At 40.3% G+C, this 144,179-nt stretch overlaps 2 protein-coding genes across 8 annotated transcripts; one reads left to right on the top strand and one right to left on the bottom strand.

Moving 5' to 3' along the window:
- The first annotated feature begins 12,472 nt into the window (after nucleotides 1-12,472).
- Nucleotides 12,473-18,222, top strand: LOC309383183 (uncharacterized protein). Its single transcript, XM_081935412.1, has 5 exons — nucleotides 12,473-12,588; nucleotides 12,703-12,735; nucleotides 13,308-13,337; nucleotides 14,883-15,044; nucleotides 16,703-18,222. The coding sequence occupies exons 1-5, from the start codon at nucleotides 12,475-12,477 to the stop codon at nucleotides 16,802-16,804; spliced, it is 441 nt and encodes a 146-aa protein (XP_081791538.1). The 5' UTR covers nucleotides 12,473-12,474; the 3' UTR covers nucleotides 16,805-18,222.
- Nucleotides 18,223-42,608: 24,386 nt separating this feature from the next.
- On the bottom strand, nucleotides 42,609-106,996 carry P4HA2 (prolyl 4-hydroxylase subunit alpha 2). 7 transcript variants are annotated; one of them, XM_081934191.1, is made up of 16 exons: nucleotides 106,869-106,996; nucleotides 106,261-106,306; nucleotides 83,145-83,235; nucleotides 75,630-75,726; nucleotides 74,138-74,289; nucleotides 69,961-70,098; nucleotides 67,858-68,097; nucleotides 61,107-61,309; nucleotides 58,429-58,605; nucleotides 54,994-55,064; nucleotides 54,446-54,545; nucleotides 52,036-52,089; nucleotides 48,022-48,081; nucleotides 45,774-45,842; nucleotides 44,288-44,384; nucleotides 42,609-42,994 (listed from the first exon to the last, which is right to left on the bottom strand). In XM_081934191.1, the coding sequence occupies exons 3-16, from the start codon at nucleotides 83,215-83,217 to the stop codon at nucleotides 42,924-42,926; spliced, it is 1,602 nt and encodes a 533-aa protein (XP_081790317.1). In that variant the 5' UTR covers nucleotides 83,218-83,235; nucleotides 106,261-106,306; nucleotides 106,869-106,996; the 3' UTR covers nucleotides 42,609-42,923. The 7 variants fall into 7 exon arrangements, with proteins under 7 accessions (XP_081790317.1, XP_081790313.1, XP_081790314.1 ...); XM_081934187.1 differs by lacking the exon at nucleotides 48,022-48,081 and adding an exon at nucleotides 47,890-47,955; XM_081934188.1 differs by lacking the exons at nucleotides 48,022-48,081; nucleotides 106,869-106,996 and adding exons at nucleotides 47,890-47,955; nucleotides 106,628-106,675.
- Nucleotides 106,997-144,179: the final 37,183 nt, after the last annotated feature.

The raw sequence follows: 144,179 nt of genomic DNA, 5'->3' as shown, positions 1-144,179 counted from the left end.
AAAAAGGCTACAATCCAATTATTCTCTTACCTGGAAATAAGATTCATTGAATTACTGGAATCAGGATAGGAATAAGATCAAATAAGGTTAGAGTGTTTTATTCAAACATTGTTCTATAGATGTATAGTTTTGTTCATAAACATTGAGAAAATTCCACAGCTGTGTTTTTTGGGTGCGGGTTTATTGTTGAACAGCTTTTGTCAGTTTTAGCCTGAATGGAGGGAAAGTCACTGCTGAGTAGGCCCTCAGCAAATATTCTTGGGTTCTTCTCAAGAGGCATACAAGAGAAAAATGTATACAAGTGACATTTTTCTTTGTTTTGGAAATCCCCTTTCTCCAGGACTACTGAAAACAAAAATTGCTCCCTAATAAGGTGATACCAACTGTTTACTAAAGTTTGGCACCTTTCACTGAATGTCTGTCACTTTTGTAAGTAGCAGTTGAGTTTCAACCAAAGAGCCAGGCCCCTTCTTTTTCAGATGTTTTGAGTCCCAAGCTTTTTGTAGCTTGAAAAGTTAGTACAGAACTGGGCTAGAAACAAAAAGAACATGCATTGGATTGTTGAATTTTTCTAACCTAGATACTGAGAGATCTGGGAAAGGCTAGAGTTCAAGTTGCAGCACGCATAGAAGGGAATCAACCCTTTCTTCCCCAGTTAATCCTGAGGAAAATCCCACCTTTGAAGTTGGTTATTTGCAGTTGGAGGAAATGTTGCAGTTGGTGCCATTAGGGGACTTTCCACACAAAGCTTTTGTATTTAAAAAACGAGCAAACAAAAGAAAAAAAGAAAGAAAAAAAACCTGTTCACATCATTCTGTGCACATTCTGTGTACATTCTAAGATGTATATAACGATACACTGTTGTGATATAGAAGGAACATTTAATCGTATAGGATTGCCATGTAAATCATTCAAAAGAACTAGAAAGGAAGACTTTTCTTTTCATACATTAAAAACAAACTTGAATTGAAAGGTCAGGGTTTTTAAAACTATAAATCTTTCCAGAAAAAAGAAATTAAAAATCTGCGAAAATATATGCTGATAATTGGGAGGACATGTTTGACCCAATACTAGAAAAGTTCTATTTTACTAAGAAAAGCATATTGGGATACCAAATTTGGGGACTATGCAATGTCAAAATTAACAATATAGAGTCAAAATATAAGTTTGAATAGAATTAAGGAAGAATGACTTCTGTATATATTACATGTCACACAATAGGGGAAACTCAAATACTTAAGAATACATTTTTAAGGGAAACATTTGATGTAAAGATAATAACCAAAGGCAATTTTGATCTTTGTAATTTGATGTAATCACCACTCAGATACAATGGGAAGGAATTTAATACTTAATATTGTTTCTACTACTGCAGATCAAATTTTAAGAGGGGAGCATCTGGCAGTGGATTCAGAGGTAACCGCAGGAGGCTCTTTCAAGCATCCTCTGACATTCTTCAGTTCCATCAGACAAATGGGGAAGACCATTCTTATAAATATCCTAGCCCTACAGAGCTCTTGGGTAGCAGTTGCTCTTAACGGGATTAAGAAATGATCTGACCATGATAATAGGTGAGAAGTAATGCCCTACATGTCCAGATAACCTAGAACTGCTCCAAGGCATAGGCGAGGGCCAATATGCACGTGTTGAGCAAAGATTACCATGGCCACTGTGGAGAGCAAATACTCCCAGGGCATGGAGGCTGAAATTTCTTCACACTGTAAAGTGAGGGAATTCAATCCCAATCCAGAAACTCACTTAGAAAACCCAGAAAGCAATTCAACTGGGTAGCAGGGTAGCCAATAGAGGAACATACCATTCCTATTGGTCTATTTTAAACAGAGCTCCACACCTCATTGCCTTTAAAGCAAATATTTGGTCAAAGGTAAGGTGTCCCCCAAGGTAAATCCCTCCCACCCTTCCTGACTCTGATAGACCTCCGAAAGGACAATATCACTGTCCTTAACTAGACAGCTTTCACTAATATATGCCAGGTTGTTACAACCAAGTCTTGGGTGAAGGTGATCTAATTCCAGATAGGCTTGGCATTTATCAGCAGAACAGTGGCGGGATTCAAACATTTTTTACTACCGGTTCTGTGGGCGTGGCTTGGTGGGTGTGGTGTGGCTTGGTGGCCGTGGCTTAGTGGGCATGCCAGGGCAAGTCCCTCCCCACTCCAAGGGAAGATTAGTGCAAAATCCCCATTCCCTCTCGATCAGCTGGGACTCAGGAGGCAAGGAATAGATGGGTACGGGGCCAGTCAGAGGTGGTATTTACCGGTTCTCCGAAATACTATAAATTTCTGCTACCAGTTCTCCAGAACTGGTCAGAACCTGCTGAATACCACCTCTGCATCAAAAACTTGAGACCAAGATGACCAGCTACTTCTAAAGCAGGGGTGTCCAAACTTGGGAACTTTAAGACTTGTGGACTTCAACTCCCAGAATTCCCCAACCAGCATAGCTGGCTGGGGGATTCTGGGAGTTGAAGTCCACAAGTCTTAAAGTTCCCAAGTTTGGACACCCCTGCTCTAAAGCAAAGGAAACAGCTTCTCAATACTAAGCAACAGAACAAATTATCTTGTGCCATAAGAACAACAAATATTGGTTGGGATTTTTTATTTTTAAAAAATCTTTTTTATTACCCCAATATTGGATATCTATAAATTAAGAGCATTCACTGATTGCCTTATCCAGGTTTTTGGACATTGTAGCAGATTTTGAGAGCCATAATATCGAAAGAGATTTATACTCGAATATATATTTATCCTGCCCAATTGTGATGCTCTTGATTTCCTCATTATATTGGAATTTAGCATTTCAGGACAAAGCACAGCCTTTTCCATTATTTCCATTATTGTTGAGTATTGCTTTTATCAGTTGGCCATCTTAATAAATAAACATGAATATGCAAGTAAAGGGAACACTGAATATTAAAAGCCATGTAAACAATACATGTTGGTTCTATGGTATAACACTATAAACAATTATTTATGTAACCATGGCTGGATGAATAATAGACTTCTTTATTGGCCAAGTGTGATTGGACACACAAGGAATTTGTCTTTTGGTGCGTAAGCTCTCAAAGTACATACAAGCAACAAGTGATAAATCATCATAATCATAAAATACGATCATCATAAATCATAAGATACAATACTCAGTGATAATCATAAATTGACAAGGTTCACACAACATACCAAACAAAGTATGTTTTGGCTTAATGTGTTGCCATGAGCGCTGTTCTTGGAGCACATCTCATGGTCAAATAATACTGGTGGCCTTAGGAAGTTACCTTTCTATGATTTCCCTTATCTGTCTTGATTTCAGAGCCTCTCATTCTGTAGGCCATTCCAAAAAGCAGGTCTCATGAACCCTCACCCCAAGCCCCTGTGAAAGATTTGCACAGGATTCAGTGGTAAATTGGGAAAAGAAAGAAGAGCTAAATTATTTTTCTCATATACTCTTTTGACAATGTCTGCAATATGTCATTCAAAATCAGATTAATGAAAGATCAGCTCGGGTTGTGGAACACATCAGAATAGCAATCTTGCCATTTCTGGCAGATTATTTACCTATATTTTGGTTTTTTTTAAAAAAAAACACTTGATGCTAGTTTTTTAAATTACCTTTTTTTAGCTGAAATGGAAGCAGGATCATAACAAAGATATATTTACCACTGTAAAAAACAGCGGGAATGAAATGATTGCTCATATTCAACATTTGACTAATTCTTCCATTCCGTTACTCCTCAACTTTGAAAGAAGGATTGGGGTTATAGCAGAAAATAAATGTGATTTGGGTAAATTTATCACATGGAGGCCCAATCTATGAGATTATGTCATTGTTTGGATGAGAGAGGAATGCAGAACACATCAATGGAAAACAATCAGCATTGGTACAAATATCCATGCATACCAAAATTAACACTGAAGAAACTAAAGGAGTATGCATTGGATCGTTTATCATTTGTATCTTCAAGATAATAGCCTGTTTGGCCTCAGCAATGCAAAACAAAAGCCCTGTTTTATATAAATTCCCTCCCCCATTGGGCTATGTGAAATTCTCTTACCTGAAAAAATTACAAGGAATGTGCAGAGGGTACCTGAAAATCGGATATTTAGAACATCTACAAAGCAAAAAAAAGATAAAAATGGGCTTCCAATTGGAGAACAAAAGGATGAATTAAGAGAGGACTAAGCAAAAAGATCTCCAAGCTAGGAAAGAGAAGATAGGAAGGAGTAACATAGCAAACATTATTCTATGTATTTATTATAGCATCATGGCATGGCATGGCATGGCATGGCATGGTGTGGTATTATATATCATGTACATTGTATCATATAATATCATATTCAGTGTGTCTCTATGTTTTTATGTCTGTCTGTCTGTGTGGTGTTTCCTTGTCAGGTGAAAGAGATACTAAGGGATTTATGAGTTAGAACAATTCAATTCAATATAGACCAGGAAAGGTTCCACTTCAAGTTATTCCTCTGATTTTGTTCTTCCTTTAAATCAGTGTTTCTCAACCTTGGCGACTTTAGGCCCTGTGGACTTCAACTCCCAGAATTCCCCAGCCAGCTGGCTGGGAGATTCTGGGAGTTGAAGTCCACAGGACCTAAAATCGCCAAGGTTGAGAAACACTGATTTAAATGGCCACAATAATGGCTATGTTGGGGGAACTCTGAGGCCTTTATAGGGATCTGGGTGGGCTTTGAGGCAGGTTGCATGCAGTCAGGAAGTTGAAGACATTACATCCCTCATTACCCAGAGGTGGGTTGCTCCTGGTTTGGTCCGGATAGTAGCCAGTTCGGTAGTAGCGGCAGCTGGAGGCTCCGTCCATCACCTGGATGCTTCTGTGCATGTGCAGGTGTTGCGCACGGGCACGCACGAGCAAGTACGCCCAAACCAATAGTAAAGAAATTGGAAACCCACCTCTGACATTACTTTATTATTGTACTCCTGTACCATTCTTTATTTATCGATTATCCCGCGGGCCATATCAAAGTGCAAAGTCCCAGAAACAAATTATTAAAATTTGATAAAATCAATTTAAAATGGAATTGAATAAAAAACAATTTAAAATGAAATTGGAATAAAATACAGTCTAAAATGAAATTGCAATAGAATGCAATAATTTAAGATATAGATAAAATATGATAAAATTGCATTTTGGTTTCACCTTTGCAATCTACTCCAATCAGTCCCACATATGCAGATCTCAACTGAACCATTTTGCTTAAGTACTGTGCTGTGTTAAATGTTATTTTCAGATTCTGGCCACACGTAAGATAAGTTGTTTTGATATGGGAATCCCAATGGGTCATTTGTTTGGTATATAGACTGGGGTACCTGTCTCTCACCCTCTTATACAGGTAACAGTCAAATAGGATGTGAGCCAGGTCTTCTACCTCTGCTGCTCCACAAACACAGAGACATTCATTGTAGGGTATAGAATGGAATCTCTCATATCTGACCATTGTGTTGAGCTGTTCGAATCTTGCTCATGTAAATACCTCTCTTAGATGTTTTGACAGTTGTAACTTCAAATAGCTGTCTATTTGAAAGGTACGTTTGTATTTGCTCAGCCAATATGCTCCCTCCATTTGCTGGTCCAGGAGCTGGTCAAATATGGCAGTCACTGTTTGTGCTGTTAGTAGGCAATTCTTAGCAACCAAATCCAAGTCTTTTTTAAAATTGTTCCTAATATTATTCTTGTTCTCCCCTCCAACTCCTACTGGAATTGCAACTCCCTCCTCCACAGACTCATCCTCTTCCCAATCCAGAAGGGGGCTAGGTGTCAGGCCTGTAATTCTGTTCCTTTTAGGATCTTTGGCCTGCCACATAATTAAAACATATATATATTATGCTGTTTCATTGGTATAGTAGTTGGGAGGGGGGAATAGAAAGGAGTAGGATTGTGGAATGTATTGCTATGAATTTCTTAGAAGCTCAAGGTCGTCTTTTGTCTCCGCACCTCGACACCTGGCCGGAAGAAGAGGGGTGTACATGCCAGCGTGGAAGATGAAGATTGGACCATGTGATGAATTATGGGGTGTGGGGAAAAATGATGAACTTTTAACTGGGTGAATTCACCGGATGTACATTAGAGTTGAAATTCACCAGCCTAATGCCAACATGCCTGTCTTATTAAATTGGAGTTTTAAGGACTACTTTGCCTTGGACAATGATTTAATTCTGCATGATATTTGGAACGCTGACACTAGGTTTGTTTGCTGGGGTCACAAGGGTGGAAGAAAAGAGAAAAGGAGACTTACTTGAAGTGTCCATTATCTGAAAAAATATTTTATCTTGGGCTGTCTGGGCGTGGTCGCAGCCATGTTCAGCTGGTTTGTTTAGTAGAGAAAACTTTCCTCTAATTCACTAAATGCTTTACTCGCTGGAGTAAAAAGCTGGAGTAAAAGCTGAACCTTTCAAGTGGTGAAACTAAAACTTTTTTAAAAATTAAAAATTGATTTAAAAGTAGAAAGAGTATTTTAAAAAGAGTAAAAATAGAGAGTAAAAAGGAGAGCAAAGCTCAAAGCTCCTGCTTGCTGTCACCATCTTGGGCTCCATTTCCATAGACATGATTATATAGTATAAGTTTTTCTCTCATGCTTTTTTTTTCAGGAGAAAATGATAAAGTGAGAGATAAAGTAAGATAGGGAGATAAAGTGAGAATATGGGTCCTCATTTTACCGACTTCGGAAAGATGGAAGGCTGAGTCAACCTTGAGCCAGTGAGCATTGAACTGCCGAACTGCTGGCAGCTGGCAATCAGCAGATGTAGCCTGCCCTGTACCAATTCTTTAGGTACAATTATAATTGGTTGTTCTCTGTTCTACATAAAAAATCATGAGAAAATTGTTTATTTCTGGTAGGCTTTGAAAATCTGCTCAAGCCAAGTGACAGTATCCAATAGTCATAGGGCTGGCTATTCATATTTCAAAAACAATTCCATCCTAAGGGCCACAATTATTGACAAGCAAACTTGTATGGGTGAATAAAAGAATGAATGAATATGCACACCAGCACGCACTGAGAATTTTTTGGCTCTACCCCTGCTGCTTCACCTAACTTCCCCCCTCTCCTAGGGAATTCTTCTTTCTAATTTGCTTTTTTTTTTTTAAGAAAAAAAATCTGCAATATACTTTTCCATGGCAGCATATTTCATGCATCACTTGCCTGTTCACTCTTTCTATGAATGTTTTCAGATTTTCAATTTCATCAACCACATCCTGCGTAGATGAGAGATGATAACGTTGATAATCTAGATTTTTGTAAGCACAAAAGTGTCACTTTTCAACTGAGTTCTTTCTTCTGTCTTATGGAAGAACACTATCAGTCAAGAAAATAACCTCTGACTTTTCAATGATACTCCAAAATATTTTCCCTACTTTTTCATTCCTTTTCCCATCATCAGTTTGCTTTTTAGGACTTGTGGCTAATAAAAGCAGTTAATTGCTAAGACCAGTTACTGACTTCTCATACCTCTGTTATAAGAACTGCATGGGTTTCCAGTTCGTTTCTAAGTGCAGTTTAAGATATTGGCAATTATTCAGTTTGGAACATGGATATTACTGAGACTTCCTGTCTCATTCTAAATTTGTCTGCCCAAGGGGTTTTAATGGCTTATAGGAAAGACCTTGGGAGACTTGGTGACACAACACTTCGAAGAGCTCAATCAAATAAGAGACAGCATAGCCTGCAGCTGGATAGTGGATAGGTCAAGGGTTCAGAAAGCAGCCTCCTTAGATTCTTGGGCTGTAAAGGAGGAGGAGGAGGAGGAGGCAGAATGGTACTTTCAGACTTTCAAGATTCTATCATTGTAGCTTTACAATAAAGAGAAATTAGCTCATCTGGTTATGATTCCTCTCTGGTTTACCGAGTGAGGCTGACAAAATGCAACAAGAAAGTCCCTACTGAAGGTCATTTCTTATCAGGATGTTCTTCAAGGAGTGTGAAAGTGACCCTTCTTTGTGAACTAATTTCTCCCAGAAGTGAGAGCTTCAAGGCTTTCCAACATAGGGTAAAGTACTGGGGTGTTTCAGTGGTTTTTAAGAAAAATATGACAATTTTTTTTTCTTTTGGGAAAAAATGACTTTTGGTCACACGATTCTACAACAGCAGTTGCATTTCTGGCTAAGTGCTCTTGGGCCCTGGAATCTTTACACTACCTACTAAAAAGCTTATAACTGCTTGATTGTTTGAAACCTTCAGTTGGTGAAACAGTGCATCATAAGACAATTTTTGAATCAACATACCTCAAATGGGCTAACTTACAGAATGCATCCAAAATCTGGGATCCGTGAGATCTTGAAATTTGACCACTTCAATGCTGCCACACTGCTGCATTACTACAGTCATGGGACCATCATTTACAAGACTCCCTGCCATCTTTCTACAAAGAGAGTCAAGGGGGAATTTGGGAGTCACTCTTGCTCCCCTGCTTTTTTGCCCACCAGTGATCTTTCTGTTTCTTTGCTTAAGTACCATAAGAAAATATCTCTAAAATGATAACCCAATGGATCATGACCCAGTAGTGGATATAGGATCCGGATTCTAAAACTTCTTGGCTTCAACTTGCAGCCCTAGGAAAACCCAGCAACCAAGCCACTCGAAGTCAGAACTGATCTGCCTCTATAATCTCAAAACACGTCAACCAGGAGCATTAGTTGGGCAGAAGGCATTTCAGGGAAAAAATAGACTATTTAATTAACTTAAGGCATAAATACATTTCTAATCTGGTTCTTTTTTTATATCCTGGATCTCTTGGGATGTTATGATTAAGAGGATATCCATCTTTTACCCAGATGGGAAAAAGGACACAGGATGATTTCCTTAAAATGACAACATTTCCTTAGATCTAGATCCAGTTTGCTTTCACTTCTGTGGAGTCCCTAGACCCCCCCAAAAGAAAACTAGATTTAAAAAAGAATTAATTGTTTAGGATTGACGCAAACATGAGATATGATAGTATCTGTTCTTTCACTGTTCTCTCATAATTTAGGAGTACCATTTAAGGAAAGGAAGCCTGTATAAAAATGAATACTTTATTTAGCCTTTGTGAACATATTCTCTAAAAGTGAAGACAAGAAGACAAATGATCTCTTCAACTTTCTGATAAGAAATTATCAAAGTCCAGAAGATGAAATCCACACGTGTCTACTTTAAGAAAGTCAGGAACTGCAGTTCTCATGTTCACTTCAATTAATTCAGACACAATACAAATACAAATAATAGTTTGCTTTTTATATGAAATTGTGTTACACCAATAACCCAGTGTATAAAGCAGGGGTGTCAAAATCAAAGCCTGGAGGCCAAATCCACGTCTCACTCCATGCCCTACCTGCATGCTATTTCTTGCATCTTTTACTGGTGTAGAAGGGGGTGGAAGGTGGGGCATGGAGTGAGACGTGGCTCCCCTTGCTGTCTTTCTCGCCCCCCTCACCAGGCATGACAGGGTTTCCTGCTCATCGCTTAGCTACCCGCCCTCTTTAGGGTTGCAATTTGAGGGTGGCAGGTGAGGCTGGGGAGAAGCGAGGCACGTATCCTAGCGGTACTGGAAACTTGCAGTTCCATTGCGTTCCTCACCGTTTTGTCCAGGGAACCACTTGTAAAAAAAAAAAAAACCTCTCGAGTTTGAGAAGTTTGATTGAACTCGCGAGGTTTTTTTTACAAGGTGCTTCCCTAAAGAAAATGGCAAGGAACGCGATGGAACTGCAAGTCTCTGGTACTGCTAGGATGCACGCCTTGCTTCCCCCTGGCCCCCGCCACCCTATTGCTAAAGAGATGGTGGGGAAGGCAAGCAGCCAGGATGCTATTGCCATTGGGGCGGGGTGAGAGGTGTTGGGCTGCAAGATGTGAGTCTTACCAGACACTGACAGCTCCATTGTGTCTCTCAGCCAATCTGTGCAAGGAAACAACTTGCACGGTAAAGAAAATCTTCTCACGAGTGTGAGCAATTAACTTCTTGAACTTGTGATGTTTTCTTTACTGTGCAAGGTGTTTCCCTGCACAGACTGGCTGAGAGATGCAACAGAGCTGTCAGTGTCCGATAACACTTGCTGCCCAACCTGCCCTATCCTCCGCCCCACCTGCCACTCCCAAATTGCACCCCACCGTGAGACGTGTGTCTTACCCAGAGACTGGCAGCTCCATCGTGTTCCTCACCATTGTGTTCAGGGAAGCACCTTGTAAAAAAATCTTGCGAGTTTGAGAAGGTTTTTTTTTAAGTGTTTCCCTGGACACAATGGCGAGGAACATAATGGAACTGGAAAGATAAGACGTGCATCTCGCTTCTTGTCCATCCCACCTGCCAGAAAATAATAAGCCCCACTCCAATAATAAGGCCAAGGCCATTTTTTTTTTTGGGGGGGGGGGAAAGAAAATAAGACCCTGTCTTATTTTCAGGGAAACATGGTAGATATGAACTGAAAAACCACCATTAAGGGGCAACGCAGTTATAGAGAGCTCCTTTTCTGCCATCTCATGCTATCTCTGGAGCCTAGGGACAGCCCAGATCTGGTGCTATCCTTTGCTCTGAAGTCCTTACTGCTCTATGAGCTTAGTGGTTTGTTTGAAGACATTTCATTACCCAACTAGGTAACATCATCATTCTGCTACCAGTAATATCTGCAAGCAATCTCCAAACTCAGAGAACACCAAGGCCTCCACAGTTCAACCCTGAGCCAAAGATATTCTCTTCCATATTCTTATTCTGTTGATAGATTTGCAATCCATTGAAAAAAGGATTTAGATGTGATGGTGCCATTTTGGTGCTGCTAAACAACAGTTAGATCTCTAGATAGTTTGAAAATATTTTACCTGTCTCTAGTTCCCAGTCTACCTTTTACTTACAGCTCAAATCTTCTGCCTCTGCAACGAATTTATTTTCAGGAAATGCTGCCTGCCACCTGTTTTATCTATTATTGGCCAAAGCTAAGATGTAAATGATATTTTACACATAATTAATTTAAGTTAAAATTGTACTAGATTGAAGATGAAAAATAACCTTTAAAAATCGTAACGTTGTAATACCCTATGTGGGCAACCTGAAGCTTAGTTGTTGACTCCTCTCTTTGTTAAGAGTAGTGAGAAAATAACAATCCTGAGGTTTTTTTTTGAGGAGGACAAAGATCACCCTTATGCCTCCCCTACTTTTCCACTGCAATTAATATAAAAAGCAATCTATAGCAACACATCAGTTGTGGTTAGCCAGATAGATACAAAAGCGAAGATACAGCCGTCCTGATAAGAATATGGAAAATCTAGATAACGATGTGGATGTGTCTGTGTATCTTGTCCTCCATCCCAGTAGTCCTAAGGAGTGAGTGAGTTGGAACCCCTAAGGAGTGAGTTAGTTGGAAAAACTGGCTGGTAATTCACAGTGCCCCTTCCCATTCTAGCCCTTTCTAAATATGTAGTTTCAAAGTTTTTACAATACAATACAATACAATACAATACAATACAATACAATAGTAGAGTTGGAAGGGGCCTTGGAGGTCTTCTAGTCCAACCCCCTGCCTAGGCAGGAAACCCTATACCGTTTCAGACAAATAGCTATCCAACATCTTCTTAAAGACTTCCAGTGTTGGGGCATTCACAACTTCTGGAGGCATGTATCTAAATATCTAAAGATATTTTACAGGAATCAAAGCTCTCCCACTTCCTCCATCTTGCTTACTCCAAATTCACTTTGGTGATTTTCCTGATGGAAGTCCCACCTGTATTGCAAAACTTAGGTTGCAATCCTGTACAGATGTTATCACATTTTATCTATCCATATATTAAATTATTGTATGTAAAATCCAATCTCATTTTAAATTGTATTTTATTTCAATTTCATTTTAAATTGTATTTTATTCTAATTCCATTTTAAATTGTTTTTTATTGGATTTTAGTAATAATATTGTGTTTGGAACTCTGCACTTTGATATGGTCCATGGGCTAATCAACAAAATAAAATAAACGGTACAGAAACCACAATGGGCTCCTCTAGACTTGAATTGGGTAATATTGTCAACTACAAGTGGCAGATGACCTATTCCTTGAGGCCTTATTGATAGAATTTCGATATTCTTTCATCCAAACTGAATTGTTTCATTCTTTTGAGAGTACCTTCTAGAGCAAAATGTCCATGTGGACCTGGATAGCTGAACATCAGCAAGGAGATCCCACTCAGCCCACCTAGTTATTTTAACACAACCAAACAGGTATTTTTTGTTTTCTGGATTGTGCCCATATTGGCATATATTTTCTTTTAAAGTGATAATAGTCATCATATCAAATTAGGTATACCTCAGGGTGAGATAAGCGATTTGGAGATTCCATTATTCAAGGTAGTTTCCTACTCCCTCCACTCTGAAGTATGATATTAATCATTTCCTTTAGCATCATGTGTCTGTGTACATGTATATATATCAAGATCAAAGATTGCCAGAATCAGTACAAGAAAGCTTTCTGCTAATATCATAATGTTGTCTCACTGCTTGATTTTCCTCTGCATTGGAGTGTATGTCAGTTGCATGCCTACATTCCTACCCATCCTTTCGGAAACCATAAAGCTTTTAGACAACATAATGAAAGAGGTATGCTATAAGTATTAAATGAAGCTGACTATTTTTGTCTAAACTCTGATATATATATATATTGCATTTTTAAATATCTGTTTCAATTGTCTAACTTTTTTGTGTCCTTTGCAGGGTAATGCAGTGAAACACAAGAATGAAAGCATGGTAAGATGATTAAGTTTCACTTACTCAAGTTACATTCTTCTGTGTGCCTGAGCATCCAGTGGAATTTGTTCTTTGATTTTGAATTATGAAATCTATATTTTATAACTTTGAATAAATGTATACAAATGTCAGTTTTTATCTTTTTTGAATCAATACAGTATTGATTGGGAGAACATATATAAAACTTCTGGAAAATCAAATGCATTATTTACTTTAATGAACCAAAGTTCTGTCTAATCAATAATTAGTAATTATTGATTAGATAGACTGGGTAGTTCTATTTGAAAAGACAATAACTGAATACTGTTGCATTCTGACATAAAAGGGTAGGCTTTGAGGAATTGACAAGAACATTTAGGGAAATGAAGCTGACTGCAATTCTCTCTCCCTCCCTCCCTCCCTCCCTCCCTCCCTCCCTCCCTCCCCTGGAATATAATTTTATTATGTATATTTAAGAAGAGACGATTGTCAAAGATAATACTATACATCTTGCAGGCCATATATAACTTTTACCCTTGGATCCTTATTCTTTTTGTATTTTCTAATCTCATTTTGTCTTTTTTCATTTGTAGCAATCAGTGGAAATCCCAATCAGATTTGAGGTAAGAAATAAAACAATCTATCCATGTCTCCCCACCCCAAAAAGTTAGACCATGTCAAGTTTGAAGCTGTTATGAGATTTATTTTTAGTAGTAAGAGTGATTGGTGGGAAAAATACTGTAGAAAACAGTTGGTATAGTGTTAATGTGTAACTAAAATAAGTGATGCCACCCTTGAAAAATACGGTACTTTTATTTAAAAGGTAAGATATATTCTTAGCAAAGTTAGGTCCTCAGTTTTAAAAACACTTTTGAGACCACAATATCAAACTTATTATATTCATCCCCAAAAAGTTTCACCCAAAGTATTGCAAATGACTCAGGGATGTAAATATCAGATATAATGTCATGGATGGTAGGACCAAGCTCATGGTTTCCACAACTTTTGGGGAAAAAAATAGTTTGCTATTTTCATGGCATCTGTGAGGCGGGGGCTAGGGAGCAGTCAAAGTAGTCAAGATGGTGGCTGGGATCCATGACTGAAGCTCTGCTCACTACCCAGGGTCTATGTTAAAAAAAAAAGGAGGGGTGATTGCAAGATTAGGGGTGCCATCTTGAATTACGGCAAGGATGCTCCTGACTATTTATAGAGTACAATATTCTTAAGGGTGAGCTGTTCCAAGCATGCCAAATGTAGAGATAGAGCCAGAGATAGAGTATGATTAAGTAGTCCAAAGTAAACTAAGTGCATTGTGTTGTCTTTTGCCCACCTATTCATAATTTCTGGAAGTTATTATAGCCCTCTGAAAGGCAGAAAAGAACAATGTTAAATGCACAATCATTAGAATGCATTCTTCATTCAAACTACATTTCACTTGTCACTTTAGACATCACTTCAAAGATTTATACTTAAGAGAAGTGTACACTAAAGAGAAACTTTAGCTGAGATGTGAGTGACTATAGTGGCAAACCATTCACCACTTCCTAAGCTTTGTACTCGACAGCTTTACCAGATTTGTGGGATGAAGAATATTCAAACTCTAAAATAGGGACCTTTTTTCAATCAGATATCTGCATTCCCTTATTGCTTAATTTGGGGAATCACACCCCGCAGTTATTTGCACAAAAATAGGTGGAAGGGGTCAAGCTCATTAATGTCATGATAGATCCATACATGCAATATTTTTTCAATCATTAATTTGGGCACACACAGCCTAATGCCTTTAATATATATTTAATGTGTGCATATTCATAGTAGAAATTCAAACCTGTATCACAGTAGTGGGATTGAAACAATATAGGGTTATTTGTTATTTGTATTTAGCCACACACACAGGCACAAGGAAACAGCACCAGGCCTTGAAACGGAGATGAGTGCCACCCTCTAGAATCAGCAATGACTAGTGGAGTAAAATCCACAGCAATGCCTTTCTTTTCCTTCCCTTATTTGTAGGGTGTAATTTTCTAGGCAATGCAAGTTACCATGTCTTAAATACTGCAAATACATTTTATTGTACCACATTATTATAGCTTCTAATCTCCATAGTTCACAGTGCTATAAATTTACATGTGTTTTAACCTTTTTTTTAAAAAATGCTGTCATTGCAGAAAGAGTGTGCATCATATAATTTGGACAAATTCATTGAGGCCCTGCATTTATTGAAGACTGATGGCTCTGAAATTTTGGCCAATGCATATGCCAATATGCACAATATTCTTAAGTCGTTTGCTAAAAGCAAGGCTATCGCCAAAATCTTAAAACCAGAAAATGTAAGTAAAGATGCTTTAGTCTGTTTTTTGAATAATAACATAAACACTCTTAAATATCCTTGCATGTCTGTCACTGCTGTCAGCTTATATTCTCTGGGACAAAGGGCTGTCCCAGAGAATTGCATCAAATGTGACTTTTTGCTGTGATAAAGCAGGTGTTTGAACAGCCATAATCTGTTCTGTGTCCTAAATATGGCAAGTGAGTCAGTGCTGTGCTCTATTTATAAGGGAGCCTCTTTGACATACCATGGTTATTCTTTCTCTGACATCACTTTTAGCAATAACCAGTCTTGCCTGCAGTTAAAGTAGCAATGGAGACATGGAACTTTTCTAGAAATTGTCAGGAATCCCTGAAAACGCTACCAAATCACAATTCACATGCTATTCTACAGGGAATAGGAAGGGCATTCATGAGAGTAACTGAGTGGTACTTCCATACTCTTTGCATGGAAATCATGCTTTTCAGACCCCTTGCTGGACCCCTTACTAAAACTGCAGATGGATTCTCTTATTTGATTATTTTAGGATTTAGATTCTTATCAGGAAATAGATAACAGGAAAGCTTGATTAAAAAATAGGCCCTGCTTTCTTAGATGTAAAAAATAATAAAGCTGTAATAATAATCATCCCTCTCTGTGTATGTATGTATGTATGTATGTATGTATGTATGTATGTATGTATGTAGGCATGCATGTATGTATTTGTGTTACAACCCCTGGTATGCCTAAATATATATAATCCCTCTCTCTCTTTCTTTCTATCTATCTATCTATCTATCTATCTATCTATCTATCTATCTATCTATCTATCATCTATCTATCTATCTATCTATCTCTATATCTATCTAGTCCCTCTCTCTCTTTCTCTCTCTCTCTCATCCCTATCTATCTATCTATCTATCTATCTATCTATCTATCTATCTATCTATCTATCTATCATCTATCTCCAGCATCTATATATGTGATAGCTGCCACGAGATCTCAGGGAAATTGTTCCAAATAACTGCTACACTCACATTCCTGGACATTTCAAAATGTCTTTAAGGAATGGAATCTAAAAATTTATAAAGCCCTAAAATTTATTTTTTTATGAGTGAAAATGATTGTGGAGGTTATTTGGTTTGACATACAGTCAAGTATACTCATACAAACTGGGTTTACATATCATGCTAAATCATGGTTGCTTAACTACAGTTTACTATTTTGTATAATACACCAAGCCATAAATCATAATCTTCATCACAGATCAGAATATCCAAGTTTGCAGACTACATTGTACTAGTACCATGAGGCAAACCAAATCAAACAAATATTTTTCTTTGTCCAATAGAGTGAATCCAGCTTCACTGTGAGAATCCCACATTATTGTGTTTAAAAGCAAATCACGCAAGATACACACAGCAGCTCCATAGCTAATAATTACAAAAGAAAATTACAGAGTATGAATTATGGAGTTTGAATGATTGACAAACACTTTGCAAGATGCATTCCCAACCTCTTTTTTCATAGGCTTTCATTTAAGTATCTTACACCCCATCAGCCTCAAAACTCCACAGTGAAGGGAAGAACACTGTGGCATTCTTGCTCCTGGAAAGAAGGATACAGGAGACTGAAAATCATATTGTTTTCTTTAACCCAACTTTCTTTTTTTTATTAAAGGAAAATACAAATTGTGAAACATCAACTATAAGCATCAATAAATTCCTGGAGGAGCTTGCTGCCTTCCTGACTGAACTGCATCTTCTTTTGAGAAGAAACTAGGGACAAAGTAAACAATAACAGAGTTGGAAGGAACCTTGGAGGTCATCTAGTCCAACTGCCTGCTCACACAGGAGACCTGTACCACCTAACTGCTGACCTTTCTGATTGACAAGCTCAGTGTCTTAGCCACTGAGCCACCTAGTCATCAAAATCTCCACTTCCAAACTTTTTCTGGATTATTGTGAAGATAGCCAATATGTTTGTGAACTTTCAGGGTAAAATATTTTTTAAAAAAGGAGGGAGGGGAATCACATTCTTTGTAAATTACAACATGATATGAGTTTAAAGAACACATATAGGCAAAATTATGGAAACACATAGTGCACTTAGAAATAAGTTCTATGCAGTTCCCTGAAATTTACTCCCAACTTAGTGTTTGGAGGATTGAAGGATTGAAAGCTTAGTTACTACTCAGTACTACTTAGGACATACTACTGACTAAAGAGGAATTAACTACATGTTTTTCAAAATGTGCACAAATGAATATTTATCTACTATTTATTTATTTAAAGTAATATTTAATTAAATATCACACACACACACAGACACACACACAGACACAAACAAACACAAATACACACACAATATTTATTTCTGCTGTGGAAATCCCTTGTTTTGCTAATCTTAATGTTTATCTGGTTATTATTTTGAATAATAACATATGTTTGAAAACTAACACAGCATAAAATCAGATGCTTGCAATATCTACACACCATAATCATGGAGAAACCTTGTATTGGGGCATCTCTGATATCATTTCTAGCAGTACTTCCTTTGCTTTAGGAATCTGTCTTTTTTTTAAAATTCTGCTTGTTTTCTGCCATTCAAAAAAAGGAATTAGCCATATTTGTTAGGGACTTGGGAGTTCAAACCCAACATATTTAGAGGGGATCAGGTTGGAGAAGATAAACTAAAGTAAAAAGTAAAAGACTGAAGAATGGAAACGGGGAGGGACAATTCTTATGGAATAGCATCGACTCCTGTAGACATCTACGTGTTGATGCTCACGTGTTAGGCATACCTATGTAATGTTTCATTTTCAAAATGAAAGTTTTGAAGGAAAACTAAGGAAACTTGAGGAAAGATGGAAATTGTGAGATGTTCTTTCTCCTGAAAGACAGTTGTCACGACATCTCATTAAGGAAATAAAAGGCATCTTCCCCAGTTGCCAGCACGTTAGACAACTGAGTCCCATAGCATCATAGAATTATAATAAAATATTATTGTATTGGCGGAGAAGAGACAAGAAGTGTGATTTAGGCAAATTTATTTATCTACTGAGCTATTTTTTATTTGTAGGGTGGTTTTTTTGGAGGGGGAGTAAAAACAGTTCTTTTGTCCTTTTTTAAAATTTATATTTCAACTGTTGCCTCTGGTTGAGGATTTTTAAAAACTGAACTTTAAAAAAATGAATTGATATGTGATATTATTTATGTTCTATGCATTTATATACGTATTTATATTGTGATATAAACAGCAGTTTAAACAGCAAATAAAGTATGCTGGAATGTTTTGTATGTAACTAATGGAATGCAACTGGATTTGAATAAATTATTTTGTACACAGATGAAGCTTTTTGTTTGGTTGAGCGACTTTGTTTTAATAATAATAATAATAAATTTAAATTTATTAGCCGCTCCCTTTCCAGACAGGACTCGGGGCGGCGTACAATGGAGTATATAAAACATAAAACATGTATACAAACACATAAACATACATATATACAGGACATACATGCACGGAGGAGGTAACAAATTACATCACATTGGCCAATTAAAAGTCACCATTAAAATACCCCGATTGTAAAAACACAATTTAAAATTTAAAAATTTAAAAGAACTGTCAGGAGGAGTAAGAAAAAGTTACGGTTGAGCCAGGCCAGATAATTGAAAGAGGTGGGTCTTCAACTGTACACAGAAGGAGCGGAGATCGGAAGTAGTCCTAATGTCACGGGGGAGGTCATTCCATAGGGCTGGGCCCATCACAGAGAAGGTTTTATAATACACATTTACTCTTTTCCATATTTTGTTCCTTGAAGCATTTTTGTACACCATGTACTGTATCTTAGGACAGTGAAGAATAGTTTGAATTCAGGCTATCTTGTAATGCATTAACCAGGACTAGATGAATGCAGATCTCCTTCCAATTATTATGATTTTGTGGCAAAGGAACTCCGGGCCCAAGGTGCTCCATAATTTGGTCATTGCTCACCTGAAAAGACAGGTATAGAGAAGAAGAAGAAGAAGAAGAAGAAGAAGAAGAAGAAGAAGAAGAAGAAGAAGAAGAAGAAGAAGAAGAAGAAGAAGAAGAAGAAGAAGAAGAAGAAACAATCACTGAGGGAGAACATAACTGGAGTTGGGCTATAGGAAAGATGCTAAGGGACGCAATGTGGTATAGTAATTAAAGATGTTGGACTATGAGTAAGGAGACCCAGAATTGTAATCTTATTTTAGTCACAAAGGTCAGCTGGTCATAAGTTTGTCACTGTTTTCATTCTTAGACTGGGGGGAGGGGGAAGGTGTGTCAAAAGATGCAATGAAAGAAGATATTGGCAAATGAAGAGTGTTCAAGGCTATCATATTTCCAATAAATAAGATGAAAAGATGCAGGGAAGAAAGAAAAAAACAACCATTTCTTCTCAGAGTTGTATTCTCAAATTCCTCCCAAGGACTGTGGTTTTTCAATAAAGAGTTTTAATTCCTTAGTAGAAGGCAGCGAACACAGGATAGTATGGGCCAAAAAACTTTGGATATACAACATATAAGTGGCAGAAATTATGGGATAGGAATTATAAACTAACGACGTCAACTGTATATAAAGAAAACTTATATAAAACATTTTACAGATGGCATTTCTCATTCTCAAGATTGGCAAAGATGTTTAAGGATATGTCAGTTAAATCCTGGAAATGCCAGCAGATACCTGGTCACATGTGGTGGACATGCCCAAAAGCAAAAAAATATTGGACAAAAATACATACATGGTTGGAAAAAAATGATAAACCAACATATTGGTTTAAAACTAGAAATATTTTTGTTGGGTATTCTAAAATATAATTATAATAAGGGAATATATATTTGATCCTACATGTATTAACTGCAGCCAGAATTGCATTTGCACAATAAGGGAAAAGTGCAGAGATCCCTACAGATGAAAATGTGATTTAAAAAAAATTAGAATGTGGAGAAATGAATAGATTAACATTTGCAACTAAGGAAAAGGAACAAACTGAATATTTTATGATATGGGATTTATTTTATCAATGGTTAAATAACAAAAACAGAAGTTAGATACATGGAAATATAAGGAAAAGATTAATGAAATAATGGAGATTTGTTAAAATAGAGAAGTTGTTGTTATTGTTATTATTATTATTATTATTATTATTATTATTATTATTATTATTATTATTGTTGTTGTTGTTGTTCTTGTTGTTGTTGGATTAATATCAGTGTAATGAATATTGTTGTAAACATTATGATTACTATCTTTCAAACTATTTATACCCAGACAACACACTGTTTAATTGAAAATGAAACTTTAATATGTTAAAAAATAAAAAACCTCATGCAAAAAATAGAGAGCAACTCTGGACCCATGCATCTGATTTTACAATTTCAGCTGCTTTGGGAAACAGACAAGCTGACAGATAGATGGAAATTTTATTTTTATAGTGGAGCATTGCCTCTTGTACTACCCTCTTTCCACCTTCAATCTAAAACTGGAAGACTTATATCCTCACTGAGGTTTAGCAGGTCATTTTTGTGGGCAGAATTGTGTGGGAGAAAGCATGCACAAGGTAAGCATGAGGTCTAATATATGCACATGGAAAAAGAGAGATGTAGCAAAATCTTTTATTATGCATATTTATTATGTATATTTCCTAGTGGTGTACTGGAAAATATGGCAAGTTACAATCCTTCAAGACCTACTTAACACATGCAACCATCTGTGTGGGTGCTGAAACTACAGTACTTGCAATGGAACCACAGGCTTCTTCATTCAATAAAATGTTTGGGCGAAGCAGCTCAACCTCCTGCACCAGAAACACAATGAGCTCTCTATTTTAGGGGGGGACGGGTGTGGCAATCTGAGGTCTGGAATGACCTGCACAGCCCAGCCCAGTCTGTGAAAAGCCTTCCTTTTAGATTAAAATCCACCAAGGGTGTCCCTGAAAACAAAGTTGCATTTGGATCCTTGCAAGAATTAAAGAGTTCTTTATTAAGAATTTGGCAAGGCAAATTATTTTAAAGGCGGTGCCTTCAATCTGAGATGGGCACATTCTTCCTCATTTTCAGAACATTTTCAGAAGCAGAGCAATATTATATTTCTTTATCCACTTTTATCTTGCCTTTTATTATTTTTACAAACAACTCAAGGCGGCGAACATGCCTAATACTCTTTCCTCTTCCTCTTTTCTCCATAACAACAACCCTGTGAGGTGGTTTGGGCTGAGAAACAGTAATTGGCCCCAAATCACCCAGCTGGTTTTCATGCCTAAAGTGGAACTCGTAGTCTCCTGCTTTCTAGCTCAGTAGTCACCAGCTGGTGGTCCGTGAGAACATTTTGGTGGCCCGCAGAAAAATTATTTGCATTTTTATATTGCACTAGTTATCTTTTTTAAAAAAAATCTCATATTAGTAGTCCACAGGATTTAAAATTATGAATTTAGTGGTCTCTGAGGTCTGGAAGGTTGGTGATCCCTGTTCTAGCTGGTGCCTTAAACTACTAAACTAAACTGGCTCTCAATATATAGTAGTAGCAACAATATAGTCTTAAGGGAGACTCATTAAATGTTTTTTGAAAGCACTGCTGTAGTACTATTTTCATGTATGAAGCTGCAATATACAGAGCATTGATAGTCTTCACATAACACCATCATCTATGGTTTACTTAATCATGGATATTTTACCCATGGCTTATTATATATCTGAATTTTCTATCTAACACAACATCCTGAACCACAAATAAACCACGTGGTGGTTTGTCAGTGGTTGGAAATTAATTTGCAGTTCTATGAATCTTGCAAAGTGTCAACATTAATGTTGCTGAGTATGGCCAGGACACTAAGCTTAAAAGTAGTTGATCTGGTTGAGGTTTAGCCATTGTGGGTTGTTGAATAAAGCATGGTTGAACAAGCATGGCTTACACAACATGTAAACCAGTGGTGGGTTCCAGGAAGTACGGCCCGGTACGGGCAAACTGGTGGTATCTGGAAGCAGTGGCCACTCTACCAGAATGGTGGCTTGTTTGGCCCGCCCGCCTCTGTTCCTTACTGCTTTTTGATGCAAATGGGCCAATTGCACACGCACAGACAGTGTGAGATGCCTGTGTGACCTCCCCAAGCAGCTGGGTGTCTCAGGGTGGTGACATGCACATGTGTGCGCAGAACACATGCCCGACAAGGATGCCCGACCCCATTGCAGCGTACCGGTTGCAACAGAATCTGGAACCCACCACTGATGTAAACCCATTTCAAGTGGGATTATTGTTTATGGTCCTAGCAAGCGTCTTACCTGGCAGTGATGGGTTTATTTGAACCCAGGGCAGTAATGCGTTTATTTGTTTGAGTCCTGTTGAGCTCCTGTTCCTTTCTACTATTCACCGGGATTGTCTCTGAAAAAAAACACTTAGCTATGCAAAGCTCTTGGAGTGCTTTGTAGTGCATGAACAATCTTTCCCTTCCACAATGTGCAAAACATCTATCAGGAAACAAGCTATTTTAGAAAAGGTATTTTTTCAGTGTGGTTTCTATGCAGCTACTTTGTTTCATACCAGTGGTTTGATTTTATCTCGCTCTAAAGATAGGAACGTAGAAGCAAAAAAGGAAAAAGCTTGTTCAGAATGTTAGCAACTCTACACCTACTTGGACATAAGCCCCCGTCCCAGCTCCCACCCCAAAAAAATCGGGAGGGAAAACTTCAGAGGAGCTTAAATTTTAAATTGTTATGAATCAATTTGTGCTTCTGATGTTTTTTTATGACGATCGGCAATGGAAAAGTCTCTATTATTATTTTCAAATCTCACAAGTTCTTTATCATTCTTTTTTTGGTGGATAGAGTTGCGATGACTATGCACCAGTGGATTCCTTTATCCTCCAGCGGTAACTGCAGGTCTCTTCATTCTGTCCCCAACCCTTATCGAATTTAAAAATGTTAAATTTAAAAATTAGAGAAGACATTAATTAAGAACCAGTTTGGTTTAGCGGGTAAGGCTCCAGCCTAAAAACCAGAAGACTGTGAGATCCAGTGCATGAAAGCCAGCTGGGTGACATTGGGACGGTCAATCTGTCCACAGCATCAGATTCAAGGAACAAGGTGGTCCATCAATTCCTATTGCAACCAATAGATCATCACTTGGTTGAAACAAAAGTGGACCCTGCACTTGTGGGGAAAAATACTAGGAATTAAAAAAAACCAATAGTACATGAGGAAATCAATAGGATTGACGATGAGTGGTCTGCTGTAAATCAGTATAACTCCAAAGCAAGCCTCAGAGTCTCAGGATGCATTTTAATTAAATGTAGAGTTGCCGGACAGTGAGATGGGTAGCAATTTTAAAATGAATGAATGAATCAGATGACCCTGGGGCACTGACAACCATCATAAATATGAGTCAGTTGCCAAGGATCTGAATTTTGATCATATAACCATGGGGATGCTGCAATGGTGATAAGTGTGAAAAATGGTCATAAGCCACTTTTTTGAGTGCCATTGTAACTTTGAATGGTCACTAAATGAACTGTTGTAATTTGAGGACTGCCTGTATGTATCTGCAGACATAATTAGGGAATATTATAAATGATCTGATGCCCACAAACATTGCATTTCCATCCCTTGGTAGGTAAACCTTTCAATACAATACAATGCAATAGTAGAGTTGGAAGGGACCTTGGAGGTCTTCTAGTCCAACCCCCTGCCTAGGTAGGAAACCCTATACCGTTTCAGACAAATGGCTATCCAACATCTTCTTAAAGACTTCCAGTGTTGGGGCATTCACAACTTCTGGAGGCAAGCTGTTCCACTGATTAATTGTTCTCACTGTCAGGAAATTTCCCCTCAGTTCTAAGTTGCTTCTCTCCTTGATTAGTTTCCACCCATTGCTTCTTGTTCTACCCTCAGGTGCCTTGGAGAATAGTTTGACTCCCTCTTCTTTGCACCGTCACTTACTGGCAATCTGTGTGCAACTCTAAATACATGACCTTTGCTTATGAATAAAGGATGAAAAGGGAAGAGTGAAATAGATTTCCTGATAATGAAAAATAATTTTTACACATAGTCACACATTTCCATGGTTTGCAGAGATGAGTATGACACTGATGTGTAACTGCTATCTTAGAAAATTCATTTTGCAAAATGAAATTTCCATCCATCAAAAATTCCCAAGCTCAACATCCAAATTTTCAACAAAACTTTCTCTTAGGTATGATAATTATTCTGTGGTTAACAACTTTGTTTCTCTAAACCCACAAAACGTTCCTTGTTTGCTTTCATGCATCGCTTAATAACCGATTTTAACCTCCTCCTTAACTATTAACCCAAACTCTAAAAGCTATTGCTGCTGTGGTGGCTGGAATTACAATTAACGCCTACTTGCAAGGGATCTTAATAACATTTGGTCACTTCAAAATTACAAAGCCTAGGATTACAGCAGAATATTTTGATCTTGGTAATTGTAAAATAGCCTTGGGACCACCCAGACTTTGCTGAGTACTGGAATCCAAATTTTAAATCATTGTCGGTGGAGATCTTAATTTGTATTAATTTGCTTTAACAGATCTAATGGGCAATACAACATCTCAGGATAATTATTCCACTGGCAAAAATTTTGTTGGGATTTGTCTTCTTGTTAACTTACATTATATGAAATAAATGATAGGAACATATAAATCTACAGAATCAATGTAGACGCCTGTCCTTAACATGACCACAGCTATGGCTTAAATGCACTCATGCCTCATCATATACAGAAAGCAAAACAAACAAACATACCTGGCAATCATTTTTGAGATGTCAAGACAAAGGCTGCTTCCTTAATGACTTCTTCTTTTGATAAATTAAACACACTTTCTTGTAGGACTGGGTTTAACTACCATAATGTGTTAACCTGCAAAGCATTAATCTTTTAGCAAAATCAAACTACCTGATGATCAAAAACAGGTGACAAAAAAGTAAAAACCAATCACTAAATAAAAACCTGCCGGCTACAAATTAGAGATAAAACTGTGACCTGAAAAGGAAGTAACAGGAAAGAGAAAAATGTCAGTAGCAGTCATTATTACTTTTTGCTATTTCCTGCCCCCCCCCCTATTCTTAACAAATGAAGTAGGACCAAAGCACCTGGGTCCATCACACCAAAGTGCATCTTGTGAATTCTATTACTTTGCAAATTCCTTTACTCCATAAGTATATGGCAAGCATTAATTTCTAAATGATATTTCCACATTTTTAACATGGGGGGGGGAGAATACTGGGGTCCTGGCCTCGGGAATTACTCTTAGGTGTGCAGTTCTGATTTCGACAGCATCTATAATCACCAATGCAGTTTGAAAAACTAGTTAACTATCCTAGCTTGAAATTCTGGAAGTTGTAACTTTGTACAGGTGTAATGTAAAAGGTGAATAGAAAGTTAATAGAAAGATACACGTATTGCAATGACATGTGGTGAGGTTTATGGCTGGTGAGGCACTGACACAGTGGTGGGTTTCAAATATTTTTAGACTTGTGGACTTCAACTCCCAGAATTCCACAGCCAGGCATGCTCAGTTCCGATTTAAAACGACAGCATTTGTTTTTTTCCTTTGCGAAATAACTTTCCTTTTTCCCTTTTCTTTTTCTTCTCCCTTCCCCTCCTTCCTCCCTCTCTCCCTTCCTCCCCCTCTCTCAAACACACACACACACACACACACACACACACGTTGGATTGGACTATCTCTCCTACCCCCTTCCCTCTCTCACTCACTCTCAAACAAACACACACATACACAAAAGTTGGATTGGATAACTTTTCCAGTGGCTTGAAAGCAGCTCCTCTGCCATCCCCCCATTCCCCTGCTGCCTTCCCCAAACACCTCCACCATTGCAAATGTAGCCTGCTATCTGGGTGGGAAATGCCTGGAACGCAATAAAGCTCACCCACTCACCTCCTGCTGGCAGGCTGGGGTGAGAGGAGAGGCAGAGAAGCCGGAGGGGAGCCGATCCGAGCCTTCCAAAAGAAAGAGGCTGGGGGAAAGTGTGTGTGCTACAGCATGGCTCTTTGCCTGGCTTCCGTGGATGACTCTGCATAACTGTTTTTAAAAACCTCTAAAAAAGCACCCTCTACTATGAGGCAGGAGAACTGCGTGCCTCACCTACGTCAGGAATTTTTAGGCTTTTAACCCTTGCTTAACTCTGCTCGAGTGATCATAAAATGCCTAAAGTCAGACTAGATGAGGCATGCAGTTCTCCTGCCTCATAGTAGAGGGTGCTTTTATAGAGGCTTTTTTTAACAGCTAAGCAGAGTCATCCACAGTGAGGCAGCAACTAGTTCAGCTTTTTCCTTTTACATTTTTTTTTCTTTTCATGATGAAGCTGTGCCTCATTTGCCTCACCTGACTGCACATCACTGACGTGTTGTATATCTCAACATCTGCAAAGCAATGGAAGTATAGTGTTGATAATAGAAATTGATGCACAGGAAGAGGAGGTTGACAAATATTATGGTCAAGCTCAGTTTGAAATTGACAGAACGTGCAAGCAAAATCTGCACTTGTGGGTTGGAGACTGGAATGCCAAAGAATAAAAGAGTAAGGACAAAAAAGGAGTTGGGTTGTGCAGGCAATCTACCAACTACCTTGTGGCAAGAGATGCATCTCTAATAGAAGAGAAAATGTATGTAACTCGGAGTTGAACTTTGATGGTCTGTGAGGTTATTTGTTTCCTTGCAGATATGTTTTATTACCCAAATAGGTAACATCATCATTGCATTTCAAAGGCCACCAAGGACTCCACAGATATATCTCTACCAAGTCATGCTGCACCTCAATATAACCAGGACATGCGCACACACACACACACACACATATACACCTTAGAGAGATCATGTTCTTCAGAAGGACCTTTTTAGAGTCCTGAATATAAAGGGAGATCATTTTAGTTTTACATTTTCCCATTACAGAAAAAGCCACATTAAAAATTAGAATGTTTATTTTACTTATTATTTTATAAGAACACATCTCTATAGAACATGGCTACAGACACACTACTTACTGGTCTGCTTTCCTGGACATGACCTTAGTTTATGATTCCAGAAATATGGAAAACTTTTGGAACTGAAATATTTGAATTTACATTCTTGGATCCACATGGCTCTATTCACATCAGTACATCTGAGGCAGTGGTGGGTTTCAAATTTTTTTAGAACCTCTTCTGTAGGTGTGGCCTGCTTTGTGGGAGTGGCTTGCTGGCCATGTGACTGGGTGGGAGTGGCTTGCCGGCCATATGACAAGGTGGGAGTGGCTTGCCAGCCATGTGACTGGGTAGGCGTGGCCAACTTGTAAAACGTGGTGAAACTCACTTAACAACGCTTTTGCTTAGCAACTAAAATGTTGGCTCAGAAACTCTGGCATTTGAAGCACGCAAGTCTTAAAGCTGTCAAGTTACAAGACCTTTGCACCCCTTACCCTTTAGAACCCCCCCCCCCAGGGGTGTTCAAACTTGACAGCTTTAAGACTTGTGGACTTCAACTCCAAGAATTCCTCCTCCAGTCATGTTGGCTCAGGAACTCTGCAATTGAAGTGTGCAAGTCTTAAGACCCTTGCACCCCTAACCCTTTAGGGAAAAAAACCCCAGGGGTGTTCAAACTTGACAGCTTTAAGACTTTAAGGTTTAAATAGGACTCTTAGAGGTGGGTGGGACAATTGGTGAGCCAGCCAATCAGTGAGTGGCGAGCGGGGCAAGCGTGGTGCGGACGGGCAGTGGGCGGGAGCTGGAACCGGTTTTAAACTGCACAGTAGATTTGTGGAACCTCTTCTATAGAAGAGGTTAGAACTGGCAGGAACCCACCCCTGATCTGAAGTAAAATATAAAAGTGGGGGGAGTCAAAAGAGGATATCGAAAGAACTTTGTATTTTCCCCTTGATGATGACTACAACTCTCATTAGCCAACCAATATTGTTCATGTTGACTAGGGATGATGGGTATTATTATTTGACATATCAGATAGTTCTAGCTTAGAGAAGGCTGGGGGAAAAAAGCACTCGGAAGAAAAAGATAACATGTCTTTTGTCAAGATCAATTCCATGGTTTTAATGTTTCATTGGTTTGCTATGACTTTGCTCTGAAATATTCAATACTATAAATAGCAGTAGCACTTAGACTTACATATCGAAACTTACAATCTCTCTCTCTCTCTCTCTCTCTCTCACACACACACACGTATGCTTCAAGGCAATCAAATACATTCAAGAAGTATTTTTTTATTGTGAAACTAAAATTCCCAGGGCACTTTAGATTAAGAAAAAAAGCCACCAGGCAGTTAAGAGCCCAAATGAAAAGTAATGCCTCCAATGTTACAAATTACCAATAGATGGCAGTACTGACATGCTAGAAATCCTGATGTATTTCACTTACTGAGAAGTTGTGAGAAAAATCCCGCCCCCCTATTGTTTATGACATTGAAGCCATCAGTGTGCTTGCCAATGCACGTTAGACAACATGTTTTGACTGCTGGTCTTGCCAACAGAAATGAAGATGGGTTGATTATGTGATGATTGCATTGCCAAAACTGTAAAGATGGTAAACTATGATTTATGCCACGAAGAAGGAAGTGGAGGATCTTAGAGCAACCAAGGAATTTCACATGACAAAAGCTGATGAACCGATTAAGAGAAATCAGCAGATCATTCAAAGAGAAATTACTGTCAAGCGTAGGATTTTACAGGATCATATTTTTAATCATCTTTAATACTGGAAAATTGTGCAAATATGATCTTTTTGCATTGAATTGAATTAAATTTATTCAATTTATAGACCGCCCCCTCTCCCCAAAGGGACTCGGGGCGGTGTACAGACAGCAGCTAAAAACCATGTACAAAATAAATAATCTTAAATACCCCTAAAACAGATTAAATGTTAGGCTGTACAATAATAAAAATTAAAAAGCAACCTAAAAAGCCTACCCCTAAAAATTTAAAATACAGGCTAGAAAGATTAAAGATTAAAGCTACGGTTAGGCCAGGCCAGCTAAGTGGAACAGGTGGGTCTTAAGTTTCTTGCGGAAGGAGCGGAGATCGGTGGTTATTCTGATGTCGGGGGGGAGGTCATTCCAGAGGGTTGGGTTCATCACAGAGAAGGCCCTACTCCTGGGGGTCGCCCGCTGGCACTGCCTAGTGGACGGCACCCGGAGGAGTCCCTCTCTGTGAGAGCGAATCGGCCGCAGGGATGTATGGGGTAGGATGCGATCCCGCAGATACCTAGGTCCTGTGCCATGGAGCGCTTTAAAGATGATAGTCAACACCTTGAAACGCACCCGAAAAGCCACAGGTAGCCAGTGCAGCCCGCGCAGGAGAGGTGTTACATGGGAGTACCTAGTACCTCCCATGATTGCCCGCGTGGCCGCATTCTGGACCAGCTGCAGCCTTCGGGTGCATCTCAAGGGAAGCCCCATGTAGAGAGCATTGCAATAGTCCAGTCGGGACGTCACTAGCGCATGGGTGACTGTGTGAAGGGCGTCCCGGTCCAATAGGGGATGCAATTGGCGCACCAGGTAAACCTGGTGGAACGCCCCCCTTGCCACGGCTGTCACTTGGTCATCCATTGACAGCCGGGCATCCAGGAGGACGCCCAAATTGCGTGCCCGCTCCACGGGGGCCAGTTGTTCGCCCCCGATGGCCAGTGATGGAACCCACTGGTTGAACCGGGGCGCCGGTAACCACAGCCACTCCGTCTTGGAGGGGTTGAGCTTGAGTCTGTTACTTCCCATCCAGCATGCTGACAGGATAGATTAAAGTTTAAAGATTTGAAATTTGCTAGCAATTGCTTCAACAACAAAGGTGAGGCCTCTCTTCATAAAACCAAAACAGCAGGAAAAACATGGATTCATCATTATGACGCAGGAAAAAGCAATGATTCATGAAATATCATCCTAAAGATCCACTTGCAAAAAGAAAATGAAAACCCAGGCTTTAACAGGAAAATTCATTTTGCAGGTTATGGCAGGCAGGTGATATCATTTACGTAGGTTTTCTTGAACCTGACACCACTTAAATTCAGAGAGTTACGTTGCAACACTCAAAACCTTGAAACTATTTTGAAGCTGAATTCAGAAGCACAAAAAGGAAATGTGGATGCAGGGTGACAAAGCTGGGCCTTGTACAGTACTTTATATGCCACCCAAAAGTCAATTGTGAAGTTTGATTTCACTATCTTTACTCCATCTACTGGACAGATCAGATCTGATGACAGCATTTCTCCAGACTGAAGGTAGATTTTTCAGATTTGACTCAAATGAAGAGGGGAGAAGTTAGGTGGGACCTGGTTGAAGACAAAAAGTACAGGGTTTTTTTCCTGATTATATTAAGATGGTTGTCCGTTATTGAATGAGATATATGGTAAATCAGGGGTGTCCAAACTTGGGAACTTTAAGACTTGTGGACTTCAACTCCCAGAATTCCCCAGCCAGCCATGCTGGCTGGGGAATTCTGGGAGTTGAAGTCCACAAGTCTTAAAGTTCCCAAGCTTGGACACCACTGTGGTAAATGGTAATGATTATGTGGAGAAATAACAAAATAATCCATTTCAAGGATTTTCCTGTTTTGCTTTTTAAAATATTCCTGCTTCAACTACCGAATTTTTGGACTATAAGATGCACTCCCCCCCCCAAAAAAAAAGTGGGTGGAAATGTCTGTGCATCTTATAGAGTAAATACAGGCCTGTTTTTGGCTTCCCAAACCATTTGTGCGTCCCATTTTTGTCCTCCCTGGTGTCCATAAGCACTCTGCAGGCTAAAAACAGGACCAATTTTGGCCTGCCAAACCCTCACGTGTCCCGTTTTTGTCCTCCCCAGTGTCCAAAAGCACTCTATAGGCAAAAACAGACCCATTTTCTTTGCCTCCAGAGCAGTGGCGTAGCGTGGGTTGTCAGCACCCGGGGCAAGGCAAGTAATTTGTGCCCCCTAAAGCGAGGGCGGCCCGACTGCAGCTGCCCCTGGGTCGGCATCAGTCAAGTGAGGCTCTCCATGCTGGCCTCCTGCCTTCCTCCCGAGGAGGAGCTCGAAGGGCAGCGGGAAAAGGCTCGACTGAAGGGAAGCAGGTGCCGCGGGGGTGGGAGGCGCACCGGGGGCTTCGGGAAGGCGCCGGCTTCCTGGGGCGCTCCAGGCGGAGCGGGAGGACGCGGTGGCGTTGCAGCGGCGGGCAGACGGAGCGCAGCGCAGCGCCGCTCTCCTTCGGCTTCGCCTGGAGCGCCCCGGGAAGCCGGCGCCTTCCCGAAGCCCCCGGTGCGCCTCCCACCCCCGCGGCACCTGCTTCCCTTCAGTCGAGCCTTTTCCCGCTGCCCTTCGAGCTCCTCCTCGGGAGGAAAGAGACGGCCACAGTCCGGCAAAGGGCGGCGCAGGGCGAGTCAGGGTGCCCCCCCCAGATGTTGCGCCCGGTGCGCCCGGCCCCCCCCTGCACCCCCCACGCTACGCCACTGCTCCAGAGGCCTCTGTGGGTCCCATTTTTGCCCTCCCTGGCATTGGTGAGGCTGAAAATGGGATGCGCAGAGGGTTTGGGAGGCCAAAAACGAGCCCGTTTTTGACCTGCAGAGTGCTTCTGGACACCGGGGAGGGCAAAAGCGGGATACGCAGAGGCCAAAAACTATTCTTTTTTCTTGTTTTCCTTCTTTAAATCTAGGTGCGTCTTATAGTCTGTTACATCTTATATTCCAAAAAATAAGTATTTATGGAACTGAAAGCATCATTTTTCTGACAGGATTGCAAGATTTTAATCATAAGAATTGTAAACATTTATATAAAATATAGCATAAATCAATTCCAGAATCTTAATTCAGAATAAAGCATTAAAATAGAAAAAAAGTGCTCAATGTATTAAGGATATTCAGAAACATATATCATGATACCAACTTTCAGCTTGTATGAAAGATTAACACAGTTCCTTCAACCTATTGTTACTTGGATGTATTGGGCCTACAAATTCATAATTTCCAACTATCCAGACATTCGAGAGTTGGATTTATTTATTTATTGTTATTTATTTATTTATTTATTTATTTATTTGTAAACAAGTATGAAAACACATGGAAAAATGGCATAAATAAATGGATATAAATAAGCAAAACCTACCCATAAACACATAAAAAGAGACAGTAAGAGAGGGATGGTAGGCACACTGGTGCATTTATGCACGCCCCCATAGGGACCTCTTAAGAAGTCCATAAGATCCACGGTAGACAACTTAAGGTAAAATATATGGAGGTTAAAGGAACTAACAACAGGATCAGGTAGAGTGTTCCACATTTACTACTCTATTGCTAACTTACAAGAGGGTAGAGAGGACCTGGCGTGCATTACGGAGACCTGGTTGGGCCATGAGGGGGGGGGTGCCCCTTAGCGAACTATGCCCACCAGGCTTCCGGGCGTTTCACCAGCCGAGAGCCCAGGGCAGGGGCAGGGGGTTGGCGGTGGTTATTAGGGAAAGTCTCAGACCTCAGGAGGTCACTGTGCCTCAGATAGGCAGGTGTGAGTCCCTCTTTGTGAAGTGGGGCCTTGGAGCTCAGGTGGGTCTTTTTGTTACGTACCTGTCTCCCTGCTACGTTTCACCGGCCCTGCCGGAGCTGCTGAATGTGTTAGCTGGATAGGCGGTTGATTTCCCCAGGCTCATGGTCCTGGGGGATTTCAATCTGCTTTCCATTGGCGAGACATCCAAGTCAGCTCGGGAGTTCATGGCTTCTATGACAGCTATGGACCTAACTCAGTTAATTCAAGACCCCACCCATAATGGGGGACACACGCGTGACCTGATTTTTGTCTCTGGGCAGTGGATGAATGATCTAGATTTAGGGGATATTTCTATTCAACCCTTGTCATGGTCCGATCATTTCCTCATCAGGCTTGACTTCCATACCGCTACCCCTCGCCGCAGGGAGGTGGAACCAACTAGATGGTTCCACCCCAGGCACCTGATGGACACCAAAAGGTTCCTGATGGAGCTTGGGACTTTTCCTGAATCCCTTGCTCACAACCCGACCGAAGCCCTAGTGGAAGCCTGGGATAGGGCAGCCGCGTTGTGCCTTTGTGGCCTCTGACCCGGTGTCGATCCCGGGTGGCTCCCTGGTTTACCGAGGAGCTCCGGGAGATGAAACACCGGAAAAGACGCCTAGAGAGTGGCTGGAGGGCCAGCTGGTCTGAATCTGATCGAACACTAGTAAGAATTCATATTAAATCCTACTTAGTGGCGATGGAAGCGGCAAATCGGCAACATTTTCCCGCTCTTATCGCGTCCGCAGATAACCGCCCAGCTGCCCTGTTTAGGGTGACCCGCTCCTTACTTAACCAAGGAACTGGAGAAGACCCTTGCAGGGTAGGGCTGAAGAATTTGTTCAGTATCTGCAGGATAAAATTGTTCAGATCCGGACAGGCTTGGACTCTGACTGGGTAGTCTCGGGCGAGCCGACGGGGATGAATCTTGAGGAGACAATCTGGGATGAGTTTGACCCTGTGACCCCCGAAGGCATGGACAGGATTATGGGGAGACTCAGTGCTGCCACTTGTGTGCTGGACCAGTGTCCCTCTTGGTTAGTTTCAGCTTCCCGGGAGGTGACACGAGGCTGGCTCCAGGCGATTACCAACGCTTCATTGAGAGAGGGGTTCTTTCCCACTGCCTTGAAGGAGGCGGTGGTGAGGCCCCTCCTTAAGAAGCCTTCCCTGGATCCAGCTTCTTTAACCAACTATTGTCCGGTCTCCAACCTTCGCTTTGTAGCAAAGGTTGTCGAGAGTGTGGTAGCACGTCAGCTTCCCCAGTACCTGGATGAAACTGTCTACCTGGATCCGTTTCAGTCGGGTTTCAGGCCCGGGTACAGCACGGAGACGGCATTGGTCGCGTTGGTCGATGATCTCTGGTGGGCCCGGGACAATGGCTTCTCCTCTGTCCTGGTCCTATTAGACCCCTTGGCGGCTTTCGATACCATCGACCATGGTATCCTACTGCGACGACTTGGGGGGTTGGGAGTGGGGGGCACCGTTTTACAGTGGTTCTCCTCCTACCTGTCGGATCGGTCACAGTTTGTGTTGACTGGAGGGCAGAGATCGACTCCCAGGCGCGTCACTTGTGTGGTGCCCCAGGGATCGGTTCTCTCACCCCTCCTGTTCAACATATATATGAAACCGCTGGGTGATATCATCTGTGGTTTTGGGGTACGGTATCATCAATATGCTGATGATACCCAACTTTTCATCTCTACTCCAAACCACCCAAATGATGTCCTCGACGTGATGCCCCGATGCCTGGAGGCTGTGCGGATCTGGATGGGGAGGAACAGGCTCAAGCTCAATCCCTCCAAGACTGAGTGGTTGTGGTTTCCGTCATCTCGATTTGTACACCTTGTTCCATCTTTGGTGATAGGGGGAGAAATTTTAGCCCCCTCAGAGAAGGCTCGCAATCTGGGAGTCCTCCTGGATATGCGGCTTAGTTTAGAAGAACACCTGACGGCCGTGACCAGGGGGGCCTTTTACCAGGTTTGCCTGGTACGTCAGTTGCGCCCCTTCCTGGATCGGGATGCTCTGTGCACAGTCACTCATGCCCTCGTCCTTTCTCGCCTGGACTACTGCTTCAGCTGGTCCAGAATCCGGCCGCGCAGGTTGTCATGGGGGTACCTAGGTGCTCCCATGTTACACCCCTTTTAGGCGGCCTGCACTGGTTGCCGGTTGTTTTCCAGATGCGATTCAAGGTATTAATTATGACATTTAAAGCGCTCCATGGCTTAGGCCCAGGGTACCTGCGAGACCACCTACTGCCACCAGTAGCCTCCCACCGTCCAGTACGATCCCACAGAGTTGGCCTCTTCAGGGTGCCGTCGGCCAGACAGTGTCGGCTGGTGACCCCCAGGGGGAGAGCCTTCTCTGTGGGAGCGCCTTCCCTCTGGAATGAGCTGCCCCCGGAGCTTCGCATAATCCCTGACCTCCGGTCCTTCCGACGCGCCCCCAAAAGTTGGCTTTTCCAGCAAGCCGGCCTGGCCTGTTAATTTTAACTCATTTTTTAAATGTATTGTTCTACAAATTCAATTTGTTTTTTTGGATATATATTTAATTTCTTTTTAACTTTTTGGGATGTGTGTTTTTTAATGTTGTACACCGCCCTGAGTCCTTTGGGAGAAGGGCGGCATATAAATCCAATAAAAAACAAAAACAAAACAAAACAAACTTTTTTTCCTGCAATCAAGACTACAACAGATTACATTTAGTTTGTATCTATTGACAGTCCTTGTGTTATTGCAGTTAAAGTAAAAGTAATCATTAACAGGTAAGATGTTATGGCAAATTATCTTATGCACTAAGCTCAGGTCAGAATGTAGACGGCATAGTTCAAAGCTATTCAGGCCTAAAATTTCAAGCCTGTGGTATACAAAATTTTAGTACAAGCAGAGGAGTTGAGTACTCTTCTTGTAAAATACCCTCTCTAATGTTTTAATGTCCGAAATGCAGTGTGGGTTCCAGGCAGGTGAGCAGTATTCAAGTATAGATCTGGCAAAGGTTTTGTATGCCCTAGTTAGCAGTATAGCGTTACCAGAGAGAAAACTACGTAAAATAAGGTTGACAATTCTGAATGCCTTTTTGGGAATGTTGTTACAGTGAGCTCTGGGGGTTAGGTCTTTCAAAATGAGTACTCCTAGGTCTTTGACAGAGTGCGGCTAATCTTTTAGATCGTTTCCGCCCAGCTTGTCACAGTCCTCCCCAAATGAGTGGAGAGTCCAGGGGCTGTGGACGAGGTAGTCACAGGGCAGTGAAGGGGGCAGCCAACCTGACTGAGAGCCACCTGCAGAAGTGAAACAGCTGCAGAGAGTCAGCAGAGATGACAGGTCCCATTCCATCTCTGACCAGAAACAGGTCTCTTCCCTTCCTGATCCACAGACGAGGAGACCACAGCAGAGAGAGGCACAGATGAAGCCAGTGAGGCTGCTTGTGGAGAAGCAGCCCCACCCCTCCTCACAAGGAACAGTTTGGGAAAGGCAATTTAACTAGATGCTGGGAGAAGGTGTGTTTGTTGGGAACACTTGCTCATTTTGATGTGCTCCTTCCCAACTGCTCTGGATCCTGTTCCTTGAACTTCGGACTATGTTTTTGGACACTGAACCTTGGACTCTTTTGGACTTGGCTTTCAGACTTTGCACTCTTGGACTGTGATTGGTTGCTGGAACTCTGGACTTGTTGGTATTGCTACTTCCCTCTTGCCTCACAGGTCGGCTGGGACTTAGTTTGTGAATCCAGACCGGGGGTAAACTGAAGGCTAGGACGGAAGTTCACCGGCTCCATTGGGGAGGGGGGTTGTTTTTCACTGAGCAATAAACAGACTTAAACTCTGCCTTGCCAGCATGACTTGGGACAGAACACTGCTAATGAGGATGCTGAAATGGAGCTTCAGGTTTCAGGGGCAAAACTATAAACCAACAGTAATGTGCATTTGGCTCTGAGAAATTTTCCCATCTTTCTTTTAAAGTTGTTGCTCTGTAAGGAACAAACAAAAAGCATTATTCAGGTGAAAACAGATCCCAGTTTGGTGTAGTGAGGCAATTACTGACCTAGACACCAGGAGATTGTGAGTTCTAGTCAGGGACGTGCGGTCAGGGGAGGCAGGGGAGGCAGAGCCTCACCTCTCTTCATGAAATAATAGTATCCAGCAGAGGCAGGAAGGTTCTCGTCGTTCCCCAGTCGCTTTCGTGGCTTCGTCATCTGGGAGCGGCGACAACATTTCTGCCTCCGCAGCCCCCGGGCGCGGCCGTACGGATGTAGCCACAGTGACGCCGAGGCGGTCTGGGCGGACAAAAGAGCGAGCGAGGCAGCCTGATCCTCTGTCGTTCGCCCGCTGGACTGCCTTGGCGCCATTCTGGCTACCTCCGTCCGGCCGCGCCCGGGAGCTGCGGAGGCAGAAATGTTGTCGGCGCTCCCGGATTCCGAAGGCACGAAAGCGACTGGGGAACGACGAGAACCTTCCTGCCTCTGCTGGATTTCGTGCGCTCCTGTCGCTTTCGCGCAACTGTTGCTTTCGTGGCTTTGTCATCCAGGAGCGCAGACAACATTTCTGCCTCCGCAGCTCCCGGGTGCAGCCGGACGGATGTAGCCACAGCGACGCCGAGGTGGTCCGGGTGGATGAAAGAGCGAGCAAGGCAATATGCAGTCACGAGGAGCGCGCAAAGTCCAGCAGAGGCAGGAAGGTTCTCGTCGTTCCCCAGTCGCTTTTGAGGACTGCAGAGTGCGAGCCGGCGGAGCATGCTCAGGAAGGTGGGGAATGGGATCACATGTGCTGGAGGCTGAGGCAGCCTGAGCCTCCAGCACACGTGGTCCCATTCCCCGCCTTCCTGATGACGTCACCAGCCTCACCAGCCATAAACCTCACCGCACGTCACTGGTTCTAGTCTCACCTTAGGCACAAAAAGCCAGCTGGGTGAGTTTGAGCCAGTCATTTTTTCGAAGGTCAACCCATCTCCCAGGGTTCTTTTTATGGGAAAAATAGGAGGAGGAAAGTATTCGCCACTTTGAGATATTTATAAAAACAATAAAGGCAGGATATAAATAAACAAAATAAACTTGTTTCATAGGCACAGGGAACTCTATTAAAACTCATCTTTTCTCAAGTGCAAACCATATGACATCTTAACCATTTCCACAGTCCTACAATTCTGTTGTTTTTAGGTTGGCAATCACAGCAATCTCCTGCCTATTACTGTAAGCAGTGCATTTTCTTGATCACCAAGATTAAACGTTCCATTTCTACATGTTGGAAGTTCAGTTACTTTTCAGTTCATATACTCTAATCTGATTTACACTACTAGTTTAGGAAGGAATGAGTCAACAGTTTTCTTTCACAGCCCTTACTGAGAGTGAACATCAACTGAAAATGCTGGGGACCAAAATTGCCTGCAAAGAAAATTCCCTTTGCTTGATATTAGGAGGCAAAGACCACCCTCTATAGCCATTTTAAAAACCCATTAGAAAATTTATGAACTGCAATTTAGGTATCCTATTGTTTATTCTGCAAATAAGAAAGATACTCATAAAATGCTTTCAGGATTCTGTCAGACTCTGAACTTGACATGGGCTATACAATTTCTTCATAGAAAAATTGAGAGAATGGCTACACAAGTATTCTGGACAACGGACAAAATAAATGTTTAAACAGAATTTTTAAGGAAGTGGAGGGAGATAATAACTCTCCACTAGTATCTGTCTAACAAAATTCATCACAAAATATATCATTGCTTTGTTAAGTGAAGGAAAGTAAGTATAAATGATTGCTTTGCATTTTTTCTGTCTACTAATTTCTGTCATTTCTGTATTTTATAGGTCTATTATAACTCAACTGCAAAAGTTGGACGACCGTTGGATGCAATAAAGAATCAGAGTTTTCTTTTTGCTGCCATATTGTGGCTATCCATATTTTTTTGTAACCTAGTTATGGCAGCGCTTAGGATTATAGGTAAAAGACCATAAAAAGAATAACTTTCTTTTTCACGTAATTGTTTGTAATATAAATGGGAAAGGATTTTGAATAGTGTAACGGGAACCAGATGTCTGCTTAGTCTCAACTGTTCAAAAGCTTTTTGCTATATCGGTCCACATGTTTATCTCAATATAACTGGTCAGAGTCCATTTGGCAATTACTCAGGAGAAAAATAGAAGCAAAGTATTTTTGTGTTGCAGAGCATAACCCAAGGGAATAAGGCATTGCTGTTTCAGGCCCAGGAAGACAGCAGGATTTCAGATTTTGCATTCTGAGCAGAAGACTGCTTATTCAGGTGGATACACAAAGCTGCCATACATTGAATCAGAGTAGTGAGCCTTGTAGCCTGGTTCTTATAGGCTTTTAATACTCTTTGAGCATTGTTTCTTTTCACAATTTTCTTTCATCCACCCACCCAACCCCAATCAGAGTAGGTATTATGTAGTAATTGTGGCTGGATGTTGGAGGATAGAATTCTGCAGGGCCACCTGTCCTATTACCAAAGTTTCAGTCTACCTCACTGGAGATGGATAATATTTAATCTATTGTTTCAAATAGCAAAAAGTATTGGATTGATTATTTTATCTTCAGGTGTTCACAAACCTAGTCTATTTTTGCTTTTATTACAGAATGTACCAATAATTATATCTTTGTCCCAGATTTTCATCAGAGTGCTGGGCCTAAGCCCTTTATGACAGTGCTGCTAACAAGTAATTTTGTCAAGCACGAGAATTTGTCTTGTCTAAACATTTTTGGAAACTCTTATCAAGTATTAGGCATGAAAGATTTCCATTTTATAGTTCAACATGAAAAAACTTTGTTTAAAGACAAAAGGAGGGAGCTGGTGGCCTCCAACTCACTCTAAGTAGGATAGCCTGGTCTTTATAGAATCCAAGAGTTGAACAAAAATGTTGACTGTACATCACTGTTTAGAGTCCAAAACAAATTTGTACATGTTTTTATCATTTATTTTGAGACTTGTGTCTCAATTTCTAATTTAAAACTGGCCCTCATGTATACCAATGCAATAAATGATTTTCTAAATACATAATAGTATTAAACACCCTAGAAAACATCAACCATTAAAAAGTTGGATTTGCCAGGGATTTTTTTTTTTAACGTATTGAGAATAAGGAAAATTTTTCAGCGAGACAGATTTAATCATCTTGTGAAACAACAGCAATCTTTTCACAAGCCAAGACTTTATGGGAAGGAAATACCAAAATGCAGTTTGATGTCTATCTGTCCTACTTTCTTACAGTCGATTTACTGTCAATGTTAAAAAATTGAAGCTAGACGTGATAGTCTTCATGAAGACTCTGCATACAGATTCTGCAAATTCATAGTGAGTCCAGTCTCTCTGCCCTAAACTTTGCTTTTGTCTTCCAAGTTCTGTTTCACTCCTTATTTTTTTTATGGTCTAAAGGAGGAAAATATGTCCTTGCTCATTTTCTGAGTTTTCCACCTATATTGTAACTCAGATCTAGCATTTCCCCAAAACAATATACTTAACCCATGTGCAAATTCCAACGTGGAAATAAATTCCATCTCTTTGTAACAAGCTCATTATCTCTGTCAGTCAGCAAATTACCTAAAATCAAAATAATATTTGAAGCAAGGCAATATATGCACTCTCTCTCTCTCGATCGTATCTTTTTGCAACATTATTTTTATCTAGTAATCAGCCCACTTACTCTAAAGGATGTGAAAAACAATCTAAATAACAGCTCCAGTTACAGATATTAACACATCTGCCCTCAACCAAGAGTTTTATGAATCAGCCACATCAAAACAAACATTTTGAAGTGGGATACAAGAACACTATGATCAAACAAGCTAAAGCATATAAGTTTGTTATGTTGTCATTCTGGTTGTTTTTGCTTGTTTAAGGCAGAATTTCTGTCGTAGAACAAGAGTTCATGATGCCCTTGGGAGCAACTCTGAGGGAGGTTTTATCTCTCATGGCCTTCCTGGATTTCACCAGGTATTAGAATAGTTGAGTGAAGGATTCAGGCTTCAGGATTCTCAACAGCCTTTGTACTCAGTAGTGGCTCACACAAAGATCTGGCCAAGAAGGAGGCTTTCTTGTTTAGCACCAACTTTCCCTTCTTCAAGGGCGACTTCATGCTGTGTCCTAGCACAGAGCTGGCATCTCCAGTGCTGTGTCTCCTATGCTTCATGTATGAGCACAACATTCCCCAGGACTGTTGTTAAGAGCCATTGCTAAGAGCACAAAGTTGTCAAAGGAGCCCTGCCTTGGAAGTTTAGCTTGCACATATGCAGATGGAAGATTGACAGCTGCCTTGTCCAGTTTATGCAGTCTGACAATTTTATTCACGGGAAAGGGAGGGGTGATCAAATAAATGCAATTATTATTTTAGCGGTCATGGTTCAAGGATGTTTGAGGCCGGCATTTTCTCTAGCGCGGCATTTTGTACTGTATCAAATCAGCCAATGACACTTTCTTCAATAAATCACAGATAAGCAGTGCTTGTCTTATTGGGTGTGTCCTAACTCTTATAATATAAATGGACACCCACTCACTGACTGGCATTATTTTTAACAGAGTATTGCATGGGCTTGCTCTTTCTTAAAGATCCAATGACCTGCAGATTTTATCATGTAGCTGCACTATTTGAATTCATAATCATTTAACAGATGATTAGTTCAGAGCCTCCTCCCATTGTATGCATGTTATGAATAGGGTTATTGAGAGTTTCCCCAGTTAAGAGATGAAAGGAGAAGAGCCAGTGCTTCTCAGGGATGGACCTAACCCTTAGAATAGTCTTTCTCTGCAGTTCTGCCACTCTCAGGAAGGTAACATTGGCTGGAAGAGATGGGAGCAGCGTGTCTAAGATGATATGGACAGCCATATTACTTATCAAGATATTCATTATTTAGATCAGACTTTCTATATTAAGTCAAAAAGTTATGTTTGCCACAGCTAAAAAGGTAGTAATATACATACATAAGTCTCAATTCTCTCCAACAGAAAGTTTTATAAACTTTTGTATTCTCTTTTCTCATATGCTCCAAGTATTTTCTAAGAGTTAAGCAGTACAGCATAGTGGAATCGCCAGCTGATCATTATTTTTAGCAATCATTCAAACCATTGTACACTTCAGATGTTCTAATTTTCCCCATGAAGGCATTTTCAAAAGTCCATAACGTGAACATGTGGTATGGATCCAAAGGAACTTCCTTTTATGGTTTTTATGTTTGCCTTCAGCTTTACGCCCATTGCACTCACAGCAAAGACATTATTTCATATGCTTTTGCATTGTTTTTTTAAAAAAACAAACACAACTATAGCACAATGGAATTCTGTAGGCAGCCAGATACCACAAACTTGGTTGACTAATCCCACACTTTTTGAGAGGAGGAGGTTTTTTCTTTTAAAACAGAAAATTCATTTCCTACTAAATAAAATGTTTGAATGACTGAAGAAAAGGACGGTTGCGTTAGTGATTCGTGGCCATATACGCATCTTTTTCCATTCATTGGGGTATTTTTTTTTATACTTGGGAAGATTACGGAAGTGATACCATCGTGACATCAGGCAAGTGAGTGGGATCGGTATTGTTCTGGATGTTTAAAGTGTATGTGTTTTGGTTGTGTTTTGCACTTAGCAGGGGACATTGAAAGTCACCTTGTGATTTATGGACCGCAAGTGGTTTTCCTACCTTCCTCAGAAGGAAACCTCTGCCCTAAATACCTGGCCTGAAACTCCTCCCTTTCCCAGCCTTTCCTTCAGAGAGAACAGTGTTTTAACTGGGAATAGGAACCTGCTTGTTTCTCTGTGGTGTATCCCCACCCACCCCTATGAAATACAGTTCTCATCACTGAATTTTTATGTCTGCCTTTAGCATTTGTGATATAATATGAAGCCTGCTGACAAGTTGCTGTGCACATTCATTTGAAGCCATGATTTTCAAGTTCTTCACCTACATGAGACTCCTTCTTCCCAATTCTGCAGCAAATGATATCTGTAGCCATTATGAAGCCCACCAAGTCACCTCGTCTTCCTCTTCCCCACTTAATAGCTAGCGAGGTGGGAATGATGAAATGGAAAAAAGTCTCAACACTTGCCACAGATTAAGCACACATGACACATGTGGCTTCTTTTTAAAAAGGTTTAATGGAAGTTGAACTTCCTAGAAAATACAGTAACATTTTGAAAAAATGTTCCATGACCAATGTGTAAATGTATCACCTTGCTGGGTGTTGCAGAATCTGAAAGGAGAAGAGAAATGACAGGGTCCACATATAAGCACATAGCACCAACTGTCCAAAGAGCTGTCTTGTTTTCTTGTGAAATGCTGCCTTTCTTCAATAAATAATGCTGTCCTTTTCATAGTAGAAGTCATTTCTTAGAAATGAACTGAACAATGCAGAAGGCTGACAGCAGAGGAGGAAAATAGGGTTGGGCTGGTTTCAGTCCACTTCTGTTGTACCACATGGTCTTAAAAATTCATTTCCTCTCTCATGAAACCATTTGTTGGATACTGTTAAAAAAAAGCAGGATGGTTATCTTTATTCATTTATATAAAATCATATTTGCCATCTGTCATACTAAACATCTCCAGCCCTTGTATGACTCTAAAACTACACAAATACTTTAAGTTATATAAAATGACAAATGCAATCGATATGGTAAGAAAAGCAGCAGAACTACCTGCAACTTTCCTGCATCACATTTTAGAGAATATAGTTTTATTTGATGACATACAGACATTCGCATATAACACTGATAATAATATCTCAGTCTGCTCTAAATCTAGTTTTTGAATGTAGATTCATATAAATGGACATCTAACTTTTGGCCCCTATATTCTACCTTTTCATGTTGAATCCTTGAGTAGTTGTGCACAAGTGATTTGTAGTGAGGAGCTTTATCTGACTTATTTTGTCCATTTTCTCCAGCTCCCAAAATGCAGAAGGAAAAATGATTTCTTTTAGTCTCACTCAATTTATGAATGGCAAGGAAAGTTTCCCAAGGAGTTGTCAATGGGCTACATGTAGCCAAAGAACAGTTTTCACCAACTTTGATAACTATAGATGTGTGAATTTCCAGAATTCTCAGCAACTGCACATCTGGAGAACACTCAACTTGAGGAAAACTCCCCGACAGCTAATGCAAATGAGGGTGTTTAATATCTAATATTAAATCCCACGAGTAGAAAGGGAAATAGATCATGATGCTCCTATAAAAGTTTTAGAATCACCTTTAGTTTACTCTGGCATGATTACATACAAGCCTTCCTGTCATCCCTCTCCCCTAGCCACCATTACTTTATGATGATTGCCCTCCGATAGGCACTTTATGGCCCAACAGCATGCATAAATGTTTTTTTCCCTGCCAATGGTTGCACTGAACACAATATGCCTACTGCGAGCCAATGCCATCTGAGAAACTTCAATGGGCTTGGTGGGTGGGAATTAACAGGAATGCTCATACAGGGAGTATTCCCTGTTAAATGATATCTGACTGATGCTAAAGACAACTAGATGCAACTGAATGTTCAAATGTTCTGCTGCTTAAAATTTCACTGAAATGCTACGTTCTTCCTAGCTAATACTCACATCTTGCCAGTATTATAGCAGATAGCATTTTCTACTTTTCTTATCCTATAAGCGAACATCAAAGTTGTAGACATAAGCTAACAGCAAAGGAATCTTAACGTGGGAGCACATTTTCCAAGAATGTGTCATAGCAAGACAAAAATCCTATACCAAAAATAACCCAGTGTTCCTTAGCTGTTTTTGCTTCCCAAAACAAAGATATGATTTTGACTTACCCCATTTACAACCCACTAACACTGGGCACGCTGCATGTCTTGTTCGATAATCACCTTCTCCACTCCGGAAGAGGTTATACCAGAAAACTGCAGTCCCCTGAAAACAACAAACTTTACTCCTTGAAGTAAATCCAGTGTTTAGTGCATTTTCATTTAACTTAAAACTGCTATAATAATAGGGAGTCCATAGGACATTCACACCTAGTTATTGTCTTAATAAGTTGGAATATATCTACAATATTTCCCATTTCCACTTTCAATGGAACTGCAACATCTTTGAATATAGGAGGAAAGTGAAGAAAAAGGAAATGTGGCTTTCAAGATAGCCTTAACTCCTGGTGACTGCCTAGAGAAGTCTCTGCAGTTGTCCTGGCAGTATTTTCAGAAATGATTTGCCATTATCTCTCTCCCAGGACTGAGAGAGTGACTGATCCAAAATCACCTAGATCAAAGTCTAAGAGGCATTAGAACTAACATGGTACTAATTCATGCTCTAGAAATGAAGAAATATATAACCAATCGTAAGAAAAATATGAACATACACAGATCTTGCAGATTCTTTTATTAATTAGAATCAAGATTGCAGTTAATTTGTAAATACATTTTTAAAGCTGCAAAAATATAGGAACAATGCAAATTACTGTTCATGTATTAAATCTATTAACTACAAATTAATAACCACATTATTGTTTATTCTAAGTTATTTTAGCAGCAGGGTTAAAACAATTCAGAAATTATGCCGAATATGGTGCTGACAATTGCAGAATTAAAAACAGGCCTTCTTTGGAGAAAAGTTAATTAAGCCCTTTAAACCAACATAATATTCATATTCATATGAACTGGGACTTAGGAAACAATACTACTCTTCACTGAAGAGAAATGGATTTATAGCAAACACAAGTATTTCTTGGATGCAGGTTGCATTGATTTCAGTGTGACACAAATGGATCCCGTTAAATTTTTAAGGAAAAGTAGGCCAAATTGGCTGGATTCACTTATTGCGCTAAGCTGTGGACTATTATGGAAGACCTATTGCAAATATTAATTAATTTGATTCGTAAACTTCTAATCAGCTTGAGGACTGAGGCGGGGCAGGAGTTAGAGTTTGCAGCAAAGAGAAGAAGAAATTCATGTAAAATTACATGGAGCCCTTAAATTAAACAAAAGGATATAATGCTCCTTAAATACATGTTACAAAACTCTTTCCAGCATAGATAGATTTAAATTCTGTTCAATACAGAGGAAGGCTGTCTGAGTAAGAATCAGCCTAAACTTTAATGACTGGTGCTGTCCCACTGGAATGTTCTCACTTATGGATAGCAACCACAAATATCTCATTGCAACGATCTTGTCATCCTGAATGATTAACTGAGTAGAAATTATGTAGACCAATAGACTCTAGACTGTAGAAATCGAGCTAGAAACCAAACCTAATTATCAGCTTTCTAGTGGTAAAGCATTTGTTACAGAAAAGCACAACCGTTACCTTTTTGGGCCAAATTGCAGCTCCAAAATCTGGGAAAACTGTTGCACCTCCTGCTTCAACATCACTCATCTGCGGAAGGAAAATGGGACACCCATAAGATCTTCCACTGAGTCCACATCAACGCTTTTCTTACCCAGCAACGGTTTGCATCCTTTAGCAGGATGAAGGCCACATTCTAAGAAGTGGATGGGGCCAGGATAAAACCAAAATCTGATTTAATTTACACAAAAAATATGAATTGAATTAAGTACAGATAATATGACTACTATACTCCTCATATATTTCATAATAAATTTTCCCTTCTGTCACAGTAGAAATTTGTGCAGCAACCTCTCAAGAGGTTCTGGAAGCCACATTCAAAGTTTTGAAGCAGCGTCCATGACATCTTTTAACAGGGAGAGAGAAAGCCTGTGGACACAGATTTTTAGGATAAAAAACCCAAGCAGGTGAAGGAATCGATGGCTCCCTACATTGCCACAAGTTGAGTTTCCACAGGCCTGTGCCTGTGGAGGCTCGGCAGCGGGAGGGAATAGGCAGGGGCAAATGTTGCAGTGCCTCTGCCATCATTTGTAAGTGTAAATGACTGTGGTGGTGCTGCAACTTTCGTAACTTCAGGACTGTGTCTTAAGTACTTGGGAGGGGGTTGCAACTTCGAACGATTGCTAAGTGAACTGTCGTAACTGGAGGATTGCTTGTATATGGCTTGAAGACTGCAGCCTTCATCTCTTCCAGATTTTGGAAGGATTACACTACTAATCAGAGAATAAAGACTACAGTCTTCTGGCCAATGCATTTGCTTAGTAAATTGAAAAATTGCCTTAGCTCTAATGATACTGCTTAATTCTATGCTTCTCTGAGCAATTTCTTTATGAATTTGAAACACTGCAATGAAATTAACATAGCTTTATTTTGGTTTAGCCACAGAACACAAGCACTTCTGTCATACATAGTGCTTTTACTTTAACTAAGATGAGAAGTTACCATTTTTGTGTAATGGTTTTTAATCTGAATTATGTACAGCAGCAACTTCCTGCCCGACTTATAGTTCTACATAATGTAACCAACTCTGCTTCTAGTACTAGTATTAACCTCAAAGTGATACATGCAGTTGCAGCAGAAACAGAGGGGCAATCAAATCCCATTCTGTAACTTGGGTTTTGTTCAACTGATGGAACATTTATTTGGATTCAAACTACCATGTTTTAATTTAGGGACATTGAGGCACCTCTAAAGAGATGCACTCATCATACAGGATATGTGATTTAGCAAATTTTAGGAAGAAACTGAAACCCTGACATGGTAACTGAACGTGAAATCCCCTAATTCTTTCTGGTTCCATGCTACTTTGGAGATTCTACTGAATTGCCTTATCACTGTTATATTTAAGCACATGTATCTTTCAGTTAAAATGGCAAAATATGACTAGAGTTGGCAACAGCAAGAAGAAAGTTATCAGCAATTCTTTCTCTGGATCAATGATGTTAGAAGGCTAAGCCTGTAGGTTTAATGAATGCTCCATAATTGCTAGACTGCAAATGAATCAAACCATCCTAAAAGACAATGAGTTTACACACATGGTAGACAAAGAAATGAAATTCACCTTTAAAGAAAATAGAAAATCATTGCAAAATGTCTGGGATATAGAGGTGGTATTCTAATGAACTAGTAACAATAATAATAACTACAATGCAGGCACCCATCTGGAATAAACTAATGCCTTTTATTAGTCATTTTCTAAGAAAAATCTTTAAAAACTGAGATCCTGATTGAAAGAGCTGCAATATTTAACACTTTCGTGTCCTGAGAAGTAAAATGAGAACAGATTTTGTGGCTGCACAAATAATAATGATTGAATAGGTTCCCAAATCAGTTCTCATAAAAGCTCCACTGTTAAAAATGTATTTTAAGTCATTAATTTCCTTTGCACAATTAAGCCAAACTTCATAGTATACATGAAGCAAGAAGATGGGAAAATAAATCTCCACAAATACTATGACTTTATTTAACACTGGGTCAACAATCTCTAAAAAAATATCATGCAATTAATTCCATTTAAGATGGTAGCATGAAAAAAAAACAAGTCTTACTCTACTTGTCCAAGACTTATCATACTTACATAGTTCAAAAAAGTGGCCAAACGGTTCCCAGTCCCTAAACGCTTGAAAACATCAGGTTCATCTTTCTATAAAATTAAATAAAAGTAAACTGCAAATTTCAAGCACAGGGACAAGAATACAAAGATACTTACATAGTTAAGAAATGTTGCTAGCCTATTTCCTTCCGTTTTGAGTGTGAAGTCAAAGGGTCGCTGAAACAAACAACAACTTTAACCCAACTTCCAAATTGATTGCAGGTTTGTTGCTTTGGAAACAGGATGTGGAGGTTGTCTACAAATCTTAATACGAGCAAGTCGCACCCAATTGTTCCAGGGACTTTTTCTCAGGTGTATATTGCAGGTTTAAGTCAAAGTCTCAGATGCAATAGCATATTAATTCAACATATCCAAAAAACATGCCTGCAAACTAACAGTTGTTTTAGTCCACACACTGTGCTAAACCAAAGTTTATTTACAATAGTGGCAAATATCTGTCGCTCGGATGTAGGATGAGGGGTGAAGGATTGTTCTCTGACATTTAGTCATTTCTAAGAAATTTCCTAAAAAAACTGAGATCCTGATTGAAAAAGTTGCAATATTTAATACTTCCACATCATGAGTGCCCACATGCTTGGAGAAGGAACCTTTACCCTCGTATTTATTTAACCATGTCAAAGTTACAACCACCATGGGTGGCTTCACACAATACACTTAGCCAAAAACAAACAAAGCACATTTTGGTTTAGCACAATGAGATCTCGGTGAATGACAGGAGTTGTAATATATCAGATATGCTGGTAGGTTCACTCCTTGCACTATAAAAAATGAAAGGGCACTTTTCAGGCAATATAAATCAAAAGTGCCATTTCCCCATCAGTCTGACAGAAATATGCTGTGTTACTAAATCCCAACTAGCCACAGAGCAACTCTCCTTATCTTTGTACATGGGGGGACCGGACAGAGCAATGTAAGTAAGAGCAATTAATATTTTTCTATTAAAAACAAGGTTCTTTCAGGCCTTTATTATGCTATGATGGATGGCAAAAGCAGCAATGCTTTCAGCTAAGTGAATGCTGTTTTTCTGGAACTACAACGAGGAATTGTTCCTGGAAAATACAGTTAGCATCAATAAATGTGTGATATCGTGGCAAATTAATGCCACAGGAATCCTCAAACTTTCTGATCTGGTTATCACACCTGAAATTTGAGATCATGTTACAGTAGTAGGACGGAGGGGAGCTAATAGGATAGATTTTTAAAAACCCATTTAAATTTATAAATATAACAACATGTTAAAAACAGCATAACAGCTCTTAAATAAATGAAAACTGGTCTTCAGAATGATTTATGATCAGTCCCAAAACATTTTTTTATAAGTGTAGGAGAATCTATAAACAAATAAGCAAAGCTATGACTGTGAATGGCAGGTTAGTGTGTAATAAATCTGCCTGCATCCATGGTTTAATTGTGGATGAGAAAGCAACCTGGCATGCATAATCTGGGTGGGGCTGCAGGAGGAGTTCATTCTCTTGGAAATATGCCCATCTGGGTTGCAGGTTTGGCACCAGCCACAATCCCAGGGAAGGAGATATGGTTATCTGCAACTCATTGAGGGCTCTTAGAAGCTCAGCCTAGTAGATACATTGATGTGAGACTCTCTGGCTTAAGCTCAGCTTTCAGGAATAAAGTTGCATTGATTGCCAGTAGGCTACCAACTGCAATTCAAGCTGCTGTTTATTATCTATAAAGCCTTATATGGCTTGGGGCTTAGATACCTGTGAGATCACTTATTTCCAGTTGTTTCTGTTGAACCAATGCATTCCAACAGAGTGGAGTGCTTCAGGTCCTCTCCGTTAAATGTTACCATCTTGTGGGACAGAGCAAGTATGCTCTCTCTGTTGTGGGTTCCTCTGGAACAGCATCTCCTCTGATATAAGGACGGCACCCTATCTCCTGTGTTTCTGGAAAGCTCTGAAAACTTCTAGTCCCAGGTCTGAAGTTGATGTCTGTCATTGTTTAATGAACCCCAGTTTTCTTTTCTGGATTTTGTTAACAGAGTATTTTAGTCTGGGCTGCCAGTTGACATAATGTTTCTCACTATTTTTTTAAAAAGTTTTGTATGCTGTCCACATTTGACTGGAATGGGACAGCTAATAAATTTCAATCAATCGATCAATAAACAGTTATACAACTGCTTTGGAAACTTTAATTATCATAAAATAGCAGCAAATGGATTCAACTTATAACCTGTGCTATATACAGAGCCTGGAGGACCAGTCCAAATCCCTAAGAAATCCAGCTGCTAACTTTCCTCTAACTTGGCTGCTGACAGCTAAATTCCAAGCGTTACATATCATCCAAGAATGAATATCTTGTTGATTGTTTCGTTGTCTCCTTTACACAGATCAGTTTTAGCGAAGAAGCTGTAACTATCCACTAATTTGTAATAACAGATTTGTCCTGACAGAGATGCAATCAGATAATAGCTTGTTTTATCATGTCTTTATATAGTAAGACATGATCCCACACCTCTAATACACACAAAGGAAGGGAAGAAAAACAAAGTCAAGAAATAGTGCTACTCTGAGATGTTAAAACTATTATGAGACTATTTTTTTAATTGAGTTGTTTCCATAATAGTTTGTGGAATGCAACAAATATAATCTTAACTTTAGTAAAGCATTTCACTAAAATATTTAAAGATATCCTGATTGATAAACTAATTAAATGTTTAAGTAGATAATATAGATGGCTTGAAAATCACACTCAGTATCAACAATGTATCATAAATTGGGAAAAGATATCAAGAAAGGTGCCATAAAATGAATCAGTTAGAGGCTCACTTCAATTCTGTGTATCTAAAACCTGCACACATGCCTCTTTGGATCTTCAGAGATGGGCATTGTTTGTTGCAGGAAATGCTAAATTTTAGTAATTGTTGACCATGTAAAAATTGGAACCATCTCAACAATCTTCAAACTCTATTACAGAACCACTGAGAAGTAGCATGACTATGATTTGAAATATGCTCTACCTCTTAGTTGGAACCTGAACAATGTATTAGACGAACACATGGTTACCTCTTAATTAACTTCTTCTAGAGACAGCTGAAATAGAAATGTGATCTAAGCTTACCAAAGTGTTTCCTATCCCCATTTGACTTTATTGGCTAACATGTAGATGGCTGGAAATATACCACTGGAAGAAAAGCCACAGCATTGTTTCTTGATATTATTATTCTCCATATCATGAGGAAGATTTTCCAGGAAAAGATGGGCCGATAAATGACGTATCTTTTTCAAAATGCATGAACTTTAAAGTTCTCTGCCTCAACCTCAGACCCAATACAGCTGCCTACTAATCACATCCCTTAATACTCCTATCTTCTTTAAAAATAACTATTGTCATTTTATGTTCATATAAGTTTGGGAAAACTAGAAAAATTGCCTGCCAGGAGACAGATAATGTATATATTTTCAGGAAAGGAGTGGGGGTGGGCATAACTTTTTTGGGGAGGGCTGGTGGTGTTCTTTGACATTACACCCAACCTTAATTTAATTTATAATAATTTGGGAGGAAATCCTAATTTTTCTAATTGAGAGAAAGTAATTTAGAAAAAATACAGAAGTGCACATACTGCTTTCTTTGCTCTCCATTTGTTTCTTCAAATATAAATGCTTAAATATAATCCATACCTAGCAAACATTATAATATTTCATATTTTGTAAGAAAAAATTGTTTCCATGAATATGATACTAGTACTTGTTCATAGTCACCCTGTGAGCCAAACACAAGATGACATGGATTCCCTAAAATCTTTTTTTATATATATAAAACCAGCAGCTTTAGAGGGAGGTTGAATAAATCAGTTATGACAGTGGAAAGTGAAGGTTAACCCCACACCCAATGTCTATTTCAATGAACTTCTTGATAATACTTTTCTAGGAGATGGAGCAATTTAATTCATGGTGCCAGTAAGGGACAAATACAGGTTCTTTAATTGATGCTCTAATCACGAACCATATCAGTCCCACTCTGTTCTTTCTTGTACGAACGAAACAAATCTGTTGAAACTAACTAGGAGTTTCCCTCACCTCTAGTTTAGCCTTAAGGTATCAGATATCCTTAGCAATAATTGGGAAAAGTACCTAAAATATGAAATCTTACCCTTGAGAAATCAAAATGTGGCTCATATTGTCCTCCCATGCCATAATTAGCAACCTAAAATGTACAAAAGGGTAATATATTAGCAAAATTAAAGCAAAACCTCCTAAGCAAAATAAAATATGGTAATCTTTCAAAACACATTTTGCTTTTAAACATCAATATAATGTTGCATGGTGAATGTGTGTCAGTACAGTGTATGATTCTCTGGTGAGATGTGGACAACACTGGGTTAATTTACAAGGAAGATTATAGCTTAGAGATCTTATCTTGATAAAATAGTGTGAATGTGGAGTAAGATAGGTTTTGTTGCATTAGTCACATACTGGTAAAATTTCTTAAAATTGTTCCTACCCGGGGCAAGGAATTCTCCATGTTGTATATGTTTGCATGCAATGCAATATTAATTTGGTTTGATGCTTTAATTACCATACAAGGATTGATTTTATCCATTTATGATTATTTAACATAGGATAAACCAAGGAAAAGAAAATAGTTTTGAGAAGGCAGTGTACTGTCCACAGGGAAAGAGACATGAGATAGAAAAAGTAATATTTTTTTCTTAAGCTATGTTAAAAATAGCAATTGGAAGAGAGCAAATCACCATCTTTTTTGCAGTAAAAATTCTAGTGGTGCAGAACTCTGAAATCTCAGCTCTTTGTCAAAGTCTGTCAATCAAAAACTGCATTAACTCTTAATGTACTTCCTTAAACTACCGTATTTTTTGGAGTATAAGACATTCTTTTTCCCTCAAAAAAGAGGCTGAAAATCTGGGTGCGTCTTATACACTGAACAGCATTTTTTGCCTCCCAAAACCCTGCCCCCCTTCACCAAAATGGCCGTGGAAATGAGCGAAAAAAGGGGGCGTTTTTTGCTCAATCCCCCCGGTGCCCACAGGAGCACTCTACAAGCTTCCTAAAGGCTATTCATGCCCTTTTTTGAAAAAAAAAAAAAAACGCCAGTTTTTGCGAAAAATGAGCCCTTTTTGGGAGGTCTGCAGAGTGCAAAAACTTTTTTTTTTAAATTTGCCTCTTCAAAATCTTGGTGCATCTTATACTCTGGTGCGTCTTATACTTCGAAAAATACGGTAGGGGTTGGCCTGGAAACCAGGAGAATGTGACATCTAGGTCTCTCTGAGGCAGGAAAGCCAGCTGGGTGGCTTTGGACTAGTAACTTAGTTCAACCACTTCACAGGGTTGTTGTGGTGATGAAAATAGGAGGCAGGGATATTGGGAATGGTCACTACCTTGAGTTGACCATATTTTTAAAAAGGTGAAATAAAAATCCCATAATAATAATAATATTAATATGTAACCACAACAGGTGCAAAACCTCAACGGGCACAAGTGAAGCAACGAAGTGCTTTGAGGGCAAAACCCGTGAAACTGGTGAACAAGCAAGTGAGCAAGTGGGCAAAACCAAATGGAACAACCAACAAGACATTTTCCCAGGGCAACAAGACTCACACTGAAAGCAAGCAGTAATATACAGAAATGATGATTATAGCATCCTAGGTTCCTGGGAATAATTCAGTGAGAATGAAGATCAACGCCAGCTAAGGAATTGGCAGCTGTGATTTCACTGCCATGTATAATAAATACTCAACCTATTGGATTTCAAAGTGTAGACCTTTTTTTGCTGTTCTAATTTATAAAAAGCAGCTACTGGATTTTAAAAATGGGGCTGTTCTAGCTAGGGAGAACTCGGGTGGACAGATGGAGGCGAGCCAGGACTTAAAGCAGCTAACAGCTTTTAATGGTAACAGGTTGCCAGCGCGGCAATTCACATTTCGCGCGCGTAGCTAACAGGCAACAGCTGTGCCCTGCTTTGACAGCCTTTATATATGCCAGCTGTCAAACCGGGAACCAATCAGCACAGCGCCCTCTGGTGGAACGGACCAGAGGGAAAACTATAATACACAACAGGGGCAATGATGGGAAGATATGCTGCACATCAGGGGTGGGTTCCGGCTGCTGCCACTGCCGGTTCGCTCAGGGATGTGCCCTGCGCTTGATGCACGTTATATACATGCATGTGCAGTACTGAAAAAAATGCTTCTGCGTATGCGCAGAAGCAAAAAACAAGATGGTGTCTCCTGAACCGATAGAACCGGTTCGGGGGCATGGCAAGCTGAGTTATTACCTACTCGGCCGAACTGGTAGGAACCCACCTCTGTTGCACATATAGTTGAAGCTTCCTGTTAAATGTTATTGGCAGCCATTTACTGTTTGTAGAATTTTCAAGTATAAAAATCTCAATCAAAATTTGAAGACGATCGTTCTCTTTTTTGCAGGATGGGGGCCCTCTGTTTTTTGTTTCATAATATTCAGGGCATTACACATTCAACACATTTCATACAGTCTTGCTTCAAGGCAGAGCCTTGTATAAAGGAGGTAAACGGTAACATACTCACCTGCAACAATTCAGCTGTTTTGGTGGTTAATCCTGTAATCTGCTCCATTCGATGATTTACTTTGGCAATAACCAGATCGTCCTCTTCCTCCAGCCAGGAACTTTCAGAAAAAGAGATTATGTACAGGAATTTACAAGTCTCAACTCATGAAATTTAAAGGCAGGCATACAGACTCACTTTCTTTCATATCTTCATTCCACTTTGCAGATCAGTCAACATTTACAGCACTTCTTCAAAAATCAACTTTTAGTTTTTAACTATTAAGCAATAGTTTACACAATGACACATTGCAACTTGACATTGTAGGTTTTATATACATTTTTTTGTAAAATATAATACATAATAATATTGTACCTAAAAACTATACCGTAGAATAAAATAGTAAGAAAAGCAAAAATATTCAACATTTCAATAGTTCTTCGTTCAATAAGGTTTTAATTATTAGTCAAGTTTTGAATGATGTGCATTTCAAGCTTTTAATTTATTACCAATATGTTTTAAAATTATTCTATTAAAAAGAGGATGAAATTCATTCTTATGCAATTTACCTTTTGGAAACCCGGTAGTTTGCTACTGTTAGTACACCTGTTTTAGGGTCCCGGACTGTAGCTCTTGCCAACTGCATTAAAAGATATGCAAGATTTATTAACTTCAATTATATATGTATGTATGTATGTATGTATACACACACACACACGCCAAACTCATCTTGCATTTTTATTCCCAAGCATTCCATAATAAGATTCTTCTAAGAAGTATTTTGTGCAGCATTGCAGCTTATTCTATATTCTGAAAGGCAAGGTATATTGCATTAGAGGTAAATAAATTCATCACTTTAAATATTGTTTTGACTCTTCGGGGTTTAGAAATGGGAAAAAGTAGGTTTTCCTCGCCACACATCTCAAGCTCATACCACAGGATTTTTTCAGGGGTAGGTGGAGGAGGGGTTACAGACTTTACTTACTTATATCAGTTCTCAGTCAATTACTGCTTGTTCAGAAACCATTCAAAATTACTATCCCACTGAACAAGGAGATTTACAACTGGTCCTTGTAATTGTGGTCATCAGTGTCCCCAGAATCACATGATCCGCCATTTTCCATCTTCCTGCTAGCTTCCCAAAAGCTGTGTCAATGGGGAAGCCAACGGGAGGTCGCAAATAGTGACATTGTGCTTAATGACCCTGTACAGAATCTGCTTAATGACAGCAACTAGAACTGATGCAACTGTCATCATAAGTTGGTGTGGTTTGACTCTGTCACTTAGGAACAGAATTGGTTCCCAATTAGTGTTATTAAGTGAGAACTATTTGTAATTTTGTAATATGCTGGCATATGCTATAGGATTCCTATTTGTTCTTCATGCTAGACCCTATATGGTCTTTGCGTAACCTTATATGGGTTGATAATGACAGTGAAATGCAAAACCGCTGTCCCAAAACTGGAAGGCAGACCATAATGTATGGAACTCAGAGGATTTCAGGGAGAAATGGGCAAAGCCCAGTACAACAACAGCTCTATATAAATAGCCAACAACACTCACTTCTTGTGTCAGCACTGATAATAATACCTAACCTGGTAATGAAATGTCTGCAGGAGGAAAACCAAGCTCAGACAATACCAACAAACCTGTATCAAACCTTGATGATTGCATCTTTCATTAGCTGGTATGTAATCAGGGCAAACAAAGAACTATTACAGTATTTGCAAGGGAAATTGTACTATATTAGGAGACAGGCAAGTAAGAATACCCCCCCCCCCCCTTGGCAGTCCCCAGGGCCCAGTCCTCTTGGCATCTCACTCAAAGAAGCATCTCAAAGAACCCACTGAGAGCTTGTCCCTTGTCAGAACTCCCTAACATTTCTAATATATTCATACAACAGCCTGCATCACAAAGAAGTGATTAATTTTTACTTAAGATCCTTGAGAAACAGCATTGTATAATGAGCAGAAAGTTAGATTTTTGAAGACTAACATCCTACCACCTGAGGCTACCCAGAGACAGATTACTAAAGGAAATGGAAATGATTAGGAAAGCCTTTGCAAAGAGTTGTTTGGTTGAACCAATCAAGGATCTGGCCCACATGACCACAAGTATGCCTGTAATCATGGCAGTGTGACTGCACCTTAATTGTGACACAAATATTTATTTAAAACAATGCCATTTCACTAATATGAGTTCTATGCATTCTAATAGACAACACTCATAATTTTTCTTTTTGTCAGCATTTTTCTTCCCAAGCTTAATTCATTTTTTCCATATTATTTCTTTGGTCTCTTAATATCCCTATTAATTATCTTGTCTTGACATGTAGCTTTTGGCACAATGAAATGCCAGATTCCTGACTCATGTGCTATTCTGTTGTAATAAGCTCTTGCTCCAGAAATCAGGATCAGAAACTCAGTTTAAAGTATTGCTTGAAGTGATTTAATTCTGAATTTCTAATATATGTAATAATGTGGCTACATTTGTCATTGTCTTTTTAAAAAAGCAAGACATTAAAACGAAATATCCATATTAAAAACAGCAAGTTATCGCTCATCTTTTCAGTTTGGAACTGGAACCACAAAAATTAGTATTGCTAAAACTAAGGTTAAAAAAGAATGAATTATTCATGTAAGTTACAATTTCATACTTTGTTCCTTCTTGTTTTTCTTCAAATCCTGGGCATAAATTTTACCTTAACACCACCACCAAGAACTAATCTGAAAAACTTTTAGATCTGATAGACAGGGATAAATATATGTTATCTACAACAGTAATAAATTCTTATTTCAAACTTTTAAACATCACAATATGGATGAATAGATCTTTTGATTGCTGATCAATTGCTATATTACCACAACTTTAGCCTATCCTGGACCCTAGTGTGTATTTGAATGAGTGATTAAAGATGAGTAGCAACAGATACTTCCCATAAAACTATGCATCTGTATTTCAAAAGGAAATGATTTATACAGTCGATGCAATTAATACTGCTAAATTATATGTTCCAATTTATCTGATTATTTTCATGTGTAAATACAATAAAACAGTTTCATTTAATTATAGTCCAAGTTTGTCATTAGAAAAACATTAGAGCAACTTTTATTTATCTATCAGATCAACATCTAAAGAATCTGGGCTTCAAATAGGCAGATATTCATATATAGCTTTGTTCTTTTAGACATCCCGCACTAAATGAAATAATCAGTCCAAGATTTTATGATGTCTAAGAACCAGAGAAAGTAATGATAAATCATCAGAAAAATGTCTTCATTTGTAGAGATGAAAGTCATGGAGAATATTAAATGAGGTGAACTAATGGATGAACAAGAATTATGACTTCAGAAACATTTAAAATAAATCCACGTTCTTTAAAAAAATCCTTACTCAACTGCTACATTTCTTAACCTCATTCATTAACGTAATTTTTTTTTTACAGTTTCTGACCATTAACTTACTCTAATTCCTAATTAGAGGAGGTAAAGGAAATAATTACCAATGTACAAGTAATTGGAAGCTTTCTACAATTTAAAACATGAAAAATCACAGCCTACTAGAAAAACCCAAGTTCCTAGGCTCTGTTCCTGCTATGTTTTCTAAAATAGTTTTCAGATAAGATGAAATACTCTGATCATTATAATTAGGGTAAATCAGCTTTCTCTAGATGTGCTCATTACATTTTCCATCATTCCCAGCCAGCATGGGTAGAGATTGAGCAAGTGAGCCATCATTCTTCTTCAACAACCACAGTAAACATACTGGTTTAGAATTAAGAATAAACCATGGACAGATATTCTGCTTTCTTCTTTTCCATGAGAGTGTTAAAAGCTTTAATTTCCTGCAATTTATCTTTGTGTTAAATTGGACAAACTATTATGCACATATTTTTTTATGGAAACAGCCAGTCCCAATTCATTCAATTTCACTTTTTTATTAGCTTGTATTAATTAATTGAAATGCTGATATAATTTCAGTCACTGAATAAAATGAACTCTTACTTTTGGTTTAGCCAACTCCTTAATCTTCTCTATTTCTTCATCAGATAGGACTTCATAATATCTGACAATATGTGGGCTGTCCCATTCATCTTCTTCTTTAAAAGGTGCTATAATTAAATAAGGATTTTGATTTCCATTGTGGTATCTGCAAAACAACCTCTTCTGTCTTCGAGGCGTCTAGGAATATATCCAGATAAATACATTAGTTTAGATTTTGAATTATTGGTCATCACAATACAAAAAAGAGGCTGAGAAAGCGTGCAGAGAAGAGCAACAAAACATGATAAAGGGTCTAGAGGCTAAATTCTATGAGGAACGGCTAAAGGAACTAGGTATGTTTAGCTCAATGAAAAGAAGACTGAGTGGAGACAGAGACATAACAGCAGTCTTCCAATACCTGAAGGGCTCCCACAGGAAAGAGGGCATCAATTAGGAGCAATGGGTGGAAGCTCATCAGAGGAAGATCCAATCTGGAATGGAGGAATTTTCTGACAGTGTGAACTATTAAGCAGTGGAAGAGCTTGCCTCCCGGAGTTCTAGATGTTCCATCACTGGAGATTTTCAAGTAAAGATTGGACAACCATTTGTCTGAGATGGTTTGAGAATTCCTGCCTTGAGCAGGAATGGATTAGAAGACCTCCAAGGTCCTGACAGTTTCCTGACGGAACAATTAATTTTCTGACAGTGATAACAATTAGTGGGACGGCTTGCCTTCAATACAATAATACAATAGTAGAGTTGGAAGGGACCTTGGAGGTCTTCAAGTCCAACCCCCTGCCTAGGCCTTCAGAGGTTCAGAGGTCTAGTCCAACCCCCTGCCTAACCCCTTCAGAGGTTCTAGTCCAACCCCCTGCCTAACCCCTTCAGAGGTTGTGGGCGCTCTCATATGTGGTGGACATACAATGAGGCAAAAAGATATTGGAAAATGACACAATCATGGCTGGAACAAATGGTGGGAGATTAAATTCTGTTCAAACCCGAAATTTTCCTCCTAGGCATAATACCGGAGGGGTATAAGAAAGATGTGCTCTATCTAATTATCCATGTATTAACTGCAGCGCGAATAACCTAAGCGCAATATTGGAAAAAAGAAAGTATCCCATCAGAGTTAGACATAATTAAGAAAATTTTGGCCTGTGCGGAAGCAGATAGGCTCACCCTAGGACTAAAAAATAAAGTCGGAATATTATGAAGTTTGGAACAGATTTTATTATTGATATAAAACAAGGTGACAAGACTGGAACAAATTGTAAATTATGTGATTGGATAGAAGGATAGATAATGTATTCAGTAGGCTGACAGCTAATGGATGAGATTATGTGTATATGCTGTGATTGTATGGTCATAATGGCTTCGCTGTGCTGCATTATTTTAAATGTAAAAACAATAAAAATATATTTTTTTAAAAAAGAAGAAGTTGTGGTTGCTCCAGCACTGGAAGTTTTTAAGGGCAACAATTTGAAATGGTATAGGGTTTCCTGCCTGAGCAGGGAATTGAACTAGAAGGCCTCTTTAGTATTCTTGACAAACGGATGAGGCGAGAGGCAGCTGAGGTAAATCGAACAGCGTTTATTGCGAACAGCGGCAGCAGAACTATTTACAGAGTGAGATTCAGCACCTTCCCTGCTTCACAGCTATTTATACAGAGCTGTCAAGCAGGGCGGCCAATAGGAGTATCCCTGGCAGCCCGCGCTTAGCCAAGCCGTGTCTTAGCCAATCAGGCGCGGCTTGGCTGTTGCCGGCTGCCAGGACGTAAGTCGAGGACTTAGCAGCCTCCAAGGTCCCTTCCAATTCTGTTATTTTGTTATTCTGTCCCTTCCAACCCTATAAGCAAGGATAAGTTGAAATATGATATCTTGTCATAATTGTAAGCATTTTCTGAGCTCATTGTTACCAAGCAGAATAGTCTTGAACATTACAGATGAGCAACTACATGCAATTCAAAGGAAGAACTATTCATTATTCATCTGAAATGGCAACTGTTTTTCAAATTCTGAAATGGTATTTTTGTTCTCTGTGTTTCGTAATGAAGGATATAGCTTCTTGGTGTAAAAACTAAGTTATCTTGCCATGTGAAGTTACCTACTGACTTTTGTTGTCTCTTTTAGCAAGTTGAAAGCAAAGATGAACTTACTTCTAAAATGTAGTCTTAAAGGAAACAATACGAGAATTTAGCCGTCGTGGCGCAGAGGTTAGAGTGCAGTCCTCCAGACTACTTCTGCTGACTGCAATTTGGCAGTTCAAATCTCACCAGGCTCAAGGTTCACTGAGCCTTTCATCCTTTTGAGGTGGGTAAAATGAGGACCCAGGTGGTTGGGGGCAATAGGCTGACTGTAAACCACGTAGAGAGAGCTGTAAAGTACTGTGACGAGGTATGAAAGTCTAAGTGAAACTGCTATTTCTCCCTTCCTTTCCTTGGCCCTGGTGGTGCAGTGGTTAGAATGCAGTATTGCAGGCTGACACTGCTCACTGCCAGCAGTTCGATTCTCATAGGCTTAAAGTTGACTCAGCCTTCCATCCTTCCAAAGTGGGTAAAATGAGGACCCAGATTGCTGGGTGGGGAAATATGCTGACTTTGTAAACTGCTTAGAGAGGGCTGTAAAGAACTGTGAAGCGGTATATAAGTCTAAGTGCTATTGCTATTTAAACTAGTAATCCTTGGCACTTTTTTTACTTACCAATTTCACACCTTCCCCTCTGCAAAGGGCTTCATAGGTCTCACGTTCTGGCAGGTAGTCCCGCGGCCTTTCATAAATGCCATTGTACGTTTTGGGCTCACTGGGGTTCACTGACGATTTATTGATTTGGTTTCTTTCTTCTTCGTTCTCCAGCAGGTTCTCAAAGTACTGCATGTTGCTGCCTGCTCTCTCGTGACCTGGGTCTTGGTTGGAAAAAATCGTAAGAGAATCAACACAAGACTTTGAAGTCTATAGCAGGCACCAGTGACATTATGCAGGTCAGAAGCCAGCCTCCCCACATTTCCAATTAGGCTCTTTGTGAATTAAAGATAGGATCCTTATCGGGCCTGAAATGTACGAAGGCAATAAAGGAAGAGTGTGATGCATTGTCTCAAAAATGACATGAGAGCACGTTTACAAATGGCTTTTCTCTACATTAAAAAGAGCATAATTGCAGGGTTTTTTCAAATAAAGCTTGTCCATTTTTTATTGAAACAGCCCAGCAGACTAGCCTAACCAATAGGAGTACAAGCAATTTGGTGAATAAGCAATGGTTCATAGTGGAAAAGTTTGATAACCTAAAGATTCTGGATATTTTAGGGAGAAAAACGGAACTGGGTCAATTTAGAGGGAATAGCCTTACATCAACGTTCAGTTCTTTCCAATACAATTTTAAGTTTATCACAGCATCATTCGTATACAGATTAACATCAAACATGAGAGGTTACATTCCAGCCTAGGTGTACAAATCAGTTCCTGATGACTTTGCAATCATGTCCATACTCGGTTATAGCATGGAAGGGTTTGATGCTGTTTTCTTTCAGTAAATATTCAGACTTTCTACAGGTAGTTTTCACATACTACATGTCTTGAAACTAAGGCCATGCCAGATTTTTGTGGAGGGCAAAAATATAAACCCTCCCCTTAAAATAAGCCCTAGTGAAGGGGTGGGTTTAGCCAGAACAGGGGGGGCAGCCCTTCCCTTCCCCGGTCACCTCAGGGCTTCTTGGCCCCTTAATCGGATCAGTTGGGCCGCTCCGTTCACAAAACAGCTGATTCGCGGGTGCCGCTCAAGCCTCTACCTACAGCAAATGCCGGTCACTTTTGCAGCCACGCGCTGCTGCAAAAGAAGCCGGAGCCCAAGCAACACAACCCAAATGCCTCATGCCCTCCTTGCCTAACGGTGACAGTCACAGCTCGCAATTCCGTCCACGGAACAGGAAAAGAAGGTATTAAAATCCATATTCTTGGGACATCGGAAGAAGCCCTGCTAGGAGATGCTGCTGCCGAAGTGCAGGAAATCCCCCCCCCCACTACCTGCAGATCGTCCTTTCAAAGAGGAGTTTCATCAGGATGAAGGTGACACAAACGCTGCCTTCAGCCACCTCTTCATCCTGGTGAAACTCCTCCTTTGAAAGGACGATCTGCAGGTTGGGGGGGAGAGATTTCCTGCACTTCGGCAGCAGTGTCTCCTCGCAGGGCTTCTTCCGATGTCCCAAGAGTATGGATTTTAATGCCTACAGGAGGTAGGAGCTTCTCACCTGCATATTCACATTGAAGGCTCGAAATGGGGCGTTTTTGCGAACGGCTTGAAAATGGGGAGGGAGATATTCCTGCCTCTCCCCGTTCTGAAGGTCAGCACAGACTGAGAACAGGATACGTAAGAGACGAAATCCCCCCCCCCCCCCCATTTTCAAGAGGTTTGAAAAACGCCACATTCCAAGCCTTCACATTATCCAGGATTGCAGGATTGAAGGCATGCGGGAGGGAAGATTTTGTCAGTCTGTGACCTTCAGAACAGGGAGAAAGGCAGGAATATCCCCCTCCATATTTTCAAACGGTTTGCAAAAACGTTCCATTTCGAGCCTTCAGCATATTGCAGGATTGAAGGCTCGGAATGAGGCATTTTTGCGAACGGCTTGAAAATGGGGAGGGGAGATTTTCCTTCCTCTTATCCTGTTCTGAAGCTCAGCACAGACTCAGAATAGGGTAAGAAGCAAAATCCCCCCCCCTTTTCCTGGCAATCGTTCTTTCCTTGGGATCTCAGCGCAGACGCACATCCCCCAAATGCTCTAACCGAAGCCTTCTCTGCGTCTGTGCAGAGCTCCCAAGGAAAGGATGGTGTGTGTGTGTGTGTGTGTGAGAGAGAGAGATCCCTACCCCCCCCCCCCCACAAGGCAGCCACATCCCTCCACTAACCTGCTTTCCTGCTCCATTCTCCACTGCCAAGTGCAGGGCAAGAAAAGTATGTTAGTTTACTTCCAACTTCGTGAAATTTATTTATTTTTTGCGAGAACTTGGAAGGTATTTTCTGGTGTTTTTTTTACCATAGGCACATAGTCTACTTTTCTTTTCCTGCACGTGGAACGGAGAATGGAACTAGACAGCAAGTTAGTGAAGGGATGTGCCTGCCTTTGAGGGTGTGTGTGTGTGTGTGTGTGTGTGTGTGTGTGTGTGTTCATTCGTTCTTCCAGGAAGAGCCCCCCCCCCCTGCGAGGCCAAAGCAGCACAGTCAGCTGTTCCGCGGCCAGCAAACAGGGCAGGCGAAGTCCAGGATGCAAGGAGAAGTTGGGTCATTGTGGCTGCAGGCAAGCAGATGGTGGGACGGAGAGGGTGGGGCTGGTGGGCTTGCTGCTTCCTGCACCTGAAAAATAATAAGCCCTTCCCCTCTAATAAGCCCACGGCCATATTTCGTGGGTCAAAAAAAGTATAAGACCCTGTCGTATTTTCGGGGAAACACGGTAACAACGGGTCAGTTAATGTCTGCTCTAAATTATAATGGACCTGGTTAAGACCTGTTTCTGGAGTTCTGACACCCACCCTTGTTGCCACTTGGCTCATCTTTACAGCTTTCAAGAAGCTATGACTTTGATTTAAAAGGTTATTTTCTGACATTTTCAGCTGGTTTCCAGCTGGAAAAAAATTCATCCATAGGAATACATGGATTCACCTTATGATCACTACAAAAAAAGTTGTAAAATTGAGTCTGGTCACTTGGGTACCTCAATTTACAACTGCCATGACTTATGACAGAAATTCTGGATTTCATTACAGTTGTAAGTCAAACCCTACTTATACAGCTTTGATATTCCCTGATTCTCTCTCTACCAAGTGCTAATCATACTCAATCTTACTTATTTGATTGACTGATTGATCGATTGAATGTATATGCTGCCTACTTCACTGTATAGGCGACTGTGTGGCTTAAACACTTAGTTTTTGATTTCAGGCAAGGTCATTAAGATTAACACTAATCAAGTTTGAAGGGATGAACTACAATAATCATTTTCATTGCTGGAAATCTAATATGTTTAGAGTATTTATGTTACCATCTGCATCTCTCTCTCTGTGTATTGAATGTAAATATGCAGAAATATTGGAATAAAAATTCAAACATCAAAATAAAAAATAAAATCATATAGTAACTTTGATTTTATTTAATACTAGCTGTATCCGGCCACGTGTTGCTGTGGCCCAGTCTGGTTAAATGGAAAAGAAAGAAAAGAGAAAGCGCAAGTCCCCTGGCAGAGGCGGCCCCTGCATGGAAGTGAGCCACGGTGGCCCATGCGTCGGAGCTGCCTTGGCGAGGCAGTAGCTGGCTCCCTGGGAGGGGGGTGGACAGCGCGCGCAGCTGGACGGGCTGAGGAGACGCTCCGCCTCCACCTCTTCTGGAGCTCCACTGAGCTGGACGGGGTTAAGGGTGGGAGGAGGTGGCCGAGGGATGGGGCAGGCGCCGCCCCACCACAGACAGCAAAGGCCTGGCAGGAGGGGAGGAGAGGGAGGGGAGGGGGAGGCCGAAAGCTTCGGCTCCCCTTGGTGGAAATGGCGAAGCTCGTCAGAGGAGGGGCGGAAAGGGGAAAGGGTGCAGCCACAGCCCAGCCACACATATAAAGGGACCGTCGGGACGAAGCTGGAGAGAGGCCGAACTGTTCCAAATATACTATACTCAAGAAATGAACGCTATGGTATAACGTGTGTTGCTTTTATGTCCAGCATATGGCACTGGTTTTCAAAAAAGCATGTTTTTACAAAAAGCATGTTTTTACTTATCACAGGTGTGACTTCTATATAATATACAGTGGGGCAAAAAAGTATTTAGTCAGCGACCAATTGTGCATGTTCTCCCACTTAAAAAGATGAGAGAGGCCTGTAATTGGCATCATAGGTAGACCTCAACTATGAGAGACAAAATGTAAAAAAAAAACCCCAAACAATCACATTGGCTGATTTGGAAAGAATTTATTTGCAAATTATGGTGGAAAATAAGTATTTGGTCACCTACAAACAAGCAAGATTTTTGGCTCTCACAGACCTGTACCTTCTTCTTTAAGAGGCTCCTCTGTCCTGCACTCATTACCTGTATCAATGGCACCTATTTGAATTTGTTATCAATATAAAAGACACCTGTCCACAACCTCAAACAGGCACACTCCAAACTGCACTATGGTGAAGACCAAAGAGCTGTCAAAGGACACCAGAAACAAAATTGTAGACCTGCACCATGCTGGGAAGACTGAATCTGCAATAGGCAAGCAGCTTGGTGTGAACAAATCAACTGTGGGAGCAATAATTAGAAAATGGAAGACATACAAGACCACTGATAATCTCCCTTGATCTGGGGCTCTCACCCCATGGGGTCAAAATGATCACAAGAATGGTGAGCAAAACTCCCAGGACCACACGAGGGGACCTAGTGAATGACCTGCAGAGAGCTGGGACCAACGTAACAAAGGCTACCATCAGTAACGCACTACGTCGCCAGGGACTCAGATCCTGCAGTGCCAGACGTGTCCCTCTGCTTAAGCCAGTACATATCCAGGCCCATCTGAAGTTTGCTAGAGAGCATTTGGATGATCCAGAAGAGGATTGGGAGAATGTCATATGGTCAGATGAAACCAAAATAGAACCGTTTGGTAGAAGCACAACTCGTCGTGTTTGGAGGAGAGAGAATGCTGAGTTGCATCCAAAGAACACCATACCTACTGTGAAGCATGGGGGTGGCAACATCATGCTTTGGGGCTGTTTCTCTGCAAAGGGACCAGGACGACTGATCCATGTACAAGACAGAATGAATGGGGCCATGTATCGTGAGATTTTGAGTGCAAACCTCCTTCCATCAGCAAGGGCATTGAAGATGAAAAGTGGCTGGGTCTGTCAACATGATAATGATCCCAAAAATACCACCCGGGCAACGAAGGAGTGGTTTCGTAAGAAGCATTTCAAGGTCCTGGAGTGGCCTAGCCAGTCTCCAGATCTCAACCCCATAGAAAACCTTTGGAGGGAGTTGAAAGTCCGTGTTGCCCAGCGACAGCCCCCAAACATCCCTGCTGTAGAGGAGATCTACATGGAGGAATGGGCCAACATATCAGCAACAGTGTGTGCCAACCTTGTGAAGACTTACAGGAAATGTTTGACCTCTGTCATTGCCAACAAAGGATATATAACGAAGTATTGAGATGAACTTTTGATATTGACCAAATACTTATTTTCCACCATAATTTGCAAATAAATTCTTTCCAAATCAGCCAATGTGATTGTTTGGGTTTTTTTTTTTACATTTTGTCTCTCATAGTTGAGGTCTACCTATGATGCCAATTACAGGCCTCTCTCATCTTTTTAAGTGGGAGAACTTGCACAATTGGTGGTTGACTAAATACTTTTTTGCCCCACTGTACATATATAAAAACATGCGCGTAGTCAAATGCAACGTTGTGTCAAAATTTCAAAGCAATCAGTGAAGAACTTTCGGAGATTTGAGATTTTGAACAAACAAACATTACATTTTTATTTATATAGACAAGACTACACCTGGGGTATTACTGTCAAACTTCTTAGCAGCAACAAAAGGAAGGAGGGCAAGAAATCGAAAAAAAGAAGAAGTCAACATTCCAAAGCAAGGGATTCCAAACGAACCATTAAAAAAAATCAGGATTCCACTGCAGCTTTCAAGGCAATCCTGACAGAAATAGATTGGACTGTTATTTTGCCTTAGATAAACTGCACAGTAATCCAAGCAAATAACAGCACTGAGTAGTAGCAGATGTTCTCAGTTTCTGGAAGTTATTATCAATCATCTTTATAGTTAGGAAAGGGGGAAACAGAGTAAATAATCTCATGAAGAAAAGTTAATGAGATGGTATGGTCTGCTGAGAATTTGGAAATCTGGATTAAAAGATCTAAAAGTCAGCATTAGTTTCACTTTGAGCAGAATTCAGGATAATTTAGCACTGTCTTCATTCAAAAGTAGAGGAGAAGCAGTGAAGTGGGATCCTATGCTGTCAAGCGACAGGGATTCGTATCTCCAAATGGTGGTGATCAGAGAACCCTCACTTTTATACGGGCTAGAGAAGTTTCCCAGATCAGAAATTCCATAAGCCTCTAAGGAAAAATGCATTACTTGGGATGTGCAGCTATTTGGATCAGAGGCAAAAGAAGTGCTTTGCAGGAAATGGGGACACATCTGCTGGATTTGTTGGTGCCTCCACATGGAGCAATGTGTGCCCAAGAAAACAAATGTTTGAGTTAAAGATCCAATAATGGGGCATAGACACAGTGGGACAATCTTTTCCCACCCTATGAGCATCTTCTTACTACAGGCACTTATCTTCCAGGACCAAATAGTTGCTTTATGGGATTACGAAAAGGTGAGATTTCTTTCAGAGATGCCAACCAAAGCAGCAAGCTGCCCACATTCCCCTTAAAGTATCTTTTCTGCTATGGATCAGAGTAAATTCCTATTGCTACTTCTTACCTAGGATGACCAACCGTCTTGTAAGCTCTATTGCTCTGTGTAAATCCCCGAGCTGGAAAACAGCAAAGCTGAGGTAATCCAAGATGTCAGCTTTACTGATGGTTGTCTGTTCACCATTATCATGCTGTTTTAGGGCTTGCTGCATCCACAGCACGGTGTGATAATAATCTCCATCACTGTAAGCTGTTTTCCCCATCCCAAAACAGTCATCCACTGTCAAGGTAGATCGGTACTTTGTGCCTGAAATGAGTAAAGTACACATTAAGTACATCTGGCAAACCTGCCTAAGCTTTTTGTCTGATAGCGTTCTACACAATAAAGGCATGTGAGGAAAAAAAAGATTCAATTTTATTATTCCCTTTGTTTTTAGACGAATGCTGTTTTTGTGGACATGGTAAACAAAATAGTCCCTGAGATACACAGGAAAAGGATAGGTTTTTCTAATTCCCTCCTGCCTATTCACAAATCTTCCAAACCAGATACAAATAATCAGTCCTCCTGCTGCTTTGAAAATTACATTCCTAGGTACCACCCACTCAAGAATTGGGTTGTTGATGTTCCTTCATCTTCTTGCTTTCCTGTCTTTAGTCTAGAATCCTACCAGGGTATCAGGAGATTCAGGATCAGATGACAGACTTAATTCAGTACATGACCTTTGAGTTCATTTCCCCTTCTCTCACCAGGAATTTTTTAATTGCTAGGGGGAAAACCCAAACCTGCATTGAGAGTGGAAATAGCCCTGTTTTTTCTCAGTGTGGAAGGATGCCATTTTTTTCTTAAAACTTAAAGTAGCTTGAGAACAAAAAGCAGCAAACCTCAGTCCTAATGCTCATTGGTATGAATGGTGGAATTGGAAGCTAAAGGGAATTGAGAGATTAAGTCCAGCTCTTTCCCTTGAGCCTCAAGTAAAGTAATATTTATATTTCAGTTAAGTGGAAGGGGAGCTGGAATCAAATAGCGAGTATTCTAAAGTATTTCTTTCCAAGTCTGCCATCTCCCTTGTCACACCACCCCAATATCATTTAAAATCCAGGATGGGGTAGGGAGTTGTCTTTTCAAAATTTAAAACTGTCAACTGCCTCAGACACTTTCACTCAAACTTGCTTGTCCTCCCCATCCAGTGGAAATGTTTTCTGTGGTGAAAAGGAACACAGAATTAAGCAGATGCATCGCATAACCTGGCCTCTGTGGAGCCTCAATTTAGACACAAAAACCACTGAGAACAATCTAGTTCTATTCTATTACCCAACATCCATGCTTAGTTGTGTATTTGATTTACCCCAACAGAGTCATCCAGATTCTGGGACAATAGAAAATATTGAAGTATACCTTTAACTCCAGATGTTCATCATGTCTAGTTGCCAAATAAACTGATCCATTTGAAAAACTGGAACGAATCCCAGATTAGCTTGCGTTAGAGCCAAATACTGGGTTTTATTAATGGTTTATTCTATTGAAGTTTGTTATTCAAATGTTTTTAATGAAGGCCACTTTCTGAGGATTTTATTTAGTAAATGTGGCATATCAAACTTTTGAATTAACCAAATATTACAAAAAAATATTTATAGTCACAAGAAACCTGTAAGTTACTTAACTTGCTATTTAAAATATTTGTGAGGCCCAAAGCTCGCATAAATAATCTGTGAAACTAAGAAAACTAAATAATTTGATAATTTTTGTTTTGCCTGAAATATATAGTGACCTTAAACTATTTTACAGACCGGCACATTGATCTCAATCAGAATAATTCGGACAGTGCTTTGCATTAGCGTACAGTTCACAAAAAAAAAATGGAAACTGACTGCGTTTGTTTCAAATGTAAGTCAATCTAGACAAGAGCACTACATTTCCAAGCTATTTTTACATCCTTACAATAATGCTAGGCATGCTTCTCTGAAATCTAGTGAACCATTTGCTAACCATAATTTTGGAAATAAAAAAAAAAAAATTGGCATAGAGCCAACGTAGACACAGAATAAGACACAGCATACAAATGTAGGGTTTCATAACTTATTCACTGTTTTTATATATATATTCAGCAGGGAACCCAATTCAAAGAAATGATATGCTTCATAGAAACATCATATAGATTTCAAACATCACCTGGAAATTCTCCTTTTGATATTGTTTCAGAATCCAGGTTGTATGTGTCCTGCAAACGCATTAACGCCTTGGCAGCTCCAGTTTCATCTTCTTCATCTGGGAAAAACTGGCGCTGAACCGTCAGATTTGTAATAAAGCCTTTATTTGAAAAAGACAGAAATGGTTAACCCGGGTGTCTCAGAAGACTATAATCAATAGCAGATTGATCTTCAATGAAAAACATCTCTCCTGTTCCAGAGAATATGGCATATTGGATCCAAGATTTGAAATTGAAACAGAAATAAACAATGTTCTCATCAGACTCTCAAATTGCAAAGAATATATTGCTATTTACTATTTGGCATGAAGATAAATCCAAGTTAGCAAATGAAAATAAATGTAAGCAGTGAGAAAATATGGGCTACAAGAAGTAACGTTGATTGGTGATCATATTTTGGTCATCATGTCTACATTGAAGCAATTTAACTGCCAAACAAACAGACCGATGAGTTGCACTGAACTTCATATTTGGCTATTCCCTCTTACCACCACCCTCCAATTTCACTGTGTTCCTGCAATGTCCCAATCACTCTCTTTTTGCTTTGAAGAAACCACCTTCCCTTTATAACTGAACAGCCTATAGTTAGCTTCCTAAAAACAATTGGAAATCCACTTCAAATCATCATTTCTAATTCTGGTTTCAAGATACACTGTAATTTGAGTAACCCATTGTCTGCTCTTTGGGATATAGAAAAGAAAGACTGAGAAGGGAGAAAAAAGCATGAAATTCAGCTTTAATTCTAGTGGCCAATTCACAGCTTTATTGCTATACCTCAACAAGGGCAGTGATGCAATGAATTTACCATGGGTTCTTTAATGTATAAATTCTATGAAGCGATCTGATAGTTTGAGATAATTATGGAATCCACCTTAAATATGTATTTAACCAGGCATTTCTACAACGATTGTTTGAACTGCAAATGACACTTTAAAAAAACACAAGTTGTGCAAAAATTAAACCCTGGCATTTCTGTCTGTAACAAACCAAAGTGCACTTAATGTATTGCATTTAATAGATCGAACAATATTTATTAATATTTACATCATTCGTGACACTATAGAAGAACAGTTTAGCCATGTTGCATATGATTATCAGAACAAGAGTCTTCAAAAGCCAGTAAGTACAATTTAACAAAAAGACCAGAATTAGCTATCGTATTTTTCGGAGTATGGAGGCTTTCAGAGAGCTCCTGGGGGCTGGGGAGGGCAGAAATGAGCAAACAACGGGCTGTTTTTTGCCCCCCCCAGCCCCCAGTAGCACTCTATAAACCTCTATAAAGCTATGCATGCCATATTTTTTTTGACAAAAAATGGGCTTGTTTTCGTGAAAAAAGGGCCGTTTTGAGGAGGTTTGCAGAGTGCAAAAACTTTTTTTTTCCTTTTGGAAAGCTCTTTAACTGATTGATGAGAATTACATTGATCAAGTGCTGTGCCAGCAGAAACATCTACCTACCTACTGGATTTCTCTCTATCTCTATTTCTCTCTTTATCCCTCTACCTACCTACCTACCTACCTACCTACCTACCTACCTACCTACCTACCTACCTACCTACCTACACACACACAAACACACACTCTTCCTACCGACCTACTGTATTTCTCTATCTCTTTCTCTCTATCCCTCTACCTACCTACCTACACACACTCTCTCTCTATTTCTCTCTCTCTCTCCCTTTATCTACGTACCTAACTAACTACTCTCTCCCTCCCTACCCACTTACTGTATTTTTCTCTTTCTCTCCCTGTCTATCCCTCTATCTACCTATCTACTTTTTTAAAAAAATTGCCTCTTCAAAACCTTGGTGCGTCTTATACTCCAAAAATATGGTAATTGAAATCAGAACAATTAAATAACAAAGTGGAGAATGGGTCTCACCAATGAGGAATTCCTGACATCCTCATGTGCAAGGTAATTATTCAGATTTACCAATAAAACAATAGAACTACAGGGGATGCTACAAAGAGTATTTAACAGAGTAACTAAATGTTCTTGGGATTTAAAATGATTTGATTAAAAAAGGCCAACAGTTTTCAGATGTTTTAGCTGAAGTTGAGAAATAAATGGCCAGGAAGAAATCTATGGTACACTTTCCCCCCCTTTTATAAATAAACAATTCTAAGTTTTGTCCTTTCCAAAATCCTAATAATTGTGATCCAACAAACAACGTATGCATATAGCTTTTAATCACTGAAAGAACCTCTAATCTAACCCACCCGCGGTTCCACTTCCAGTACTCACTCACATATGGCCAACATATTATAAGTAATGCAGACACAAAGTGTAAACAGAAAAGTGATTGTGTTCTCTAAACCCCTTTATAGTATTTATACCCATCCTTTGCCAGTGAAGAGGAGGTCCTCTTTTTCTGCTCTCACAAAGCTTCAAGATATAAGGTCTCATGATGTACTGTTAAAACATGAGCTGCACACCTTGGCTGAACCAGCATACTTCACATCCTCCATGCTTTTAGCATAAAGTATAAGCACAGTGTTGCCCTAAACCATATGTGGTTGATTTCTGAGAAAACAACATTTCCTCTTTAATACTACTAGAGCATTCAGAAACAACCTTTTCCTGTCAAAAATAGTTTTGCAAAAAAGGAGGAGAAATAGCTGCAAAGACTAATATCTAGACTTACTTATACAAAATATTTTAGAAGAAAGCTAATGAAATAAATATAATTGATTGTAAGGCTGCATTTTAAAACAAGATTACAAATCATTATTTAATTATTTAATTCATGTTCAGATAGCCAAATTTAAGCACGTGATTTAATGTGGTCAATAGCTAAAAACTTCAAAGGCTATTGGTTCTAAAAAAGGAAAAAAATGATTTATGCAGTTAATCACATCTGAATAGCAGCTTCCATACTACAATACCAGATGTGGAAAGAAAGAGAAATGTCATCTTAGTAAAAATCCTATGTTTGGCATCACCACAGTAGAAAGGAAGAAAATTGGCATGATGCAGTGGTTAAACTACTAGATTAGGTGTGCGGAGACAGGTTCAAATCTTCCCTAGGCACATAAGTCCTCTCTGTGACCTTGTGACAGCCCCCCTCTCTTAACCTAAGGCTATGTGATAAGCTGGCTGAACCCCCTCCCATTGCCTTGTGCATTGAAAAGGTTTCCTGAATGTACAGTGGAAAACAAGCAAATAGAGCAACTGAATGCTAAGAATGAATGCTAAGAACAACAACAACCCTTACAACCTGCATGGTGAAACATCAAACTTGGATGCAGGAAATCAATACTGCCATTCCCTATTCTTCCATCACAAAGTTTCCTTGCAAATCTTATTGGGGTGAAAAGAGATTCTGTCTGCAGCAGATTTGAAGATGTGCAGCGGTTTGATGCATGTACATAAAGTCTTTCTGTTCACAGTTTACATTGCAGTGAGCATACCACTGCCTGTTAACTAACTGTGCCTCCAAAGTACATCCCCAAGTCCTTTTCGGCTCCCATAGTACCTGCAGGAAACCACAGTGCTGCTTATCTATTTAGCTTCAATATCCAACCTCCAAAAGTTAAAAAAAAAAAAGAGAGAGAGAGAACATTCTCCCCACCACTTTCTCTGATGACATCAATATGTCCCTGTCATGGTTTTTAGTAGGCCAAGGAAAAAGAAGTACAGCTCCAATCACAAAATTACGACTCACTCCTTTAGTAAGGCCGAGACGTAACTGGCTGTTCTCTAATCCACATTTCTCAGTCTCACCAACCACTCAGGGCTGACTAAAACATTTCTGAAAGGTTAATTATAGGCTGTATGCAAATATAAATTTAAGAGTTGAGATGAGTCAAGATTCCTTCCTGTAGAAAAGCAGCTCCAGGAATGAACCAACTTAACCCTTTTCTTTGCTTCAAATAACAATGATTCAAAAGCACACTGAAATAACTGTAACCTAATTTGAAAAAAACGATCTTGATGGGAGGAATCATGTTGGGGCAAAGGAGAAAAGTCAGACAGGGACTTTTTCGGCCTTAGCTAGATGATTATGAACAAAGAGAGAATGACCTCACTGATTAAAAAATTACAGATAGAGTAATATTACTGATGAAGGAAATTGGTTGATAAAAACTCTAGAACAATCCATATGGATTATATTACATCTGTGATTCCCCAAAGACTCTCACCTTTGGCCATGTCCTCAAGAACTAGATTCTCCAGCTCCAGCCATTCTTTGTTGAGGCGCTTTACTAATTTATAAGCATTGACAGGATGAGCAAGATAACCTTCTGGATCGGAGGAGGATTTGACTGTTAAGGATTCCATTGTCTCAGCCCAGCTGGGAAATAAAAGCATATACATATATTGAATATCATTTCATCTTACTAGCCCTGAACAGATAAGAATATGACAATATTTTATTCTCAACCCATCCTCTTAGAATCACCTATGTCCTTTAATCTTGGGCTGTGGAAATGAAGTAAATATTGCCATTATTTCCTACCTTCTTGCATTTTATTACTTATATAATACCTTTAAATTGCAAAGATTTATTATGACCCATTCCTTTTAAAAATATTTTATTGGTTGTTGTTTTTTTGTTTCAGGCTGATATTGAAACAATCACGGTAAAGGAACAATCAATAAAGTTGTATACTAAAGCATCATCTATATCAAGGAAAATGTCTATTAAAAATTCCAAGGTAAATCCAAGCAAGCATTTTAAAGATAAGAAATGTCTCAGCAGGTGGCAGCATCTAACTTATCTTGGCTGTTCTCAGAAGCTAAGCAGGATTGGTCTTGGTTACTATTTGAAGGGGAAACTAAAACAGGCAACCCAGCTCTGTATCATGGCCAACAGAACTACATGAACACAGTCAGCAAGAACTGAGTTCAATTTTAAAATGTCTTTCCTTTCTTATACATGCACAAGTTTCTGATTCCAGCTACGTAATAATAACAGAAATAGAGCCCTATCACAACCAAACCTAAATTAGGCAATTAAAAACAAATGCTCAGGAGAAATAAAACGTTTATACATAAAAGATTCAGAAACTTGATTCTGAGAATGCACATAAATTCCAGGCTCAGCCTAAGCTCAAGGCTCAACCTCTTCCCCAGTTCTCTTTATATATTCACCTACTAAAAGACAGTCTCTGGCTCTGATATGCATTCATGTTACCCTGCTGTAAACATGAGAGGGAAATTACTAAGGTTTCAGGTTACCTGTTACAAAATAATTTAATCCAATGACTATCCATAGAGCTACTTTTCACACTGGGTTGCATTCAGATTTGTCAGGTTTTTGGGGGGAGGGGAGGGGAGGTATACTCTTGCTTTTCTAATGTGGAATATTATATTATATGCTAAGTTATGGTCAACTCTTGGTGATTGTGGCTACATTCTAGATAGAATGTAGAATGAGGGTCATTTCTACTGAAACATTGTATCACATACAGCTAATACCTTACTGAATTTAACGGGATTTACTTTTAGGTAAAATTGCAAATATTTTCAGCCTTCTCTCTCTGCTCAAATGTAAAAAAATAACTGTAACTATGTCCAACTGCCAGGAAAAGTAAAATATATTAAAATAAATATACCTACTTACCTACCTAACCAATACATAACCTGTATACATACATACATACGTAGTACATACATAGTCTCTTCCGTTACCTTTTTATTTTAGAAAGTTTGGTTTCTTCCTCTTGAATATATGCCTTTAATGACTGTACCAGATCTTTTTCCGCATGAATCAAGTCTGTCATCTGGCCTTAAAAGGAAGAAAGTCAAACATCATGACTTCAGTTGGATGATAGCAGAGCATTATGAATCAGACAGAGAGACAAAAGCTAAAGGACTTGGCCAGGCTGAATACTGAATTCAGCTTGCATCACAGAAATTGACCAAAGAGAAACCTGAGGAGATATGGGTTCAGGTTGAATCAACTGATCCAGAACTGAGTTAGTCCAGATCATAAGCCTAGCAATACACAACACATCTAAGAAAAGGAGAGCAGGGAAAGACCATCCGTCTAGTTGAAAGAAAGAGGTGTAAGGAAATATTCAACGGAGACAAGAGCTATAGAAGTGAAACTACAGCTTGACTGGTCACTGTGGCAATGAACCTCTCCACCACTACCATCTTGCCTGCAATTCTGTTTGTATGCTTATCCTTGGTTCATCCAAGTGAACTTTGTTCTTCAAACTGACCACTCCAGGATCATCTCTGAATGGGTGTTTTTGTCTTTCTCTGGCTATTTGAAAATTAAGCTTCATTCTCGAAACAGAAAGACTACTGTTTGAATCATGGTGATGTTACTAAAGTTAAGGGTTGCACTTGAGGTTGCATCAGGAACTAACTATATGTGTAATTGGCAGCACAGAACACCAATAGATGCAACAAGCTAAGATTTATAGGCTGATCCAGTTTAATGTATGAAACTATCATAAAGTCCACAGAAGAATTAATTTAAACCTAGAAAATTAACTCTGTCAATATTATTACTGGAGCTGCTTTTCTATAATTTCAGTATACAGGAATTTAATATTGGTTTCATTTCTTTACTAGGATCCTCTGTAAGAATATTTCTGGGGGGGGGGGAGGCAAATTAAGAAGCTTATTCGCTGGACTTGACAGTATACAAAATGATGGATACTGACTTGTCAGAAGCATCATATTCATTAGATAGTTCAAGAAAACATCTTTACTTTATTGCCCTTAACATGACCCCATGCAGTGAAAAGTAATATTATATATCTCTCTTTTCATATCCAGCATGTATTTCCAAATATTTGGAAGAAATCAATTTTTCATGAACTCCACTCAAATGAATTCTTTCTTAAATGGAAATATCTCCATTGTCAAGCTACTATAATACACGGACTTCCAAGTAACGGACTGCTAATGAGATTGCTCTCATTTTATTTTTAAAAGTATGTGCAAATTCGACTGTTAATTACATCCCAATATTGAGAACTGAATACAACAAATAATTAAGTCATCTTCCCACCCTCCTTGCCTGGATTCTCTTCCATACATATCGTTTTTGTCAACCTGTCATTCTTCACATAGATAGGAATGTAACTCAAACAAATTTAAGAGGTCTGGCACTACTTTGGGGAAGCCATGACGTATTGTCTAAAGTATAATTATTGAAATATTTCATTTCTGTAAGTCTTCTGTTTAGATTCTTTTCTTTCGTAAAGACTTTTGCCCATTGGTCTGTTTTAAAGCAATGATACTTTCTCACCCTATTTAAAACTCTGCTTCCTTTTACTTTAACAAGATCAGCTTCAGTTCCAGCTTTCTAATTTTTGCTGGAAAAAAATAGTTGATATTTGCTGGTTTGCCAAACCTTGTTCAGAAAGCAGCCAAGTTCTCTGTGTTATGGCAAAAAGCCTTATGTAACCAATACTTCTTAGCTTATATCACTTATTTATGAAACTAAGATAGTTGGCAGTATATAAAAATAATACACAGGATTTACGGGGAAAAACCATCTTCTGACTGTATTGTCCCTAGTAGATGTTAACTCGTGATAAAAGTTTATTCAACCTTTCCATGTAACGTTCTACTGGAGTCTTCCAATTTAGCTTCAGATTTAATTGCCAGATTAAAATTATTGTAGAAATTACAAAAAAATGTTCTTTTGGGAAGAGATTTGGAAAAATAATTCTTTACTCTTTAATGCTTCACTCATGTTTATTACTTTTTCACTAGAAATAATTTTTTCTAGGCCAAGATAGTTTTTAAAGCCATTTATTAAAATCAATTTTTAAGCAATTTAGTCATTGGATATGGAGAAAAATACAATTGAACCAGACAAGTTATTTAAAGTATATTGTAATAGAAAACTGAGTTGTACTTATCTGGTATTAAATCAGTTTCAATACAGATCAGAAAGTATACGCATAGATTATTATTATGGTTGGTCATGTAGTCAGCCAGATGTTTAGACTGGATATGGCATTGTTATCCAACCTATCAAGTTCTTCCCAAGGCCTTGGGATAGATAGATGCTGTTGTTTGAGGGTGTTAAAAAGCATCATTGCAGGATGTAAGCTGTTCCAGAAAAGCTGCCTTTTGCAATTGATTGAAGGTGATTCAGCTAATGCCAATGGTGTTCAAGTGATGCTCCAGATGTCTTGATATTGCATCCAAGATGCCTATTACTAGCTTTGTTTTGTTTTGCCAGTTATTCTACTTCTTCTTACCAGCAACCCTGTGGCAAACTGAAGAAAAAGTGAGTGGATTGCATCAAGGAAGACATGAAATACACGGATATCACCCCTGAAAATGCCCTGGATCGTGCCAGATGGAGACAGCTTTGCCCACAAGCGGACTCTGCCATAGTGCGGGAATAACACTAGAAAGAAGAAAATAATTCTACTACTTCTTGCAGCAGCTATTATTATTACTAGTATGGATTGGACAAATGTGCCAATCTCACCATCTACCGGGGGGGGGGGGGGTTGGTGGGTTGGTGAAAACTGAAAGAATCAAGAGGTCCTATGGAAATAACATCAAGAGTCTAGATAAGTAAGAACCGACAAATATCTGGGCATTCTTCAAGTGGATTGAGGAAAAATTCAGAAAAAAGTACAAAATAGCAGGACTTGCAGATCAAAGTTGAACACTTATAGAAATAGAAATCTGATATTATACCAGTGTGATGTCTCCTGTGGATGACGGCTCCTCCATGTCTTCCTCAGAGGTCACGAGGGAGAATGAGAGCATTCCTGGCACATCTGATATAGCTGACCCTGAACTGCCAGCAGAACATGCCTTGGCTGGGGAGAGCTCGCAGCCCAATGAGGAAGATACGGGAGGAGCTGCCAGCCTTGGTAGATGCTAGAGCAGTGATGGCGAACCTATGGCACGCGTGCCACAGGTGGCACGCGGAGCCATTTGTCAGGGCACGCGAGGCGCTGCCCTGTCAGCTGGCCAGCACGCATGTGCGCGCTGGCCAACTGAGTTCACCCTTTTTTAAAGCCATTTTTCGCCCTCCCCAGGCTCTAGAGGCTTTATAGGAGCCTGGGGAGGGTGAAAACAGCCTCCCCCTCCCCCCCAGACGCCCTCCAGAGGTATCAGGGAAGCCTCCGGACAGTCCCTGAAGCCTTTGGAGCGCTCAAAACAACCCTCTGAGCAAACCGGAAGTGACTTCTGGTTTGCTCGGAGGATCGTTTTGAGCGCTCCAAAGGTGTCAGGGAAGCCTCCGGACGGTCCCTGAAGCCTTCAGAATGCTCAAAACGACCCTCTGAGCAAACCGTAAGTCACTTCCAGTTTGCTCAGAGGATCGTTTTGAGTGCTCCGAAGGCTTCAGGGACTGTCCTGAGGCTTCCCTGACGCCTCCGGAGGGCATCCGTGGGGGCGGGGGAGGCTGTTTTCACCTTCCTTAGGCTCCTATAAAGCCTCTAGAGCCTGGGGAGGGCGAAAAAAGCATGTAAAAATGGGGGGGAGCGCCTGTAGTCCGTGCATGTGCACTGGGGGTCGCGCATTGCATTATGGGTGCGGCACCCACACACATGACCCCCCTGCGCTCCCCCCACTTATGGCACGCGAGCTAAAAAAGGTTCGCCATCGCTGTACTAGAGTATGCAGGGCAGAGAGGCAGAGATGGGGAAAAGGGGAAAAGGCCCCACCCCTTTAAATGGGCTGCACTGGGAGGGGCTATTTAGCAAGGCAGGCAGAGGGAGGCATTGCTGGAAGCAACGCGTGTGGGTAGTGGCCAGATTGTTTGTTTCCGCGATCTGCAGCTCGTGGATTTAATTCAGTTGCAGAGAACGTTTATGTTCGTGTTTGGAGTAGCTGGTTATCTGTCTGGTTGTCTAATTGGCCATTGCCTGGAAGGTTAGTCTGGAGCTTGTTCATGGCTGACTTCGCTGAAAATGACCCCCTGAACTCCTGGCTTGGACTATTCCTGTGACTTCTCCTTGCAAGCCCTCAAGCCCGGACCACCAGACTTGTTGACAAACCTCTGTGGAGGCCCCTAACCTTGGAGGGGATTTTGGTTGTTTGTTTTTGGAACCTACCCAGGCAAAACCTTTATTTCCAAGACTGTTTCTGGTTTAGCTGTAAGTTTGTTTTGCTTTTGGTTATCTACTTGGGAGGGAGCAAATTACTGGGCTAAGCTTGCACCTGGGGGTTAACTGAAAAACCTGAAATGGAACTATTAGGTGAACAGACTGAATAAAGCTCTCTACACCAGCCCTGACGTGTGGGTGAGTGGGGGCAGCACAACCAATCATGTTTAGAGCCGTTGGGGCAATATCTAAAGCAGGGGTCTCCAACACCCAGGCCATGGACCCAGGAACCAGGCCATGCAAGTGGCGGATTAGCATGTGAAACTTCATTTGCACATATGTGGAATTAGATTATATGCACGAAACCATCCCCTCCTTCCCCGCCACTGCTGGTCGTGGACCCAGAAAGGTGGGGAACACTGATCTAAACGACTTTCTGGATATCTGGAAATACTGAATTTATCAGATGTGAACACCCTAAACACATAAAACTATCCTCCTCGGAACTGCCTATATTGTTAGGTACTACCTTAATAATTCATAGGGCAGTGATGGTGAACCTATGGCACGCATGCCACAGGTGGCACGCGGAGCCATTTGTCAGGGCACGAGTCACTTCCGGTTTGCTCGGAGGGTCGTTTTGACTGCTCTGGGGGCTTCAGGGAAGCCTCCTGAAGCCTTTGGAACGCTTAAAACGACCCTCCGAGCAAACTGGAAGTGACTTCCGGTTTGCTCGAAGGGTCGTTTTGAGCGCTCCAAAGGCGTCAGGGAAGCCTCCTGATGGTCCCTGAAGCCTTCGGAGCGCTCAAAACAACCCTCCGAGCAAACCGGAAGTAACTTCCGGTTTGCTTGAAGGGTCATTTTGAGCACTGTCAGGGAAGCTCATGTGGAGGCGAAAAAAGCATGTAAAAATAGGGGGGGGGGGAGCGCCTGTAGTGCGAGCATGCGCACTGGGGGGTCACGCATTGCATTATGGGTGCAGCACACCCGCACACGACCCCCCCTACTTATGACACACGAGCCAAAAAAGATTCGCCATCGCTGTCATAGGGCCTTGATTAAGACATGATTTATTGAAGTTTTCACCAGTAAATAGATTGTGAATCTAACTCACGTAATAATAATTGCTATTCTAAAATTTATTTAGCCAAGGTTAGCATATAATGTAGAAACACGTTAAATAAAAAAGGTCACATGGTCAGACTGAGAGCCTGAGGGAAACTGCATGGAAATATATAAACTCAAGTGAAGGAAATGCCATCCAATTTAAGTTCTTATTAAAGACAGTCATGCATAAGAATGGGTTATTTCTCCCTTAAATATGTTCTGAGGATTATTAAGCTCATAAAATCATACTGATGCGGCCAAATTCTAGGGAAGGATATCTGTCATCCTTTCCATTTTGTACAATGAACTCTCATCTTTCATCAAATGCTACATGCTGAGTTGCAGTTCTTGGAAAGGCATAGTGTAAAACAGATGCCAATAGCTAGATTTCAGACAGAATCCAATTTAGGGATGCAGATGTTAATCGGATACTGATATGCTCTATTCCTCCTCCCTCCTGCAATGTTTCTGCTCCTACCAATGTTCTTCGTAAACTCCTTCAACACTCCAAAGCAGGTTCATGTTGACTGCAAAGAACTATGGAGGGAAGGGAGAAAACCATCCTTTTTATTTCACTAGTGGAATGTATTTCATGAGCAGGAATCCAACTGATAAATGTATTTAAGTTGCTTTGAATTTCCTATGGGAATATAATTTTCTATACCATTTTCAGTTACAACGTATTTGTTCTGTAGGAAAATACATGAGCTTGTCAGAGATTCATACTCTACAGTCAATTATGTACAGGCAGAAGAATTAGAAATGAAGTTCAAGGCAGTAATATCATTTCAATTTTAATGCGAAAATAAACAAAACGCAAGCATTCATGACTTGGAAAAAGTTTAATCATTTTAAAATTTAAAAATACATGAGACATCCAAAATATAGTTAAAACAAAATTCTGAAAAACAATATGGTTATATAGAAGAAATTACAACTTGTCTCTTGTCTGTTGTAAAGCATGCAAAACATGCCTTCTGGAATTTTTCCAATCCCTTTACCATGCCTGGCCATCTATCTGTATTTTCTTCTGTGTAATTAATGTGTTTCATCTTTATGTTTCAGTGTTCCATTTGCACTGTGCCCAGATACATTTTTCTGTAGGTGTGTACTAGGAAGTATGGTATAGGATCCATTTATTCCACTCTGGGTCACGTGACCATGAGGGGGAAGGGAGAGAGCTCAGAACAGAGCAGGCAGCAATATTCTGAGCCACTGCCGAAGTGTCACTCCCATTGAACTGCATTGAGGAATTATTTGTTTCCCTTGGAATTTATTTTGCTATACCCCAGCCAGATTTTCAAATTTAGTCTTTCTTCTGATGACTTCTCTGCCACTATCATGTTGGTCCTGTTCAGTTATCCTGATGTCCCAGGATCCTTAACACAAGTTATATCCAATGTAATGTAATGTAACCTAACCCAACCCTACCCTACCCTACCCTATCCTACCATACAGTATGTGACTCTGGGTAGTTCAAACAATTAAAATAGAAAAAAAAACAGAAACAGTTAAAACAAGATAATGTAATCAGAATCTTACATATAATACAGCTATTTCACAAGCTCCACGTTTCTATTGGAACTCCAGGCCAATGGCAAAACCAAATTTTTGAGGCCCTCTGGAATCCAATAAGGCCAGGATCAATCTCACCTAAAAGAAAATGATGTTCCAAATGGCAGATGCTACTGCAAAAAAAAAAAAGTCTTCTCTTGAGTCTGTCAGATAAAACTCCTTAGTAGACAAGACCTGTAATATGCCTCTTGTGCCTCACCTGATGGGACAGGTGGATGCAATGGGGAGAAGTGGCCCCTCAAATAACTTGGCTCCATAAGCAGAACCCTGAATTAAACCAGGAAGCAAAATGGCAACTAATGCAGCCTACAGAGGAGGTGTATAATGTGCTATTTCTAGGGACATACACACAAATTCCCCTGTGGCCCAATTGGCTTTGAAAGAATGAAAAGAACAAGAGGGTGGAATATATTCCCATTCATAAAAGACATGGTTATAAGAATAACTTTCATTATTTTACTATTTTGTTTAAAATTATCCATACCTATAGAAGTGAAAAATTCTCCTTTTATGCATCCCAGGCAGATCAACAGTAATAGCATAATCCATTGTGCCATCTTCAATCAATGGAGTATCTGCAAGAAAAATAAATATAAAGAGAAAAACAAGCTTGAGAACATTTGAAAGAACTAACCACCAACATCCATAATAGTATTGCGCAGTATTATCAGATTGGAAAAATCTGTTATACTGGAATAAAAACTACCTTGCACAATACATCTGCAGTACAGCATGACATTGGAATGCATCATACGCTATGAATAATTATTGTTTTACAGCAACTCTAATCTAAGTAAACATTATACTGGATTCCATTCATGGTAATTGTGGATTGCTTTAGTTCTCATCTTAAAATATTTCAGTAATATTGGCATATATTTTCCTATGCTACAGCTGTTCAATTTTTTTTTACCATAGATACGCAAAGCAAATGGGAGGAGCAAGACTAGAGGCCCATGCTCCCAAATGCCACGTAACCATTTAAATCTTCCTATTGCACGTTCATAAACAAGACTACCACTGAGAATGAAAGGTATGATCGTAAAATTGTTCAACTGTTTATAATCAAACTGTTCCTTGTGTTTGTGCAACAGCTTGTCTGCACTCCATGCATTCAATTTCAGGGTGATGCTATTATTATTTCAGCTTGCAAACACCAACAATGCAATTCTATACATGTACACATCAATAAGAGACTACAGAATCCAAAAGAGCTTCTTCCCATATATGCATCAAATTGAAGTTTACATGTCTTAAAAAGATTTTCTGCTGCCTCATCTCCAGCTATATCTTTAACATGCAATTAGTCTAGGCCAGTGGTCGGCAAGCCGCGGCTCGCGAGCCAAATGCGGCTCTTTACACATTTTAATGCGGCTCTTCAGTGTGCCGGGCGCCTGCTCCGCTCCCTCCTCTCGGGCTTCGGAGGGAAGCTTCTGCAAAAGCCGAGTGACAAGTCTCCCAGGCTGTAATTTGCCGAGCTGTGCGCACGCGCCTGTTTTCCACGGCGTGGAGCAGCGGCGAGATTCTGCGCGGCGAGCGATGATTCCGGGGGCCATCAGTGGGGGGGCAGGGTCTCCCCTCACGTTCCTCATCTTCCCGGATGGCCCCTGGAATCATCGCTCGCCACGCAGAATCTCGCCGCTGCTCCACGCCGTGGAAAACAGGCGCGTGCGCACAGCTCGGAAAATTACAGCCTGGGAGACTTGTCACTCGGCTTTTGCAGAAGCTTCCCTCCGAAGCCCGAGAGGAGGGAGGGGAGCCGCGCTTCGGAGGGAAGCTTCTGCAAAAGCCGAGTGAGAAGTCTCCCAGGCTGTAATTTTCCGAGCTATGCGCACGCGCTTGTTTTCCACGGCGTGGAGCAGCGGCGAGATTCTGCGTGGCGAGCGATGATTCCAGGGGCCATCCGGGAAGATGAGGAACGCGAGGGGAGACCCTGCCCCCCCACTGATGGCCCCCGGAATCATCGCTCGCCGCGCAGAATCTCGCCGCTGCTCCACGCTGTGGAAAACAGGCGCACACGTACAGCTCTGTCAGTCTCTCTCTGATTCCCTCTCTCACTCCCTCTCTCTGTTCCTCTCTCTGTCTGTCTGTCTCACTCACACACACACACACACTGTGGTCACCTTGTTGTGTGTTCCAATCACATTTGAAACACTCAACAACTGGCCTGCATTTATGGTATTTTGCAGCATAAATGCAGGCCAGTTGTTGAGTGTTTCAAATGTGATTGGAACACTCAACAAGGTGACCACAGTGTGTGTGTGTGTGTGTGTGTGTGTGAATGAGACAGACAGACAGAGAGAGGAACAGAGAGAGGGAGTGAGGGAGGGAATCAGAGAGAGACTGACACACACACACACACACACACACAGAGACAGAGAGGGGGAGGGAGGGAGAGAAAGATAGACAGACAGAGAGAGACACACACACAGAGTGAGTGATTAAGTGAATGAGTGAGAGACAGACACATCCACATACACAGAGTGACAGAGAGAGAGGAAGGGAGGGGAGAGAGACAGAGGGAGAGACAGACAGACAGACACACACACACACACACACACACAGAGAGTGAGTGAGAGACAGACAGACCCACACACACACACACACACACAGAGTGACAGAGATGGGGGAAGGAGGAGAGAGAGACAGAGATACAGAGACAGACAGACAAATAGACACCCAGAGAAAATGACAGAGGGAGACAGAGAGGGAGGGAGGGAGGGAGAGAGAGTCAAAGAGCCAGAGAGAGAGAGAGAAAGAAAAAGAAAAAAAGAAAGAAAGTGGGAGAGAGAGATGAAATGAAAAACAACAACATACAAACCTGACTTACTCAAACTATCCAAGGAAATGCAAGGCCAATGTTCACATTAGTGGTTGTGACTTTGTCAGTCATTGTCAGGATGTAATTTTCTCTACATTGTAAGGCAAATTTTACGGAATTTAACGTTATCGATAAATAATATTGTTCTAAAGTTTTTGTTTTATTAGTTGTGTTATTTGTATCCTCCCGACCTATGTGGATACTTGCATGCAGAATATTCTCAATAAAAACTTATTGAAACTAAAAACAGTGTACCATCCTATGTATTTTCGGTTTTAAAAATGTGGCTCTTAAAATAAATTTCAATCGTGGTTTTGGCGAGATTTGGCTCAGTTGAAAAAAAAGGTTGCCCACCACTGGTCTAGGCAGACTGACTAAGAATGAGACCCAGGGAAACAAAGCCTAGTCTATGGATTGGCGGGTGGGTGAAAAATGTATGTATCTAGACAACGCAATTTGTTTTTGTTTAGACACACTTTGCTCTCGGTCCTTCTCAGATGTTTTTTCTCTTAGGATAACAAAGCTAACAACAAATATATTTGAGAAATCCTTTAATGAAGAATAGGTTTAGTCAAAGATGAACATAATTTCTTAGTTCCTAATGATGCTTTCCTGATTGATTGCTACCGGTACCATCAGCACAAATGTCATTTAAATTATTTTTATGCTCTCAATCAGCCATATTTATTAATAATTTTGTACTCCAATAATGTTTTTCTTATATAGTTGAATTTGTATATTTTCTGATTTTTAATTTTCATTATTTTTAGTCTTGCAGATAAATGGCACATTAGTTTTATAGAGACAATCATGGGTTGTTTTTCCCCCTTCACCTTTACAAATAATAAACATGTATCAATTTACCTAAAGATATAATTATTTTAAGGGACATGCTTAGTTAGATACATTTATCTAGGCTGTTTATGGCCTTTCTTTTTATAAGTAAACATCCTGTTGTAGTTGGTCACTGAGGAGACGGAGTCGAAATATAGTACAACGTGTTTATTAACAATGAACTGACTGGAACCAAAAACTAGCCGTCTGACAGCTATTTATACAACGAGCTGTCAGACGGCGAACCAATAGAAACAAAGGATTTCTCCCGCCGGCTGGCCGGCGCGCCTGAGCAAATCAGAGGGCCTCTCCACTCGACTGCCCTCTGCTGGCCAGGCTCGCCGGTATACAACACATCCATTGTGTAATTAAGGAGTGTGGTCTATCCCTGAGCTTAGCATATTTCTTTTCCTACTTTGGAGATCCATAGACTTTCTTTTCTATCATTCTCAAAAACTTTTGGTAATAAATTAAAAGATCTAAATTTTTGTCTAAATCAATGGTCTCAAAGTGTGGTCTAAAGACCACTGAGAGTCCATGGGAGCCTCTCAGGGAATCTATGAAATAAATTTCATAAGTTTTAATTTCTAATATAGTAAATATTGATATACAGTATATATAATCCATGTAAATCAAAGCTCTTTGGGATTCTCAACTATTTTTAAGAATGTAAAGGAGTCACGAGACAAAAATGTTTGGTAACAACTGGTTTAAATGAGGTGGCTTTATTTGCTCAGTCCTCTTACTCTGAGCTCCTTTAGTGAGAAATAGGACTAATAAAACAAATAATCCATCTTCTAAAGTAATTCACAAGTAACTTGAGAACCTTCTATAAGCAAGTGGCAAGTGCCATGAATGGGGCCTGCCAAGAGTAAAACCACAGCAAACGATAAAACAGAACAATGGAGGAAGCCAAAAGAACTCCAGGGGTGTGTTTATTTGGACAGACTTTGCCATGGCAGTCCCTCTGAAGTGCTTGTTCTTGTTTCCTGGAGACATTTACACATAGCTTGGCTAAGTGATTATGAATAATTTTTCCTTTTAAAAGAGCAACCCTCACCTCATCATATCCCTTCTTTCAGGATATCTGCCAAGGCAAAGAACATTGTTTACTTCATCCAGCAGTATTTTTGTATTTTTTTTTTGCCACTTTTGCCTTGGCTATGAGAAAAAAAGCTTTTCGTGAGCACAGAAGATAGCTTTTGATGTGGAGGGAGAAGACACTTGCCTATGAAATATTTAGTTGGCTTGTTTATTCTACAACAAAACGACAAGTATTTACAGCTTCTTGCATTCTGAAGCTTACTTGCAACAAATGTAAGCAGAGAAAACGAGAAACAGCATTTCTACCCTCTCCACTGCCTTCTTCCCATCAAGGCCAAACCGCTGAATTGGGATCATACTTCTAGCAGAACATGCAGGATCTTTACATGAGGTCCAACTGTGGAATAAGAGGGTACTATAACAACTTGTCTAAAGGGACAGAAGGGATTTCCCCCTTCAGGCTTTCTGACTTAACACAAAGACTGTGATAATTTTGGATACATCATCCCATCCTCTAAAATGTCTTTGTGGTGCAGAATAGAAGAGAGTTCACCGGGTGATCTCTTTTCCATTTGTTATGCCAGTATTAAACACATGAAAGAGTTAAAGCTGGAATCACCAAAGGCCACTCACTCTGTGGGACTAATTAGGGATAGTATTGTTTTCAAGGGCCATGGAAAGTTCTGCATCCTTTTGATATAAATTCTTGCCTATTGTTTATGCCTCTCTCTCTCTAGCTCTCCAAGATACACAGACACACACTTCTATTTCAATTTCAATTTTCAATTTTATTTGATTTCTAGACCGCCCCCTCTCCCCGAAGTGACTCGGGGCGGTGTACAGGTACCACATTAAAAAACCATATACATAATAAATACCCTTAAAATCAAATTAAACCTTAAACCCTGTACAAATTGATAAAAATTAAAACTCGGCCTAAAACCAACCCATAGACTTTAAAAATGCAGACTTGAGGTGGGTAAGCTGGGATTAGGCCAGGCCGGCTAAATTGAACAGGTGGGTTTTAAGCTTCTTACGGAAGGAGCAGAGGTCCGTAGTTGTTCTGATATCAGGGGGAAGGTCATTCCAGAGGGTCGGGCCCATTACAGAGAAGGCCCTTCCCCTGGGCGTCGCCCGCTGGCACAGCCTAGTGGACGGCACCCGGAGAAGTCCCTCTCTGTGTGAGCGGATCGGCCGAAGGGATGTATGGGGCAGGATACGATCCCTTCTGCCTGCCTCTTTTTTTTTTTTTTGCTAGTCAACTGTTTTTAGAATTGCTGATATTTAATAAATAAATATCAGGATATTTTTTGGTAGCTACGCTGAATGACAAATATGCTCTTTCTGATTTGGATATAGGGATTCACTGGAATGTGCTGGATACAAACTAAACTGGAAACGACCTCTAGTAATCTTCCAATAATAATAACAGCAATCAAATGAGACAAAAAAATGCTAAGTTTCACTTTCATTGATCTTTATACATGACAATAAAAATGATTTTACCTAAGCAGCTTGAATGATGTTTGATCAATAGGCCTGGAACAAAATGAAAATCATATCTATAGATACTTCCATATCTAGCAGGATTTTTAAAAATATTGCTAAGTGAGTAAATGCCTATAGTTTTCTGTGAGTGGCTATAAAAGTCATCTATTCAGTGAGTTAAAAAAAATGTCCAGCAGTCAAAAATCCTTCATATCCCTCCAAGTTCAAGGCACTGTTTAGCACGGGAAATATTGACTAGCTAACTGAAATAAACATCATACTCTAAAAAGCTCATTTGATCCCATTTGATCTTTTATGTCTCTTGTTATACTTTTAATAGTTTAAAGACATCTAATTTTTTCAGTTTCACAGAAATGCAAGAGAGTCCTACGTCAGAGGAAGGCGTAGCCATTTCCCAAAGGCCAGTGATCAGAGGAAACCATGCAGAATACATTAAAGTCACAATTTTGGGCTTGGAAAACCTAGAACTACACCAACTAAGGTCTGATCTAAGCGTAGTACACAAACGCGTCTGCTACAACTTCCTACCTGTCAACGACTACTTCAGCTTCAGCCGCAATAATACGCAGGCAAACAATAGATACAAACTAAAGGTAAACCGCTCCAAAACGCGATTGCAGAAAATATGACTCCAGGAATAGAATGGTCAATGCCTAGAATGCACTACCCGACTCCGTTGTTACATCTTCAAACCCCCATAACTTTAACCTTAAACTGTCTAGCGTGGACCCCACTCCTTTCCTAAGAGGTCTGTAAGGGGCGTACATAAGCACACAAGTGTCTATCGTCCCTGTCCTATTGTCCCCATTTATTCATACTCATTTCCTGTGTCCATGTTTATACTTATACTTGTTATCTCATACATATTTGACAAAATAAATAAATAAATTCCTCTTCACCTTGCAGCACTTGATATTTTTAGTCAATCTCTAGAAACATGTTATCTACCACAAACCAATATTGTCTTGCTTGTTCAGACTCAGCATTATTCACAAGTTAGCCCTTCACATAGCACTTTCAATCCCGAGAAAGAGCATTTTTGTAAATCTCCCCCCAAATACTGACAATTACACAAGAAAATGGGAGACAACAGACTTAAACTCAACCCCTCCAAGACCCCCTGATTCCATCGCTGGCCATCGGGGGCGAGCAACTGGCCCCCGTGGAGCGGGCGCGCAATTTGGGCGTCCTCCTAGATGCCCGGCTGTCTATGGATGACCATGTGGCCTTCCGGGTGCGTTTCAAGGTGTTGATCACCATCTTTAAAGCGCTCCATGGCACGGGACCTAGTTATTTGCGGGATCGTATCCTGCCCCATACATCCCTGCGACCAATTCGCTCTCACAGAGAGGGAGTCCTCCAGGTGCCGTCCACTAAGCAATGCCAGAGGGCGGCGCCGAGGGGAAGGGCCTTCTCTGTGATGGGCCCAGCCCTCTGGAATGACCTCCCCCCCGACATTAGGACAACTACCGATCTCCGCTCCTTCCGCACGAAACTTAAGACCCACCTGTTCCAACTAGCTGGCCTGGCTTAAATTACAACTACATTTTCTAATCCCCCCTGGACAATTTTAAATTTAAATTAACTGATTTTTTGGGTATTTTAATCATTTTAAATTTTATTGTGTTGTTTTTAACTTATGATTATTTATTTATTTATGAATTGTACAATGTTTTGATTACCTCCCCTTGGCATTTATTTGTATATTGAGTTGTACGCCGCCCCGAGTCCCTTGGTGGAGAGGGTGCGGCCTATAAATTGAATTAATAAATAAATAATAAAAATTCTGCCAATGATTTTATTGTGAGATATGAGTAATTTACAGCTCCCCTGCCTTATATTTCACCCCCATACCCAGCAAAACTGCTTTAATTTCAACAGATGATAATAATGATGATGATGATGATGATAATAATAATAATAATAATAATAATAATAATAATAATAATAATAATAATAATAATAATAATAATAATAATAATAATAATAATAATAATAATAATAATAATAATAATAATAATAATAATAATAATAATAATAATAATAATAATAATAATAATAATAATAATAATAATAATAATAATAATAATAATAATAAGTACCATGTCCAAGAATTTTATAAAATACATCAACAAATTGCAGTTTCTGCAATAACACCAGCGGAACTACAAAAGACGGCACTACTCGGAACATCGTATATTTTAAGAAGGTACCGTATTTTTCGCCTTATAAGACGCACTTTTTTACTCCAAAAAAGAGGGTAAAAATCTGAGTGCGTCTTGTAAGCCGAATGTAGCCACTGGGTCATCTGAAAATGGGGCAGGCAAAGAGGGGGCTGCAGAGATCGTGATGGCTGGAAAGGAGAGAGGTTTCGCTTTCAGAGCTCCCGCTCAGCTGGGCTCCCGAGAGGGCTTAGGCGGTGATGGCGGTGGCAGCGGCTCCTCACATTGCTGGGGCGCTGCTTTATGCTGCCCTCCTCCTGCAAACGAAAGGTGCCTCAAGGCTTTGGCTCCTGAGATCGGTGCGCTGCCATCCAGAATGCTGGTACCATGATCGCTGCAGCGCCCGCTTTACCTGCTGCTTCTCGGGCGGTTCCAGGCGGCAGAGATCGTGGTAATAGCATTTTGGATGGCAGCGCACCAATCTCAGGAGCCAAAGCCTTTGAATCAAGTTTGATTGTGTCCCATTCTAGGTTTTTAACTTCCCAATCTAGCGTTCTCCACCCACCCACCCCCAATCCGCCCGGATCTGTCATACAGCAAAGAGATACAGTAGCTGGGCACAATAGCAGCAATAGCAATAAGCAGATCCGGAGAGATTTGGGGTTGGGGGTGGAGAACGCTAGATGGGACACAATCAAACTTGATTCAAAGGCTTTGACTCCTGAGATTGGTGCGCTGCCATCCAAAATGCTATTACTACGATCTCTGCCGCCTGGAACCGCCCGAGAAGCGGCAGGTAAAGCGGGCGCTGCAGCGATCGTGGTACCAGCATTTTGGATGGCAGCACACCAATCTCAGGAGCCAAAGCCTTTGAATCAAGTTTGATTGTGTCCCATCTAGTGTTCTCCACCCCCAACCCCAAATCTCTCCGGATCTGCTTATTGCTATTGCTGCTATTGCGCCCAGCTACTGTATCTCTTTGCTGCATGACAGATCCGGGCGGATTGGGGGTGGGTGGGTGGAGAACGCTAGATTGGGAAGTTAAAAACCTAGAACCAAGTTTGATTGAGTCCCATTCTAGGTTTTTAACATGCTCCGAGTGGAGAGGGATGCGCGAGAAGTGAGAAGTGAAGCCGCCAAAGCTCCCGCCAAAGCTCCCGCCCATGGCAGTGGCGGGTCCCCCTCCACTCGGAGCATCTGAGCTGGGCACCGCGTTACCCTGCTGGCCCCTCCTCCTCCGCTGTGCTTTTGAGAAGCCATGAGGCTTTTTTTCCCCCTGCTGCCCTCCGCCGCCTTCCTACTGGCTCCCGCGGCTCATGGCTCCTCAAAAGCAAAGCAGAGGAGGAGGGGGCAGGGGTAACGGGGCTCAGCTCAGATGCTCCGAACAGAGGGGGAGGCGCCGCCGCTGCTGCCACGGGCGGGAGCCAGTAGGAAGGCGGAGGAGGGCAGCAGGGGGAAAAAAGCCTCATGGGGGACGCGCCGCCGCCGCTGCCATGGGCGGGGGCACCAGCGGGAGCTTTGGCGGCTTCACTCCAAGTGTGGTGGTGCTGTTGGAGGAGGAAGAGGAGGCAGCTGTTATTCTGGTGGCGGCAAGGGCTCGTCGTCAGCATCTTCAGCAGCAGCCCTGCCCCCTGTGAAAAAAACCGAAGATGGAGCAGATCCACGCAGATGACGTCGCCGCAACATGACTGGAGGAGGAATTCTGGGAGTTGAAGTCCACAAGTCTTCAAGCTGTCAGGTTTGAAGACCCTGGGGTTTTTTTTAAGGGTTAAGGGTGCAAGGGTCTTGCAACTTGACAGCTTTAAGACTTGCATGTTTCAATGCCAGAGTTCCTGAGCCAACATGACTGGAGGAGGAACTCTGGGAGTTGAAGTCCACAAGTCTTCAAGCTGTCAGGTTTGAAGACCCTGGGTTGTTGTTTTTTCTAAAGGGTTAAGGGTGCAAGGGTCTTGTAACTTGACAGCTTTAAGACTTGCATGCTTCAATGCCAGAGTTCCTGACCCAACATTTTGGTTACTAAGCAGGAGCGTTGTTAAGTGATACTATATAACAGTTTTAATTAAGCGGGTACCTTGAATAAACATAACTTTGAGTTTCAAATAATACTGATTTTGATGTTGTCTTAGGTGACACCTGTGAAAAAAATTCAGGTGCTGCTCAGGCATAAAAATGTGCCGCTCAAATACTATACTTTTCTGTTCACACTGAAAAAAAATTAGAGGGAACATTGCCTGGGTCATCTAAAAATGGGGGACATAAAATTGTTCTTAAACTGCTGTTAACTTTATACAGTTGATATAAAATATTTTACTACAGTATTTGGTTCAGAATCTTTTTTTTCTAGATTTTCCTCCTTTAAAATTGGGTGCGTCTTATATTCCGGAGCGTCTTATAGGGCGAAAAATACGGTACTTGGTTGATACCTAGGACACTGGCAGCAACCCATATCAACCATTAACATCAGTCAAAGGTATTTGTGATACACTTTTGAATGTTCAGTTGATTGATTTTCATGTTTAATGAATAAAGTATAATAATAATAATAATAATAATAATAATAATAATAATAATAATAATGAATAAAGAAATAATAATAATAATAATAATAATAATAATAATAATAATAATAATAATAATAAGAAGAAGAAGAAGAAGAAGAAGAAGAAGAAGAAGAAGAAGAAGAAGAAGAAGAAGAAGACAGTCGACCACTTGATCAGCAGGTGGAGCAAAATTTCACAAACTGACTACCTATAACGTCATGATCGCGTTGTTATGATTATTCACTGCAAATTTTGCCAAAAGTTTGGATTTGAGTACAGCAAAAACCACTGGGACCATCAGATTGAGAAGGTTTTAGAGAATGAGAAAGTCAAGATCTTGTGGGACTTCAGAATCCAGACCGACAGGCACATGGCCTACAACACACCTGACATAACAATAATTGAAAAGAAAAAAAGTATGGTTCATTGACATTGCAATACCTGGTGATGCCCGAATTGAAGATAAACAGCAAGAAAAAAAATCACAAAATACCGGGACTTGCAAATTGAGGTTGAGCGATTGTGGAAAAAGAAATCATGTGTTGTCCCAATTGTAATTGGAGCCCTTGGAGCAATACCTAAAGGGCTACCTCGCTATTTGGAAATTCTAAATTTACCTGACTTGAACATTCTGACTCTACAAAAAACCACCCTACTTGGAACAACTTATATCCTCCGATGTTACCTTAACAGTTCCTAGGTCCTTGGTTAGGACTCAAGCTGTTGAGCTACCAACCAGCCCCAAAGGCTGTGAATCTCACCAAATATCATCATCATCATCATCATCATCATCATCATCATCATCATCATCATCATCATCATCATTTACATGTTAGTTACCTCCTGAACAGCTACTGATTTATTTTATTCACCAAACTAATATGCCACCCACTTGGGGAATGATTCTAGGTAGCTTACAAACATTGCAAAGGGTACATCCTGAAAACTTCTGATGTTTATGATATAGTGGCTGTTTTCTGCTGAGTAAGCAGAGGCTACTGCAGAATCTGTATACAGAACATAAAGTAGATAGTAGGGCTGGCTAATGCTTTGAATTTGCTCTAAACATATTTTCCTACATTACTGATTCTGCAATCATAGAGGCAAGTTACTTTAATGAATAAAGACACATGCTGCGTTGATATTCCCATATGTTCTAAAATAGCCTTTTCATGTCAAACGCAAAGTCCCATAATAGCCAGTTTCCAATTATGAGTGCATATGAAGTTGGTGATGGAGTTCAGGTAGAGTTTTACCTAGTAAATACTCACTTTAACTAGGCAGTATGTAGCTGGCTAACTAACCAAGAACTCCAAAGAAATAGAAGACTTTCAACATTAAGAAATATAAGTAAAGCTAAATTTACAAGAATCCCGATTTCTGATCTACAATATTTTTAGCACATTTATATTTTTGCCAAAAGAAACCTAACATAGATTTGCAATAAGTGCAGCTGTATAATGGTGATTGAAGAAAAAGTCAAAGAGCCGGAACAAGAAGTCATCTATGATAACGTGTAATGCATAAAAGAGTGAAGATTTATCAGACCCAACAAATTAAGCTTTTGTTGGAGTTGATAGAGGAAAATAACTCTCCATTAGCCGTCAAACGAAGCAAAGGAATAAACTTAGTGGGGATGAATATGCAGCATTTTTTGGGAATTCCCAATGTACCATATTTTTCAGACTATAAGACGCACCGGAATATAAGACACATCATGATTTTGAAGAGGTAAATTAAAAAAAAGGTTTTGCACTCTGCAGGTCTCCCAAACTCTCTGTACGCCTCATTTTTTGCACAAAGGGGGGGGGGCATGCAGAGGCTTTGGGAGGCTTGTAGAGTGCTCCTGGGGTCTGTGGGGAGGCAAAAACGAGCAAAAAATGTCTGTTTATTTGCTCATTTTTGCCCTCCCCATGTCTCAGGAGCACTCTGGAAGCCTCCTAAAGGCTATTCATGGCCATTTTTGCAAAGGGGGCGGGGTTTCGGGAGGCAATAAATGCTGTATTCAGTGTATAAGACGCACCCAGATTTTCACCCTCTTTTTTGAGGGAAAAAGGTGTGTCTTATACTCCAAAAAATATGATAAGTGCTGTCCACACATACACATGTATGCAGTTCCACAAAAAGCCTTAGAAGTACACAAGCCAAGTTTTCCTAAAATAAAATTGTTTTAAAATCAATGAGCCTTGCAGTACATTCTTTGAATGCTTCACAGAACCCTAGTCTCTGATCGTGTCTGATGCCCTGTGCAAAATACTGATTCAGAGTAAGCATCTGAAAGAGAACTTTGGTTTGAGGATTGTGCATCAGAAAAATAGGGTTTTAACTTTCAGATGGATTTTAGCTAGACTATGGAATCAAAGCTAAAGAAAGTACTAACAGCCTCATACACATTTCTTCCCATTACTGCTATTTTATTCTGCGTGCATTCTTTGCAGTTAATATTCTTATCTAAAACAATGATAATCCCTGCCAAATGTGGAATTATCTTAATCAATTTCAGTTAACCAATGACTTTTGTAGCCTGTCTTAAGTCTGCTTTGGAGCAGGCTAGGAAAACCTCTGAAACAATAGAGGAAACACTAAAAAGGAAATACATAAAAATCACTTCCTTTTTCTGCAGGGACATCCCTGAGTTTGATATTAGTGCTGTCCGTTGGTTTGAAGAACCCTAGTTAGGGTAAAGGTTCCCCTCGCACATATGTGCTAGTCATTCCCGACTCTAGGGGGCGCTGCTCATCTCCATTTCAAAGCTGAAAAGCCAGTGCTGTCCAAAAATGGCAGTTGGTCTTACCTGAACTGCTATTTTCGGGGCTTGGACAGGAGGCTCCAGTGGAAGGGACTGTCTCTGTGGTCATGTGGCCAGCTTGACAAAACGCTGAAGGCGTAAGGAAAGTTGTTACCTTCCCACCAAAGGTGATCCCTATTTTTCTATTTGCATTTTGCATGCTTTCGAATTGCTAGGTTGGCAGAAGATGGGACAAGATAACACCTTTCTGATTGACAACTCACGTCTTAGCCACTGAGCCACCGCATCCCATTTTTTGTTAGGATTAATTTACATTTTATTTATCAATTGACTGTACAAATTTATACCCTGTCCTTCTCATTATCTAAATGATTGAGTGGTTTACAATAAAAAGGCCATAAAATATTTTCAGAAACAAAAGTCAAGCTACCAACCATCTCCAGGATGGTATATCACCACACTAGTTGATAGAACCAGGCCTTAACACTCTCCTAGAAGACCATAATAGTGGGGGCCAGCCTCACCTTAGAGGGCAAGATGTTCCATGGGGTGGGGGCAATGAAAGAGAAGGCTCTACTCCAACTGGTTAGGACAGGTGAATGTAATAAGGATGTGACAGCTCCTTAGGTAACCTGGGGCTAAGGCTTTGAAGGGCATAAGCAACCAGAGTTCCCCTGGCGTAGTTGTGGGTGTATATCGAATCCCCTATGCTAAAAGCCCGAATCTTGCTTGTGGAGTCTGGGGGACAATGAGGCAGAATAATTGGGGTGTAGCCAGTCTAATTGGGACCTTAGCCAGCGACCCATGAGAAGTTCGGAGTGGTTTCTCCCAGTAGTGGCACTGGGCGTGATGTGCTGAATTAGTAGGGAATGGTCAACGATGGCTTTCTGTTTAAGAAAGATGCTGTAGAAATTAAGGAGCTCAAAGAACGCCTGCAGCTCGGTTTGATTGCGAGGTGTGGGGGACGTCCTGAATTGCTTTAATTTTTTGTGTCGTCGGGTGAATCCCAGAGCTGTCGATTAGGTACCCAAGAAATTCAACCCTTGGCACGTTAATTTGGCATTTCTCTTTTTTGAGACGGAGGCCCTTGTCCCTAATTTTAGCCAAAACTGCTCGTACTCATTTTAAAAGTTGCGCCTCATTTGCAGCCGATACCAAGATGTCGTCGAAATAGGGGTAGACTCCTGGAATCCCCTGAAAAAACCGTTCCATGATGCCTTGGAACAGTCCAGGGGTGATACTAACGCCGAATTGCAGGCGGTGACATTTGAATGCACCCCTGTGCGTCACAATGGTTTGGGCCTCCACCGTAGCATGATCTACAGGCAATTGTCGGTATGCCTGCACCATGTCCAATTTAGCGAATATTTTTCCGGGGCCTAATGAATGGAGAAGGTGCTGTACAATGGGTACAGGGTAGGCGCTTTGTTGTAGCACTTTATTAATTGTGCATTTGTAGTCCATGCAGATGCGGACTGACCCGTCAAGATTTGGCAGGTGTCACTATAGGGGGCCTCCCAGCGTGCATGATCGACCGGCTCTAGGATTCCCTGGCCTACGAGCTTGTTAATTTCCCTGTCAATTTTGGGGCGGAGAGCAAAAATCACTCTCCTGGGTTTTAGCTTTATTGGGGCTATGTTGGGGTCCAAATTAAATGAAATTGGGGTCCCCACATACTTACCCAGACCGGTGCTGAAAACGTCCTTGAACTCTTTCAAGGCATTGATACCGGGCCCAGGGCTTGGAACCAATCTAGCCCTAGGAGGCTCTGCAGGTTGCCGCTGACCACTGAAACTGTGAGTTTCCCGCTGAACTTTTTAAGTTCATGTGGAAGGTGCCTTGGCCCATGATGGGGACCCTGTTTCCCTGGTAATCGCGTAGGTGGATGTCAGGGGTGCGAAGGTGCTGCTTCTTGAGGCTAGGGATAGCCTGCTTCAGGGTAGACCACGGAATGATGGTCAGTGATGACCCGGTGTCGATCTCCATCTCACATGGAGAGTCCTTGATGAGGACTGTGACCTTCAGTTTCTTTGGCCGCCTGGTGTGGACTTGTCCGATTGATGTGTAGTGAGTGACTCTGTTGTCACCCTCTGAGCACCGTAGTGGCTTCTTCCAGGCCCCTTGGCTGGGCCTCGGTTGGCGGCTTGGTGCGCCTCTAGGCTGCCAGGCAGTGGCATGGAATTCGCTCGCAGCGCTGCCAGGTTGCGTCACGGTAACAGCAAGCCGATCTGATATCGTCTCCTCCGCAGCTCGCGCAAAACGGGAGATGCTGTTTGAAAGTGTGCGCAGGCTGGGCACAGCTACTGCACATGTGGCAGCTGTCATCTTCTTCTCCTTCAGAACTCTTGGGCACTGTGGCCTCGCGATGAACGCGTGTGCTTTTCTGCGCTTCTTGGGGTGTGCCTTGGTGCTGCAGAGTTTCAGTCGATTTGACGGCTGATTCTGAAACCCTGGCTTCGCCCAAGGCAATCTGCAGAGTAAGGTTTGATTTTGCGAGGAACCTCCTCTGTAAATTAATGTCCCGAACGCCGCATATTATGTGGTCCAGAATCAGCTCGGCTAAGTCTCTGAATTCGCAGTATGCTGCGGCCTTATGGAGCGCAGCAGCGTACTCGTTAATCGACTCGCCCTTTTTCTGATTCCTGATATTGAATTCATGCCAGTGTACGTGCTTGGATGGCTTAGGTGCATAATGAGTCCTAAGCGTCCGCTGGAGCACGGACCAGGCAACTGATTGGAGCGGTGTCGGCCCAGAGAGGTCTTTTGCCATCTCAAACACTTCCCGGCCACAGTACCCAAGGAACATGTTCTTCTTGAGGCCTTCAGAAAGGCCCATGAGGTTGTTTGCCTCGAGGAAGCAGTCAAATTGTAACATGTACGAGTCCCAGTGCTCGGTGACTGGGTCATACGGAGTTGGTGGGGCGTGCATGGCCATTTTGTGTTCTGAGGGCGTTTTGAGTTTTCCGCTCAAAAATGGCTGCTCGAAGCCATGCTGAGCTCCAGGCTGGATGTACTTGCTGGATTGCTACGCTCTTCGGTTTGCCTAGTTGCCTTCCAATCCCACCCTCGCCGCCAGTGTTAGATTGGGTAATGGATAGGCACACATAGGCTTAACGGTAACAACAGCTCTTTATTAAGTCAGTAGCAACTATGTACAATCCAGCGAAGGTTGAGTCTGACAGCAGCCCTTTTATAGGGAGTGATCAGACCCTTCGACCAATAGGATTAAACCTCTGTTCCCACCGGAACAGAGGACCTTGGTGGAAACCACTGTAGTTGGTATAAGTATCTAACAGAAGAGATGGATAACCATTTGTCTGAAATGGTATACAATTTCCTCCCTAAGCAGAGGGTTGGACTAGAAGATCTCCAAGGTCTCTTCCAACTATCCTATCCTATCCGCAGTAATTTTGCTGTAAATTGTTTCACTGTCTGTCAAACAAATCCAAAACCTGTTCTTAAATTGAAGGAATGCAGAAGAATATTGAAATAATAAAAATTGCACTCAAACGCTTCCCTGACCACTTCCATTGCCCTTCTAAAAGACAAGAGTGCAACTCAACTGCCACACCTTCAGATGCTGTTCTTTAGCAATTAAGAATGGCACACTCATTTTCTCCTCCTCTCCGTGATAATGCCTGAAGAAAGTTACTATTAAAGTTACACTATTCACTTACACATGGATTCAAAAAAATCTTGATTGGGTGAAAAGATCCTTTACAAAGAGTAGCAATATTTTTCCTTATAATTTATCTTATTGCATCAATGTCTAAATTACATTCCAAACCTTTAAAAGATTTGAGTAATTATATGATCCAAATCTTGCTTTTGCATAACCATTACTGCATTGCCAAGAGAAAGAAACATACTCAGATAGAGGGAGCGCAGCTGGAAAACAGCAGAAAAATATGTGTTTCTCTTGTGTTTTCCATCAAATGGAAAAAAAACAGGGTAATAATTCTACAGAAAACCCTGAGAATAGATGTAAAATTGCCAAGAATTCTGGAATAACAGAAAAAACTTTTCTTCTGTTTCTTTTTTCCAGAGAAAGTAAGAAAATGGGCAAGGGGAGAGACAATAAAATTTAAGCGTATTTAATTTATAACAGCATTGAAAGATGTAAGCTTTGTTACTTTACTTTAAAATGTTTTTGAAATAGCGACTCAAGCTGTAGAACATTGTGCCTGTTATATGTTATTTTTGCCTGCTTATTAAGAAACAAGCAGGTAAAAACAGATAGCAATAAAAATGTGCCATCACCATTGTACCAAAGCACAGAAAGGTATTTACTTTCAATTTGTGTCCAGAAAGGAAGTACTAATAAAAAAGTGGTGAAGGAATATATAGTATATTTAGCCACATGACGTGAATAAAGCAACATTATTATTTTTTAAATTTGAAGTACTGTAACCATCAGCCATTTCTACTTGTAAAATCAATCTTGTTATCGATTTCACAGATTTCTGGAAACTAATTTGTGATTCTTTGCCTCTTCAATGCTAGCCTTCTTCATGATTTATGAATTTCACATCTCCATTTTGCAATTGCTCTAATGACTTTCTCGCTTAAGTGTCAACAGACGATTGATTTAAAATGACATAGCTCTTACATTAAATCAAACATTCTAAATATATGATCAATATTATCCAACTTATAACTATCTAAGCTTAAATTCTCAATACATTTGTTGCCAGTTACTCAACCCATTAAATCTGAGGGTTATTTTCTCCTCATTCAGCAAATCAAGATCTTAGAGTATTGAGTGATCTATTGCTTTAACGTATTTGTATTTAACTGACATTTCTAATTAAAATCTAATCTAAAACAATCTTTTCCAATGCATTTAAATGTACAACTATGCATAAAATCATCCCATTTAAATGATTAAATGCCAGGCCCAAAATCACAGATGACACATAATACTGGATTCAGGGGTATAGTCAATATTGATTCCGGGAAGAAGTGCCTGCTACATAAACAACAATTTCAGGTTATGTGAGTCTAGAGGCCTTGCTCTAAGCTTCCACATTTTTTAAAAATAGAAGCAACAAGTAGAAATAACTTCGTTCAAAACCACACCGTGGCTCATGAGTTCTTTATTTTATTCTTCCATTTATACCCGCCTTTTGCTTCTACAAAGTCCCAAACCATAAAATAAAAAACATGGATGCTATGAGTTTGTGCAGTTCCAGTGGAAAATAATCTGATTGCTTAGAAGGAAGCTCTGCTGAATTCAGTTAAGATTTACTCCTATATAAATTACACATAAAATTGCAAACTAAAAGACATTTCAATGGAATGTGCAGTTTAAAAGATACTGTAACTCATTATGAGTAATTAAACAGAGGAGGTAACACGAAGTATGGTTGATATTGCATGAGAATGCTGTAAACTGAAGAAAAGAAAAGAAAAGCAACAATAAATGTATTCTGAAAATCTAAAACATTGCAAAAATCATCTTTGGGAGCCTCAAAGAACAAATTGATTCTTTTTAACTAACTTCAGGGCCGCATTTGAATGTATTTGCTCAGCACTGAATATTATATCAGCTGCACAAAGAAGTTAACAAATTTGCTAAAACTGAAACTACATTTCTAGTAAAGATGCAATCATAAAGTTATAGGATCAGAGTAAATTCATGTTCAAACAAGTGCAGAATATCACACTTTGCAGATTTATCCATCAAGGGGAACCGTGTTGATACAGTGCTAACTGTATGTAATCCTAAAAGTATAGAACATTTTGATACTTCCAATCCCTTAAAAACAATTTACAGCTGACTGACAATGATTTCTACTACAGCTTCAGCAGACCAGTAGAATAATATCAAGGATATCATTAAAGAATGTTCAATCCTCCACCCACAATCTTAGTTCAGATTAAGTACGTTTAACTCACAACTTAAAAAAACCACAAATGCCTTTGTTGTAGCCTTCAAATGGAAAGAATAACATTCTGATTGATGCTACAGCAGTCAGATATTCAGGATTAGGAGATGCAAGACCTGTAGCTTGTGAAAGAGAAGGGTTCTCTTGGTGCAATTTTAGATGCACAACCGGCAAGGAAAAAAGAAATCAGCTTAAAAACCAAACGCAACTAACAATGTGAGACCATACATGTTTTCATCCATCCATCCATCCATCCATCCATCCATCCTTCTTTCTTTCTTTCTTTCTTTCTTTCTTTCTTTCTTTCTTTCTTTCTTTCTTTCTTTCTTTCTTTCTTTCTTTCTTTCTCTTTCTCTCTCTCTTCACCCATCCATCATGAGGCGGCACAGGCATTTCCCAAAGTCTTTAGAATTCACAAGCTCTTTAGCAGCATACCCACAATTCTTACTAAAACCAAATATCTGTGTTAATCTCTTAAAGCCAATAGCCTTACTAAATATTTCTCTTTCCCCAAAGATAACTGTCTTCCAGCTGGCGTCTTGCTCCAGAATTGAACATTGCATCTCAAAAACACTACGCTCATCCCTTCCACATGCCTGCATCACCACCTCCCATGCCAAAAGTGTAATGCACATCTGCAAACAATTAAACAACTAAATGTTAAACAAACATTTAATCCTTTTGTGCTTTTTAAAATAAAAGTATTAGGGTATGTGGTGTCTCAAATACTTTCTCGAATACCACGGAACCATATACCAATAATCTTATGACTTTATCTTAATAAAGTTAATAACTTTGTGACTTCTTGGCCCTGCAGTTTTAAAAATACTAACACTGGATTAGTTCTGAAATATATTTTAAAGCAGCAATGAGTTTTTGTTCGGATGACTTTCAATTTGGTTATTCTATCTTTCTCCTTTCCCAAGAGAAAAACTCCAAGACAAATACGTGAAGAGATCTGGTCGAGTCAAACTGCAAGCATGAAAAGGAAGCGAGTCGTGTTCTCCATCTAGAGCTAGCCAAAAATTTGGAGAAGTAGATATGTAATTGCACTTATTGGTCACAGTCCAATGTTAATATGCAGCATTCTATCATATATGTCTATAAATAACTTTGGAATATTAAAAGATTTTCAAGAAAATCATATTGAAAATCGTTCTGTAAAATCCCAGCTGTAAAAACTTTGGAAAGAAGTCTTAGCTGAAATAAGTCTGCTTTGAATCTTTTCCTGAACGTAGAACTAATACTAGGTTACTAATAGTAAACAAGCTAAAATAGAGGAGACTGATAGAATGACTCAAAAAAAGAATAATTTCTATTTGAGTTTCTGTGCATTAATATAAAACACAAAAATGGCATTCTTGTCATGCAGAGAAGAATGCCCTAATTACTTAGGATATTAAACAGTTGTGACAATAAGCAAAATTGCCTTCAGCTTCCAAAATTATACTAAGCATAAACCATGGTTTCAAAACCCAATGACTAAGCTCACATTAAGCCAAAGCATTTAAAAAATGTTTAGCTGCTTAGCTGCTGTTTGACTGGTCATGGGTGTCTAAAATATGGCACACCTCAAGGGACTTATTCATCTGCAGCTTCCACTCTTATAACTTTCTGATACTTTAAATCCAATTTTAACACCAAAAAAACCACAAGGCAGCAGAAATATTTACTCTGTATGTTTATAATACCAATTAGGCCAGGATTATGCATTCTGCAACTGAACTGAAAATATATATGGTTAACAGGAAAAATGAAAAACTACAGTTGGATTTTTGCAGTAGACATACAGTATATTCAGTTAGAAGTAACAGATTTGAGGAATTGGGGTATAAAAGGGAAACAGATTGAAATCAGAAGAAGTAAACAAAATAAAGAGGAAGAAATATGTTTTGGATATTTGCATAGTTGCTTACTCATTAGAATCTTAGAATAGAATAGAGCTGGAAGGGACCTTGGAGGTCTTCTAGTCCAGTCTCCTGCTCAAGCAGGAGACCCCATACCATTTCAGAAAAGTGACTGTCCAGTCTCTTCTTAAAAACCTCCAATAAAGAAGTACCGGTACCCACAAATTCTGAAGGCAAGATGTTCCACTAGTTAATTGTTCTCACTGTTAGAAAGTTTCTCCTTAATTCCAGGTTGCTTCTCTCCTTGATTAGCTTCCAATTAGTTTAGTTAAATCAGAACCTCTATTTCAAAGAATCTGTCTGTAATGTAAACTTACATTGTACTTCAACAAATTATCATCAATCTATCAAATCATATTTTACTAAACAAATTTCATTTTAAAAAGGTTCTAGTCCTGCCTTAGGCATAAAGCCAGCTGAGTAATTTTGGCCAGTCAATCTCTCTCAGCCTTAGGAAGGCAGCAATAATGAAGTTTGAAAAACTATGCTGAGAAAATTTCAGGAACTGCTCCATGCAGTCACCAGGAATCAAAACTGAATTAAAGACATAATACACACAAACGCACGTAGACACAAACTTTTTGAATTCCACCCATTGACAGAAGTTCCATAAACAAATAATGTTTACAAAAATAGTTTTTTTCTTAATAAATAATGTTTGTTTGCTTTGGAGCTGACACTGTTGATTTTTAATCCTGACTTCATATGCTTTTGGAATGTAGAAGTCCTGGAGGAAAGGCAAAAGATAAACCTGACAGTGAAATATGCCATCTGTATCTCCCCCAAATATCATTAAAGCCATTATCTTGTATGCAGCTCTACATACGCAACATTTAGATCCTATAAATATATTGACTAGCTTAGTCTCATCTTAGTACTGACGTGCAATACCAGATTGTAAATTATTAGTATGAAGTTATATAATGTAATGAAGTCCTAAAATGGACCTCAAATCTCCATGTTCATAAACCAAAACTATGCTGCACAGAGCAATTGTAAACCCACGGTTATTTATCCATGGTTCCCTGAATAAACCATAGTTGGCTGCATACACATTAAGCCAGAATCATACCCTACTTGGGGAATCCTATACAACAAGACACCCTTCTCTGAAGCACTTCAGAACTGGAAAGTGGAAAGCGGAAAAAGACACCCACCTCACTGTGTTTGTCAGGATTTCTGGCTTTCCATTCCCCCCTTTTGACATTACAAGAACTCCAGAGATGTAACGTGTATACTTAGAATAACCTTCACCTCTGCTCAGATTAAACATAATGAATAGATTAAAGTCATCGAAGGAGAAAGCCTTTGCATCCCTACAGCACTCTCTCTGAGGAATTGACAGAGGAAAACCTCCATTAAAGAGGAAATCACTGCCTTGAAAGTCAGCTCAGAGTTGAAGAAGTTTCTTGGATGAGAAGCAAAACGTCTTCAAAGAAAAACCAGAAAGTCCAGTTGCCTCTTGGAAAAAACCCCCACCTTTGGGACAACCATGACCTGGATGACTGAGAATCTCCATAGACATTGCCCTGAATTCCCCTCCTTTTCCCAAGGCGCAGCTGATAAATCTGCCTTTACTGTTTGCTTAGATTAGGAATTGCTTGCTGCAAGGGCAAGATCATTTGGCTGCCTGCCTGCTGGAAGATCCTTCACAAATTGAGAGATTAAATAGGACCCACTTCTTTTCTCTCTCCTTTCTAGATTACCATTCGGTGCTTGGCCTCCAATTTCAAGGCCTTCCTGAAACTTGGCTGTCTTCCCCTCCCCACCCATCACCTTCTGCGATGGAGCAAATCGAAAATCTCAGCCTACGTGCTGATACACACGACTATCCTCGGGCAAGAAAGCCTTCTGAAGCGCAGCCCGGGTCAGGGCGGGTTGTCATTCTCTACAGTGGTTGTTTTTCCCACTCAGGAAAGCGGAGAGGAAGCGGGGCGACCACCTTCCCTTGGGCCAAGGCTCTTGAGGGCGGCAGGACTTAGCCTGCCCCAGCGGCTAAGCTTTCCCAAACTTTGGACCTCGCCCCACAAGTCCACCAACATTCCCCGACCGAGGCTTTCCCAGAAATAGCTTTCTTGCCGCCGACGCCTTCTCCTTCCTCCCTCCCTCCCCGACATCGCCCCCGGGCAGCGTTTCCAAGCGTTACCTGCAGAAACCACCGCGCTCGCTTCGTCCGCTCTCCGGCCTTTAACCTGAAAATTAAGTTAAGCAGGAGTTTTTATTAACTATTATTATCATTATGGGGCGGAAAACATTGCAAGGCTGCAGCCGGCTCGGCGGATGAAGTCATTTCCCCAAGCCCGCCGTTTCTCCGCTGCGCCTAACCAGGCTACCTTAAAGCGCGGCCGGCAGCTCGGGGGGTTGTCGCCGGGGCGCGGTTCCTATAGCTTGCCATGCAGGGGTTTTGCAGGAGCCATGCAGGGGATGGCCTTAGAGGCGATCCTCTAGACACGCTCGCCTTGGGCGCAAGTGCCGGCGCTTCGGTCGCGGAGAGAGGGGTGGGGGTGTCTTACCGCTCGGCGGGCACGTATAGGATCGCGCGGCGAGGCGCTCTCGGCGCAAAAGGGCAATTGGGGGGGGTAAGGAAGAGGGCGCGTGTCACGGTTCAGCGGGAGTCGGGTCATTAGGAGCCGGGAGAGCTTGTGGGCAAGCAGCAAAGCAGGAGAAGCGTGGGAGCAGCAACAGCCCCGGGGATGGCGGGAGGCAAAGGCGCAACCAAACGCTGAGTCTGGCCATACGACGGTCGCAACCTACAAGGAATTCCACAGGTTAAACTGTGAGCGTCTCCCTTGCCCGGGGAAGGAGAGGCGTCCGCGCCTAAGAACAAGCAACGCGACTCCGCGCTTTCTAGAACAGACCCTGGCACTTCTGGTCCCGCCCTCCCATTGCTGATGCACTTGGCGTTCTGCGCTCCTATTGAGCGGTTGCCACGTCGGAAACCCCGCCTTCTCTCCCCCCTCCCCGCGCTTCTGGCAGAAAACCTAGGAAAAGCTCAGGCGATACCGTAATGCTTCCAAGAGCTGCAGCCTCAACTTTCAAAACAGCTGGGCCGGCTGGGAACATGGTCCCGCCATCTCGCCTCGTCTTGCCGTTTATCTACTAATGCACACCGGTAGTGGGATTAATTTTTGTTTTACTACCGGTTCTGTGGGCGTGGCTGGCTTTGTGGGCATGGCAGGGGAAGGTTATTGCAAAATCCCCATTCCCTCCCCACCCCACTAACCTGCTTTCCAGCTCATCAGGGCAACAAAAGATCAGCTTGGAGGCAGGGTGGGAGCAGGGCCAGCCTATTTGCTGGTTCTCTGAACTACTCAAAATTTCCACTACCAGTTCTCCAGATCCTGTCAGAACTGGCTCAATACCACCTCTGATGCACACGTTTACTTTACAACGTGATGGTTCATGCCTAAGAACTCTATCGACAACAGACATTTCCCCAGAAGAAATGGTGAGAAACAACCAATGGAAATCTGCGGAATAGGCCCATGTGTCTGGGTTCAAGTGTGGTCCTAATGTAAGCATGACTATTGAATGAGCTGTTGTCCACATCAGTCTAAAGTGATGTTTGTTCCTCGACCTTGGCAGCTTGAAGATGTGTGGACTTCAACTCCCAGAATTCCCCAGCCATCATGCTGGAAGGTGAAATTCACATACCTTCTGAGCTGCCAAGATTGAGTCTGAACCAAGACTGGCTTCATCTGTCATACTAACTACCGGTAAGTCATAATGTGGTTCAGTTCTCTTGCAGTGTATGTAGTGAGCCATTGATATGTTTTTTTTAAATATTTTTTTAATAATGTGGTTTTCAACAGAAAAACAACTTTTAAGTTGAATGTAAGAAGAATAAAGAAAAATAGTAAGGGAGGAGTAAAAAGAATTTGAAAAGAAAAAGAAACAAAAAATAAACCCTTACAAAAAGTGCTTGTATTCAAAACCAAAAGTGGTTTTGAATGCATTTTTAAAATTCTCCCTCTTTAAGGTTACATCATAATTTCCTTTTCCCCATAACCTACCGTTTCTAATCAAGTTCAAAAATCAGAAGTTCATTTTTTTCTTTTTTCAGCAAAAAGTTCATAATGGTTTTCCAGTCATTAATAAATGTAGAAGTTGAGCTTTCTCCAAGTGGAAAAAATCCACCGATTTTGAACTGAAAGGTAAAATGTGCTCTTAAATAGAACTTTGTTCTGATGGCTTCAAAGCAATTCTTCCATTTTAATTTATACAGGCTACAGTATTAGTAATGGGGATTGTAAAATCTGAAACATAAACTTATCTTCTGAATGTATGTACATCACATTTCCTGTGCAAAATATTTTCAGAGAAATGAAAGGAAAAAAGAATCCCAAATGTTAAACTGTGGAATTGTAGTTTATATCACAAATCAGAAATATATATGAGGAAAAGATACATTATTCTTCTTTATATATTGGGTAGATATCAAGAGATTATTATTGCTTGGGAAAATATCATGGATTTTTTTTTATTTTTTCTGTCTTACCAGAATAAAAAATAAGACACAAACAAATGGTTTATTGCCCCAACCCAGATATCCACTGTATGCCTGAAGCAATTTATATATGATAATTGTTTTTCACGTAGCTTAATGAGTATTAACTTTAGTCCTTTCAGTCTAAGTTGGAGCTGTACAACTCTTTGTTGTTATAATTAACATTTCTGCTCTGAGAAACTCTGGGTCTCTAACTCTAGGGTGGAAGTCAGACAAAAAAACAAAACATGTATTATCTCATGACTCAAAATCCACAATTGGAGACTCGGTCAGGTGCAGGATGCAAGCATATGAAGCAGAGTACATATCACAGCATCACATGTGGGCTGGATGGCTGTGGTGTGTGCTGTGGGCCATCCCAAAGTTGCCTCAGCTGGGAACATTTTGGGCAGCACTGGGAAAGAAATCTGAGAAGATTCTCCTACTAGCTGGCTTGAAGCAATTTGCTGCCACCCAAATTACTTTCTGATGGTGAATTGGAGGTTCGCTTTGCTTTAGCGAAATGAATCCTGTTGCCTCCATGACCCTGAGTGTAGCACTGAAATCCACTCACTTTGCACAGGCTTAGTGAGCTGAATGTGAAGAACTGGAGACTACAGAACAGAGTAATTAATGCTATGATCTTTCCAGTCATAGTGTACTGTTGTGAAAGTTGGACATTGAGAGTGATGGAAAGAAGAGAAAAGAATGAATTATAGATCAGATAGCTACTATCTAAGTACCATGGACTGTCAAAAGACCCAAGTGATCCATGCATGAACAAATAAAGAATGACTCCCTTCCTTCCTTCCTTCCTTCCTTCCTTCCTTCCTTCCTTCCTTCCTTCCTTCCTTCCTTCCTTCCTTCCTTCCTTGATAGTTGCCCAACTCATACATTGTGACTCTGGACAGCATGCGACATTAAAAATCCACAGTTAAAAATAATGGACTTGCAGAAAACCAACAAGGTGGAGGCCAATCTTATTTCTGTGGGAATGAAGTTCCACAGAAAAGACCCTTTTCCTAGGTCCTAGTTGATAGTAGAGATCTACATCATGCTCTGTCTTCCTCCTCTGGTGAGCCAGAGAGATGTACCATATTTTTCAGAGCATAAGACACACACACCCCCCCATAAAAGTAGGTGTCTTATATTCTGTGCATCATATACAGTTAATGTTGCAGAAGCTCCGCCTACCCACCAGCCCCTACCCTTCGGCCTTTGCCTCTCAGCAATTTGCCTTCTTGCAGCAAACAGCAAACATTGTGGTCAGCTTCAGCACAGCCTGATTTAGCACCAGCACCTGATTGGCAGTTGGATCTGCCACCCGGAATATCTCCTATCAGTTGGATAAAATCATGTGGGCCAATGCATTTTGAGCAGAGTAGATGCCAATGGAAGCTTCAGGATACTCTTCAAGGGCTGCTTCACACAGAGTATATTACAGTAGTTCACAGAGGAGACAGCAGGAAATGGGGTGACTATGAAAAGGTCTGTTGGTCCAGGAATGTGCATCACTGGCATATACTGTGTTGCCACTGCCGCCGCATGGCTTTTTCTGCGGCTTCCAAACCAAGTCTTCTGGCAGTGGCCGCTCTGGGCGTACGCTCTATGGTTGTACGCTCTGCCGGCAGCCATAGAGTGTACGCCCATAGCGGCCACTGCCGGAAGACTCGGTTTGGAAGCCGCAGAAAAAGCCATGCGGTGGCGGTGGAGGTGCCCTGGCTCTGCGGAGAGAGCTGGGCCAGGGCATTGTGAGGCTGGCAGGCACGTGAGCGAGAGCAGAGCAACCGCTTGCGCAACCCCCCCTACACCCGTGCAGAGCGCCATTCACTGCCATTTCGAAGGTGGCAAGCCACGGGAGCTGGGCAGCAGCGAACAGACGCTCACGCAGCTTGCTGATACCCGTAGGTCAGTGAATAAAAGTGGGTGTCTTATATTCTGTGTGTCCGGCTGGAAAGGGGGTTTGCCAGGTGGCTGCTCATGAGTGTGGTTGCTTCATGGCTGCTGTGCTGCGTTGCGCAACACAGCCATTCGCCCATGAGGCTGTGCCCAGGTCTTTGGGAGCCCGCTCGCAAGAGAGCAGCCGCTCGGCAACCCCAAAACAATAAACCCTCCCCTCATAATAAGGCCCAATACATATTTTGTATGTAAAAAGAAAATAAGACCCTGTCTTATTTTCGGGGAAACACGGTAACATGCAGTTGTGAAAAAGGCTCTCCTAGCCATGGCCAGCATTGGCTCTTTGAGCAAAGGTTGCGAGTGCAGGAGAATCCCCAGATTATGGATCGGGTTTGTCTGGGGTTTCTCCTGGACTCACAATGCTTGAACCCCATCCACAACCAAAGATGGTAATTCCATCAATGAGCTGTAGACCTAGAGCTCCAAGCACCAAGAAAAGGTAGTCACAGCATTGCTTAATTCACTATGGGTAGAGATATACAACCAAATATTATCAGCATATTGATGATATCCCACAATATCCCAACAGATAGTCTCACCTAGCCGTTTCATGTAAATGTTAAAACAGGAATGGAAAAAGCACTAACTCTTGAGGGACTTTGCAAACCATGGGCCAAGGGTCACATCTCTTGTTCCCAATCAACACTAACTGGAAATGGCCTCAAAGAAAGAAAGAAAGCCAGGACAACACAGTGCCCCTCCACTACCAGTCCCCCAACCTATTCCAGAAGGATACCATGGTCACTGGTATTGAAAGCCACTGAGAACTCAAGTAAAGCAAGGATGGATGCACTACCCTCATCCTGCATCCACCGGAGATCATTAAAAAATGCAACCAATGCTATTTAAGTCCCATATCTAGGCCTAAATCCTAGTTAATTTATTTCCCCCCTGATCGTCTGGAGTTGCAGTGCAACTACTTTCTCAACCACCTCCTCCAGGAAGGGAAGTTCGAAGATAAGACAAAAATTGTGATGGTTTCTTAAAAAGGGGGTGAACCACAGCATCCTTAAAGAGCTGAGGCCCCATCCTCTCCTCCAGAGATGTATGACCACCACCCACAGCTACCTACATGTTACTTCCCAAGAAGTTTTATCAGCCAGGAAGGACAAATCTCTAAAACACAGGTGGCTGAGCTTACATTCTCTATGATCCTGTTCATTTCTCAGAGGAATAAGGTCTATCCATTCTCAGGTGAGTAGGCAAGCACCTGCCCTGGGCATCTCCACTGGATCAATGTCCATACCAACATCCAATTGGAAACAAATCTGAACACTTCATTTGGTAGAAAATCAGCAAATCCTCCACGACCCACCTCCCCAGATCAACCCGAAGAGGGGCATTGGGTAATTATCTACAGAGACAATTTGTGCTGTGAAGTATTTATGTTTCATCACACAAATTGTCATGAGGTAGGCTTTAATAGTAGCTCTTACCCATGTTTGGTTGAGTTCATCTTCCACTAGCAATGCTTTAGATGTCATTTGATCCACTTCCTCTCTCTCTCTCTGCCTCTGATACCACAAGGCCTAACGAGATCCATGAGTCAAGAGAGGCCTTGTGGTATCTGAGGCATGGAGAAAACCCAAAATCAAAATTTCATTTTTTTCTTCCTCAAGCACAAAATCCAGAAGTGGTTTCTAAGTAGAAATGAAAGTATTTATATTTTTTTCTTTGATCAAAGCAATCAATTTAGCCATCTCTACAGTGGTGGGTTTCAAAAAAAATTAGAACCTCTTCTGTAAATGTGGCCTGCTTTGTGGGAGTGGCTTGCTGGACATGTGATCAGGTGGGAGTGGTTTGCTGGACATGTGATCAGGTGGGCGTGGCGTGCTGGCCATGTGACTGGGTGGGCATGGCCAACTTGTAAAATGTGGTGAAACTCACTTAATAACGCTCTTGCTTAGCAACCAAAATGTTGGCTCAGAAACTCTGGCATTTGAAGCATGCAAGTTTTAAAGCTGTCAGGTTACAAGACCCTTGCACCCCTAACCCTTTAGAAAAAAAACCCAGGGGTGTTCAAACTTGACAGCTTTAAGACCTGTGGACTTCAACTCCCAGAATTCCTCCTCTCGCTCTTCATCTTGATGATGTGCAGACAGGCGGGGGGAGGGAGCTGGAACCGGTTCTAAACGGCACTGAAGATTTGTGGAACCTCTTCTATAGAAGAGGTTAGAACTGGCAGGAACCCACCCCTGCATCTCTATTAACTCTATCAATTTTTGTAGCCATTCATCCATTGTGGGAATCGAGATGACCTTCCATTTCTGTGCGTAGAATAGTCTTGCTGCTGTCAACATATATAACATCAAAGTTCCGAATTTTTTTTCAAAGTCTTCTTCCATTAAATCCAAAAGAAAAGTGTCTGGTTTTCTTCCTATATTCACTTTAAGAATTTTCTGTATTCTGATATGAATCCTACTGCAATATTTCTTTGCTTTATCACATGCCTACGTCCTTAAATGATAAAAAGTCACTTCTGTACATTTACATCTACATCATTCATTTGTGGTAACTTTATACATTCTTGCCAATTTGTCTGGAGTTAAACACTAATGATACATCATCTTACAGAAATTTTCTTTTAAATTATAATTTAATGTAAACTTTAAACCTTTATTCCACATATTCTCCCACTGTTCAAGCATTACATTATATCCCAAATTCCTCGCCCACTGAGTCATACAATACTTTACTTGTTCATTTTCCAGATTTAAATTCAATAACACTTTATAGACTTTAGCAATAATATGTTCATCACTACCACACAGTAGAATATCAGCCCATTTTTAACAAAGTTAAACCCATGACTCTTTTTATTTAATTTAAATCTTTCTTTCAGTTGCAAATATGTAAACCAATGACAAACATGATCTTCTGATTCTATCCCTCCATAGATTTGAGAGTAGGGTCCCCTAAATTAAAAGATATTTTTACCATAAGTTTACCAGTTCGGCCTCATCATCATTTCTTTTCTTAAAAAAGCTTCCTGTGGGGAAAGGCAAAAAGGCACCTTCGTGAAAAACCATGTTTTATATTTATTCCAAACTCTCAAAATAGCACATCTGACAAAATGATAGTTGAAGTCAACATTTACTTTAACTTTATCATACCATAGGTAACCGTGCCAACCAAATCTTAATTCATGACCTTGTAAGTCCAGTAGCCTCTTATTCTGAAGGTTTATCCCTTAACTGAATTCCTGAAAGGGCTTTGTCAACTTGGATCCCAGCCATGCCCAAGTTTGGCGTGTGAGCCTAGGTATGCTATGCAAAACCCAGTCTTCCAGCCAGTGGAATGTACTCCTCCGTGAGTTGTAATACACAACAGTCTTGCTGTATTTGGATAAACGTCTATTCCAGGAAATACAGGGTTCTGTTAGCAGAGGTTTGGAAGTGATTTGCCATCACCTTCTTTGCAGATCTTGTTTCAATATCCAAGTCTAGCCTAAAGGTCTGATAATTTTCCTTACCTTCCAAAACCAGCCATAATCAGACAAGTGTTGTCACTTTCCTGGAATCAAATTAAATTTCCTATTCTAATATATCAGTCACTAAGCAGAAACACAGATTTTTCAGCAGGAGGCATGCACCTTAAAATTTGCCTGCAGGACTATAATTAGCATGCTTTGATTTCTGGTTTTTATTCCTGATTATTTCCACAGATGCATGTTCATTCATGAGAAGTATAAAAGAAAAGCTCAAATTTCCACTCAAATTACAAAATAGAGTTTATTCAAGCTATTCAACAGCTTGCGTAGTTAGTGAAATGATACTCGAGTTGGTGGAATTATTCATATTCCTTCCAATATACTCAGGCAACAATTTAATGACACAAATGAAAATAAAAGTGCATTTCTATATACTGGTAACTATTCTATCTGTCAGATACATGGATTCATTGACAGGCTGAAAGATTACATCTTCTTTTTAAGGTGTGTATTTGTGTTCAAAGGTGGCTCAGTGGCTAAGATGCTGAGTTGTCGATCAGAAAGATCGGCAGTTTGGTGGTTCGACTCCTTAGCACTACGTAATGGAGTGAGCTCCCATTACTGGTCCCAACTTCTGCCAACCTAGCAGTTCAAAAGCATGTAAAAGTGCAAGTAGCAAAATAGGAACCACCTTTGGTGTGAAGGTAACAGCTGTGCGCCTTCGGCGTTTAGTCATGCACGTGACCACAGAGATGTCTTGGACAGCGCTGGCTCTTTGGCTTTGAAACGGAGATGAGCACTGCCCCCCAGAGTCGGGAATGACTAGCACATATGTGTGAGGGGAACCTTTACATTTATTTGTGTTTTAACTTAAAAATTGTCTATAACTGCTGTTTGTATTCATCCTTGATTTGTGGTGTTATTCTTTATATATTAAATATTTAATCTTGTGCATTATTATTATTATTATTATTATTATTATTATTATTATTATTATTATTATTATTGCATCAACAGAATTGTATCACAGCGGCCAGTTGTTTCGCCAGATTTGGCATTAATTATTAGTCGGGCCCCACCCAGGGGCCTAGGACGTCGTAACGTATTTTCGTAATATACGTGCAGATCCAAGCAGTGCGGCCTTTTGCATTTGACTGATGGTGATTTTGTCAATTTTTAACTGTTTTAAATGTAATTCCAGTGCTTTTGGAATAGCACCCAGTGTGCCGATTACCACTGGAATTACCACTGCTGGTTTGTGCCATAATCGTTGAATTTCGATTTTTAAGTCTTGGTATTTTGCTATTTTTTCATATTCCTTCTCGGCGACCCTGCTATCACCTGGTATTGCGATGTCTATGATTGTAACCTTATTTTTCTCAACCAGTGTGATGTCTGGTGTATTATGTGCCAGTATTTTATCCGTTTGTATGCGAAAATCCCACAAGATCTTGACCATCTGACCCTCGATGACTTTTTCAGGCTTATGTTCCCACCAGTTTGTTGCAGTTTTAATATTATAATTTTTGCACAAATTCCAGTGGATCATTTGTGCCACTGAATTGTGCCGCATTTTATAGTCAGTCTGCGCAATTTTTTTACAGCAGCTGAGTATGTGGTCAACAGTTTCATCAGCCTCTTTGCAAAGTCTACATTTGGCATCATCAGAGGATTTTTCGATTTTGGCCTTAATGGCATTTGTGCGGATAGCTTGTTCTTGCATAGCCAGGATTAGTGACTCTGTTTCTTTCTTTAATGTACCTGCTGTTAACCATAACCAAGTTTTTTCACTGTCCACTTTATCTTTTATTTTTTCCAGAAATTGGCCATGTAATGCTTTGTTCTGCCAACTCTCCATTCTTAATTTTATCACATCTTTTCTGTATTCTTGTTTCGTCTGTTGGGCCTTCAATAGATTTTGTTCTTTACTTCGATTAATAGATGTTCTTGACTTTCTTTTAAATAATCAGCCAGTGCATGTTTTTCTTCTTCAACTATTTGCTTCACTTGTAATAATCCTCTGCCACCTGATTTCCGGGGTAGGTATAGTCTATCAATATCACCATGTGGATGTAAACTGTAGTGCATTGTCATTAGTTTCCTGGTTTTTCGGTCTAAAATGTCCAAATCAGCTTGTGTCCAGTTAACTATACCAGCTGTGTATCTTATAACTGGTATTGCCCAGGTGTTTATGGCCTTGATTGTATTTCCACCATTCAATTTAGATTTCAAAATTTTCCTAACTCTGTTAGTGTACTCTCCCCTGACAATAGTTTTTACTTCTCCATGCTTGATGTTATCCAACTGCAGAATGCCTAAGTATTTGTAGGCTTCATTTTCGTTGCATTTAATTAGTTGGCCATTGGGCATTTCAATTCTCTCATATGTAGTGATTTTGCCCCTTTTTATGGATACAGTGGCACATTTTTCCATGCCAAACTGCATTGAAATATCGGTGCTGAATACTCGGACTGTGTTTGTCAATGATTGGATTTCTATTTCTGACTTTCCATAGAGTTTCAAATCATCCATATATAATAAATGCGAAATTTTTTCGGCTTCTTTGGCTGTTTGGTAGCCTAATTTCATTTTTTAAAGATTTATTATTATTGTTGTTGTTGTTATTATTATTATTATATTTAAATTATAATCTATTGTTAGTCTGTTGAATTAACTGTGTTAAATGAGAAAATGTGAAGAGCATGTGGCATGGAAATTAGCTTTCAAACTGGCTGATTTGTTTTGGGTTTTGAATGATTTGGAAATATTGACTTTAGGCTTAGAACCAACTGGTTATGCTGAATAATGTGTAAACTATGCTCAGAACCATTTTTCAATTTTCTAATCCTTTTTTAAAAAAAATATTATCCTCTTGCTAAGCCATTTTCGTTGTCTAAACTTTTATTTTTTTACCTCTTATGTCAAACAGAAATTTGTCTAATGTCTGTTTCAGTTGTCTCTTCCCTTGACTTCTGCATTACCGCTTCTTATTTGTGAGTAAGCTTCCACTTCTTAGAGATCTATCAAGATCATTCCCTTCGCACTTATCAGTCCTTCCTCAAGGCTCCCATGATTAATAAGGCTACCCCTGAACCAATCTCCAGCCTCCTTTCAGCCAATCTGTAATTTCTAATTCACCATAACAAGCACCTTAAATCTGCTCAATCCATTCTCAGAACCTATGGAGATGGAAGCCATCTCTGTGTACTGGCTGCTGTTAGGTGTTGGTCTTTAGTACCATCGATTTTAGTTTTGTTTAGTTTTGGTTTGCATTCAATTTAACATTCTTAGCATCCTTAGACTCGTCCAAAGGTGAGGTTCTCAATTATACAGAAGATTGAAATTCTTTCATTCAACAGTTAAAGACAATATGTTCAGACTTTTTCATTCAGCACAGTGTTATAAGCTGGCAAATGAAGGAGACAAAGCTTGTATGTGAGTCCTCCTCCATTCATGAAGAGCATCTGAAGAGACGCCCATGATCCCTCTTCTGACTCTGGGTTACCCATCATTTCCTTAGTGAGAGAACTGCTGTTGGACCCCTTTGTATAATTATATACTGTGCTTAAGCAGCTGTTAGGTCTATTTGCAATGGCCATCCATTAAATATAGATGAAAAAGCACATAGACTTTACATAATTTGGCTTTTTCAGTACTCCCAAGTTTGCTGAATTTCTGAAGGAGGAAAAGCTTTCCATAGTTAATTTAATGCCCTAATTATGGGCATTAAAAATTCAGCATTTTGTATGACATCATTGCATAAATCAAATCAAATAATAAAAGCAATCTTCAGTGCATTTCCTTTTCTAATCTTCTTCACTATGAAAGGGATAGATTCCTGACTTTGGACTCAGATTTGCTCACTGCCCAGAATCGTTGAGAATTAGGTCATATGTAAATGTAATAAATACATCTGGTGGCTATTATCACTTAGTTAAAGTGCCAGATAAAGATCTTATTTCCCACATGGCATGTATGTGTCAAAATAGAAAGAATTGTGTTTTTAATTGTACATTTCCCAGAGTGTTCTGTGAGTGAGATGGGCAGTTTTTAATTTAGACAGACAGACAGACAAAGATAGATAGAAAGCAATAGAGATGGACAGATATAAAATCTGGAAGTTTGTACGTCTGGCATCAGAAACCCTGCTACTCTTTTTGTACTTTTATAAAATTTCAGTTTCACATCCCTGAAGTTCAAAGGCAATTATCTTGAGAGAATCCTTTGGTGCTTGATTGCTTAATGTTTGATTTACTGACTGTTCTTATTTTGCAATGCTTCAGTTCATTGCATTATACTTTTTTTCATGAACAACTAAGAAGTAGATGAAAGACAGGACGTACTTCACTTTTATAGATGTGAATTAAAAATTTTACAAAATGGCTGCAATATGTTTATTTGTTTGCTTGTTTGATTGAGTTTTGTTCCACACAACTTCAATCTAACTTTGGGTGATGGCTCCTAATGTAAATAAAATGAGATAAAAATAATAATAAATCTCAATTAATAAAATGGGGAATCCAGCTATACAACAGTAAAATATATGGAAAACATGCAAAAAATCAAGCAAGGGGGCTCCATGCATTCTAACTCAAGATCTAGGAAAACAATCAGGTCTTTAAGGCTTTCTGGAACACCACCAGTGTGGCAGCCACCCAGATCTCAGGGGTGCAGAAAGCAGATGCCATGACAGAAAAGGCATAGTTGAACCTAAAAGCTTCCGATAGATGGTACAGATTGATCAAGAATGTTGAATACATCCACTATTGTTATTATTAGCGTATGGCATTGTTATATTAGCCGGGAGACCACTATTCTACAGGAACTGGGCATGGCTAGTCTAGTGAAGAGAAGAAGGACCAGGGGAGACATGAGAGCAGTGTTCCAATATCTGAGGGGCTGCCACAGAGAGTGTCAGGGGGAAAAAAAATGCCCTGGGGAAATCTGAGATCAATGGACCGTGGCTGATTCCCTTCCGCATATCTTTTTGAAATATTGAGAAAAATAAAAGTCTTTAAGTATTCTAATTAATAAACAAACTTTAATACGAAAATAATAAAAGTAAATGAAACAGAAAATAACTAATGGTTACATTTTGATAATGAAAGCTACGTTTGCCAAGTTGGCTGCCGAACAAAGAAGAGAAGAATTTTGGAATGTGTAACGCGTGCGCAATAAATCACTTTCAGATAACATTTTGTTTTATGACCTGCGCAATAAAGCTTTCTTAGTTTAACTCTTGAGTGTCAATTCAGGCAGTTCAGGCCTAGCAAACTTTTTAACATCGTGACACCCCTTCTTTTGCTAGTCTGGGCTGACGTCATCAAATCATCAATTAAGGCACATCTTCTTTCGCAGATACTCGTGTTGATTTGCGGCGAGTGGTTTGTTAAGCATGTCTGCAATCTGATCATGTGTAGAAACATATTGCAATTTAACAAAACCTTGCTTAACTAATTGCTTTGTGTTTTGATAACGAATGTCAATGTGTCTGGACCTAGAACCTGTAAAATGTGACTCAGAAATATAAACAACAGATACATTATCTTCCATCACGGTGATTGGTCGAATCGGACGTGTCCAGATATCTGTGATCAAAGCATCAAACCACGTTAGAGAATTACAAGCATCTGAAACACAAGCATATTCAGCTTCAGTAGATGAACATGAAACAAAACTCTGTTTTCTCACTTGCCAGTAAACAGGACAACCATTTAGGAACATCATGTAACCAGAAGTGCTTTTGCGTGACTTCTTGTCGCTCGCCCAGTCGGAATCAACAAAACAAATCAGCTTTGGTTGATCAGTGTGTGTTGGTTCTAGCAATAACTTCATGTGCTTAGTGTGTTTCAGGTATTTCAACAACTTCTTAATGCATGACCAATGAAATTGTGTTGCCTTGCCTACGTGTCGTGATAAAAGATTAACACTAAGTGCGATGTCAGGTCTGGTCCAACTACTAATGTATAATAGTGAACCAATGACTGAACGATAAAGTGTTTGATCCTCGAACTCAGGACTTGGTTCATGTGTTAAGTTGTGAAAATCTGTTTGCATGGGTGTCTTTGTTGTGCTAGCATCTTTCATGTTGCAATGATGTAGAATGTGGTCAATTTTCTCTTCTTGTGAAAGACTAAACCCCTTCTGTGTCTTTTCAATTTGAACACCTAAATAAGTGCTAATGTGTCCTAAAGATTTTAGTGTGAAGTATCTCTGCAAACTTTTGGCAAAAATCTCACTCATTTTCTTATTTGGACCAATATAAACAATATCATCAACATAAACAAGAATTATCTCATATGCATTGTTAGATCTTTTTGTGAACACGCATTCATCAGTTTCGGACTTAATAAAGCCCATTGAATTTAGTTTGTCAGTAAGACATAAATACCACATTAAACCTGACTGTTTCAGACCATAAAGACTTTTGTTCAGGAACCAGGTATCTCCTTCTTGCTTTCGGAATCCTGGAGGGCTTCTCACGTAGATCTCTTCATCTAGGTCTGCATGTAGATAAGCTGTGTCCACATCAAATTGGAAAACTTCTAAACCAAGAATAGTTGCAGTGGTTAAGGCAATTTTTACACTTTCAGTTCTGACTGTTGGTGAGTAAGTGTTTGTGTAGTCCTCAGGATAACGTTGAGCGAAACCCTGAGCTACCAGTCTGGCTTTGTATAAAAACTCACCATTTGGTTTCTTCTTGATTCTGTAGACCCATCGGGTGCCAATGACTTTCTTATTTGCTGGAGGTTTTGCAGGTGTGAATACATTAAGTTTCTTTAAACTGTCCATTTCATCCTGCATTGCATCATACCATTTGTCTTGTTCTGAATCAGGAAGCTGTTTGATTTGTGTGAATGTCTCAGGAGGAAGAGTAACGTTGCAAATCAAAGGTACTGGTGTTTTTGTCAGTTGCCATGAATAACGTTGTGGAGGGATTCCTTTTGTGGCCCTCTTGGAGCGTCTAGGAACATCAGTCCAGTCTTCTTCTTCTTCATCATCATCCTCGTCCTCACGTTCGTCGCTAGCATCAGCATCCGCGGCTTGCGAAGACGGAACATCAGGTTGTGAAGAGCTGGTAGAAGGAACATCTGCCTGCAAATTGTCATCAGGCTGCGTGGCATCTGGAACACCATCTCTAGGAAAATAAACTTCAGGATCATTGGAATGAATCCTGGACCAGTCAATGTCTTCCTCAAAATTAGCAGATTGTGAAATGACAATCACATGTTTAGTATCAATGAATTTGTACCATTTTGAATTATCATCAATACCCATAAATCTCAGTCTCTTTGCTACTGTACCTCCCTTTCTTCTTTGACTTAAGGGAGTGTTCACCATAGCATATGAACCAAAAATGTGGAGGTTCTTGAGATCAGGCTTGTAGCCATACAGCATGTAGAAAGGAGTTTGATTGATTACACTGCTCCAAGTACGGTTGACAATGTAATTTGCATATTTGATTGCTTCACCCCAGTATGCGTTACTGAGATTGGCATCTTCTAGAAGACAACGCATCATGGTTTGTAGAACCCCTTGTCTTCTTTCTATGACTTCGTTATGAGCCGGTGTATATGGAGCAGATGTCTGATGAAGAATTCCATTCTTACGCATCCAGTCCTGGAAACGCTGAGACATGAATTCTGCACCACGGTCACTCTGGATTCTGGCGATGCGAACTTGGTATTGTGTAGAAACAAAAGCTGCAAAGTCTTTAAAGATCTGAAAGGTCTCAGATTTCTCTCTCATAGGATATACAAATCCATATCTAGAATGATTATCTACAATTGTTAAAAAATACTTTCTGCCACCAAGTGTTGGTGGGAAAGGACCCACTATGTCAGTGTGTACCAAATCAAAAATGCGTGTTGACCGGCATGTAGCGTGTTTTGGAATTGGAGCCGCCTTGGATTTAGCCTTTTTGCAAACCGCACAATCCAAAAACACCTTACACCCCTTTAGATCCAAACCTTTTGCGAACTCCGGCATCTTTCTAAGAACACGGAAACTGGCATGCCCCAATCTTCTGTGCCACTTGTGAATACACCTGGAATGCAAAGGTTTACCAGTTAGTGAATTCTCAACATTAACAGTTTCATGAGGACCCTCAGGCTTGCTCTGAACAATCTGTTTTTGTTTTCTCTGTTTGTTGGCTTTAGGAGCCTTTGGCACAGTAACGCTTTCTCTCTCTGGGACAACTCTCTCTGGGTCTGCGTTGTGCCTTTTTGGAGTTTGCATACTTGCCTGTGCTTGCCCTTTAGGCTTTGGCTTTAAGTAATAAGCACCACCAATCAGCATGGTTTCAGCAACAATATCACCATCTTTAACTAAGTAACTTGCTTTTTCGAGGTGGTGAACCTGGAACTTTAACTCTCTAGACAAGTGACTTTGACTAAGCAAATTACTGGTTGCTGAAGGTATGTAATAAACATCAGGGATGTGTGTATCGAGCTCTTCAATGTAAACAGTTCCTTTTCCCATGACCTTGCAAGTGTGGTTGGTGAAGGAATACAGTTCTCGATACTTGGGCTCTGGTTCGCCCATCTCTGTGAAAAGTTCCCTTCTGTGGGTAACGTGCACAGCTGCTCCACTATCTAAAGTCCACAAAAGACGTCTGTCGAACTTTGGATCAGGTTGTGGAACGTTGGTTATGGCCAGTGTCACAAGTGGAGCTTGTGAATCACGCCTTGGACCACGACGGCCTTGTCTTCCGCCTCTACCTCTGCCTCTGGAATCTGTTCCTCTGGGCTGGTACGTGACGGGAGCTGGAACTCGTTGGGGACAATCCCGGGTGTTATGTCCCACACGGTTGCAGGTGTAGCATTTTGGCATCCTTGGAGCGTAGCCTCTTCCTCGGAAGGGACGTCTGGCTGGAGCCTTTGATGCTGGAGGCCGTTGCAGATGTGGTGTAGCTAACCTGATAGCTTCGTCTTCCACTAAAAGTCTGCAGACGTGGTTAACTGTGCGTTGAGCAATAGGCACGTAGTTAATCTTTGCAACAGCATCTTTCCATTCATAATTCAATGAGTTAATGATGATGCTAATCATTTGGATATCATCGATTACATGGCCATTTTGTCTCAATTCACTTCTCATTCTTTTCAGTTTGGTCAAATGTCCACCAATTCGTTCACCAGGTTTCAACTTCGAACCATGGAACTCAGACATGAGCAAACATGAGGATTCAATTGAAACGGGCCTGTAGCAATCTTCCAAAATAGCCCATATTTCTTGGGCAGTTGCATCAGGTGGAAAGATACCTTGGATCTCAATTTCCATTGACATGAGTAAAGTCGTGATTGCTCTGTTTTCGAGGTCTCTTATTGCAGGCGTCCACGGTGGAGGAGGAGGATTAAAAATCATGGAATGTGTGCCTTCTCTTCGAAGTAAGAGCGCAATTTCACTGACCCAGGCTTTATAATTCTCTCCTGACTCCTTTAATTTGGACTCACCAGTCAAGGGGGTGACTGTGAATACCTGCTGAGGAACAATTTGTTGCTCTGGTTGCAAATCTGGTTGTTGAACCAGGGGATGCTGGGGTTGCATCATTGGCCTTTGCGTGGCAACATCAAATTGGCTTCCTCGAATTCGCCTTTGGCTTTGCCTTTTTCCATCTAGGGAGGATTCAACGCCGCCAGGGGGTGTTGAAGACTTAACCTTTGGGGGCAAAGTTTGGGCTTCTGTAAAACTCATAGACAGATCTCTAAAAATCTGGTCCAATTGCTTCATCTTTTGCTGTAATAATTTTTCTCCGCCAGCAGATGGCAGTGCAGCTTCACTTTTTGGCTGCCTCTCCTTTCTATACGTATGCGGAAGTTCAGTTGACTCAAAGGGACCACGTGACCTCAGTGACGTGTACATGTCTCTTTGTTCTAATTGACCAATGAACTCTGTGGGGTGTGTCTTAGGCTGTTGTTTTGAAGACAAGATGGCGTCCTCAGACATTTTGGGAGTGGGGGAGCTTCTCCTACTTCGCCTTATCTCTTCAAAACACACTCTCGCCTCCCTAGCATATCTTTCGAAACGTTCTATTTGATCAAGATAGCTTTGCATTTCTTGCTCATCATCTGGGGGGATTTCATAAAATCTGCTTTCTGCGTGGGAGGATTTTTTTTGTGCCGGCAGTTGCCATTCATCAATCGTTTGATAATCTGCGAGGGTCTGGGAATGGAGTGGCTCTGGCAGAGTGGGAAGTTTTGGCTTGGCCCCCAAAAATTCATAATCTCCTGGAGATATTTTAGAAGGAGGAACCACTGACCTCGTTTCGTGGATGTCGCGTCCTGTAGCTCCTTCCCCCATATTTGGCTCGGCACTTTGTTGCTCCTGGAATACGTTTGAAGGTTTTTGCTTCTCTGTGTCCGAGGAAGCCTCCTCGTCAGAGAAAGCTGATTCATCTGTGCTCGCCCCATCTTTCTTTTTCTTTTTTTTCTTTTTCTCCGACATTGCTAATTAGGCTTAGTCGGTTATCTTAAGATAGCGCGAAGAGAAAATACAGCCATAAATTGTAACCATCTCAGCTGCAACCATCCTCTGCTACCAAGTTGTCAGGGGAAAAAAAAATGCCCTGGGGAAATCTGAGATCAATGGACCGTGGCTGATTCCCTTCCGCATATCTTTTTGAAATATTGAGAAAAATAAAAGTCTTTAAGTATTCTAATTAATAAACAAACTTTAATACGAAAATAATAAAAGTAAATGAAACAGAAAATAACTAATGGTTACATTTTGATAATGAAAGCTACGTTTGCCAAGTTGGCTGCTGAACAAAGAAGAGAAGAATTTTGGAATGTGTAACGCGTGCGCAATAAATCACTTTCAGATAACATTTTGTTTTATGACCTGCGCAATAAAGCTTTCTTAGTTTAACTCTTGAGTGTCAATTCAGGCAGTTCAGGCCTAGCAAACTTTTTAACATCGTGACAGAGAGGAAGGGGTCAAACTATTTTCCAAGGCACCTGAAGACCAGACAAGGTGTTGTATTCGAGGAAAACAGGGAATACAGCTGAAGGCGGGCTGTTCCTTCCTTCCGATTGGTTTCCCTGCTTGACAGCTCTCGCATAAATAGCTGTCAGGGAGGGGAATGCTTGCTTCTCTCCTGTACTGTTGTGTTACTGCTTGTTCTAATAAATCGTTGAACTTTACCTCAGCTGTGTCCAGCCTCGTCCTTCGCCCACCATTTAGCACAAGGAATAATGGATGGAAACTGACCAAGGAGAGATTCAACCTAGAAATAAGGAGAAATTTTCTGACAGTGAGAACAATCAACCAATGGAACAGCTTGCCTTCGGAAGTTGTGGGAGCTTCGTCACTGGAAGCATTTAAGAAGAGATTGGACTGCCATTTGTCAGAGATGGTGTAGGGTTTCTGCTTGGGTGGGGGGTTGGACTAGATGACCTACAGTACAAGGTTCCTTCCTGTTAATCTGTTATTGCAGAGTGGTAGTTTGGCTACCAATTTATCAGCTCTGTTCACCACAGATTCGCCACAGGAGGGCAAACTGGCTTTGCACCAGAAAGAAAGACAAGCAGCTTTTCCTGCAGCATCATTCTAGGCCTCCTCCGATACCCGGGGCTCCCTCATAAATGGGCACCACAACCAGGAAGGTCCAGAGCCAGCAGGAATCTCACTCCCTGCACAGAGCACCAACTCGTCTCCCATCAAAGTGGTACCAATTTATCTACTTGTATAGAAGATGCTTTTGAATTGCAAGATGGGCAGAAACTGAGGCAAGTGATGGGAGCTCACCCTGATACATAGTGCTAGAACTCGAACTGCTGGATCAGAGACGATCTTTAGCATCATAAAGCCACTGAGCCACCACGCCTCTAAATACATCCACTATGTCAGCTCTAACCGGTTGAGCATAAACCACTGGCGATAAGTAGTCCTTCCAATAATTGAGCCTCATGGTAGATAAAGCCTTATAGATAATAACCAGCACTTTGAATCACATCCACAAGGATACTGGCAACCACTACAACTCACAAACTAAGGTGACATGGGCGTACTGCCTACTCATCACGGCCTGTACTGCTGAATTCTGGACCAGTTGTAACTCCTGAGTAGTCTTCAAGGGCAGCTTATTATAGTTGAGCTGAGAAATGATAAAGTATGAGTAGCTATTGAAAAATATCCCAATGCAGGAAATGATGCAACTGGAGCACCAGATGAAACTATGCAAAGGACACTGCTCTCAAATAAGGGAGGCAATCCCATTCAAGAATAAAAGAGAAAGATCCCCAGATTTGGTTGCCTCAATATCCACAGACAGAAATCTATGAGTGAGTCAGCCATTCTCTCTCAGTCCAACCGAGGGGTGGGTTCCTGCCAGTTCTAACCTCTTCTATATAAGAGGTTCCACAAATCTAAAGTGCCGTTTAGAACCGGTTCCAGCTCCCTCCCCCCGCCTGTCCGCACATCATCAAGATGAAGAGAGAGAGGAGGAATTCTGGGAGTTGAAGTCCATAAGTCTTAAAGCTGTCAAGTTTGAACACCCCTGGGTTTTTTCCCCCTAAAGGGTTAGGTGTGCAAGGGCCTTGTAATTTGACAGCTTGAAGACTTGCGTGCTTCAAATGCCAGAGTTTCTGAGCCAACATTTTGGTTCTAAGCAAGAGCATTGTTAAGTGAGTTTCACCACATTTTGCAAGTTGGCCACGTCCACCCAGTCACATGGCCGGCAAGCCACTCCCACCCAATCACATGGCCAGCAAGCCACTCCCACCCAATCACATGGCCAACAAGACACTCCCACCTGATCATATGGCTGGCAAACCACTCCCACAAAGCAGGCCACACCCACAGAAGAGGTTCCAAAACTTTTGAAACCCACCACTAGTTCAACCCAACATACAGGATTGTTGTTGTGGGGAAAATGGGAGGAGGAAGGAGTATTAGGAGTATATGTTTGCCACCATGAGTTAGGATAAAAAAACCCAAATAATCTTTAAAAAAATAAATGCCTGTACATATTGTTCACATTTCCAAGATTTGAAATAGTTTAATTTTATTATTTTATAGCCTGCCTTTATTATTTTTATAAATGATACCTTCTCCCTCCTATTTTCCCCACAACAACCCTGTGAGGTGAGTTGGACTGAGTGAGAGAGAGAGAGAGACTAATTGGCCCAGCTGGCTTTCATTATTGAGGCAGGCCTTGAACTCATGGTCTCTTGCTTTCTAGCATGGTGTTTTAACCACCAGACCAAAGTGGTGATTATGTCTTTTCTGGACAATTTCTCTGGTAACAAATAACAATGATATATAATTTTATTTTTTAAAAAATTCCTTTTTAAGGCTGGAAAGCATATTTTTCCATTTTTCCAATTGTATGTTGTGGACAACATTTTAGCCTATTTTATAGTAAGTTCTTTCATTTGTTCTTCTTGTGTCTCATATTTCAGCAAAAGTTTATGCATTTTAGCAATAACATGTTCATAATTCTATTTCACTTTCAATCTTACTTTGTTCAAAAACATAGCATCTTTTATTTGCTTTAAACTTTTTTGCTAATTGTACATAAGAAAACCATTGACGAGAATATCCTTCTGTTATCCTTCTCCTGATTTCATTTCACAATTCCCTTGAGAAAATACTGCTACATCTTGGAAAGTATTCCACTGTGCATCTGTTTAGTTTCTGTTAATCCATTTGAGCAGAGGATTAACACATACAATCCAACTGCTCTTCCCAATTAACAGTATCTTCACAACGTAATAGTGGAATTAAATTTCCATTACAAATACAAATAAATGTCAGGGGGATGCCTGATTACAAGAGGGATGCAATTTATAAGGTCTAACAACTAAAATAAAACAGGTGGGAAAACAGGTGCTTTATTCATGTCTCAAATCACAGGTTTGGGGGAAAAAGGAGGAAATTTTAAAAAATGATGTTAGCGAATTAGCTTGTACAAAATCTTGATATGATTCTAAACGAATTTCTCCTTTGCCTTATATGTATTTACTTTCTGAAAGCTAAATCACAACAGAACCCTTCGTAGATCTCCTGCCGCACATGTAGTCCAGAATAATTTAATGCAATGTGATTACCTTCCTTGGAAATTCAAAAGTGGTGGGATTCAATTTTTTTTTACTACCGATTCTGTGGGCGTGGCTTGGTGGGCGTGGCTTGGTGGGTGTGGCAGGGAACAATACCGTAAAATCTCCATTTCTTCCTGATCAGCTGGGACTTGGGAGGTAGAGAATAGATGGGGGTGGGGCCAGTCAGGGGAGGTATTTACCGATTCTCAGAACTACTCAACATTTCCGCTATCGATTCTCCAGAACTGGTCAGAACCTGATGAATACCACCTCTAGTACTCATGTATTATATATGTTATGTCTATTAGACATGTGGAAATATTTCATTTTAAGCCACGAAACTTCATGAAATGCCCCTTTTGAGTGAGAAGGATCTGTAGAATTTGACAGTATTTCAATGTTGAAATAGAGCCATTCAAAGTTCGAATTATTTTCAACTTGCTGGAAACAATCTGTTTTGGCACTGGAGTTAAGATGTTTCATAGGGATTCATGTTCAAAATGGTTGAAATGAAACATATAATAACCCCCACCCTGGCATTCTGTAATACACACACACACACACACACACACACACACAAATATGTGTGTGTGTGAGTGCATATATCTATATATACACACACATGCACAAGTCAATGATTTGCGTTAAAACCATAGAAAATTATGAATTTAGTTGTTTAATAAAATTATAGCCCCTCTTGATCCAAATTAGATGGTTGAATAACAACAGCAACAATTTTGGGATGAACAGGAATAGGTTTTTTAAAAATATAAATGTTAGATTGGGTAATGGATAGGCACACACAGGCATAACAGTAACAACAGCTCTTTATTAAGTACAACAAGTGAGAACAATCCAGTGAAGGTTGAGTCTCACAGCAGCCCTTTTATAGGGAGCTGTCAGACCCTTTGACCAATAGGATTAAACCTCTGTTCCCGCCGGAACAGAGGACCTTGGTGGAAACCACTGTAGTTCGAGCAAGGATCTAACAGTGAACGTGTTCAAATTGAAAACAGAAACTGTGAAAAACTGCAGTTATGAATCTAGTTTTACTTTAGGCAATATCAGGCAGAAAGTTCCTTTATCTTATATGTTCAAAATACCCACACAGAGATAAATCCCACTGTGTAGGAGGGATTTCTTTTTAAATATCTATTTTTAGACCTAGGCCCTAATTGGTATGCTTCTAGAGCCCTGTAAGCCACAAGGAAGATCTCACAATCTTGAGGTATAGCCACATTTATCATTTATGACAGAAAAGGCTTTCTTTATGATAATGCACCCTTTGCACTACTACTTAACCTAAGAAAATAAGAACTGGCTGGATGCAAATTGCTGGCTCGTATTTCTTCCTCTTATGGTAATTATGGTAAAACAAATTATAATCTGATGGCCTCCAAGCCAATACATTCTTGTAAATTCACAAAGGCATGGAAATGTTTTTGAAGGCAGAAAGATCCTGTAATCGGCAGTCATTAGTATTATTTTAAATTTCACCATATGGCCAAAATTCAGTATGCATAGCACATGCAAAGAAAGAATGAGCTCTCCCCTCTTATGTTCTCTAAATACAGTATAGTGTGCCTTTATAGTAATTATGTGTAGCTATAGTAATTATGTATAGCTTTTCGACTCGCAACAAATGTATGGCATCATTGTTGGTTTGTATTCCATAACTTGGCTATCTGCATACATTTTTATATTGGGATGGGATTGGATTCTTCCTTGCCATATAAATACTTCAAAAAGGAACCCTATTTTTAAAAAAATTCATGCGCTTAAGGCCACATTTTCTGATTTCCAGCAAAGATTTAAAGTACAATTATTGTTTAAAGTAGGCAGTGACTTTATTATCTGCTCAAAAGGGACATTTTGGAATCTCCATTGATGGCTACTTTTTATTCATCAAGCTGGCACATTCATTTTTGGTAGACAGTTGTAAAGTTAGTGTAAATAACACTATCTCAGACACAAGCACAATCATCTAATACACATGCCATGTTTAAATCTTAGAGCAATTTTCAGAATTTTAACGAAAGAACATGAAAATTCTCTTTGAGTAATTATGAATTGGTATAGGTTGTCCTTGACTTATGACCACAACTGAGCCCAAAATTTCTGTTGCTAAGTGAGACATTTGTTAAGTGACTTTTATCCCATTTTATGATTTTTCCTGTTAAGTGAATCACTGGAGTTAGAATAGACTAGAATAATAAAGTTGGAAGGGACCTTGGAGGTCTTCTAGTCTAATCCCCTGCCTAGGCAGGAAACCCTACACCACTTCAGACAAATGGATATCCAACATCTTAAAAACTTCAGGGTTGGATCATTCACAACTTCTGGAGGCAAGCTGTTCCACTGATTAATTGTTCTAACTGTCAGGAAGTTTCTCCTCAGTTCTAAGTTGCTTCTCTCCTTGATTAGTTTCCACCCATTGCTTCTTGTTCTACCCTCAGGTGCCTTGGAGAATAGTTTGACTCCCTCTTCTTTGTGGCAACCCCTGAGATATTGGAACACTGCTATCATGTCTCCCCTAGTCCTTCTTTTCACTAAATTAGACTTTCCAATTCCTGCAACCGTTCTTCATATGTTTTAGCCTCCAGTCCCCTAATCATCTTTGTTGCTCTTCTCTGCACTCTTTCTAGTTCTTAAGCTAGTAACATGGTTGTTAAATGAATCTGGATTACCCATTGATTCTGCTTGTCAAAAGGTTGCAAAAGTTGATCGCATGGTCCTGGGACATTGCAACAGTCATAAATGTGAGACAGTTGCCAAGCATTTGAATTTTGATCATGTGACCACGGGAATGCTGCAATGGTTGTAAGTGTGAAAAACAGTCATAAGTCACTTTTTTCAGTGCCATTGTAACTTTGAATGGTCACTAAATGCCTTTAACACAATAAAGAGATCTAAGGCTATTCCAAAGGCATGTGGGTAGATTCTTAGGGGGAAAAAAGAAGAGAAATAGAAATTGAGCAGCTTGAAAATAGTGTATCTTATTTTCTCTCCAATTAGTATCAGTGAAAGAAGGAGGAGGGGAATAAAAGGCCAAATATGAGATAGCTGCTTAAAATAACAACATTTTCTAACTTCTGCCTTTGCTAGCGGGAAGTAGTCAAGCTTAGAAATTCCCTTACCAGACTTACTTCTATAGGATTGTTTTTTAAAAGATTAAAATCCGAGCAATTTTTCTACCCAGACAACATGGACAAAGGAGAAAATAATAGCTACGAATTGTATATAAGAAGTTCCTTCTCTCAGCTAAATACAAAAAAAAAATTATTGGGAAAAATGTATGAGATCTTGTTCAAGATGCCAGCCCATCTGTCAATCAACTCTTTCCTTAGGTACCCAACTCCACACATTTTCAATCCCCCCCCCACTAAAAAAATCAGGCTTGCTCAGCCAATATCTTTCGGGTGTGAAAACTTCAATCCCATAATTCCTCAGCCAGCCTAGCTATTACTGAAAATTCTGGGTTTAAAGATACTCATTTACAACCACAATTGAGCCCAACTTTTCTGTTCTATACGAGACTGTTGTTAAGTGAATTTTGCCCCATTTTATGACCTTTCTTGCCACAGTTGTTAAGCGAATCACTGGAGTTGTTAACTTAGTAATGCAGTTGTTAAGTGAATCCTGGCTTCCCCATTGACTGCTCGTCAGAAGGTTGCAAAATCTGATTATGTGACCCTGGGACACTGCAACCGTCATAAATACAAGCAATTTGCCAAGCATCTGAATTTTGATCATGTGACCACAGGGATGCTACAATGGTTGTAAGTGTGAAAAATTGTCATAAGTCACTTTTTTCAGTACCATTGTAACTTTGAATTGTCACTGAACTCTTGTAAGTCAAGGACTATGTGTATAATACAAAGTGCATCTATCTCCAGCATTAAATCTTAAGTAATTTGTTCAGCTAACAGAATTTATCAATTGGCACCTAATTATATATCTCAAAATTCAGAAGGGAAGCACACACTTTTATTGAATTTTACCAGCAGGTCATCCAGCACATATCCAGAAGATATATAGAGAACATATCCAGGGCCGGATTTAGATGAAAAGAGGCCCTAGGCTATTCCACTTATGGGGCCCTTTCACCTCCCATTTTTAAGTTTGTAAATTGCATGAGAGATAATAAAATACATCATTACTGTGATATATATCAATATATTAAATGAAACATGTTGTAATTGGTACTAACCTTTATAAAAAATGTGGCACGGATAATAAATAAAAATAAAAGGCCCCACTTGATCTTGAGGCCCTAGGCTGAAGCCTAGTTAGCCTATAGGAAAATCCGGCCCTGAACATATCTCAAACTCCCACAGCTTCAACCTTAATCTGTCTACCGTGGACCTCATCCCATTCCTAAGAGGTCCGTAAAGGGGGCGGGCATAAGCGCACCAACATGCCTACCGTCCCTGTCCTACTGTCTCCATTTATTTGTACTCATTTCCTTTGTTCACATCCATGTTCATACTTATACCTGTTATACATGTTTGACAAACCAAATAAATAAAATAAAAAAATCCATGATTTGGGATGTGAGATTAATTTGGATGTTTTGTATGCATCTTTCAGTTATCAGATCCTAATTTTTTGCTGCTTTCCTAAAGTATCTTAAGATCTGACTAAATCATGGTTCCCTTCCCCCACCAAAAGCATGCTGTATTTACTTAAAAGATATATGATGTTTATAGGAAGAAGTGGCATGCTTCTTTCCACTTAAAGTGATATTTTTGAATTCAAAGTCCTTCTGCAACAGGGTGAACGAAGAGTAAAGTTTTGAAGAACTGATGTTATTTCACTTGTATGAGCCAGAGGGCTAACAAACTTTCTCATATAAAATTTTTATTTGAATTTTTGTAAAGGCATTTTTTTTATTGGCTGATTAAAAAGCTACAGATATAGGTTTATGTCATAGGTGCAAACTAGAGGACATTTCATAATTACAAGGAAATAGAAAGAAAAGATACTTGTCCAGATTGAACATGAAAACTCTATATGCTGTCAGTCAGAATCCTGTCCCAATTTTTTTCCATGGTGAAATATGGATGCCAACATCTAGTTGCTGTGAACTAATGCCCTCCAGATGTCTGTGAAAATTTTCAGGTCTTCCTCTCTGTAATCCAATGTTATGTAAATAGCAACAAAAGATTGGTGGTAAAATACAAGAGGAGTGATTATTGAGAAACGAGGAGATTTTTTTTAAAAATCCCAATTTACAGACAGCAGAAGGGATCAGCAGAAAATCTAATTGAATGATGAAGAAAACCTGGTCAGTGATTTGGTTGGATGATTGCATTGCTAAAGTTGAGTGTGCCTTTGCATCACAATTGAAAACTTTGGTGTGTAAGGGTAGTAATATTTTTAGCATACAGCAGCGGTGTCAAACTGGCAGCCCATGGGCCGGATGTGTCACCCACAGGCCACGCCCACCCTAGCTCCGTGAATGGGAAAAACATCACGGAACATCACATGATGGCAACATGAACACAGCGAGTTTGACACCAGTGACCTAGAGAGTAGTTAGGCCACATTGTAGCTAGGAATCAGTGGTGGGTTGCAGGCAGTACTGGGAGCAGCAGGCACCGTTCCAGTACGGTGCTTCGGAGGGAGCGTTCCTGAGCTCTATTTGACCCAACCGGGCCATTTGCACACACGCACACAGCATACAGCGCCTGCGCAATGCTCCGCCGAGCAGCTGGAGCATCGCAGGCGGTGGGTGCACAGTGAGCGTGCATGTGGTGTATGCCCGGCCCCATCGCAGCGTACCAGTTGCGACAGGATGTGGAACCCACCACTCTAGGAATGCATAGTCTCTTTTATGGAGCATGGTGTCTAGTTGTTATTCGTGTTGTAATCATAGACTATTGCTTATTTTTTTTACAGTTTTACCTGAACTTGCAGCGTTTAATAAAGATTAGATGGTGAAATAGTGTCTCCTTTGTTGAACGGCAGGAAGGGTTAACTGCTTGATTAGCTTTCCTTAGAGCCACTGGGTTATGGATTAGCAAGTCCAGGACAGCCTTCATTTCTTCCTATGTAAAACCAAGCAGTTTTAATTTAAACAGGTTTTTTTTTAGCCCAAATCAAGAAACATGGTTGCTACCTTCAGAATAATCCAACTTCAAACAATGGTTTCATGTTAGAACTTGTTTCAAAGCTGTCAATTCTCCTTTCTGGTTTAGTGGAGAAGGAGGCTATAATCAGTTAAAACAGCCAGATGTTTTGTCTCAGAGTAGTAATCAAATATAAATATTTTCTCCAGAATATTTTTGGAAAGATATCTTTGGGATAATTTTGCTAGCCACCATCCAGCTGTAAATGGCTCTCTTTGTGGGGCAAGATACTTGAGTGGGTGATGTTTATGCAGCTGCAGACATTTCTGGAGGATGCTGATTATCTCAGCCCTATGCAGACAGGTTTTAGGCCTTGATCTGGAGCTGAGTCACTCCCTGAGAAAGAGGCAAAGAGTTAAAGTACAGTTTTGTCCCTCCTGATTGGTTTTTTTTAAAAAAAAAACATATTTCAATGTCATTGATAAATGGTGGAAGACCCATGGTGGCGCAGAGGTTAAAAAACAATAGTGCAGGCAAACTCTGCCCACTGCCAGATGTTCGATCCTGACTGGCTCAAGGCTGACTCACCTTTCCATCCTTCCAAAGTCGATAAAATGAGGACCCAGATTGCTGGGGGCAACATGATGACATTATAACAGCCCAGAGAGTGCTGGGAAGCATTATGGAGTGGTATATAAGTCTAAGTGAGATTGCTGTTGCTATTCTCCTTGGCAGTCTCAAGTTGAGTTGGAGGTTGGGGGGTTTGTGTTACCATGATTCTATTCCTACTTGTCAGGAAGATCCCTGTGTCCATTACCAATTTTGATTGACTTATCAGCTGTGCCTTTTTCTAGATATAGAGAGCCTAGCTACATTGGAATATTCCTTGATAACATCACATTTAGTTTTCTGCTAGAAAACCTACGCCCCATTGGATCAACATTTCAGAGTTATTTCCTATTTCTGCTTCTAGAGAAACAGTATGACCACAGATGGGCAAAAAAAAAAAAAGCAGTGGGAGCAGGAGTGACTTCCAGCTTCCTCCAGCTTTCCCACTGAGTTTACTCATGAGAAACTGGCAAGAAGTATTAGAATTCCTTTATCCCTTCCTCCCTCCTGCCTGTTGTGCAGGGTGTGAGTGTGCAGTGGGAAGGTGCTTGAGAGTTGCAGAATAGATGCCATGTAGGTCAGGGACGGTAACAAGATTTGGGGAACACATGGGGCATGACATGAGCCAGAAAGGACATGTAGAGGTTCTGTCTTCCTCCCTTCTACTTCCCTTTCTCCTTCCCCTCCCAGTAGACAGTGCTTCAGTGACACAGTGATTAGAGTGGCAGTGGCAGTAATGCAGGCTACTTCTGCTGCCTGCTGGCTGCCTGCAATTTGGCAGTTCAAATGTCCAGGCTCAAGGTTGATTCAGCCTTCCATCCTTCCGAGGTGGGTAAAATGAGGACCCAAATTGTTGGGAGTAATATGCTGATTCTGTAAACCGCTTAGAGAGTGTTGTAAAAGCATTGTGAAGCGGTATATAGGTTTAAGCACTACTGCTGTTGTTATTGCTATTACTGTAAGGTGACCAACCGTCCTCCTTTAGGGAGGACAGTCCTTCTTTTGTAAGTTCTGTCCTCCCTTGAAAAGTGTCCTCCTACATGTCCTCCTTTTTGATATTTTAAGACTAATCTGTTGTGCGTTATGTGACGTATTTGTATTTGACATGACAATTCGTCAAGGCTCGGTATAGTGCAGTATAAGATACAATTATGAGACGCATGCGCTCCGCACGGGAGACCTTGAGAGAGAGGGCCGCGTGCAAGTGGCTTTGTTTACTTCTTACCGAAACACGAAACGGCACATACGCACGCAGTAGACTCATGGCACGTCGGCAATTGAATGACTCATGGTAATTATTTCTTTCTCAGTGAATATTCAATTATACAGAGGTAAGTACAATTCACGTTTTACTAAACAGTTTTCAATGGTGTTTTTTGACTTCATCGCAAGTATATTGGACAGATATTGAATCTTGTGTTGAATTTTTATCTAAAGAAATACCAGACATTAAAATAGATGACAATTGTCTCTCTGAAGAAATTGGAAGACTGAATGTATATTTAAATTCTGAAAAATTAATACAATGGGAAAATCAATACGTTGAAATTGATAAAAGATGGGTGGCTATTTTCAGCCATTTCAAAAATGAACATATTCCATGTGAAAATTTATTTATACTTGTTCAATTTACATTGTGCTGCCCTGGAACTAATGCAACAGTTGAAAGAGTTTTTTCAATTGCCAATGATTTTTGGACAAGTGAGAAATCGTGATTGAATATTGATACTCTAGCTGCACACTTGCCGTAAAATTCAATATGAAGGATATTTCTTGTTCAGATATTTCCAATATATTGTTAGAAGATGATACATTGACAAAAAATATTAATTCAATGGAAAAGTACTCATTTAAATAATAATTAACAGGCATGTAAGCATAATTACAATATAAAATGTTACAAATGTTTTTATTATGCATATATCATATTTTAGTGTATTATTGTTGCAATGAATAAATTATTTCTTTTATTTACGATATTTTTTTCCAAGTTATTTGTCCTCCTTTTCATTGTAAAAAAGTTGGTCACCTTAATTACTGGGTGCGGGAAGGAGCGAGGGATTGCAAGACAGACTGGGAAACTCTCACAAACATTGAAAATGAAGATCACATGGCTGTAGCAGCAGCCAGTAGCACTGAAGCAGCCACAACTTTCCCTTGGGTCCCAGATTTTGGACACATTCTATAAGTTAAACCAAGATACCTTGGTTCAAAATTGTTTTCAAAAATATTGTATTTAAAGGTTGCCCAAAGTCATTATTCACATCTATCATTTCAAAGCAGAAAACATGAAAATCAAAGTGTACACACTAAAGTGCACACACATGCACAACCCTTCCCATTTTGCATCCATAGTTTGCCTGCTGTAACTTCATATATTTCCTGATGCTTAAAAGATTGATGCAGTTTTAATTATCATAAATCCTTCACATAATCATATTTTTAACATCCATTTGGGACAGTATGAGATATTGTGAATAACGACAGAATAGCAGCTGAATTGTGGAGGGGGTGGGGGGAAGTGTCAGAAATGGGAAGGCAACCATAATTTTGCACTTAGAAGTTCCTCCAGTCTTGCACCACCTAATTGGGCATTATAATAATTTATTATAGTGTAATTGTGAAGTACTTGAGGGTCTCTGACTTTGGTTGTTTGCTTGCAGATATTTCGTTTCCTGACTAAGTCACATCATTAGTACATTGAGGTTGTTGCCTGAATAATGGGATTACCAAGAAGTTGATATGTTGAATTATATTCAAGTTTGGATTTATATGTCTTAGGAAGATACATTTGAGGATCAGTGGTTGGCGGGCTTCTAAATTTCAAACCTACATCTTCCATCAATTTGCACTGATGGAATTATTTCACCGATGAGAAATCAACTGCAACAATATACTTTGACATTAGAGGGCGCCCTGACATAACCAATTCTCACCTACTGCCAAAATACTGTACTAAATAAAGGTCTACAAAATACACGTTGCTTGAGACTCTCTTTTTATGTACAAGACACAGTCAGAGGTTTGGGATATATTCCTGAAAAAGGAAAGTTCCCCCACCCCACTTGTGAGTAATGTCCATCCTCTCAGAAGTTGATGACCCTTCTAAGATCAGGAAAGATCTTCTGAAATTGTGTGTAGACCAGGTATAAAAACAACAAAGGCAGATGTTGTCAGGCAAATAACTGATGAATCAGGTCATGACAGGTTTATTAAAGATACCTCTGAATAGAGAAATGTAGTTTTCACTGGTGAATGCATATCATTGGTTCTTTGCTGAAATAACCCGTACTTCTTGTGGCATCTTGTTCTTGGTGTAGGACAGCTGGGGAATACAAGGAAGGAAGCTGTCTTGGATAACAGCAACAGTGCTGGGCTAAGAATAAGGGAGTCCAGGCAGAGGTGGTATTCAGCAGGTTCTGAACAGTTCTGGAGAACCGGTAACGGAAATTTTGAGTAGTTTGGAGAACCGGTAAATACCACCTCTGACTGGCCCCCACCCCAATCTATTCTCTGCTTCCCAAGTCCCAGCTGATCGGGAGGGAATGGAGATTTTACAATATCCTTCCCCTGCCATACCCACCTAGCCACGTCCACAAACCGGTAGTAAAATTTTTTGAATCCCACCTCTGGGTCCAGGGTCTAGTCCTCTGTCATTCATGAACTCTCCCTGGGTCACTCACGCTCTCTTAGCTCAACTTAATTTAAGCACAAAAGCTGGCTGAGTGACTTTGTCTCTCTATCTCTCAGCCCAACTCACATTAAAGGATTGTTGTTGTGGGGAAAAGAGAAAGAGAAAGAAGGGGTTTTAGGTATTTTCACTGCCTTGAGTAATTTATAAAAATAATTAAAGGTGGGCTTGTACCCATCCTCTACAACTCAGGGTGCTATATGTAAAATGAATAAAAGCAATAAAAGTAGTAACAGCAATAACAGGGGGGGGGGGAGGCAATAGATCATAGAAAAAAATATGCCCAATTACTTGGGTCACTTTCCATTTTTGTTACAAGGAAGAAATTCCACATAGAAAGGTATCGCTATTCTATTCTGCATATTCATAAGCATCTGGTATTGATGTAGAATATCTGGTATTTTACAGATTCCTTTGGAATATACTGATATTGTTCATGAGCCACAATGATATCCCATCCATCATTCTATTATCAGGCCAAGGAGGTGAATTATGTCACTAAAATTCATTACAGCGCTCCATGGGTGGTCAGTCATCCTATTATTGTAAATGTATCTCATGGAGAATTGTACTACTGGATGAATACTGAATAAATGTTTGTTTTTTTTCTTGTTCATTCTTTTTGCAAAAAAAAAAATATTTTTAAAAAATAAGCAAAATTGGGGTCTTTGTTAAGGAGCAATATGGAATATCCTTTCATAAATGTTTTCCAGAGTATGTCATAGTTTCCCTGTTTGTTAATAACCTGTAATGTATGGATATTATTTCAAATCGCAATACTATGAAATTTAAATGTTGAAAACCGGTGCATTTTGAAACTGATCATGAGCTACAGAATCCCACCCAGAAACAGTTCTGCAGTGTTCCAATATCATGCTTTTGATAAAGTCACATAAAAGCTCTTTTGTGGAACAAAGCCAAGCAGGAGAACACAAAATCAAGTTGTGCAGACACAGTTGACAGCTTATTTATAACTTTCACCATTGTACTCTATTTCTTCTTAACTTATTATCACCATCAGGATTTTTTAAAGGATATATTTATTGAGCTTGTAGTCATGAGACTCTCTTTGAACATTGTGGGAGTTATGGCATAAACACCACACCCAACCATTTGAAAATGATGGCATTTCATTCCAGAATTTAGCATAAACAAGAACCCTTTGTCCTTGATTGTTTACCATGGGTTCAACCTTCAACCCCTTGAGGGATCCATCAATGTTTCCTTCAAATGAAAAATGACATTTCAGACTACAGTGGAATTGCAGTAAAGCTCCGCTTCTATGATTAAGTAATATCCTTCAAAATCAGTGCAGACAATCTTGCATGCATGCATGTGTGTGCATGCACACTCACACACACACACATGCAAAATATTTTGAGGTTTTCCTTCTTTGTATTGAGTTGCTAGAGTTTAAAGTTCCGTACCTTGAATTTTAATATGACACAGTGATGGGAATAGATGAAAATTACATCCAGACATTGAATTTCTGCAATGGAATGGAGATACTCTGGATTTATACTGGATACTGAGGGGCACATATAGGGAATTTGCCAGGAATTGCCTTGGCATTCTCTAAATATTATTGCTGGGGAGGAGAAATTTCCTGACAGTTAGAACAAGTAATCAATGGAACGACTTGCCTCCTGAAGTTGTGGGTACTCCATCACTGGAGGTTTTTAAGAAAAGATGGGATGACCATTTGTATGAAATGGTATAGGGTTTCCTGCTTGAGCAAGGGGTTAGACTAGAAAACCTCCAAGGTCCCTTTCAAGTCTGCTAGGTTACTCTTGTCCATGTGTTCTTGGGAACTCTGCAGAGAAAACTGGTTGGTCATTGGTGATGCTGGTGGATCACCAGAATGGAGAAAGCTGTCCTAGACCCTAAAGTATTGCCCAGAGAAGCTCTACCAACTTTCTACAAGATGTTCCTTTCTTGTGATGATTTCTTCATTATCAATATTCATTAATACCATTTAACAAAAGATAGTAACAACAAGAAGAACAACAAAAAGTTAACCAAATTTATATCAAAATACATCTAAAGTTTTTAAGAGGCTATAAACATCTCTGTCTTTTATGACTGTGTTGCATCATGCAGTTCTACAGCAACTTTGAGGTGCGTGCCAAATAAAAGCTGGTGGGACAATTGTCCCTTATTTGATTCCTCTACCCCTTTATTTCACCCTAAGCAAATTCTCTAAGCAAAGGGAATTTAAACAAGAGTATTTACAGCTGACTTACTGAAAGACATGTTCAGTGTATTTGTTGTATTCTTTAGTCTTAGGGTGAAGTTTAAGGGTATCATTAAACATGATAATCATCATAACAATATGTAGACAATAGATGCACTGGTCATATTGAAGATTAACAATACATAAATAAGCAGGGATGTGCGGTCAGGGGAGGCAAGGGAGGCAGAGCCTCACCTCTCTTCATGAAATAATAGTATATAATACTATAATACATCTGTATATACAATATACAATTATATACAATAGTATATAATATTATAATACATCTGTAACACAAATACAATATTATAATATTATATACATCTGTCCGGCCGCGCCCGGAAGCTGTGGAGGCAGAAATGTTGTCGGCGCTCCCGGATGACGAAGCCACGAAAGCGACTGGGGGAAGGTTCTCGTCGTTCCCCATTTGCTTTTGTGGCTTCATCATCCGGGAGCGCCAACAACATTTCTGCCTCCGCAGCTCCTGGGTGCGGCCGGCCGGATGTAGCCAGAGCGACGCCGAGGCGGTCCGGGCGGATGAAAGAGTGAGCGAGCGAGCGATGGAGAATCAGGCAGCCTGATCCTCGGTCGCTCGCCCGCCGGTCTACCTCAGCACCACTCTGGCTACCTCTGTCCATCTGTCTGCGCCCGCGAGCTGCGGAGGCAGAAATGTTGTCGGCGCTCCCAGATGACGAAGCCACAAAAGCGACTGGGGAATGACGAGAGCCTTCCTGTCTCTGCTGGACTTTGCGCGCTCCTCGCAACTGCAATATACGTCCAGAAGTGGCTTTTGTCGCTAATGGGGTTTGGGCTTCCAGCCCAACAGCCCCTGCCACTTCTGGACGTCTATTGCAGTCGCGAGGAGCGCGCAAAGTCCAGCAGAGGCAGGAAGGTTCTCGTCGTTCCCCAGTCGCTTTCGAGGACTGCGGAGCGCGAGCCGGCAGAACACACTCAGGAAGGCAGGGAATGGGATCACGTGTGCTGGAGGCTGAGGCAGCCTCAGCCTCCAGCACACGTGGTCCCATTCCCTGCCTTCCTGATGACGTCTCCAGCCTCACCAGCCATAAACCTCACTGCACGTCGCTGTAAATAAGTATGAATAAACAATGTGCAATTTGAAAATAAGAATCTTTGTTAAGATTCAGGATTAGGGAAGAAAGAGACATCAGATGGGTAGCATCAAAATGAAATAAAAGAAGCCATTATCCAGATAGCTTAGGCGACATTTCAAAACCTGTGAGTAGCACCCATTGCATAGGAAATTCATAGGACAATTGATTATGTAATAAGCTCATTTTGTTAATGAAAATATGTGATTGGAGAAGGCTGACAGAAAGGGATCCTTTATATCCAACATACAGATTGTGCAGCATCTGAGAAAATAAATAATGAAAGCTTTGCAAACAGACCAGTGTTTCTCCACCTAACTTCAAGATGTGTTCAGCTTGGAAGAATCATTGAATTGAAGAATGTATCATTCTTGGTTTAGGGTCCAGCATCTATATTCTGCATCTCCAATGACCTTTTCTATTTTGTGTTTCAAACATTCATTAAGGACACATCTAACTCACTTTCGAAAAGCAAAGTCAGAATCTTTAATCTAAGTTTTATTTGTGTGATTGTTTAAAATCAACAAAATTGTCCCATTAAAGCATTGTTCCTGTGTTGATTCTCCATGAAAGATGCCCCCTCAATATGTACAGCTAAAGGATTCTAAAATCCTTCTAATTCCAAAATCTGTTTTTTTAATCAGCAATATTACAAATAAATTTTATTGCTTCTAAAATGATTGCAAGCAAAAGGGATATTTATTGCAAGCACATTTATTGGGAATGGCTCTGTGCTGTTCTCATCAAGTCATTGGAAAATTCCAGCTTTGTTTTTTTGGGGGGGAAAATATGGTTTCTGACCAGAAATGTCATAACAGTACAATATGAAATAAAGGCAGCTTAGTGGTATTGTCCAACTTCTAAACAAGAGGTCATTTGTATATAGACTTCAGGTCACAACAATGTGAGTTTGTGCAGATGAGAGAAGCAATTTATATTAAAAGGTCAGAATGAATTAAAAGCAAACGAGTGAATGGAAACAGTAATTAGACATTGAGATGTGACATCTTGGCTATTCTGTTTTCCAACATTGGCTTTGCTGTATGACACAAGACGTGGCCTTCTTCGTTGTAAACCTTCGATAGTTTTGGTGAAGAGTGTGGTTCCCACAGCAACAGACACTGAGCCTTTGTTGTTTTCTTTCCATCTGTTTATGGAAATTCCACTCTGTTCCGGAACAGGGACCCACATCATCACATCTATGAATAGACAAACATGCCTTTGCACAAGATCCTAAATGCTGAAGAAAAGCAAAGAATTCAGAATGATGATGACTCAACTCTTCACCTAGCATATCGTACTGGCAGAGTTCCATGGAATACTCTACGACTAAATCTGAAAACCAGGCACCTTGATTACAAGTAGGAACGAAAGCAGTGCAGCTAAAGCCAGTGAGGATGGAAGTAGTCAAGAGTTGTTTTTAATATTGGACAGATCATGAGAACAAATGGAACAGACGAGGATTAAGAGTTCAGATCTCATGTGCTGCTTTTCGCTCTTTCAATATCTATATCTATATCTATAGCTACAGCTACAGCTACAGCTACAGCTATCTATCTATCTATCTATCTATCTATCTATCTATCTATCTATCTATCTAATCATCTATCTATCATCTATCTATCTATCTATCATCTATCATCTATCTATCTATTTCTATATATATATAGACTTATATACTGCTTTAAACTGCTTTACAACCCTCCCTAAGCAGTTTACAGAGTCAGCATATTGCCCCCAACAATCTGGGTCCTCATTTTACCCACCTCAGAAGGATGGAAGGATGAGTCAACTTTGACCCTGGTGGGATTTGAACTGCCAAATTGCAGGCAGCTGGTAGTCAGCAGAAGTAGCCTGCAGTACTGCACTCTAACCACTGCACTATTCAATATGTGTGCACGTGTCTTTAATAAACCTTATGACATTGGACATCATCCCACGTGTTTCCACTCTTCACTTTATGGAATCTTTTGCACATTATGCCTCATTCTCATTGGGCCTGGTTCTGCTTACCTGTCTTTTTCTCCCATTGGCTTACTTCTAAACTGGCTTAAGAAAGCTTTTGGCTTCAGCCCAAGTCAGCATTAGAAAATCCTATCCAGAAAGGGACCCTTCGGCAATGGCTAGTAAGCTATTCAGTCTGGACATCAGGTGACCAAGTCTTCTGATTAGGCAATTCCCTTGCTTCCAGACCTTGGCACTTTTCTGTTCTAAGAAAACAATTGCCAACCGCTTTCTGATGGGTGTGTCTTACTACAGTTTCTTTCTTTATCTTTATCTCACACACACATGAAACATTAAATTAGATTTATATACACAAACATCAACAAGCACATACACTTAGCCCCAGAATCTGCTCTTAAAAGAAATCTTTTCTTACTACTGTCCTGATGCTTTCTAAATGTCTTTTAGCACTGTCTCCATTATCAGCTTTTTTC

Source organism: Natrix helvetica (assembly GCF_964273705.1).
Source record: "Natrix helvetica genome assembly, chromosome: 1".
Lineage (NCBI taxonomy): Eukaryota > Metazoa > Chordata > Lepidosauria > Squamata > Natricidae > Natrix > Natrix helvetica.
This window is presented reverse-complemented; position numbering and strand designations above follow the sequence as displayed.

What these genes read in the sequence shown, in the direction of transcription:
- LOC309383183 (XM_081935412.1), top strand. Translation starts at nt 12,475, where the DNA reads ATGTTGTCTCACTGCTTGATTTTCCTCTGCATTGGAGTGTATGTCAGT. An exon ending in AACACAAGAATGAAAGCATG is followed by an intron (nt 12,736 to 13,307) that starts GTAAGATGATTA and finishes TTTCATTTGTAG; the next exon opens with CAATCAGTGGAAATCCCAAT. An exon ending in AAATCCCAATCAGATTTGAG is followed by an intron (nt 13,338 to 14,882) that starts GTAAGAAATAAA and finishes CTGTCATTGCAG; the next exon opens with AAAGAGTGTGCATCATATAA.
- P4HA2 (XM_081934187.1), bottom strand. Translation starts at nt 83,217, where the DNA reads ATGGCACAATGGATTATGCTATTACTGTTGATCTGCCTGGGATGCATA. An exon ending in GAGGGGAAGGTGTGAAATTG is followed by an intron (nt 58,606 to 61,106) that starts GTAAGTAAAAAA and finishes ATATATTCCTAG; the next exon opens with ACGCCTCGAAGACAGAAGAG. An exon ending in GTTAGTGGGTTGTAAATGGG is followed by an intron (nt 42,995 to 44,287) that starts GTAAGTCAAAAT and finishes TTTTTTTAACAG; the next exon opens with TATCCAACAAATGGTTTCAT.